General features: G+C 39.2%; 2 protein-coding genes and 2 long non-coding RNA genes across 5 annotated transcripts; 3 read left to right on the top strand and 1 right to left on the bottom strand.

Annotated features, from left to right (window-relative positions):
• The first annotated feature begins 8,600 nt into the window (after positions 1-8,600).
• On the top strand, positions 8,601-16,830 carry LOC128788542 (uncharacterized). Its single transcript, XR_008431116.1, has 3 exons — positions 8,601-8,679; positions 9,746-9,842; positions 16,551-16,830. It is a non-coding gene; the product is annotated as an uncharacterized LOC128788542 (long non-coding RNA).
• Positions 16,831-23,609: 6,779 nt separating this feature from the next.
• Positions 23,610-24,773, top strand: LOC128788540 (uncharacterized). The gene is made up of 3 exons (XR_008431115.1): positions 23,610-23,712; positions 23,969-24,027; positions 24,673-24,773. It is a non-coding gene; the product is annotated as an uncharacterized LOC128788540 (long non-coding RNA).
• A 13,852-nt stretch (positions 24,774-38,625) lies between these two features.
• On the top strand, positions 38,626-103,376 carry EEA1 (early endosome antigen 1). Of its 2 annotated transcripts, XM_053943695.1 has the most exons (30): positions 38,626-38,752; positions 46,636-46,728; positions 49,281-49,403; positions 57,678-57,805; positions 61,655-61,709; positions 61,848-61,913; positions 62,757-62,796; positions 63,616-63,723; positions 63,810-63,931; positions 65,345-65,500; positions 67,928-68,044; positions 70,024-70,362; positions 73,773-73,922; positions 74,926-75,045; positions 75,275-75,478; positions 76,150-76,350; positions 76,555-76,668; positions 77,889-78,044; positions 79,786-79,925; positions 80,466-80,796; positions 82,258-82,359; positions 83,397-83,591; positions 84,817-84,999; positions 90,189-90,374; positions 90,820-90,951; positions 92,749-92,934; positions 93,237-93,475; positions 94,926-95,046; positions 95,391-95,489; positions 96,547-103,376. In XM_053943695.1, exons 1-30 carry the CDS (start codon positions 38,729-38,731, stop codon positions 96,667-96,669), a joined length of 4,353 nt encoding a protein of 1,450 aa, XP_053799670.1. In that variant the 5' UTR covers positions 38,626-38,728; the 3' UTR covers positions 96,670-103,376. The 2 variants fall into 2 exon arrangements, with proteins under 2 accessions (XP_053799670.1, XP_053799671.1); XM_053943696.1 differs by lacking the exon at positions 49,281-49,403.
• Positions 103,377-105,033: 1,657 nt separating this feature from the next.
• Positions 105,034-134,809, bottom strand: PLEKHG7 (pleckstrin homology and RhoGEF domain containing G7). The gene is made up of 16 exons (XM_053942471.1): positions 134,105-134,809; positions 132,903-132,925; positions 127,523-127,650; positions 125,757-125,797; positions 123,814-123,909; positions 122,633-122,782; positions 120,573-120,668; positions 118,231-118,326; positions 116,839-116,952; positions 114,993-115,167; positions 113,476-113,591; positions 112,614-112,707; positions 112,078-112,157; positions 110,632-110,791; positions 106,652-106,749; positions 105,034-105,141 (listed from the first exon to the last, which is right to left on the bottom strand). The coding sequence occupies exons 1-16, from the start codon at positions 134,807-134,809 to the stop codon at positions 105,034-105,036; spliced, it is 2,280 nt and encodes a 759-aa protein (XP_053798446.1).
• Between the last annotated feature and the right edge of the window lie 9,370 nt (positions 134,810-144,179).

Here is a 144,179-nt window from a genome sequence, read left to right as displayed (position 1 = left end):
CAAATGGAGATATTTTTAAAATGGTTTCAATAACTTTCTGTAAGGTAACAGTTGGCTTTCAACTGATATAGCTGGGTAATTAGTCAGTCATGACTGAAATCAGAATTATAGAGCTGAAAATTGTTGTTTAATTAACATTCTTCCACATCTGGAACTTTCATAAGACAGTAAATAGTTCCAATTCTTCCTGAAAAAAATAATGGCTGAATACCTGTAAAATCCATTATGTAATAATAGAAGTGCTGCTAGCATTACATTAGCAATTTTGAGAAGCTGGCTTTGCCAGCCCTTTTTGGACTTTCCTGGGAACTTTTAATCTCAGGCATCTCAGTCATCTCCAACTGTAAATGTTTTGTATGCTTTTCCTCCCACAGTACGTTGTAGTGGCTTCACTGAAATAAATTAAGTGCCATTTTGAAGTGAAGGGCCTTCTATTCCTAAAATATTTGACTTTTGCAGAGCTTTGGACAGATTGTCTAGTATGTTTAGGGAGTTCTGATATTTTTTTCCTACTTCAGACATATATAAGGAACTTCACATTTTTTCCTTTACAGCTTAAGATGTATCAAGACATTTCTTGGTAAGTGAAGCACACACAGTCCTTTTCTGTGGATTGTGCTCCTGATTTGACAAAGAACAAAGATGCTTGGTGGCACACTTACCACTTCATCTTTCATGTCTTGAAATAAGGAAAGTATCTTTGGATCTAACCAATTTTAAAAATCAGCTAGAATATAATTTTCTAAATGCTTATGAAAACTTCATTTATAATCATGCAGTTCTGAATAATATTTTGCCGTGATAAGTCTCAGTAATTTCCATAATCAATGTCTGTGTTCCTCATGATTCCTCCTGGTGCAGTCTTGTTGCTACTCTGGACACTAAAGCTGTTTTCTCAAAGCCACCATCATGCCATTGTTTCCTATAGTTGCTCAGCTTGATGTTGCAAGTGTAGAAGTTGTGATTTCTGTTATCTTATTTCAGGTAACTGGATTTGTGAGTCTCTTTGGATTTCTATTTTTTTTTTAAAGTAAATTTGCAAGTTAGGAATAATTAAATTGCTTGTAAAGATGTCATAATCATAGAGTACTTTGTGTTGGAAGGGACAGATCATCTAGTTCCAACCCCACTACTGTAGGCAGGGATACCTTCTGTTAGACTGGGGTTCTCAGACCCCCATCCAACCTGGCCTTGAACCCTTCCAGGGATGAGCATCCACAGCTTCCTGTTCCACTGCCTCACCACCCTCACAGTAATTTCTTCTTACTATGCAGTCTAAACATACCCTCTTTCAGTTTAAAGCTATTCCCCCTTGTCCTATCACTATGTGCCCTCATGAAAAGATTGTGTGGACAGAAATTTAGTTATGTTTTTGCCTGTAACTTTGTAGGGTGATTAGAGCTTTAGCGATGTGCAAAATCATGGATAAGCACCACTATTAAGGATTAATTTTATTGTTTATTTCCTTGTACGGTTTCTTACAAGGTCTAAAAGGGAGCATCTACTGGCCCACATTGTGATGCCCTCCCACTGTGCCTGCCTACATTCTCTTATTGCAGGATGAAAAATGAAGAGAAAGCAATTTGTACACCTTTCCTTCCTTCCTTGTAAGCTGGATGCCAACAAGTGGCTCAGGCTCTTGATACACCCTAGGTCAAGATAAGACATGCCAGATATACCTACACCTGAGATTTACAAAACACTGCTGGTTCCCACAGTATAGACACAGCTTCAGAGAATTCTTTGAGCAGATTGCTGTGGTAGCAAAAGGGCCAGAAGAAGCATAAGTATCTGGATTGAATAGGAGCAATCAAAGGCTAGGGAAATAAAATTTATTTTACATTGAGTCTATTGTAATATCAGGCACTCCTTCAGTTCCTTCCTTTTATCTGTTTGGATCAAGGTTTCTGGAATAATTTCATGTCTTTTGTTTCACCACATGAGGAAAAATCCGTAAAGAAGAGAAGAATGCTCAACTCTTTATCAAGGGTTTTTATTGAAGTCATTAAGATCTGATTCAGAAGCCTTTTTAAAAAGTATACAGACCCTGAAATATAATGGAAGCAGTGCTTCTAAATTCTCACCAAAGGCAGGGTTTATTTGTGTCTTTTTTCAAGGTGTTGTGCAACTACACAAGTTTGCTGACACATCTCATGGCAAGGTTTTGCTTAGTTCTTAATTATCAAGAACAAAAATACTTACACATCCTTACAGATGAGGATGCTGGTGAGCCTCACTTTCTATTTTGTAATGTTCAACATGCAGTTTGAATGTTTTGAATTTTTGCTTAGCAGGATAAGAGCTGCACCATAACTCTTTTAAAAATAGTCTTCATAGCTGAGATGTTAATTAAAGTTTCTATTTCGGATGTTGAGATTTAAATGCTTCCGAAAGAGCTTTACATGGAGCAAAGTAAGGATTAGGACAACGTGAAATATGTCCTGGTGTTGCATCAAAATGAAAATATGGAGTGCTACCAAGCCTAGAATTTTGAGGGGTGTGTTGTGTAGTATCCATGGGATAAAATTGTTTCCTTGCAAGGCAGGAGACAATTGAGTAAAACTCGCTTTCTCCCATATTAGCTATTTCCTATTAGGAAGCACTGGATATTGTTTTTCATAGCTACACTTTATGAAGTGCATGTTATGATAATTGCCAAGTGCTGTGATACTTCTTCTTATTTGGTAAATCTTGTACATGTGGATGAGATATTATTTTTCCATGGATATGTTTATATGAATTCCAGCCAGTGCCTCTACCTAGAAAACGATGTCAATGTAATGCAATGTTATGTAAGTTTTGTTTTGGTTCTTATATGCTGCACATCACAGGGTTGAGTGTCTTCCAGAAGTGCATTAACTGGTGGAATTGTCATCTGCTAGATATGGTTTTCTCTCTCCCATTCATTCTAAAGAGCACTTTTGTGCTTTCTTTATTTTTTGACCTCTTTTAAAATAGTTATATTATCTGTATGTGGTGTGACTCACATTCAGGGTAGAAGATAGTGCTCTTTGTGCTGGAGATAATTCCAGTGGAAACTCATCCAGAAATCCGAAACTGGTCTGAGAAAGCCCTGTTTTCTGCAGAGCTTTTCTTTGAAGATGGATAATCATGCTGCACCTGCACAATGAAGCTACTGTCTGTTTTTCTTCATCCTGTCTCTCTGCGCAGGCAGCCTTTCAAATGAATGTCTGGGGTCCCAAACATCTGAATCCCTTAGGAACAAGAATACACTGAAAGCAACGCTGCAGATTGAAAACAGGTCTTAGACCTCTACCGATCCAGGAGTGGTTCTCACAGCAGCTGAATCTTGCCTTTGCACATTGCATTGCTGTCTCTCTGCAACATACAATGGTGAGAGGGGTGGCAGGACCCAGGTTAGAGTGCTCCCAGGAGGAGCCCACACTGGAAGCAGTATTTCCATGGGATATTCCTCATTTCCTTTGTTTCATTCTTTTTCAGGCTGAAGTATAACACTGAGTCTTCAGATGCTAAAGGTGAAGCAGTGGTTGATATGTATCACACAAATATTAGAGTAGCTCAAGCCCTTGTGACCAAGCATTACTGCTGTGTAGTTTTTTATCTCTGGGATTTTTCCCTGGTTGGAAAAAAATGCTTTTGAACTGAAATAATCTGTGTTTCTCTTAGGAGCTGAGCTGCCTGGAAAACATGTTGATCAAATTCCAACACAGTTTTTCCAAGAGTGTTTCTTTTGTCTTTTGCTAGCTGCTTCCTGATGCTGTTTATCCAAAACCCCACCTGCTGTCAAGGGCGGTGCTGGCCATGTGAAACATCTTCACAGCCATGAAGCAGCTGTACCTATTAGGCTTAATTTCTGCAATGAATTGCCAAGTGTAATTAAAAATTTAAAACCCCCTCTTCTTCTCAGCCTTCCTGACCACCACCAGTCATCTCATTCTATCTGCAAGCAGTGATGGATCTAGGTTGCCAAGAACTTGTGAGGTTTGCTTTCTCTACACCAAGTTTAGCATAATGTATGTATGGCTTTCACAAGAAGGATAGGTTTTCTGTTTACCTGCCATATCACATAACCCTGGAATTCATCCTCTTCATGAATAGCAACAATAACTATTAATTTTTTGTTTATTTGGGGAAAAAGGGGGGGGGGGGAAGGGAAATGAAGACTAATCTTGAGAGGGATGCAATAGGATGATACAATTCTCTGATAAATATTTCAAAATTCCAAGACAGTCTGAACTTGGAACTGACTAGCAAGAAAACTCACATGATTTACATATGCTGTGGATATCCAGAAAGCTGTAGCAAAGGGAAACTGAGAATATAGTTTTGCATTACTGTACTCAGTGCTATATTTGCATCAAGCAATGACAAAAGAAAAGAGAAACTGAATTATTTGAAACTACAAGTGGAGATCATAACCATTACAGAAGTAATTTTTTTTGTTGTTTTTTCAGGTCTTTTTTGTTCAGGAGATCCTCAAGTACTGTACTATGGAAAAATAGAAGAGTGTCAATAATGGATTTGAACATAAGCTGCCAGCAAGCTGGATGAATGGTTTGCCTGTCATATTCTCTGAATGTCCTTAAGTAGCTCTGACAAGGTTTTAATTTTCTGCTAGTGCAGACTAATTTTATTTTGAATTTTTTTAGACATTAGAAAAATTTTAGCCTCTAAACTGTATCCACAACTGAAAGGATCTGTGAGGACCAATGTAACAATTTGTTCCAAACAGCCTACATAGCTCTTTGTTTCTCTTGTCCAGTATCCATGAACACATTTAAGCTTTAGAAAGCCTTGAGGCAGTCATTACAGTTGTATTTGACCAATGGATTGCATGGACTGCTCACCATCTGTGATATGTGACTAGTCTCTGTAAGGTTAACAGTTTGGCCCTTCAAAGGATCCTGATTCTGGCTTAAAAATCATGATACTGTGGAATTTAGGGGACAGATTTTTTAAGTTGCATTTTTAAAGTCACATTGTCACTGTTTTCTGATCAAGTGCACTCATCTTTATCAACACATTTTTCTCCTTCCATCCATGTGTCCACATTCCTTTATCTCCTGTCAGTCAAGTTCTTGAAACTGCTTTTTGCAGTATTCTGTTAGAATAGGGTGTTGGGACTTGTGACATTTCTGAACAACTCGTAACTGCGAACTGTATTGAATTCAGTGAGTCTGTTTCAAGAAGGTTTTCATGTTATTTCAACAGCTCTAACACTTGTTTACCTGGCTTTCCTGCAAAAAACACTTTTTTTCTTTTTTTCTGGGGTTACTGCTAGATATCACATCTGGTGTCAAAGTCTGTGAGACTTGCGTAGGTCTGTGAAAATTTCTCAACCTCACTTAAATAACATTTAACAAAAATATACATTGCATACTTGGCACTGGAGAGATGCCACAGTTAGATGACAGAGCCAACCTATGAAAAGGACTCATGATGCATTCCCAAAGGACACATCTTGTTAAAATAAAATACAATGAAAACAAGAACATATCAAGAATAGTCTCAGTATTTCAAAGGGAACATGGTATGCCAAGAAAAACATTGTAATCTTGCTTCTGTCTAGAAAGAAAATTTAGAAGCATTTTAAAAGCTTTTTACTTAAACTTGGTGCCAGTTTGGGTTTTCATGCTCACAGGGCGTGTTTTTTTGGGTTTTTTTTTTTTTTTTTTTTAATCTAGGTACACTATATAAAATACAGAATTAAGAAAAAGCATTCCTAATTGAGACAATGTGAAAAGACAAAAAACCAGGATGCCTTGGAAGAGAAAGAAGAATGTCCTAGAGAATGGATTAAAACCATGGAACATCTACATTGTGTATATTTATATGCAAAACCAGACCATCATGCTTGAAAAACTAAAAAAGAAATTAGTGTTCCTTGCAATAATGATGATAAGCTGGTGATGAAAACTCCTGTTTAATTACCAGAGTTCAGGAATAATGGTCTGAGCTGCAGTTCTGTCTTTAGCTGCTGTTCTCTCTTTCAGAGAACACTACACAGCAGCTTCTGCTGGATACACACTGTATGTTCTGCTGAATATTTTTTCTTGGAGCAAGTATTAGTGGAATAGAAATGGCACAGAGTTGGAAAAATACCAAATCATCCAGCAGAAGGTGACATCCAGAAAATATAGCTGGTTTGGGCAGGATTGAACTACGAATGAGCCAAACTGAGTAGTGCTCAGAAGGGCTTGTATTTCTGGTCAGCCTTGTGTTGCCATTTGTCCTTGCTCTAAAGAGCATAGAAACCCTTAACCTTCATGTGTATCTGCTTAGGCCATTACCTAAGCATCTGTTTTATTTTGCTGTATTTTGGTATTCCCACCAATGAGCAGGAGTACAGAACTCTAGAAAGTGAGTCTGTATAAGTAAAAGTAACCTAACCCAGCTGTAAAGCAGGAGGGGAAGGAAGGACATTGTATTTTTACTGCTTCTGTGCAATATGCTGTCCACTCTGGTCCTCTTGACCTCTCCAGTTTCCTTCTCTTTCCTCTTTGGCTGCATTTAATTGGTGGCAGCGTATTTTGTTTCTCTAACTGTGTGTATAGTTTAAGCTACAAACCTGAACATTATTCTATGCATTTATTTCCATATATTTCCAAAGATTAGAGGAATGAGCGTTTGGGTTTTAGGTAGTGACGTTTGTGATGGTCTAGGAGACATGGGTTAGAGGTGTATGCTTAGCCCCAGTGGATCAGGCAGCCTAGGACACTTCAGAGCAGCCAGCTTCAACACTGTGAGACTACCTTGTTCTACCTCCATCAGGGTTTTTCAATGTGCCAGTAAAACAACCAAACCTTTGGAAGAAGGCAGGAAATTGGAATTTCAGTAAGAAGAGCTATAACCAAATGAAAAGTTTCTGAAAAACAATGAGTTAAACATATGTCTGGAAATTATTTAGCTATTAAAAATAAAAAAATAGATCTCAGATTTTGACTTTTTTGTAGAAAGTGTCTGAAGTTTCTTAAGCTGCCTGATGGAAAGCAGTGACCACCTAGGATCCCATAGGCTACTGTCAGGGGAAAATGTAACTACCTTTTATGGATTTATTTCATTCTGCTTTTTGTATTACTAGACTGTTTTTTGCACTGGGTATGTTTAAATTACATTGATGTTCAGAAAACACACCAAAAAAAACCCCAAATGAAACCAGCTAAATTAATTTCAAAACCTTTTGTTTAAGAAATAATGTATGAATAAAGACTGTCAGATTAATGCAGTATTAGATAAGGAAGAAAAGAATTTTCTTTTGCCTGCATTAGATGCTTAGGGCAAGCATTCATGGTGTCTGAGGCAGCCCAGCTGATGAGTCCTGTGGCCTCAGCCACAACATCAGCCAACCAGGCTGCCTAAACTTTTTCTGTAGGTAGCAGAGAGTGAGATCATGGGCAAGGCAACCAAAACCACCTCAGTTAAGAGAATCCTGATCAGCCAGGAACTTCTCCCTCTCTGCTGGATATGGTGAGAATTACTTGCTTATGAAGTGCCTAAAACTGGGTGATGCCAGTTATCCTTTCTATATAATTTTTAAACAGGTAATAGATTACCTTGAGTCTTCTATGAACTGTCATGAGGACACTTACTTTGTGTTGTTTTAATTTCCCAGGAATATATTTTTATTTGTTTCAGTTTCCTAAATTCTCCTTACATAAGTTTTTATGTGCCATTCCTTGCACCATGATGTTAAGATCATCAGAATAACACTTCATGATTTGGTCTTATCATAGATGCATCAAAACTCATGTACAGTGGGAAATATTGCTTGCTAAATTTAAACATCAAGGTGAATTGTTATTTATGTGCAAGACAGCTTTATTGTTATGATCATTTATTTATTGCACTTCTAGTATACTGGGAGCTTTGCAGCATATATTGCTAGGTGTGTTCTCTGCCCTTTGAATACTGCTATTTTGAAATTCTCCTGAGGCTGGCTGATCTACTCTTGAAGCTTGACAGATGATATTCTTTATCTTTTGAAAGTGAGAAAAAATGTAACCACCTTTCTTATTGAGCATCTGGAAAAATGCATATAGCAGCTGTGAGCAATAGCAATTTCCTTTCTCTGTTAATCACACTGTGTAGGAATATATACAGGTTTTATGATCTGATTGCCTTCTTCATGCAGTGTAATTCACCACTACAGGGATAAATATTGCAGGGAAAGTACTGTGAAAGGTAAAATATGCATTCTTCTTCAAGGTGGTGCATTTATCTGCCTAATAAACCTGGTTCACAGCTTCCAACAGCTACAGCCAGGCATTAATGATGTAATTTGTGTCAGTCCATAGGGAGCTGGCAGCAGAGGAATTAGGACACTTGGGCACAGAGCCAGAGTTTTGGGTACAGGCTGTGCTCCAAATGTGTGCTGACAGTGGTTCCCAAGGGATCCTGCATTAAATGAAGGCTTAGTCATGCAGGCTAGCAAGTGGAAGGTGGGCAGGGGTGGTGCCAACAGCCTCATGATGGTCCTTGCTGCTTCTACGTGTTTCTGGGCATGCTTTTAACTGTATTCACCCAGGTCTCATCTAGGACTCAGGAGAATGATGGATGCATTTATATCACTGCCCTCTTACAGATGGACTCAGTGGTAATCAGGAAAATATTCCTGAGTCCCCCAGCAAGGTACATGGTGTGCTTCAGATTGAGAAAGTCTCTGTGCATCAAAGGGAGACAGCCTTATCTTTCCCAGGGGTAAGATGTAAGAGCAGTATGTGCTGTTACTCTGTAACACAGTGGTTATAATTTTCTGGAACATTATTCCAAAACTAACAACAATTCTTAATGTAGCACTGGATGTTCTCTTGGGCCCCACTGGATGCAAAGGCATCTAGTCAACCAATAATGTCTTTACTAAGTTCTACTGCACAAATCCAAAGCTTTCTCTTGCTGAAAATGGCCACTTGGTATACTCTTATTTAAATGCACAGGCTGTGCTTGAAGCATGTAATGAAAGCAAAATAGATTAGGAAGATGATATTATTTGCAAACAAACTGAATAACAATATCAAATCTGGGGGTGTAGCACTGTGCAGTCAATTGAAACCAAGACTTAACAACTTCTCTGGTTACGGAAAGAATGTATTCTTCTTAGCTGGCAGTAAACTTCCCTGCCTATATTTTTGGTCTGCTACTGCTTCAGTCTTCTTTTAAAAAGAATTATATCAAGCTCCAGCTCTCTTATGTGTTTGTGAGCTCCTTGTCAATCTCTTGGTGTCTCTTGGAGCTCTGTGGCCTATGCTGGATGCGGCTTTGATCTCCACTCCTAGCAAAGAACAGCTGCTCCTTTTTTCTGTCTCTGTGCACCTGAGGTGTCCATCAGTCAGGGGCAGTTGCATGCTATAGATCCCTGTCTAGTTAATTATTGAAGAGGGAAGATGCTGCTGCCCTCCCATGCTCTGTTCCTCCCTCTTCAGGCTGCATAGTTCCAGCTGTCCTCTTCACTGTCTCTAGATCTAACCTGATTCAACTTGGCAGCACTAAATAATAAAATAATTCCAAAACAAATCAAAGTATAGGGTTTTTACTGCTTAGTAAGTTCAATTGGCTTTATTGTACAGATAGAGCATCATAAGTTACACAAGAGAGGAGCTGAAACTGTGTGTGTGTGGGAAAGAGGAAACGGACAAGGAGGGGGGAGAAAGTGGTGGAGCCAGGACCATTGCATCTTCAAGCAACCCGCCATTGCTTTAAGCAAACAAATCCTCTCTGTTACACCTCTGGCTGTACTCATATCATCTCAACACCTCTCTGTCTCCAGGCTTCCTTCTGCCCTGCCCGCAATGTCCTGCTATTGCCATTTTACAGGAGAAGGCACAATCAGTGGGTCTCTTGACCTGGCAAGAAATTGAAGTCAGGTGAGTGACTAGAGGTGAGTGTCTGAACCACTGGCCATTCCCCCTTATCAGAAGGGGGAACTAATCTTTCACCCTCCCTCCTTAATTCCTGCTCTTATATGGTAACTGTAGTTCTGCTTATGAGCACACAAGAGTATTTTAATACTGCACTGCAAAGGCAGAGTTTTGGTATCTTTCTCCTATCTTTTCATCCATGAACTATTACAAATAATCTGCTAGCCGGGGGGCAGAATGAAGATTACCTTCATGTGTCGCTGCCCTGCTGTAACCTCACTAGCTAGCTGCCAGAATTTTCTAATTTCTAAGATAAATATGCTAGCTCTTGGATATCAAATTGCAAAACCCTGCTGAGCATATTCATATCCAGGAGTGCTTCCTAATTGGAGTTTTTATTAAATTTTTCTTTGTATTCAGGACTAGTAACATGAAAAGATATTATGCTGTTTGAAAGCTTCAAGCTAATATACACCAAAGATTAGCTTGCCTCTACATAATAATCATGTGGCACTTAAAAGTCACTGTGCAGGCTGTACATGACTCTCAGGGACATTTTTAAAAACAGTTTAATCAGCTTTCAGTCTGGTCTTCCCCTTTGCATGCATTTAGAGTAGTCAGAAATATTCCACTCACTGGTCTTGCAGAACTCACTTTAACTACCCACTTGTAAAATCTTGTAGTAGCATGGTACAAAGGCAAAAACCAGCCCATATAACATCTTTAAAATGAATTAACACACTGGAGTAGAATGCTTCTGAATGATGATATATTAACTGCACTTCAGATTAGTCCCAAATAATTTTTAATTATCTACATTTTGCTCAGTAGCCTCTTCCACTTGCGGAGTTCATGCAGACAGACTGCACTTTCCTTGTTCATATTCTGGGAGTATTTCTGTGGTATGGAATACTTGGTATCCATAATACAAGCTGTGCTATTTAGCTGTGATGAGTTACTTAAGACATTTGTTATTATTTCCATTACCTAATTGGAGGAGAATAATTTATAATTAGCAGGGTGAGTTTGGCTTTCTGAATAAGGCAGTAATTTGTGGGATGGGATTTAGCAGGAACTGGAATTAGGACATTTTCCCTTTCCTTGATTATACAGGTCTTGTCCTTAGAATCGATCCTGGAAAGTTAAGTTATTCTTAACACTTTAGGAAGGGAATATCTTGATTTTGAATAGTGTATTCTATTTTAAAAGGAATGTAGCTCTGCAGTTGATATTAATTGTGAGAGGTATTGTCAGTACAGTTTGGTTTATGTCAGGGTGTATACAACATGTGCATTGCGTCTGTTGCGAACTTGGATATCTTTGATCTGTGGGCTGTGGCTCTTCAAGAGACCCATCAGTTTGAACCTGTAATCAGTGATAGAACTGTAGACAGAGGCTAAAGGTTTGGCACAGGGTTCTAGTTAAAGCCACTTCTTGCTCTTAAGGTGGCATTTTGGTACCTTCTGTTCTGTGTACATGTGGGGAAATGAGTTAGGATTTTTGACAGTTAGGAGCCAGGAGCTTATTGCTACTTCCACTTTTGGTTGGACTGGAAGTGTTTATAAGGATACATTTAATGATGTAATGATGAAAGTCAGGAGTAGTTGGAGACTTCAACTTCTGCTGAATCTATATAGGAATATTGTACTCTGAGTAGGAGTATTGTCTTTTATTCTGGACAAATCAATGTCATTATGTTGTTTAAAATATTATTTCAAGCTTCAGTTTTGGATTGATTTTAGTAAGTTATTTTTTGGTGTCTGAAGTTTTAGTTCAGTCTGTATTTGGCTTTCAAATTGCATTTTGAACTCTGACCAGTAGAAATGAGAGACTGAGGATGAAATAAAAAGTGACAGGAGAATGCATCAAGCCTCTCACTGGTTGATGATGAGCATGAGTGTTTGAGTATTGCTTGGAGGGCAGTTTTGACTTCCAATGACCTTATACAGAAATGGTAAGTTAGATGTTGCAGTGAATGATCTTCAGGAGGTGCTTGCTACTCTTCATGGATTACGCAGAGAGACTAGTGTGATCTGGTTTCTGACTCAGGTGTCTGCATTAAATACCTGTTGCTAGATGGAATTAATCAGATCTTTTAATTTTTTTTATGTTGTCAGTAGCACTAATGAGGATCAATTGCCTTAATTTTCAGCAATCTAGTCCTTGTCTGGAATTTGCTCAGATTGTTTTGGACAGTGATTGATGTTCTTGTCAATTATTTTAAATAATGTTTTGAGTCCTTTTGGCAAATATGGAAATACTGTGAAGATGGGAAAGCTGGAGTGAAGGTAGGTTAGTTCATTCCAGCTTTGTTCGGGCTTGATCTAATTCTGAAGCAAATGCCTTTCCACAAAATGTTGGGTGGAGACATCCCAGATTCTATAGCTCAGCGAGTCTGGCTATTCCTGTTGGAAAATTTTATTTCTTTCATTCTTCTGTTCAGGTCAACTTTCTGCTCGTTTCTTCTTTCTGACACATGTACAGACACACCTGGTTCCTATACATTTGATAGAGTTTTCCCAACAAGTTCAGGTGTGTGAAAATATTCAATAAGCAATACTTAATCACCCTGCCCCACCCCTGAAAAGGAAATTGTAGTGGTGAAGGGACTTGAACAGGAATTGTATCTTGCTTATCTGAGGGTTGGTATTAACACAGAATTCATTAATCTGCAGCTCTGGCTCAGGCAGGCATTTTCATTGCTCTTTCCTCCTCCTTTCCCTTCATCCTCTTGGCTGCTTGTCCTTGTCTGGCTCTTCCTCCACCATGGTTGTGAGTATGACTACAGAATATGCTGGACTGGGGAACTGTTCTGGATAGAAAAAATTATTATGATTTTGTCAGTAGAGATTATATTTCAGCTGATTCACTTCCTTAGGGGACTACACAAATGTTTGTGCTGGGAGGACACTGTGAGAACCAGGATTGGAGATGGAGTAGGAATGGCTTCAGCTGGCAAAAGCATCATTGCTGCCAAAGCCTCAGTCCTAGGAATGTGCTGTGAAAGCAAAGGCAAAGTTGATCAAGTGACCAGATATGGTGTTGGCAGTGGATCTACTTGAAACAGGGTGTTGGACTAGGTGAGCTCCAGAAGTCCTTTCCAACCTTAAGTATTTTGTGGTTCTATGATTCAAACATAAATCCTGTTTTAGGCATCCTTTGACTCTGTCAGGCATTTGCACGCATTTCATTCAGCACAAATACAAAGCCAAGATCAGAACTGTTCAACAGAGATAGAGGCCCTCTGAATGTTTGGTATGCTTAACATAGCAAAAAACAGATCACATCCACACAATTTTTATTTATTAAGAAGAACACTATTGGAACTTTTCTTTATTCTTTTCTGCCTTATAATAAGTAAGAATTGTAAACACAGCACTATGTAGGCTGTTGTATTTTGATTTGTCACAATTTGTTAGTTGCAAATGTTGTGGAAGCTGAAAGGGTGATGACTAGGTACAAACAGCAGGTAACCCTGTACCTGCACCACTGTCAAATTTTCTGTGATACTCATGCCTGTTCTTACCATAGCCAGTGACAAAGCAGGCAGTGCCTTCTGTGGTGTGGGACTACCCTTGAAAGCTCCGGTATCATCTCTCAGGATCAGGGCCACAGTGTAGTGGTAGTGGGCTGTCTAGAGATGTTGAACATATACCTGGTTCCTTCTTCCTTGCCATGAAGCTATTGCTGAGAGCCCTTTTCCTTTCCAGGTGTGTGGCCTCATGTGCAAAATGCAGAGGGAGCAAAAGAGAAGGCAGCCCCACTCTGCAGTAATGCAGATATCAAAGAAAGTGCTGAAGTCCATGGTTCCCATCCATCTGGTGTGTCCCCCTGGTATTCCAACTCTGTCAGCCCCTACTATTTTCCAATGAGATGATATCCAAAAAGACCACAACATACTGCACAAATTGATCCAAGGCCAAAAAAGGAGCACTGTGTCCAGGGCTCAAAGTGAGGTACTGTGCTTTTTCAGCAGCCTGCACAACATCAATTAAAAGAACCACATAAAATCCTTTTTAGTATGCATGAAAGTAAAAACAGGACACCTGATGCTAAAGTGTAAATATAATGTGTTCTGTATTATTTTGCTGTGTGGTGTGCTGCCTCATGTGGCTCTGCTTCTAGATGTCCATGGTGGGAGAAGATCATATGTACTGACCAGCCCCTTTCTCCTCTGAGTAGGGTGAGCCAGGCTGTAGTCACAGCGCCTCCACTTCTCAGTGATGTCACTGGTGAGACAAAGCAATCCTGGAGGAGAACTTGCTCTTTTAAAGGAAGGCAGGGAGCCATTGCACATTACATGTTGGCATGATATATACTGGTTATTTGAACTAGATATTACTAAAAATACTAGTTATTTGAACTATAGATATATAACTGGTTATTTGAACTGGTTATTTGAACAGGCTTTATGAGTTTATTTGGGTATTGCTGATAGCTTGCTGTCCCCAGCTCTGTGCCTCACCCAGGATGTGCAAGGTGCCTCTGAGTCAGCTGCTCCATCACCTCAATTTACATAATGGTTTTGTGGTCTGGATTATAACAGGGCTGATTCATGTTGATTCATCAGCAGCTCAAATGTCTATACAATCCATGCTAGACAGAAACCTGGACATTATTTTTATTCTTTCATCCTATCTGAGGTATTCCTACTCTTCACCACTCTTTTCCCTTAGCCAAGCTTGACTATGGGGAGATGCAGTGCTCTGCAGTGAATTGCTAGAAGTTCTTCCTTCTCCTGCCCCCACCCTTACCTCCCCCTAATTTCAAGAGACTTTCTTCAGTCTTCAGTTGCAGAAGCACAGTATCAGATGGGTCCTCGCTGTGCTGCCAACCTGTGCATGTCTGCAGGGGGCTGCCCCTTCAGTTCTTGATGGCCCATTGAGGAAAGTATTTGGCAATTTTCTTTCCTTTGCTTTTTTCCCCCCTCACTCAACTGGGTCCTAATCTGTTCTTGTGCCTTTTAACTTCATGCAGAACTGAAGAACATTATGACACAACAACATTCAAAGTATTGCAAAATGCTCCTGTATTTTCTGCACAGCAGCTGTGGACAAAGCTCACAAAATACTGTGTTAATATGAGCTGCAGGAAAAAATAGTGCCTGTTGTACACAGGCTGCTTCCTTGCTACTGTGAATCCTCCTTTCTGACCTCCTGGTGTTCTCTACAAGGCAGAGGCACCCCAAGCATTTCTCTACCTCACCTCACCACTTTCCTCCTTCACCTTATACTCAGTCTTTCATTCCCATCCCTGCTTCATCCTACTGGCTTTGTCCCTGCAACTGTGTGTCAGGAAGTAGATTGAACCCTACTGCTGAAATGATCAAAGCTGAAGGGAACTCCATTTCTGAGGGTTATTTATACTCCTGATGGCTGCAGCAGTGCAGTCAGCAGTACAGCACCATCATCCAATTATCAAGCAGAGCCTAGCAGAGAAAGTGGCTCTGGCTGGATATGAACCTCTCTGGTGGCTTTGCCTTGCAGAAGACTAAGTTTTGTGGAACTGCTCCTGCCTGACAGGGGCCTGTCAAAGGAGCTTCAGTGCAATAAGAGTAGGGAATCCAGAGGATTGGCTCAATGAGGCCTTGAAGAGGTGGTGAGGCAGGGTGAGAAGAATGGGAAGATAGGTGGAAATGAGGGTATGAAAACTCAGTGCATCCAGACAAGGCTGGGAGTGCTGTCAGAATAGAGATAGGATCAGAGGAGGCTTTACTGGGGAGGGAGAAAGCTGAGCATCAGATCAAGTAGAGGGGTGTTGAAGGGGAATGTCATAGTTTCCTAGACAGGTATAGCTAGAAAAAGCTCTGATACACTTCCAAGCACACTGACTTTCAGTGACATGGAGATGAGTTTATGTGCCTGAAAATCTGTCTGGTTCCTGTCCCTTTAATTTAATAAAAATAAGACCTGCCCTTACAAATATTGCCTTGGTCACATTCTCAGGCCATCACAGCTCCAAAAGCTACATGAATAGAACCAAAATTAGAGACAGAATGATGTGTAGAGAACTGACAGTTAGTGGAAAAATTCAAAGACAGTTATTCTTGCCAGCTTTCCTAAGGATGTGTTAAAAACAGGCCTCTAAATTCCTTAAGCAGTCTCTGCCCCATAGTAGATTTTATATTCTCTGGGCTCCCTAGAGTCCCTAGACTTTTAATGTCGAAAAATGCTCACCTCGCAGTTCTATAGTTGAGTCCTTCTTAGCTTTCATCAAAATTAGCAGAGCTACCCAAATAGTAGATATGATGAGGATCAGTCCTGTTCTGTTACCTTTCTGCACATTTTCCCCTGATCTTTACTGCCTCATGCTAAATATGCCCAGAGTTTGTGTCAGAGCTCTGTCCCTAGGCTTGTTGTGGCACAGACACTGTGTGGAGGAAGTCCCCTAGCCTATGGTAACACACAGCCCTCGTGTTTTGGGTTGGTGAAGGGTAAGCAATGGTATACAATTTCAGGGAGGATTACTGGTTTGCAGTCTCTCCAGGAAATTGTAATGGTAACTTAGACACTATCCTTAGTATGTATATGTTAAGCCCCTGGTGAAAAGATAGCCACAATTTAAGTTAATTGTACAGTTACTGGAAACAATAAGAGTTCTCTTTGTAGTCAGTCCTCCCACTCATGGCATCAGCTGGTTTTATATCCCCGCTATCTCATACCACAAACTAGTGGGGAGAAAACAGTAATTCTTGACTCTTTTTTTTTTTTTTAGGTCGAGGAAGCAACTTTTCTCCTTCTGTGCAGCTTTATTCACCAGCAAGCTTGCATCTAACTGCAATTTTCAAGTGTCTCACAAAAGATTATCACACAGGTCCTGAGAAATATCAGCAGTGGAACTGCCACTTTATTGTGAAGAAAGAAAACAAGGCAAAAGAGAAGTGAATCTGAGGGAATTGCTGTCAGGACTTTCTGTCTCTAGTTTTAGGCTTAGTTTGTTAAAAATTAAATTAAATGGGGAGGTGAGCTGTTTTCCAAAGGCTATTTGATAAAATGCAATCCAATGGTAATGCTTCCATATTTTTCTCTCCCATTTACACCACAGGGCTGTGGAATAGGTAACAAGGCAGCATTCTGTCTCACCAGTACTTAAATACTGAGTAAGCAAGAGAAATAGTCTGTTTGCCTCTGAAGTGCTAACAGTTGACTCCAAAGGATTCTTGAGCTTGTCATTGATGGGAGAATGCTCTTCTTCAAATGGAAGAACACTTTTGGACTTTATGGACTTGGGCACCAAGGCTGGCAAGAGTTAGATACTCCTGTGCAAAGAACTTTTCCCTGGGCATTCAGAAGGAATTTTCAATAGCTCTGCATGTTTACTCCCCAAAGCAGGAATTTCTATGTGCTTTCTGTGGACAAATGCTGGTGAAAACAAATGCCAAACCATGGCACCACATTAAGGCCAGAAAAACTGCTTAAAAAACCAGATTGTTCCTCTTCCCTTTTCTCGGGCAGTCATCCCTATTCTTATGGAAACCTTCTTACAGCTGCAGCATAAGCATTTGTATGACTTTGTGGGGAACTATATTGCAAAAATTGCACATTTTTTCCCAGGGGCCATTTTTCATCTGGATAAGTTCCTTGATCTGGTTAACCATGCAGCCACACAAATATTTATGATGGCACAGTACAACAGATGATCTGGGAGAAATTGTGGGAGTGGGAGAAAGTGGGGAATGCTTTATTGGTAATCATGTTCACTTAAAAGAATACCAAACTGTAGCTTAAAGAAGAAAGGAATAGCAGTGGGATGACACATCTGAGAAGGGAGTTGAGGCATGTGCATTATTCTTCAGAAATGAAAACACAGCTTCAAATATCAAATGGTGTCATTACAGGGGGTGAATATCAGCTGACACAGCCATTTCCAAAAGTTGCAGTCTGCAGGCAGGGAGACTTTTCAGTATGAAAAGTTTTTGTCTGAAACTTCATGTTGAGGGAGCTGGGAAGCAGAAGATGCAAATGGTGGATCCAGAGGGCTGCAAAAGCAGTGATCTGCATGTAGATGACCCTGTGCCTCCGTGTGATCCACAAGATCTGAAGTGAGATGCTATGTGAGATTATTTTGGATAAATATGCTGGTGTCTCTGTGTGTTTGTGAGTGTGCACAGATGGGTTCTTGCATGGTGTTCTTCTCCTGAAGGTGCTTATTGTGGGTTTCTTTTGAACTGGTTTGTCACCAGGAGAGCATTCCACACAGATTTATTTACTATTTTCTTAAGAAGCTGTGCTACTTGCAGCACTTTTCTGAGCCCTGCACTCTGCAGTGGCACAATAGCTTGTCCAAGTCCTCACAGAAAGATGATGTTCCATGTTGCTGGTGTTCATCCTGACTTCTGTCACTTGGGCTTGTGAGGCTTTGGGAAAGGACCCTCTCTGTACATGCCCATACCCACCAAAACTGACTTTGCTGAGCCTTTGATGGCCTCTGACATTTGCTTAAATATGTCTGAGTTTTATGCCAAAATAGCCTAGTTCCAGTGCATTCAGGTTGAGAGGAGAGAAATTGAATAAATGTTGTTTCCTGCTTCCTGAGGCTCTACTGCATTTTATAAAACCCTTCAGAGACAATTTCCAATCCAGAAGGGAGCTCACAACATGCTTCACCATTATTAAGCTAAAGCAGTTGCCAGGTCTATTCAGAGCCTTACAGCTCCATGTGTGTTGAAATGCCTTTCTGGACAGAGGTTCAAAATGCTATGCCAATGCTGCAGCTTCAACTCCCACTTTGTATCTGTTCTTTGTCTACAAGACCCAATGTATAATTTAGACACATCCAAGCTAATTTTGAACATGTTAACTCAGGTACCAACAGCAGTCTAGTTAAGGGAGCAAGGAGTTTATAAAGAATGTCCTGTGAAAAAATTGAAGTAGATTAAGCAGCAATGTGCTCCATGGTGCTGCAGGTTTATGACTGTCCCTTGTCCAAAAGACAAAAATTTGGTTCTTTTCACATGGTACAGTATTTTGGGGGCTGTCATACCTTTACATTGTGAGGAACTATGCTTCTTGAATACCACTGAGATAAATATTCCCTGTTTACACCTGCCTCTTAAGAGATTCTCTAGCCCACTACTGCATAGTCTCATAGTTGTACATAAGGTAAGAAAGGGGTTTGTGCTCTGTAGTCAGTGTTGTGGGAGGATGGACTATGCTCAAGTACTTTGATTCCAGACTAAATGCCAAGTCTGATTTAGCCTGGCACATCTTGTGTTAGTGTTTCCAGGGACACATGAACCAGTTCCTTTCAGAAATGTTTTTTAATGAATGAAGTTCTGAATATCCAAGTGACACTTCATTATTCACAGCTACTTTATTTCAGTAGATGTTGTTTCAGTCAGTATCTCCTTAGCTTTTAAGTGAATAACATCATTATACCTTCACTTCTTCAGAGGCTCTCAGGATCAAAGATGTCAACTACACTGTGATCTTCATTAAAAGGGAAAGACAACAGGGAGAGGGCTGGCTCACAAAGTGAAAAGATATTTTAAAACTCTTTGTCTCTTCAGACCATAATAATGGAACAATGGTTCTCACTGGGTAATAGATGCAGGGTAAGAAGTAGAACAGGGCTGAAATCAAACAATTTCGTGGTTTTCTTCTTTTATGCACAGGGAAGGTGCTTTCCAGATCATTAAAAATGCTTTGTTGCCCCTGCATTTAACTACCTTGTAGGAAAGCTGATGGGAAGAATGACCTTGGAATAGGTTTACAGTTCCAGCTGCTGCAAATTTAAGGGCAGGATTGTTGGCTTATAAAGCTATGAGTGAAAAAGAAGCAAAAGTTAATCAACTGCAGGACCAGAAATATGAACAACTTTTTAGTACTAATGTTGCATCTCTGCATAACTATGTCAGGGCCCTGAGGGCACCCCCATTTCTGACTACCCTTGCCCAGCCCTTTGGGGCTTCCCCCACACTGCCTACAGCCCAGGATCCCATGTCAGCCCCCAGGGGCTGTTGGTCTCTGCCCCAGTGATGCTTCAGCAGAGGCATTCTCCAGCTGCCCGCAGCCCTGCTCAGCTGTGAGTGCCCCAGGTTAGGACCACCATAGGCCTATGTCCCCAAGCCCACAGAGTCACCCAGTGCCTGAGGCTGGGACTCTCTTGGCTTTCCTGGAGCCTCCCCAGCTGCTCTGTTTTGTCATCTCTCATGGGAAGACCCCAGCCTTTGCAGGGCCCTGACAGTCAGGTTGCTTTTGCTGGAATTCAGCCAGCACCTTTCTGAGGTCTTTTTTCCTGGTGCTTTGTCAGATACATGAATACACCTGAGCTGACTAAAAATATTCTTATCTATTATTCAATAATCTCTTCATCTTTCACCTTGCTGCTGGGTTGCTTTGTAAAACTTTAACAATAAGCTCATTTGATTGAAGTGGAGATAAGGAGTCAGCTCATAAGTGCAGATTTTTGCTGGAGAATGATCTGTGAAACCGATATGTATTTGGCCTGTCTGCTTGTTTCAAGACCTACCTATTCTACCATAGGTAGTGCCCTAAGAAGCAGGTGCTTGCTTATTTCCACAGACATTTCAAGTATGTAACATAGGACAAACATGTTCTTTAACCTTTATTTAAAAATATCTACTACAGAAGCATTGAGCTCAACTCTAATACCCAGGAATAGCAAATGAGCTATTCACCAATATTAAGCAATGCTCTAAACAGAGTATTTTCATCACCATATTTTTTTTTTATTTGAATGATTCTTTTTCATCAGAATATTTGGTGAATGTATTTGACAATGTTGCCTTAAAGAGTTTATGACAGCCACATATTTGGGGCTGGAAGAGGGGGAGGAAGGAAGGGTTACTAGTGTAAGCAGATATTGCAGACCACAACAACTCCCTTTCCCTCTTGTCCTGTGTTGGCTATTATGACACAGTTCTGGTTTTGGAAATATGTGGTTTCTATTTTTGCTCCTGAAAAAAAAAGAAAGGGAATACATTTTTCAACAACATTGTGATAAGGAACTGTCATTGCCCAGCCGGCACATGTTCATGAACTATGCACCGGTGATGTGAGAATGTCTGTTTCATGAAGACTTGTTCAGGAGTGATAAGGGAAGCCTGACTCTAACCCAGGCCATGGTAGTATGTGTGCTCTGAAACACTTGTCCTACCAGCCTCAGAAAACTACAGGTACTACAAAGTATCTGAGGGGTTGCCCCAGTACAGATTGGTGGATATCTGTCACCTCCTGCTGCTTTTGCCACCGATGTGATAGCAGTGGCTTTTCCATACTTAATGAAGAATCTCTTTCACTTGAGATATCCCTCCAGGTTTCCTGTGTAAGCAGTACTGAAAAATAAACTATTTTCTCAGGACTTCCTGTAATCATGGTCCCAAAGGAAGGGAGGGTTGAAAGCATTTTTTTAAAAGACTTCTTAATTATAAATGAATTTAAAATATCTTATTAAACCTCTTTGGCCTTAAGTATACTGAGAAAATATGCTGATCTAGCACATAACATGCATAAACCACAGTCATGTTTAATACTGTCAGAGTATGTCACAAATTTCTGCCCTTGTTCATTCCAAGGACAAAATGATGTTTAACACTGGGATAGTTAGAAAACAATTTTACCCCATATATTTTAACACTGCATTTTCCCTGTATATTGTTGAGCTTAGTTATTCTAATTTTGTCTTCAGTAATGTGTTTCTAATTTTGTTATTGTGGCTGTTGTTCCCTAAGGGTATTTGGAAATGAGATTCAGCATTTAAAAAAATGCTTAGATATAACAGACTTCTAATAATGAAAAGAGTATTTCTAACTATAAATCCTGAATACTTTATCATTAATACATGAAAAATTACTACTGTTTGTTGGGTACTGAATTTTCCATTCCTGGTGCATGTAACCACTTATTTCTCCTGGGCATATTCTGTGCACATCTGGAAATCTCCATTCAGAAGAGCCATTTGACATGTTTTCCACCAAAGTGTATGTCAGATGTGCGAGAATTCACAGGAAACCTTTTAAAACAAGAGGATTGTGTGGCCAGTGCAGTGTTATGGCTTTATGACCAAGAGGCTGGCTTAATTTGGTAGCAATAGCAGAAATTTCCTTTGAGATAGAAATAAGTGCAATTTTTCTTTCACTTATCTGGAAAAGTTGGCTTACACCAGATCTGGAAGGAGACATGTATGGCTAGGCAGGATTCAGGAACTTTCCAACAGTGGCTGTTCTTCACCTGTGTGCAAAGGTGATCCATATCCTGCTGTATGTGTCTTCTCAGGAGATGGATTTTTCTCCTGGGTGAGCTCTTCTCCATGCTTCCTTGTTGACAGCAGCTTGTCTGCTCTACCTTATGTCTCCACAGCATTTTTATCTGAACCATCAAGGGCATCTGGAGGTAAAAGGAAAGTCCCAGACCAAGAACTTTGGAATGGCCACTGATGGCCATAGCATCAGCAAAGGTGTCAGTGTGGCCTACACTTGCAGATTTCTTGATTTACAAACTCAAATAGGCTAATGTGTTTAAAAAAGGATTATCTTGCTAGGTCTTGTTTTCCAAATATCATCCCAGAGCAAGTTTTTACAGCTGATATACAATAGCCTGATAGAAATATTTATGGTAGAAATTCTGCCAGCTGTTTAATGCCAGCAACACCCTGGCCACTTAGTCACTGGAGGACTTTGTTTTCAAAATTACTCTTTCTTTTGCAAATGACAATATGTTTGGGGAATATTGCTTGGTGCTTCTAAGAGTAGAGGCTCTGTGTTGGTTGGTGGTTAGCCAAGCCCACAGGTCCTGGGTGCCAATGTCCCCATGCAGCTCTACCAAGAACAATAGGGGTAGGCACTCATGCAGCACTTTTCATCTTCAGGTGGGTTCACTGAGGGTGTGGGACCTGCTCCTCACCAGCTGCACTCACTGTGGGCTGCAGAGCTCCAGTGGCAGCTCTTCTGTGGCTCGAGGCAGGAATGATCCTGGTGGTACTTGGGACACATGCTGCCTGTCACTCCACATGTTGCTTGGAGAAAAAGCAGCATGTGCCCTAAGGCAGGACATGCAGCACACCCCAGCTCAGCACTCACTGCTTGCCATGGCTGGCTACCACATCATGCCTGCCTGAAGACAGGACTTCTCTATCAGACTAGATAGGCAATGATATCTTTATTAAGATATTTTTAATGGAAACACACCCATGAAGCATGAGGCTTCCTAAATTCTATTGACTACTCTGTGTGTGACTGTGGGGGATTTTCTACCTCCTTTTGATCTTGATTTATTTTCCCAGACTTGGAGCACTACTGGTAAAGAATACCAATATTGTATGTCTGAGTAGCATTTAGTGTCCTCATGAAAAAACTGTTGACATGGCAAGCTTGTGACAGGGCACTCTGCCTTTGTGGAACCGCTGGACAGCCTTTCTGTGGACATGCCCTTAGGAGATGTTCAGAAACAATGGTCTCACATGTTGGTATGGACAGAAGCTATCTAGAATTTGGATAAAAAGGCAAATGTATTTGCTGAGCAATTCTTGGTAACACAACAGCTTGCACAGTAATATATTTGTTATCATTGGCCTGATTTAACAGCAGGTTATGTTCAGCACATAATGAGTAAAAACCCATGAAAAATAATATTATGATCTAAGACCACTGAGCTTTAGCTAACATGGTACATTGCCTGCTTTCAGTTAGGCTCAATTCAATGAAAATTAGTGCCAGTTGTGTTTCATTAGTACACCAAAAGAAAGCTGTGTTTTTGTTTTCCAGAAAGTTGCTGAATCACACCACTGTGCAGAGTATATTCCTCAAATGGCCCTTCTCTAATGATGAGGGAAAAAAAAGGCAAAAAAGAAAGCAGCAGCGAGCAGCAAACCTGTATTAAAAGTCAAACGATGAACCATATTACGAGGAAAAGTAATGGTATCCTTTTATTTTATTTCTCATGCTGCATTGTCTTGGAATTGAAGGGCATAGTGTGTTCCTTTTCTCTCGTACTGCTGCAGGCTTGTGCTTAACTATTTATGTTGCAGTGCTAAGACCTGCTCTTGTTCCCCAGGAGAAACACACTAAAGTGTTATTAGACCTAAGTGCATGGGAGGGGAAGCTCTTAGTACAATTTTTTATGTATAAATATTGCATACTTTATACCCATCCTTAGCTTTTACCAAAATATAAGTTATCTGATACACTCTGGTGGCCAGTCTTTCTAGAAGAAGAACTCACAGGTGCATCATGGTAAATAATGCATGTGTGTTTGCCATGTATTGTGGTCTGTTTTTTATTTCTGATTGTTATTTTAAATTTAAGAATGCTCGGTCAAGCCGTGAACAGGTGTTTATAGCTGCTAGTCCTTTGGTCTCTAAGTCTGAAACTGGGTTGGTTTAATAACATCCAGTTTCTGTTAAACTTTCTTTTTCGTCACAGCTCCCTATCTAAAAGATCTTATCCTCTGTTTCTTTTTGGACTATAATAAACACAGTAAGGTAGAGGCTTTTGGTACAGATTTGTGTCATGCTCAGCAAACACAAACCTGTCTAGGATGGGCCTTCTGGGCTTTACTGCCATACAAATAACTACCAGCTTTCTGGGCCTTCAGTACAGGTGTACATGGCTTAAAGACTTAAATGGTTTTGTGGGTGTACATGTGAATTCAAACACATGTAATGTTCAGTTGAGTCACATAGCTTCTACTGACAATAACTATGACATTTCTGTATATTCTGTCTTCTGAATTGGCTCTGCTTAATACTGCTTCTCTTATGTTGTCCTTGACATGGTTAGCCTTTTTTCAGTTTTTCTTTTTGTTCAATAGGAAATGCCAGGCTTTTCTAATTGCATCTTTCCTTTTCTTCTATTACTGCTCTATTATTTTGGCTCTAGGTATTGGAAGATGCTCAACTTCCAGGCAAGCAAATCTCCATCCTGCAATGTGCAGAGAAGCTGCTGAAATGCTGGGTCAGAGAGACCGGGGAACCACTAAGAAATTCCTGACTCCCTGTAGGGCACAAAGAGTGACCACAAAGAAGAGGGATGAGGAAGACAGTAGGTGTGAACCTGCAGCTCTCTTGCCCATGCCCTGAGAGGCAGCTCTGGTGCTGCTCCCCCTGTTTGCAGGGCAACTTCTCTGGCCCTTGCGTAGGGCTCTGCTTCTTAAGACATTTTCCTCCTCTCTCTTTCCTTTCTCTCAGTGTCATCACTTAAAGTTGTAAACTCTGCTTGCTGAGGAAAAGAAGGCGGCCTGCTCCCTCTATAGGCTTCCCTGGTTGTTGCTTTCACGAACCAGCCATCCAGGGGATCGGAGCTTTATGCTTTTGAAGACTGTCAAAAAACGCTGAAGTGAGATGTATTTTGCATTTCTTTTAAATTTAGAGATTTTTTTGTGTGTGTACATGTGTGTGAATATGCATCTGCGTGTGTATACACGTGCATGTGTGTGTACATATGCTCACACACATTCTCTAACACCTATGTATATAGCTACTTTTCCTGCAAAAGTCACATATGGAGTTGTTTTACTGTTTAATTTTAGTCTTTTTTTTTAGAACAAGTGCATGATCCTTTCGTATGAACTTGCTGTTCGTTAATGGTTTATGACAACAACCTCCTGACTGCATCTTACCCTTATTAATGGAAGAGACGCCATCTGAGCCAGCAGTTCCTTGAACTCAAGCATGCTTCCTCCCCAGTGTCTTCTATCCCAACTGCTTTTCTCTCCTCTCTGTCCCAGGACTTTGCCTCCTCAGTTGCACCAGCACTGCAATCGTATATTTCTGGAATCAAATTTCTGGAATCATTCTGGTAAGAAAAGCAACCTGTATTAAGAACAACTCTGTAAACAAAAAGCCTATTTGTAATTTGGATCAGCTCAGTGACCTGATTTACAGCACAAACCCAAAAACAGTTGCCGAGAAGCATGAGTGTGAAGAAGCAGCGGGAGGCAAGGCGAGGGATGGGAGACAGACGTTCCCAAGCTAGCTGCAAGCTGTCCTTGCAGCTGAAGTCCCCCTTTTGTATAACTACAGCTGCCAGTGTACCTTTGGTCTGGCACAGATATCAAAGAGAATTCCCCTGCACTGCCTGAAGTAACACTTTAGGGAAAAACTGACACATTGGTGAGTTATATATTAACCATTATAGAGAGTGGCAGTGTGACAAGGCAGTGAGTTACTGATAAAAAAAAACAGCAACATTTCCATTATGCAGACCATGGGTAATAGCTCCTAGGAAAAAATGACCCAGCTCTTTCCACTAAATTATACTGTTTTCAATTCTTCCATGCTTTCTGAAATGTGAATATGTTGTTCAGATGCTTTCAATGCTAAATAAATGCCTCTGGCTGTTTTTTGTTGGGTTGCTGAGGGGAGAAGGCAAGAAATGTTTTAGCTAAAATGATGCAGCTACTTCCAAGGAAGTGTCAGATGAGCAGCGTACAAGATTTCAGGAATTACAGAAAAAAAAAATCGTAGCAGTCATTCAACACTGTGCTCAGTTTTCCTTCCCAAGGTCTGACCTTGCTCTATGTTCAGCATTATCAGAGATCTGCTGCAATGAAGTTTAGGTTCTTATGTCTCCTAGGACACAAATTAATTGCTTTAACTTGATTTTAAAAGCAGAACCTTGCCAGAGATGACAAATGGGAGTATTATATATCACCAGTTAAATGACTAATGTTTTATTTGTCTTTGAAGTTTCTGGTGAAAGCTGAAGTGTAATGGTGAAATAAAAAGTAATTTAAGTTACATAACACCTCACATATGGAATTGATAATGCTCTGTTTTTATATGGAATACATTGCTCTTCAGTGGTTATATACATACATATATATATATATATATATATATATATATATATAATGAAGATTATTCCATTTGGTGTCCAATATGTGCAGTGCATTGATTCAAGAGGTTTAAACTTTTTGACTGAAGATGAGATTTTTTTTTTAATAGAAGATCCTTCTTTTGGTCAATGTATTCCACTACTTAATGAAAAGAACTCTGTCCATGTTTCAAGTCAATTATTTGGTTTTCAAGAGACAGTTTTTGGCCTTCAAAACCACGAAAATGATCCTTGTTTTAGATCAAAAATACCATCTTTTTGAATTGAAAAAACAATCCCAACCAACCCTTTTTTTTTTTTTTCCCAAAGCACTTATTTCAGGAGTAAAATATTTCTTTAAAGTTGTGTGTTTGGAATTGAATTGCATGGAATTTATGTAGCCAAGGCTTTAAGCACTCTTACATAATGAATAATATAACCACAATCCCTGAGGTCTTTTTATCAGGAACTCAGCTAGAGTTAGCTAGCTTAGGGAGACCCTTTTTCTATTCCCAGTACTATGGGAAGTATACTCTGCACTTGACAAGGTGAAATAAAAAGGGATTCAGATAACAAAAGGATGGTAATAAATACTAATGCATACAGGAGAGTTGAGGGTAGGCCATGTTCAGGGCAAGATATTGCTCAAGTGTGTTTGGGAAGGGAAGTACTGACGGGGATTTCCTCTCCACCCCTTAGATCTGCTAACCTCTTCATGTGAGTCAGGGTTGCCCTGGCATGTGGAGGCTGCATCTCCTTTCATCCCACCCTGACCTCTTGAAGAAAACAGAGGCACGAGCAAGGGAGATGAATGATTTTGCTTAAATAGCTGGTGCTGGCTGCCAAGGAGGCAACCTGTGACAGAGGAGAAGAGCAATGAAAGGCAAAAAAGGGTAGTCAGGATTAGGTCGAAAGAAAGGCTAAGTAAAACCAGAGAGAGAAACATTTAGGCAAAGACTTAGCCCAGGGATGAGTGAAGCAGAGTTTCAATGTGATTGATAAAATCCAGGATACAAGTGTACTTAGGAATAGTGTGATTGTTGTTTGGATGCAAGGGCACTGTATGTATACTAGCATTGCAGATACTGATCATCTCTAAGCTGGTGCAAGAGGTCTGTCACATACACCAATTTGGAATCGCTGCCAGTTTTCTGAGTACAGTGTGTCCAGGTGATTATTACAAGTCTGCAGTGAGAAGCACACAAGTTATGCTTGTATCTGATATTCAGACCCCAAGAAAAAGACAAAGAAATTTAGGTCTTTTATGTGAGAATTTTGATCAGTCTTATCAGGAGAAGGAAAAAAAAAAAAGCTTTGTACTTGCCCATAAATTAAACACTTGTTGTGATTAAAATACAACAGTGTCAATTTCTGCTTGTTGGAAATGTTTTGCATAAAGTCTTTGGCAACATCATTTCTCCTCACAGGAAGAAGACCGTAAGACAACCCAGCATTACCTTTCAGATGCCATCACACTACTGTGTTGCACCACCAGGGTGTTGCAAAGAATGCCTTACAATGTGGAGCTACCCAAATCTAACAAGGCTTGGGAGCAATGTATTTGTTACTGTATGCATGACCTTATCTTCAAAGGAAGATTAGCAAACTTAAGATGATGGAAAGGGAGGAGTTGGTTTAAAATTCATTTCAGCAACAATAGGGTTGAATTAAAAAAAACCCAAACATTATTTTCATTGTCCTCTTTGCCAGTTCTGCATGTAAGTGTTCATTTTATTTCAGCAGAGGCAATCGCCACAAAAATCAGGATGAACTAATTTCTCATGTATGTGCCAAAGCAACATCAGAAAGTGGTGTTCAGAGTAGTTGGTATGTCTGTTTGGGCTGCTCAGTGGGGCCATGAAGATCATGCTTTGTGCTGGGGGCAGGCACCTGTGACTGCAGGGCAGAGGAGGGAGCTGCCAGCAGCTCTGGTGTCAGACTCACGCAAAGCATGACTAAAACAATGCCACTTGTGAATACAAAATTCCCCAATTTCTTTCTTGCTCTAGTGAGAAGAGCTCTGCAGATGTGGAGACAGGGACAAAAGCAGCCAGTATTTCCTCTCTTTCTACATGCTAGTCAGCCCTGTTCATGGGACATTGGCTCATCTCTCTGGCTTCTGAACTGAGAAAAGAAGATGCTCCTCTTCCAAGTAACTAATGAATCATCCCTTTTAGTACATAGCATGCATGACTGCATTGTTAAAAGCAGTCTTAATCACTCACTGAGAAAAATGTTATTGATCATTTCTCCCTTTTAGTTGTTAAGTGGAAGCCTTGGGAGTTGTGACTCATGGCCTGTGTGCTGTGGCAAGCCCAGAAAGACTTTAGTAGATTTTTAGATAATTGTAGGAGCCCTCTGCATCTTATTCCTCACATCTTCCTAGTATACCTATAATTTGGAAAAATGGTAGATTTCTTAGTTTTATATTATTTTAGAGATCACTGTTTTTCAGATGGATTTGGCCTGAACTTTACACCAAAATTCGGTGAAGAGAAGGATTTGTGGTAGGCAATTGACTTGTAGCAGGAGATAGGGTAAAACAGCTTCTGGGCTGGAGGAAGCCCACCCCCCCATTTTGTCTTTAGCTCTGTAGTGGTGTTGGACATGCTGTGCATACAGCACTTCACCCTGGTTTATAAGCATAGGACTATGTCAATAGAACAGTGAAATAAGGAAAAAAAAAAGTAGTAAGAGTAAATTGGAAGGTTCTTGACAGCTTCCTGGAAAAAAAATGAATGGGTCTGAGGTAAGAAATAAATTGTCTTGTTTACTTGGAATTGCCAAAGGCAGAGAAAAGTGAATAGGTAAAATGTTTTCAATGTGATGTGGGAAAAAATGTATCTGTAGCTACTTTAAATGTAGACAGATATACTGATTCACCTACTTGTGTATGAACTGCATAAAAAATACTAGGGTGAAAGATTATTATTAATGCCAAATGATAAAGTTTTCAACTGGTGCAGGATGCCATAGTTAAGACAGTCTATACCCTCTTAAATCAGTCTTTCTGTGCTTGTGTGTCTATTATATGAGTATAATATGGCTGTAATCTATTATTACATCCAACTTAATTGAATCAGTCACTTGTTCATTCCTCCACAAAAGCAAAAGAAGCTACAGGGCCTCCACGGAGGATGAGGAGGAATAAGACATGTAGGGACAGTTCTAGTGGTGAGTGATTGAAGCATGTTTGTTGTTATCAATTTTTTTCCTGTTATTTCCCCTAAATAACTTTTCTCATTCATTCTGAACAGAGTGCTTTCCCACATGCCCCTCCATGACATTATGTGACATATTGCTGGTCAGCAGGTCCTCTGCTCTCCCACGACAGCCTTCCTCAGCTTCTGGAAAATGGAGCCAACCTCCGCTGGGAGCAGACACTTAGGAGGCAGGGGTAAGAGGGGTAAAAAGGCACCCAATTGGTCATTAATTGTGTAATGATACTAAAACCCATGCATTACAAGACTTCATCATGTTTAACTGTAGCTGGGAACAAAGGTGATGTAACATAATATATGATAATAGTTTTCTTTCAGCATCTTCTCCTAGCACTGGATAAGTAGCTTTTTGTTTCTTGGGCTTTCATTGTTAGGAAAAGTATTGCCATCGGCTGTAGGTCTTAAAAATATCCTTTGATATATGGAAAGGAAATGGGATTTATTTTGAGAAAGACTCTTGCCCCCCTGGTGCATTGCTTGATGAATGTGGTCACTTGATGGAAGCATGCTGCCATGGGGGAACAGCCCTTGGGATCTGTCCCTGTGTCAGCTCAGCTCTCAGAGAACGACAGAAATTGTTGTGGAGGAAGCAGATGTTCCCAGTGGTATGAGAAAGAAAGAACAGACAAGAAAACAGTTGAGAAGAAGGGCATGCTAAAGACCATAGCAAAACTGCATTTGGAATCTCCAAGGGAGGATTCAGTGAGAGCAGAGATTTAGAGTGAGCCTTGCTGGGGGGATAGCCCTGGAGAAAAGCCGAGAAGCTCCAGAAGCCTCCCCAGCCATCACAGGCTGTTGGGGGTTCACATTTTATGTTATGACCCTACAGATGCAGAGGATTGTAACTTGTAGAGGTCAAATCCTAAGCCATCCTCTGAATGGGATTAAAGGATCCTAAAAATTCAGGGAGAAGCAAAGAATAACTGTACAAAATTCTAGATTTGCATAGTTTTGTCTTGGGAGGAAATAGGCTGGGCCTTGACAGCTGAAAGTGAACAGACCTGCTATAATCATCTATAACAGTTTTTGCAATGCAAAGATAGTTATAGTAGCCAGCACTTGTTCTTTGTGAGTAGCAGACATCAGGAAACTAATATCTTTAATAAGAAACTGCAATTTGAACTTCTGACTGCGACTTCAGTTTGAAGTCTCTTTAATACTCTTAAAATATATTTCAGTTTAATAACCTCATTCAGCATCAATTTTTGCTTGGATTTGAGGGCACCTTTTATTATCTGCTACTTCTTACCTTTATAAGGATAGTACTTAAACATCAAAAGAACCTTTAAAAAAATAGGCTGTTTGGATCACTTCAGTAAATTGCTTATTGCTACTAATTTCCCACCACTTCATAAAATCCCTGTCTGTTTTATGGCTCTTTCTTGTGAAGCTCCATATCTGGTATCCCAATATTTAAAGACTGTGACCCTCAAATATTTTTTTTTCCTTCATTTTCCCATGTATTTGTAAGTCTCAGGTCTCCTTGTGAAACATCAGAGCCAGGCCATTGCATTGTGCATCTGGAGGATTCCCACTGGTTCCCACACTCTACCATGTCTATGGTTATGGTCTCATACACCTCTCTGACAGGAACATCCACATGCTATCCACCTTTCCATGTCAACAGAGCCTCAAGCTGTGTTTCTCCCTAACAGGAACACCAGTCCTTAATGGGAATTAAATGTCAGGATGACCAAAAAAGCCTGCTCAGTCATGAACCATGTGTAATGGGTTTCCTCTTCCCTTAGTGTAAACTGGAATATTGATTTCAAAACCATACTGGGGTCAGGTCCCACTGTGTGCAAGAGAGCCAAGACTCCAACGTTCAATATTGGGAGATTTCTTTGAATGTCTTGAAACACTGAATGCCTCCTCATTTCTTTTTCTGCCTTGGGCCATGCAGCAAAATGGATGTCCTGTACAAATTATTGTGACTATAATATTGCTGGGCAACTGAGAAATGATGCAGAAGTAGATGCTCCTCACCTCCTTCCTAAGACACATGACATTTTTACCCTTATATTTTTGCAACTGTACTGCCAGAATCTGGGAATTACATTACACAAGCTTAAAAATTTAAGATTTTCATACAAATCAGCATTTTCCAATTGCCTACCAAAAAAGACCTTTATTATTCCCTATGGAAAGTTTCTGTATTTGATCAGAAATGTCTAATATGAGTTAAATGCCCTAACTTCAAAGAGTACACTTGATTTTCCATTTCTTGATCATTCAAATCACCTGGCACACTCATCAAGAGATTTTAATGCACTAAACACATATTCTAGCCAGGTAGTTAAACCACCACTGAGACATTTTTTAGGTTGGATGATTTAATTTGGTTTTGTAATCTTAAATCTTAAAAAATCTAAAACGCTCTACAATATATATTCAGTTTTGGGCAAGCCATTTCAGTGCCAAGCTGGAAGTTAGGAGTGAATATTTATTTTTGGAGCAGATACATCACTGGCATTGCTCTTACCATTACAGCTAACACTCATCTAAGAAAAGAGAGGTGTAGAGACCAGGCTGGGGTTGCATGGCTTGGCAAACAGGGCTTCAGAGTACTTAACTGTAGATCAGAAAAGCTACCAGCACAAGCAGCACAATTCTAAGTGTTTTGCAAATTTATTATACGTAACAAAATGTATTAACATTGTTTTAAAGCAGTTAATGTCTTCTGGCCAGCTTTATAATGAATTTGATGTGGAAGATTTTTTGCCTGCAAACAACTTGCAGTCAACAGAAAGTATAAAACTGCTTTAACATTATAACCCACAGTCTTCTTAGCTTAGATGATACAGAAATTCAGTGGTGCATGTGTATTTGTTCCAGATTAAATCTATATTGTTAGTTGACCCAGTAATGCATCTAACTGGCATTAATGGAAAGGAGCCTCAGCTGTTGAAGATTTGATCCTTGATAACTGTGTAACCACGTGGCATTTCATCATGCCACAGGAAATGCATTTGTTACTTTTTCCTTCACTGATACCCAGTGCCTGTTTGCCCTAGGCTTTGGTACATGCATTTTATTTTCGATTAATATTAGGTGGTTTGGGGTTTTTTTTTTTTGCTTCAGTATTTTATGAAATTGCAAATTGTACCTGCTCTATACCAGAAGAAGATGAGTGAAAGTTCCTTCTCTTTATTTTTTTAGTGTGAACATTTTAGCTCAAAAAAAAAAAAAAGAAAAAAAAAAAAAAGAAAAAAGAGCTTAGGTGAGAAAGATTTTTCATCCTCCTTTGTTTATAACCAAGATCTTTCCTCGTGTCTAAGTCATTACTACAATTGCTACATGGACAGGTTTGGCTAGTACTGCAAGAAAATCAAGGGCTGGCCAGTCAGCATTTTGCAGTGTGCATTTAGTTCTACACCTCTACACAAAAATTTCATTTTGGTTCCTAGATGCAGTAGACATTAAAATACAAATCTGGATGGCTTTGAGAGGTTAACTTTATAATAATAGATACCATTAAGCATCATGTGATTAGTGTAATGCTATGGGTCTATTTGTTTACTGTTTTAAGAAAGCCTCTTAACATCCTTGTATAGTTAAAATTCAGCCTCTTTATTTAGCAGCCTGTATTTTGACAATTTAAAAATGTTTAACTGAATTGCTGATGCAACACATGTACACAGTGACTCAATAAAGCCAACATTTATTGTATCTACTTACATACAAGGCCATGAACAAATAATGCATTAATGTTCCGAAAGAGAGGACAGTGTTTGAAGCAGTGCTGTATGGACCTTCCTATTTTTTAAAAAAACAACCAACCAAACAAAATGGCCCAAGCAAAAGCTTGTTGTTGCACTTGGTTAGATTTGTGTTTGAAAAAAAACCAACCCATGTCAGACCTTCAGCATTTTTTGCAGTTATGCAGAAGGGTGACCAAAATTATGCCCTTAACTATTAAATCTTCATACACTGAAATCTAATGTTTCTGCTGTAACTAGAGCAATTCTAAAGTTAATTTTAATAACCATTAATACTGACATGCAAATGATCACTATTTCCCCAACTTCTTTCATTTGGCATTTAAACCATTTCACTTAAAAATCTTTGAAATAGTCTCAAATATGCCTAGACTGATGGAGATGAGTAAGTTTGTTTCTAAGAGGAGGGAAGGAGAAGCTACATATGCATATTAGCACATGCCAAGGTGAACAGATAACCCCAAAAATCTGTTATTCAAAATATTTCAATTTTAATCCAGTGAAATTCCACAAAGGCCCTTTCTTGTTCCTTTTGACCCATTTTCTGTGCCATTTACTGGAAAGTACCCAGGCAAATTGCCAACAATTCCTCATGTCTCTGGAGTAATGGGATCAGAATGGCCATGGTATCACCACAGCTTTTTATGGTGGAATTTGAAAATGTTTCTTTTGTGGCAGGCTTTCAACTTTATGCAGAATATTTCTTAGCGGAGGCATTTGGCAAAGAGTGCTCTGCATGACTCAGCAGCAGATCTTCTCCATCTCAGATTTTGGTTATATTAATATGTGGTTTATTTTTTACATGAACTTATACATATTTATGACTTAAGTTCTCTTGCATGCTGCTGGGCTTTCTCTAGTTCCAGTGCCTGCCTCTCCAGCTACTCCAGCAAAGCTACATGGCATATGCTACACAGGGATTCAGTATTGAGCTGGATGAAAAAGGAATCAGTGACTGGAGCAATTTTTTCATTGATAAAAGAGATAATTCTGTTATTCTGTTAGGGTTTCTTAGGGAGAGCTGTGCAAATTTTACAACGTTTAGATTCTGTAATACTAGAATGAAGTAATGACTTGGAGCTCTTGGATTCGTTATTAATGCTAGCCATGCAACCTTTATTAGTACACACACTCATTACTCATGCAAGCAATTGCAGTGACTTGAAAGAGGCTCTCTGTAGCACAGGAACCAGCCTTGAGTCACCAGCTCTTTGTTAGAGACATCACCACAGAGTCAGCCAGGTTCTAAAGCAGCTGAGCAAACATACTCTCTAATACATGCAGAGGGAAGTACTGGTGCTCTGGCAAACGTCTTCAGTACTATGAATGAAGAATTGGAGAGCTGTTATTTTTCCCTGTAGTAACAAGGGAATGGGTCAGGAACCATTGGTGATTAGTTCAAGAATAGACTAAAAATACCCTATGTGCTGCTAAATGGCCCTACCTTCAGCTGAAAATACATTTTTGCCCAAATCTGCTCTCCATAAATCTTCCAAATTTTGTCATACACCTTTCATAGAGTCATTGAGGTTTGTAAAGACCTGCAAGTTCATTAAGTCCAACCTTTGACCAAATATCACCATGTAAACTAAACCATATCCTTTAAACAGTGTTCAACTGAGTTTCACAGAGCTCAACTTGAGAGAGCTCCAGAAAAAGGTGTGGGTAAATTTGAAAGCTACTTACTGAAAGTATATGGAACAGCACACAGTGACAGTTGAAAGTGTACAGTTGAAGAGCTAGGAAAAAGAAAACAAACCAGAGACTGATATCTTTTATAAATAGGATTCTTAGAAACAACATCTTGAAAAAAATGGGATACTTTTCCAGTGCAGCACATCATGAACAAAAGAAGCTTGTGACCATGCGATTTTGAGGTCAGGAATTTACATGACTGAAAATAGTCATCTGTATGAACACTGAAAACATGTAGGACAATAAATAGCCCAGAAACTTGTAGGCTGTATCTGCTATGTAAGTATGTACTATGCATATACCACATGTGTTACTTGCCATTTTCTACAAAATGAAAGTGGTTCCTTGTAGCCCTCAGTTTAGGTAGAAGATTGTGTGAGCACCAGTTCTTGTGATCCATGGTCCAGACATTATTGCTTTTTATTTGACTATATACATAGCCATTAAAAACAAAGAACAACTCCCCCAAGTCCCAACAAAACCCTGCAGTTATCTATTGGAAGATCTGAGAAGTGCTGGTGCACACTGGGCCATCCTGAAAACTGCTTGTACAGTCAAAAGACTGATTTCAGTTCTGTACTGAAATAAAAAAAAATGCTGGCTTTGACAGATATGCAAGAGTTTGTTGTAGTTCAGACTCTCAGCCTTCTGCTTGTGTTTAAAGCATAAGGTACCTGTTCCCAGCTGGTTTTGGAAAAATCTTTACTGTGATTCTGTTCTGAGACTTTCTACCAACAACTGACTCTTTAGAAAGGCAACTTCTAACTCTCTTGTTACCAAACCCTTAACAGAGTTTATGAGCTTGGATGAAATGAAAGTTTACAACTCCCATGCCTGAGGACACAGCCTGTTTACCAACAGCCAAAAATTCAGTTGAATTTTAGGAGAGCATATGATATGAATTCATAGATATTACCATACACACAATAATTAAAACCAAGGACTTCCACTAGAAGTGGGGCAGATTTAATTTTTTTCCTCTAGATCTCTGCCCCAAGGGTGAGTTTTTATATGCATTCTCTGGTACATAAAAGCAGCCACACTGAAGTCTTTCCTTATGGCCAGGATTCCATAGGGTCTCTCTTCTCCCTGGCTACCTATTTACATTTGTAGGACATTAGTATCTTTGAGCCTTATCTGACTCTGTTGTATTTGAAACTGGCCCACAGATTAACAAGTTACTGAGGGGAATCATGCTTGAACAGGGAGACATGCATGTGTTCTAGCATCCACACAAGGAAAGGATCATGTATTTCCTTTCAAGTCTTGCTAAGAAAAGCCTCCTCCGATATAAGACTGTTAACTAGTGTCCTCAAATCATCTTCCTCTGAGCACTCAGGAATTGCTAACCTAGGAGAGTAAAAAACATTCTACAAAGATGGGTTGGTCAAGTTACTTGGGTCTGGCAAATTAAGCAGTCCGGCACTTTGTTGTGTAGGCTGTCACTCTTCTTGAAATATCTATAAAACTTGCAGTTATTTCTGTTTAGATTCAGAGTAAATATCTGTGGTCTGCCTAAATCTTTAAAGCTCTGTACACCTGTACAAAACCAATCTTATTCCCATTATTAATCCCAAGTACAAAATTCTGAAAGACCCTACCTGCCAAATTTCAAAGCCATTTTTTACTATGGACACATGAAAATGATGTCATGGGTATGACCAAAGTTCTCACTTATCAGCTGAAGCCATTACCAAGTGTGTGTGTGCTCTTAATGTGCCTCAGTTGTGGATCCAATGGCATTGCCATGAAACACACTGGAACCTGTAGCTGGAGCCAACTGCATCCAGTCACATAATGCTGCCATGCTTGAAGCCTCCAGCTGTGGCAGCCAAATTCTTCTGGTCACGTGCTCTCAACTCACACAATGTGTGAGGATTTTACGAGTATTTAGAAATGTCAGCTTCTGGGTGGAAAAATGTTTTTGATCTTTACACTACAACTGGTGCTCTGCTGTGTTGTTTGTTCTAGTCGGCACAATTAGTCATTGACCAAGTTTATTATTTACTCATGACCCTTTGTCTGGTATCCAGCATGTGAAAATTGCAGCTTTTGGACAGAATGGGGAACTGTAACTTATTGAATTACATTCATTCTAGAGGGTACAGGTATTCCAGTAACTCTCCCGCCACGTCTGAGGTGGGGTTTTGCCTCAGCAGCTATGGATACTGATTCTTTCTCAGTTAAACTTGACAGGATAATTAATCCACAAACACCAGAGGTTTATGTCCAAAAAGGAGACAGAGGAGTCCTGTAACTGTGTTTGAATAAAGGGAGAGGTCATGAGAGACCCATGGGGTCTCTCAAAAATTTTAGGAGACACAGCTCCATTTTATCCTAATTTCCTGTCTGCATTTTCCCTCTCTCTTTTCCCATTGCCTGAGGTATTTTAGAGGTACAGGCTCCCTAGGACGCCAAATACGTAAGTTCTAATGTATACCCCCCCCCCCATTTTTCCTTTTCCTTGTGTCTCTGTTCTTTTTCTCTAAATCCAGAGATTTAGCACAGTCTTGAGTAACAGTCCATGTCAATTAGTGCAATTCCTACGGAATTTATGGTTCCCCCATTGCTTCTTTCATGTCTATACCTGGCCTTATCTACCATTAGGCCCACAGTTTGTTTGTAAAGATACTTCCTTCTCACTCCTTTCAAACTGATGCTTTTTGGGTTGTACTTTTTTTTTTTTTAAGGTAGGTGTGTGTTTGTGTGAGTAAAATGTTCTTTTCTAATATTTAAAAAACATCTAATGGGTCATACCACAAGGTCGTCTTTTCAGCTGGGGGCTTGAAGCAAGGAGCTGCTTCATCATAATTAAATTTGAGGTTAATAATCCTAACAAGTTTGCTTCAACAATCCTCCCTGAACGCACATTTCTTTCCGTGCCGCACGAGTAAGAAAGTAACACGGCGCTGCATTTGCGCTTTGTCTCCTTCCGTGAGCCCTCAGCTGCAAGCTCAAACCGCAGTCCTTTTCCTTCTTTCGGCCGATGCCACATTGATGCCGCAGCTGTCGGGAACCTGGGGCAGCCCCCGAGGGGAGAACGACCAAGGGCAGAGACACCGCCGCCCTCCGTTCTGCCCCGCCCTGCCCTCAGCAGCCAGGACGCCTCTCGGGCGGCGGAGACCCCGGGCACAGCGCAGGGACAGACCGAGAGCTGCGGCGCTGGGCCCGGTACGGCGAGAAGAAGCCGGGCCCGGGCCCCCGCGGAGCGATCAGGGCGCAGAGCCCATCCCGTCCCGGGCCCGGCGCGCTCCGCGCCTCTGCCTCCTTGCGCCTCCCCCGCTCCTCGCGGCCGGGCGGTGGCGGTGGCCGCAGCCCCTTCCCCGCGGGACCCGCCCCTCCCCGGGGCGGAGCGCGGCGGCTGCCCTGCCTCCCCGGCCGCGGCGGCTGTCACGGGGCGAGCGGGCCGCACCGGGCTCCTGCGGGGCCCCGCAGCTTCCCTTCGGCCTGGCCGCGGCCGCCCGACGGCATCCGCGCTCTACCACCATGCTCAGGCGGATTCTGCAGCGGGTAAGGCAGCGAGGCCCGCCCCAGGGGCGAGGGCGGTGTGCCGTGCCGGTGCCGTGCCCGGCGTCGCTTCCTGGTGCCGGCCGGGCTCGGAGCTGCGCTCCCCGCGGCAGAGCCGGAGCCACCGGCCCTGTCCGGCCCGTCCTGCGGCGCAGGGTACGGGTTAGGGCCGTCGCGGCCCCGGAGACCGTGAGTTTGTCCGCCCCCGCCCTCTCGCTGGGAGACGGCCCGAGCCCCGACGGGACGGGCCCGCCGTCCCGGCTGGGGGCGGTGTCGTCCCCCGGGCTGGGCGGAGGTGCTGGCGGCGGGCGGTTCCCGCCGCCGGGCCTGTCGGAGGGGCGAGGGGCGGCCCTGGCCGGCGTGGCTCCTTTCCGGAGCGTGGTGGCGTCTCCGCCCGCCGCCTGCTCCTGTCGCCTCCGCTGCGGCCGCCCGCGCATAGGGCAGGATAAAGGGAAGCCTGGCCTGGGGAGAGCCGCCGCCGGGACCTGCGGTGATTTCCTCAGGGGCTGGCAGGCAGCAGGCTCTTACCGCCGAGAGCCAGCCCGGCAGCCGCCGTCCGGCCACCTCCCGCGTTTTAGGAACCGGCTTTTCCCGCAGCTCTGCCGGGCTTGGGAAGCCAAGTTGTGACACTGGTTAATGAGACCCTTCTCGTTTGCCCGGATCCCCGCGCCGGTGCTGGTCGCCGTGCAGTTGGCCCGCGGCTCGGCTGGGAGCTGCCAGGAGGCGCAGGGCAGGTGCCGGCGTGGTCCCGGCTCCGTGCGGCGGGGCTCGGCAGGGCGATGCACCCGAAAGGGTTGAGTCACGCCGGCGGTGGGCAGGCAGCGCTCCAGATCCCGTACCGCAAGAGAGCGGTGTCGGTGTCACGCAGGAGGCGCTCACGGATAGAGGGAAAACCAGCTGCTCTCCCCGTTTGATCCGCTGTTGCTTCCAAAGCGTGCTGTCTGTGTAACACCTCTGCGAGAGTGTTTTATTGGAAACGCTGGCTTGCTCTCCTTATCTGCCATGCAAAGAAGCGTTGCTACAAGAATGAGAGTTAGGGGAAATAAAGTAAGCATACCACCAACTTTTTCAGCGTAAAACATACCTCAGATTATTTTTCGGTCATAGACCCTGAGCAGGTGAAGATCTTGGTCTATTTGGAGCTTTGTGTTTGCAAGGAAGAACTTCCTTCTTGAAGCTTAATGGGAAGCCCTGCTAACAAGCAGGGAAACTTAGTACGGACCTAATTAAATATTGGCAGCAGTTAACTGGGTGTTTATTGATTCTGAGAAACACCAGGCCATGAAGGAAGGCTTCTGTGAGAGAGGAAAAAGCTTCATACAGTGCCAAAGGATATTTGCCCCTAAGTATGAATTCAGCTAAACACATCTTATAGATATCTAAAGTCAGTGCAGAAGTTTCTGTGTGAAAAACAGACATCTTTTCCTAAAAGACTGAACAAATAGTTGTTCTCCAGTTGCTCCTGAAAATTACGAGATTACAGGAGAATTTATTGTCAAGAAAGGTGAAACAGACTTACTTCTGCCTAAAAATGAAATAGAGAAATGTCAAAATGTTTGAAGGTGTAAACTTTTTAATTGCCAAAAATAACTAGACTTTTAAAAATTCACCTCATACTAAAAGGGGTTTTAGGCATTTTGTAAAAATAGTGATAGCGTGCACAACCTCGTACACATGGACCATTTTGACTTGCACTCTGGTTGGCAAACTGCAAAAAATACTTCTGCTGTACTTTGGTATTAAAAATGAACCTTAGGTTTGTGTCAGATATTTTAATAAAGAACATAGTTATTAATATCTTCCATGTTTCTCGTACAGTATTTGAAGGATAAGGAACCTCCTCTTGACCTTTTTATTGTCCATCATTCGTATAGCTGGCAAAAAACCACTGCCTTTCTGTCACTGAAGCATAGCTTCTTGCATATCTCTTTGGTTTGTTACATAATTATAGGTGATGCCACCCTTTATAGCCAGAGAGCTGGTCATTAATAGTGATATAACTTGAATTATAAAAGCATGTTTTTTGAAAAAGGAATTCTTTATTACATTATTTACATTCTTTATTACATTTTTATTACTTTATTAGGCTGGCTGACAAGCTGCAAAGGAGGAAGACAATAGCTAAAGATATTGTTCATAGTTTCTGATTCCTGAAGTTTCAAAACATCAAATGTTTCTTTTTCATACTACTTCTCTACCTTGATCACCTTTCTGTTTTGTCCACAGTTGTAATTTCTGTTTTTAAAAGCATCTTCACTGTGACTTTGAAGGACATATTTTCAAAGTAGAAGTATTATATACTAAACATTACTTAGTTTTTGAGGTTAGTATCTCCATGCTATCTTCAACTAACTTCTCATTTTACGTCCTTTCCCTACAAGCTCCTAAAGTTTTTTACAAGTTTCTAAATTTTATGTGTGTTTTCAACATGACATCTCAGGGATCCACCTGTTTTGTGTGTTTGCACCATAAAACTCCCTTTTGTACGTTGTTGCCACGTCCTGGTTTCATGCATTGTTCATTATGCTGATCTAGAAAAGGTAGTTTTTCCCAAAAGGCATCTGCATGGAATGTCTGAGACGCACCTTTCCTGCTCAAAGAGTTTGATTTTTGTCAGTGGATTCCTTGGAGAGCAGTCTTTTCTTTATTGTGTTCAACTTTGATGCTCTCTGTGGGCATTGTGTCATCTCTCCTTTGTTAATCTGCTGTGGGACAGTGGCAGTTGCCTCTGGCCTGTTAAAGCAGAGCTCATTTCTTGTATTTGCAAGGAGGAGGCATTTATTTTCAGCTGGTAGAAAACTGATTACTTTGACCTCCTGAGCCTTCTTCCCATTGCTCATGATTTTTTAGTGGGCGACTCATCTATTGGACCAGTGTGACTACTTTTACATCAGTTTTTGTCTCCATTATTTGTCTTTAACAGTCTACAACTGTTGGCTACTGTGCTGTGTTTGGGTGCTCTCTGTGCTCTTCTATTGCTTTCTGTTTCTAACTAATGCTTGATTTTTTGGTCTTGAGGGTCATGGTGTGTGGGGGAGAGAGGGCTTTGCAGGCATTTCTGTAGCTCAGGTAGTACAGTCACCTTTTCTCTTACTCCAGGCTCAGGCACAGAGGTATTTACTTGTCTTGTCTGAAATCACTGCATCTCATACCTGACTTACAATTTTCTTTTCACATTTATAAGTGCAGGGCTTGCTAGATAGCATATTTACTTGGATAGATGCTGAACTGCAGCTGTGTCTCTGCCCTCTCCTCAGAGTCAAATGTGTGCCTCTTACTGGGCACGAAGTGTGCATGTGTGAAACTGATGGTATGATGAGAAAGAAAAGTTTTATGCCCTCTGAAGTCAGGAATAATTTCATTTTACAGAGTCACAAAGTAGCGTCACACTGCTTTAGAAGTAAATGGTGTTCCTGTTCTGTATGGCAAAATACCCTGTTCCTAGCACTGAGAGTTCTTTGGCAACAAGGGCTTTGGCCCTCTTACCTTCTCATTTTTGTCTCTTGTTTGTTGCTTCAGGACCTTTTTATGGTTGTAGTAGTACCCTTAGTAGTCGCATTTAAATCTGTGCTGGAAAAACTGTTAAATCTGTATTTTTTCACATTTCAAGGCTTTACATATTTTGTCAGAGGTTTTAATTTATTCTGAATTTAAAATTGCTGAAAAGAGTATTCTGGCTGAAAGGAATGTAGCTATAGACAGATAAAAGACTGAAAATGACACAGTAGTGGTCCATATTTATACTCCCTCATCTTAAAGCATGAACTAAACTCATTCATTATATAATTTTGTATTCCTTTTCAGAAAACAAGCTGCAATCATTTTCATAATTTTTGTTGTTAATGATGTTTCTTTATATTAGGTTGCAGTTTTGAGAAAATATAGAGAACAGCATTATGAAGTTTAGCATATTACTTCTTCAGCTGTAGGGCTAGCAGTAGAAACAGGCTTCTCGGCAAAATAAACAAATGTAATTGACAACTAGGAGAGAAGTATGCTGGATCAAAGACTTAACTTCCCATTAGTCTTTCAACTCTGGGTATGCCTTCAGATGTCAAATGTTAATTTTGTAATTGTACATACACAGAAGCCTGTGTGGAAATTTTCTTTTTCTCTGGGGTTAGTAAGTAATTTATTTGCTCCCCTGTGTAGGCCATCTGAAAACAAAGAACATCATTTTGAGTCCTTTTGTAGATCACAAAGTCCAAATTGTTCAATGTGTTGTGATTCTTTTTTGTTTAATGGAATGTGATACCACAATGGTACATGAGCATAGCATGACTATGTGTGTGAACCAATTTGATGATGCAATGATCAATTAAGAAAAGACATTTGCAATGTCCCATTCTTTATTTGGTAGGTGAAGGATATTTAAATTACATTACAATCTTGAAAGATATATTCATTTCATTTTTGATCTTGGCTTCCTTAACATTCTTCCAATTTTTTATTTAATTTTTCTTACCCATTTTGCCAATGGATACTATGAACTATAACTTGAAAGTTACTTAATGACCTCTTTCCTTCCTACTCTTCTTTCCGGCACATGGCACTCACCAGTAAATGTCACCATTTGTACTAAGCTTTCTAAATCTAACTTGGAATTATACTTTCTCTTTTCAAGAGCACACATTGATTTTTGAAAGATTAAAAGGATTTTACCAGGTACTGTGTAATAATTTCTGTCATACAGTGCATGCAATAAGACATGCCATCTAGTGCTTATTAGTGTGATTATAGCATGTTTGAAGTGTTTCATAAAGCAAGTACTTTAAGCAACCATGGAGTAATAACATTGTACAGTGGAGTAATAACAGAAGAGCTTGCATCCTGGAGGTTGTAATAATCTCAAATTTGTAGTGCTAGAACTAGCAGAACTAAATATGCAAATCTCATTGCAAAATGGAGTCAACTCTGGGGTGAAATGGGATGGGCAATTAAAAATGTACAGAAGTGTTGTATAAGGAGTTATGATATGAGGTGAAGAAAACGTTATATTAATTGTTGCAGGAGATTCTTGTTTTTGGGACAAAATGATTCATTAGGTATGCTGAAAGGGTATGTTCAGATACTGCAAAAGTGGAGGTAGATGCTGCCTGTCTAAAGACACAGTTGGACCATCTCTTAGTGCCACTGAAACATTAGATGCAGTATTCTAACTTACCTGTCTTCCTGAGAGACCTGGCTTCAACTTACCATTTGTTTTAGATATTATTTTTCTGACTGTCAATGGAACACAATCCACATATTCATTAATGGTGTTACTTAACATGTATTTCAAAGCTTTCCTGTGGGATGTGTGTTTCTGTGGGCAGCACTTCTTAATGCTGCAGCACAATTGGAACAGGAAGGGAGCTCAGGAGCTCCCTAGTCTGAGCAGTGGGCAGGATCAGCTTGGAGGTCAAGAGCAAGTTGCTCAGGCCTATCTCATACTGGAAAAGCTGTTCTTTACAATCAGTAGGAATCTCTAATTGCAGTTTTTTGTTTCTGGTCTTCCCACTGTGTGCTGTTTAGACCAGCTTGGCTTCCTCTGTTTGATGGCCTCTTCATGAGTGGTGATGTGGCTGCTGTTTGGTGCTCCCAAAGCTGTCTGCTTCCAGGCTGAGCCAGCCCTCTTCCCTCAGCTTCTCACATGGGTCAAATGCTTCATCCCCAGATGTGTTGGTGGCCTTTTGCTAAACTTGTGCTGGTATATCAGTTTATCTCCTGGACTGGGAGAGCAGTATTCTAATGTGGTCCACAAGCTGTTGGCCAGTGGGGAATGATCACTTCCCTCGATCAGTTGGCTGGGCTCCTTGTTTACACAATCCAGGCTTCTGGCAGCCACCTCTGCAGACAGAGCACACTGCAGGCTCCTGTTCAGCTGGCTGGCTGACACAAGGCCTCGGTCCTTTTCAGCAGAGAGACCTCTGTTACTGCCAGGCGTTTTCCTTCCCTGGTACAGGACTCTGAATTTGTCCCTGTTGAATTGCATAGGGTTCCCCTTGGCCTGTTTCTTCTGGCATTTCTAGGTCCCTCTGAGTGGCAGCCCTGCCCTTGAGTGTATCAGCTGGTCCTCACAGTTTGATGTCATGTGGAAACATGAGGAGTGTGCACCTGTGGTCCATGCTGGGATGTACCTTGTTTAGTGTCTGTATCAGTAACCTTGGGAAGAAGTACCAATGCCTTCACTTTGACATATTTTGCATGTGTATAGTATCTCTGCTTACCCCCTTTTTTGCCTCTCCTGTTATTAACTTGCAGAGCTTGCATTGCCTTGCCTATTCCTATATGCTGTGCTATCAGGAAATGGTGTTCATATTTTCTTTAGAAATACAATACAGCTAGAGTGAAAAAGGCATGGAGTAGGAAAACCAGAGTATGTTGGTCACTTAACTGATGAGTTCAGAGAAGGCTGGAATAAGGACAGATGGTTGTCTTCCCTTACTGTCACCAGTCCCCATAGCTTAGTGCTTCTCTCCTCACTTCCCTTTGGCCAGTCTTCAGAGCCTTTCCAAAAGTGAAATGTATTTCACTGGGAATTAAGTCATTAATCAGTAAACTTGACCTATTAATGACATAGTTTTTAGATTTGATAAATAGCAAAAGGCTGTTATTTTTGTTATCAATGAAAGTTGAAAATAGAACATTTTTTAAAACAAAGCAGGAAAATATACTTAATATTCAAAGAATGGGAATCATGTGCGCTGCAGATATCTTATAAGAGGTTATATAACTGATTTGTCTTCAAAAAAAGGGTCTATTTGAGCAAGGAAATTCTTTTCCAGATAAGATTTTGGAGGTACCAAGATCAAGAAACTAAAATTCTATCCCTCTCTCTGTAGATTTCAATCTATATATTTAAATTCTTTATCCTCTTATATTAGAATATAAAACCCTTTAGAGCATTGCAAGTATTTCCAGATGGGCCAAAATACAGCAATAGCATTACTTTATCCCATTTGAGATTGTCATACTGGAGCTAGATAATGAACTTTTTGTTCTTTGTTGAAACTAGGATTGCATATACATATTGAGATAATTTTTAAATGATGTTTCCTTTGAGAATGCTTACTCTTCTGCCATCAGTTAAGCAGTGACATTCTGGAGATGAGTAAGAGAAGTTAAATCAAATTTAAATCAAAGTTATAGTCAGATAAGGATTATAAGATACAATCCATCTACCCAGATTTTGAATCATACAGTATTTAAAGTTTATTTGCTTATTTTATCTAAGTCTGTAGTTTCAAATCAGTACTGTTGTTTTGATTTTCAGCATATTCATAAGAGTACATCTTTATAGGTTGTCTTACTGATTAGCATGTTTTAACTTTACCACTGGCTTGATTATTATTTTTATTTTTTTCCAATCAAGACAGTGTACCTGCTTGTGTGCTTGTTGAATCAGCAGGGTTCTCAAATTTTAGTTTTCAGTCTTTCATATATTTAAGGGCTTATCCAGAATGTAGAAAAGTTATCAAGAAAGTAGGATGATAGTAGTTTATTACTAATGAAACTTTTTAGATTGTAATTTCTACTGTTTTCCTATAGGATACAGCAACCTAATTTAACATCACCAAGAGTAATAAAAGGGCAGAGTTTAGCCAAAGTTTTTGTTTTGTGGTGAGCATTCATGAGAGGAAGTGGTTTAAAATGCTGGCCTTTGTTTCTGGTATGTGCTTGTTTTTTTATGGATGAAGAGTGTTGGATAGAAGCTTTTGTTGAAGTGTTGTGCTGAAAATTATATAATTGCTTGTCAACCTGTTCACTTCTTGTGGAGGGAACACACCTCTGTATTCCAGCAAGTAGAAGAGAGGCCTTTACATAGGATATGTACTGTGCTTTATTAAATATATATTGAGTATTAAAATATAGATTCTCATTTTTGTCTTCCCCATCTATTTCAGACTCCAGGTAGAGGTGGGTCTCAGAGTTCGGATTCAGATTCATCTGCCACACCTGGAAATGCCGTGGATGTGAACAACGAAGGCTCCTCAGAGGTACTGTGCACCATACATAGGACTGGTGTCTTAAATCTTGGATGCTGTTTCTCTGATCTGTGGAGCTGTTGGAGTAACTTTTGATGCCCTTCCTAAATATTAGCTGTACTAAACAAATACTTGCACATGTCATATTCTAAAAATTGTTTGTTATTTAAATAAAAAAAAAGGAAGACTAGGCCAGGTTTATATATAACTTTTAATTAGGCTTATCTATCTAAGTAGTCACAAGCAATTCTTCCTGTAGTTCTAGAGATGAATTATTAAAATTAAAAGCAATGAGATGTAAGCTTAAGACTCCTTGTTAATAAATCTTTCATGAGAGCTGCAAAAAACAAGGATTGACATATTATCATGCTTGTACTTCGGTTTCACCTTGCTTTTGCTAAGCTATAATGTATACTGGAAACCTCTTCCTCCATGTGAAGTATCAAATATATTGGGTTTTATTTGGTAGATAAATATATTTGGAGTATAAATCCTATCAGTGTTTCATGTGCTGTATGCCATACTTAATCAGCAGAATAAGTTGTTCTTGCTGCAATCCCATATTTTAATGTCTTTGTATTTACACTGTTGTGTGACATTAACTCTGAAAAACACAAACTGACTTCACTGGCTGTTGAAGCTCATTTGTGCTAATGTAGCCGGATTACCTATCTTGAGAATGTTTTAAGCTTAACATACACATACAGTGCAGGGCTAATTGCCCCTATTACAGTATTAAATGGAGGAAAGTACCCTTTCTTACACTGAATGAAGTGTGTGATGATTCAGATACTCACTCCTGTGTATGATACAAGATAAGAGAAACTTTCACTGTGCTGTTTAAAATCCTGTCTGTGCATCTGCTTATTTCTTCTTTAAAGCCTTATTACAGTCAATGTAATCACACATTCCTTAGTATTTTGCTGCATGTTCTATGTTTTTGAGACCTAATCTGTTTTGTGTGCATATTTAACAATCTCTGAAGCAAATAAATATTCCTAAATTGCAGACTAAAATCTTATTATTATTGTAGTTGATTACGGCATAAAAACATGCAATGAGATGTTTTTTTCCTTCTAAAGTTTGGTTAAAATTATACAGTTCTGTTAACATGAGTGCAACATTGCTGACTGTAGGGCTTGTGGGTGCCATAAGGTCCCTTAGTACTAATGGAGCGGTATTTTCTTGACGTGGGATGAGCTTTCAGTGTGGTGGTGGTGCCTGCACTATTGCCCCATTGGCTGTTCTTTCTACTGAGTTGAAACTGGATCAGACCAAAGGCTGCCTTCTCTCTCTTAATATGCACGTGTTACATAAAAAAAGTATCTTTTAGTTGTCCATAATGCCATCATTTCTTGCATTGAGTATTATCCTTAGCATTGAATTTCAAAGTCTGTTTGAAACTGAGCTCTGAACCTGGTGATGGGTTTTTAGATTCACATGTAATGCTACTTGAATCTGTTAGCCTTCCTTTTCCCTCACAGCTTCCATTAGGTCTTGTCTCTCCTGGAGCTTCTTTTCAGGATCACCACAGTTGGTCTCTGCAGAATGTTTGCTGTTTGTTTTATCATGATAGTCCTATCTGGTTCTCCATTATTATGCAGTCAGAAGTCCATTAACTTGTTCTCACTGCAGTTTCTTAGCTAGATTTTCTAATTTCTATTGTTGCAAGATTGAAGTGGAGAATAATTATGAAATCTGTGCAGATTTGTATGTTTGCTTTCTCCTCAAGCCTAGTTGAAATAAATCCTGATTTTTGAGACTTGTAGTATGAAATAGAAGGAGTGGGAAAGTCTGAATTCAGACTGCTCTAACTGCTCAAGAAGAAGTAAAAATTTGCTCATATCCCATCTTGTGACTATATCGGCACTTCAGGTCACAGGTAGACCTATAGTGAAGTCTTTTATTCGCAGTGCAGTCTGCCCAAGGAGGAAACATTTGAGTCTCTTACCTTTGCAACTTAGGTCCCAGTGCAACTGTCAACAGTATAGGGTTGCTAAACACCCCATGCTTGCAGTGAGTCTACCAGTGAGATGGTGATTTCCTTAGTATAATGTAACTGTGTTAACTAGACAGGTTTGCCTCAGCCTCCCCTGCTGCTGTTGCAAACTTGCTTATTAATTTATAGAAGCATTTCTGCAGTCTCACTGCACCACTTCTTCATCTTTGTCTGAAACATCTGAGCACCCTTGTGGGAAAGAAACCTTGTGATGGATGTGACGTAATGCCTTGTAATGCTCCATTCACGATTTTTTTATGCAGTTTGTTCCTCTGTCACATGAAGGGGGCACCAAGAGTGTAAGGAAAATACATAGTAGTATGCAGCATGGTCCTAGTTTTTAAGGCATGTTTAAGATTTATTTATTTTCATGTCCTTAATAATTCTTCCTTCTTGTTTTCTCTATGGTATTGCTGTGGTTTGTAAAAGTTCTCTCTCCAAAAGGAAAACAGACTTTGCTTTTGGTGATTGTAGAGAGCTTTCAGCATAAGAATTCAAACTTTGATTCCAGATCTGCATTTTTTTGTCTTTATTAGTTTCTTAAAAACAAATATACATTTCACAGGGCTTCATCTGTCCGTTGTGTATGAAAGTGTGTGTAACTCCTACTGCTCTGTCTGAACATTACCAGAGTGAGCACACTGGGACAGAAGGAAGACAGGAGCTTCGTGACCTCCCAGCCATTACTGTGGGTCTTGTTTATTTTGTTTAAATAGCTTTGGTGATGGGCTGCTTTAAATGAACTACATATTTTCGTGGTGTCAGCCTTTTAAATTGTTTCTTTTGATTCCTTGCTTAAACACAATGTGATCTCATATGCATGATTCCAAGGTATACGTTCAGCAGAAGTATTAATTCATGTCTAGTCTTCTGGTTTGCAGCTGTCTGTGACATGAAACATTTGCAGTATTGGAAGACTTGCAGTCACTGATATATATACTTTACTTTTACAACAGCTTTTGCTTGATTTTCTTATAAAAAAGACTGTTTCCTTGTTTGATTGTCTTCACATCAGACTCAGCATCGTGATAAACATAGTGTTGGATCAGCACATCCTTTCTGAAAAGAAATGTTTTGAGGTCTTATTAGATAACTTTTTAAAAAGCAACTTCTAGTGCAAGATAGATACATGGGGTAAAAGAGAACAGAGGGTGGTAATATAAAAAAAACTCAGAAACGTCTCTTTTTGAACATGTTTAAGAGCTTATGTATTGCAGCAACATTATGAAAATAATTAGAAAAACAAATTTTTAATAGATAATCTTGCTGGATTTTTTTATGCCCCCAATAAAATGCAAAGGGTGTTTCAGTTAGGAGATATAAATTGTAGTGCATTTCTAAATTCTTCCAGCTGTGCAGTGTAAAACTACACACTTAAAACAAAATGCATGGTTTTTGCTCCACAACTAGAAGAATTTAGATTCTGGAAGTTAGCAGCCTCCAGCTGATTCTTTTTGCTGCAAACCTTGGGAGAGAAGGTTGGACTTCTGGGGGTAGCCAGTTTGCTGTGCACTAAATGGGTTTGTGTAGAGGTGAAGTTCTACATTGTTTCTGCTAACCTTACTTTTGATGAGTTTTGAAATCTAAGTGTTATTCTAGGATGTGTGTGTGATGTGATTTTATTTGGTTGGTTGTTATATTTGCTGGGTTTTTCCTTCCTTATACTTGATGTGTATTTACAGTGTATTTTTGAAGGGAAAACTTCAAATTGTTGGATGTTATTCCCAAAAATGATGGAAAGAACCAATACATTGATTCTAGAGATAATTTGAGATGTCATTTTGAGTGTGAAATGTCACCTGATAAAGTGAGGAAGATCTGTGTCAAGACTGACCTGTGCTGCTCTGTTGGAGTGGTGTGGAACCTCCTCAGAGCCAGGGCAACTTGGGTATGGCTTTTGATGGACTCCTCACTGCCTCTTGTTGAAGCAGAGGCTGTCAGTAGTGCTCTGTTGTGGTCAACTTCTTATTTTCTTTATTATCTGGCCACGATGCAAGGGCTGTACTTGAATAAGCTGTGGCATTCCTGATGTGATGGTGTCAGTAGGTTGTGGCATGTGAGCCATCAGAGGTTGTTTGATTACCTGAAGAAGTTACTGTTTTATTTAAGCTGGTTTTGCTTAGGATATTTTATGGAGTTGGCTGCACGGTTTTTGCCCACTTTGACTTTTTGTTTTTCCACTGACTTTTTGTCATTTCCTTGGTTAGTACTTTTCACTTGTTAAGAGCTGACTACAGCTTTTAACTTGATAAACCTATGTATTGAGTGTAGCACTTGAAATACAAATTCACTTGTTTCTAGCTGTTGCTGTTTCCTGTTGCTAAAGCTGTGTTTCTTTTACTGTGGTTCAGTAAATATCTGTAAGAGGTGAGAAACAAAGAAAGCAAATACATGTGTGTGGTTTTTTCAGTTTGATCTTTTATTATACGAAAAAGCCTAGAAGCACTGAAAAAGTGGGGAGTTCTGTTAATAACTACAGTCAATACTAGTATTAAAAGTTTAATGTGTTTGACTACTGAGAAGTCACCATGCAAGCTGATTGTTTGCTGATGGAAAAGAATTGAAATGGACTGCAGGACTTAATTATACTCAACGTGACCTTTTTACCTACTTTTCTAATGATTAAATAAAGATGTTATCTGAGAAAGCCACTGTCATCTTACTGTTTACATAAACACAAAGGAAAGCATTTTATCTGGTGAAAGACATGAAAAATGTCAACTTTATTTTCTTTTTAGCAATATAGAAAAGGAGTGACCTAATTTATTTATTCTTTAACTTAAAATATGTCATGATTTTTTAAATCAATATGTAAGCCTTCTGAAATAAATTATGAAATGTAGTCTTGCCCTTGCTGTCTAGGCAGACTGTTTAATCTGCTTCTGAGAACTTCCTGAGGATTCAGTTAATTGCTTTGATATATATTTGGAAAATACAATTTAGAAATTGCTTGATACATCTTTCAGCTCTGAAATATCACTTACGTTTCTCTCCGCTGGCCCTAAATATATAGGTTCTGATCTTCCATCATGTAAAATGTTTCAGACTTTAAATCGCTGTGTAACTGGAGAATATCTGGGTTTTAGCTTGGACTTACTGTTTGAGTGCTGGTGAAGATGTGTATCTTGTCTTGAGGAAAATTGTGGAGGTTCACTTGCAGTGGAAGAAACATGAATGGTGAGCTTACTTTCAGTTTTCTAAACATGCTGGACTCTAGTCACAGCATACAGCTTATTGTACCAGTACAGCTGCATGAGAATTGCTAATGTAAGTCTGGGTTCTGAGAGATGGGCAAACATAGGTCATGGCCAGAAGGTGTTACAGCCCTGGGCTTCAATCACTGCTATTGGCTTTTTGTTCATGCAGCTCACTGGAAACAGGCTATAGCTGGGAGTGCTGGCCTGGTATTTCTGGAAGGTCAATGGTAAAACTTAGATACTCCAATCTATTCAAACTTAAAGCCTAGCCATTTGGATGCCAAGCATGTTAAAGTGCATCCTGGTTTTTGGTTTGGGTTAAGCTGTCCTATAGCATAGCATTCTATAGCATGTATATAGTAGAATAATCATGAAATAGTTCAGAAATAGTCAGAAATGGTTCTTTGGGGTTGTGGGGTTGAGGGTGGTGGTTTTCTTTTTTTTTTTTTTTTTTTTTTTTTTTTGTTTTTTTTTTTTTTTTTTTTTGTTTTTTTTTTTTTTTTTTTTTTTTTTGTTTTGTTTTGTTGTCTACCACAATTTTAAATAAATTAAATTTTGTTTACCACGGTTCTTAAATAATTTCCAAGAATGGAAAACGGTGAAGCAGTAAAGTTACATGGTTCTCTAAGCTTGACTCATGATGGAAGTGCTAGAATAAAAATACAGGATGTTGCAGAAGCTTTGTTTGTATCAGTAAGTGCAGTTCTGTGCTATATGAAGCTATTTGTGCTATATGAAGCTATTTGTGCTATATGGCTCTCTACCACACACAGCTGTAGATCATCAGCAATCATAGCATCCTAAATGGGACCACTTACTTGATTCTATGTATTATTCAAATGGATTGACTACAGTATAATCAGATACTGCTAGAAGGTGCTAAGGAAGCTGAGTTGCTATGGTGGTGACTTTAAAACTTAAAAACTTTCCAACTTTCTTGGATTCTAAGGACCTGAGCACATCTGAATTCCATCCTGTAAAAACTGTTTTGCCCATGGGACTGTCCTTCAACTGTCCTCCAGCTTTAATTTGTGAAAAAGGAACTTTGAGTAAAGTAAGCTGTGCTCTCACTCATTAACTAATTAAGGCAAGATTTCATATTAGCTCTAAAAGACCATCTCATTAAAGCTCAGGGCAAAAGGAGAGCAGTTGGCAGAAGAAAAGTGGTTGAATGCATCTATATGTAGGTGTCTGAGGTTCCAGTTACTGATGATGGAGCCCTGGGAGTTGTTATGCTGACCCTGCTTAAGGTATACACATTTGTTTAGTCAGGTGACTAGTGTCTTGCTCTTTTAACTGTGTTGAATAGCTCTGCATTGGTAGTGACTAGGGAGTAGACATTTACATGTAAATGTTGGGTTTTTTTAAACCTCAGTTGGGAGCCTTCAGCTGATGAAAAAAAAATCATTAAAAGTAAGGCAATATTCTGAAAAGGCTGAAATTTTCAAAATACTTCTTTACACAGCCAACCCCATCACCTCTAGTCCTACAGAGTAATATAAGGAGAAGACAGAAACCCAGAAGCCCTTCAGTTGTACACATTCATTTTCCTGTTACATGGTTTTAAACTGGAAATGGTTTATGTGAGGATTAGGAGGACTCTGTGGTAACCTGCAGTTGATCAGGTTGTGCACTTGTCTGCCTGTGGGTCTGTGCCCTGCTTTTGCTAGGCACTGTGTTTCAATGTTGTTGACCAAAGTTCTTCCAATAGTTAATAGCTCTGTAAAATATTTTAGTACAAAAAACTCCCAAACCCCACGCTAGTTTTTGTAGTGAGATTTTCCTTCTAGTGTTCCTTTTAGTATCCTGGCATACTTCCCAAAGAATGCTGTCTTAATGATTCATACAAATATTAATATTACCAGAAAGAAATAATTTACCTTGAATGGCTTTAAGGAGATAGAGCACTGAGAAGCTTAACTTTATCAAGCCAGAAAATAAACCTCAACTATTAGAGGAGATAAGTAGTTTTTTGTTCTTTGGGCTTATTTGTAAGTCTATCTTGAGAAAGGTAAGTAAAAAAATCTTCTAGTGCTTTCTAGAAGTCTGAGATCTTCAGTGAAATTTGGCGTTACAACTCAAGCTGAGGCAAGATGCATTCCTAAAAAAACTTCTCTGTAGCAGTTTCTGCTCTGTTGTGAGTGAAACCCATGTGTTTTGGAATCTTTGCACTGAGGAAGGCCTGTCCTACTGCAAACAGCATGGTACTCTGGTGGTGCTTGATGCTTGGCATGGCTCATGGGCCTCCAGAAAGAAGAATGTTTCCCTTGGGATCAGAAAAATTGGGATTTGAAGTTTAGTGTCTCACTCATTCTCGTTGGAATGCCTGGACTATTGGGTCAGGGACTGTTTTGAGCTGTAAATTGTGTGCTGTCTCCTAGTTGGTTGTTTGTGCATCTATATTGGGGTTTGGTTTGAATGCCTTTTTAAAAAAAATTGTTCTTTCTGTGCATGGATTCAGAAATTCTGTGGTGATCTCAAGAACTTTTTCCTGATAAAAACTAGTGCATGCAGTTGTTGTGGTTTATTTTTTGTTTTCTGTGAAACTGGCAGGCATCTGCAAAAAAAAGTGTGTTTTACTATTCTAAAGTAAAATACACTTTGTAAATATGTTCAAAAGTATATTTTACTATTCTAAAGACAAAGTTCATCTCAATATGATACTGAGACATCATTTTTATTTGGCTGTATTTAATTTTAATTTTTTTAAGAGATAAACTTAGTGATCCACCAACTCAGTTTCTCAAACAAGATTGTCACCGGGGCTGATAGTTACAGATCCAGGAAACTTACACACTTCTACCTGTTACTGCCTGCTTCCAGAAGGATCCTGATGATTCTGATTTTCCTACTGTAAAGACAACTGAATTAATGCTGCTGACATCAGAGTTGACATTGGATATTATCAGTCTGTGAGGTGCAGCTGGTTCCTGGGTTCATGCAGTTTGAGGCTCTGATGTATGAGTGGTGGTTGCTTGTATCTGTAGGAGCTGGTGTTCCTGCCCACCTCTGTACAAGATAAGATGATGTTTCCCATGGCAAGGGCACCTTGTTGCCAGAGGGTGACGGCTCACTCTGTTATAGCCTGTATGTCAGACCTCCAGCAAAAGCTGCCTTAGAGTAAGGGTGCATGTGAGAGCTGACTCCAGCAGTTCCAGGTTCCCCAAAACTGAGGCCAGCCACGATCATGAAAGTGCTGGTGGAGAGCCTGGGACTGGTGGGTGATGCTCACTTTATCCCTGCTTGTGTGAGGGGAAGGCAGTTTCTAAAAAGAAGAGGAGGAGGTTTTGTCCATGTTTCCTCCCTCTGCCAATGACACTATGCCTGCCTCCCCAGAGCTCCCATCCACCCTGGAGGCTCACAACTGCAGCACATTCCCTTTGCTCAGCAGCTCTGCTCTTCCTCTGGCCCCTTGTCCTTGTGGACCCTGCCTTCAAATTCCTCCCTGCTTACCTGGGAAATGTTGGCTGGCTTTGCCCAGTAATTGAGATGAATGATTGCTGTCCCCCTGGACTAATTGCACATGTAGTCTATTCTTTCCTCTTCTCTAGGGCTCCTATTTGCACAGATTAAACCCCAAGCACAGTAAAACCTCAAAAAAAAAAAAAAAAAAAAACCAAGCAAAAACCCAGATTTTGCTGTTTAAATGAAAAGAGATAAAGGGCAAGAGGAAGGAGAGGCCAGAGCAATTTTCTGCACTCATTCTTTCTAGATGCTCTTACTGGAACTATGAGGAACACATGCTTTTTTTCTATGAACAGCTTTTCTCTGTGAACAGCAGACCTTCCCATCACTGGGAAACTAAACACAACACTGAGAACTGCTTAGTAGTGTTTCATCCCAAAAGGATGCTGTTACACTGTCATTGTATGAAATTGACTTCTTTCTGTATGAAGCTTACTAGGACAAAACCCACTCCTATATTTTGTGACCCCCTATAGTTCATTGCCATTTGCTGTGTGCCAGGCAACTGCCTCTGGTTCTTGCACTCAGAGTGACTCTCACTGGCATCCTATGCTAATTGTATCAGATAAACATTACTGGGAACCTAGTAGCTCAACAAATTTTCTGTACGTATACTTATATATTAGTTAACTTGGTTTAATCTGGAGTAAAACTGTGCTGATCAACTCTGCAAATAAATAAATGGTTGTTAAGGTTGGATGCCTGTTTCCTGCTTAGGAAAGAGTACTCTGTTTTGTTTGGTGTAGTTGTGACAAAATTAGTTTTCCATGTGATACGTGGTGGACTTGACAAGCAAGTGTATTTAGTAAGTAATTTGTGAAACACTAAATAAATAATAGAAGTTATGAAGGCTCTGTTTAGAGCTTTGGCTACATTTGAGTAGCTGAACATGGTAATTTTCCTGGGTTAAAACCATGTAAATGTTGTTGAATTCTTAGTGAATTTTGTGAAACAAAATACTGTGAATGCCAAATTAATAAATGAGTGCTATTTGTGGTTATCAACATACACATTCATTATGTTCACTTTGTCCTAATATTTAAATCTGTTAGCATCCAGATGCAAAGTTAAGAGCAGAAAAGTGCCAAAAGTCTTCATGTGTCCTTCATAACTGGTATGTGAGCCTGTGCTAGATGAAGTGTGATAATCCCATTTAGAGGAATGCTCTCCTCTTGGATACTGGAGAGCCTTGGTTTAATGTTGGAGTACACTACAGTTTGTAGTGGCATAAGAAACCTAAGGATAACCTATAAATGTAAAAATGCATATTTGAAATGAATTAAAGGGACAGGGGGCCTTAAAAAAAGTTAAAGACAGGCACCCCACTTACATGGTGTCCCTTTTGCACTGCTTGAATTACAGGGATTACAGGGAGTCTTTAATGTGAGACAAGTTTTTAGCTCTTACTCTGGGAATGTCTCAGTGTAGCTACTGTTATGGGCTGAAGTGTGGACTGGAGTTGGGCTCAGAGTTGGCATGATAACCACATGAGTGAGGAGCCAGTGTGTAGTCCAGCAGTCAACACCAGATGTAATAAACTGTGCAAAATTAGGTGGATGGTACTTCTGGTAAGTGGCAGCTTGAACACTCCACAGATGTTTAGAGGTACATAAGGAGGAACATAACACTGTTTTCATTTGTGGGCTAATGGGTAGAATGAGGGCATTGATCTGCTAAATTTCCACTCTGGTAAGCTTGTAGTATATATGCTGGAAAGAAAATGGATGATTTCTGATTCTTAAGGCTGTAGAGATCTGATTTTCTTGATGTGGTATTTATCTGAATTTACCAATTAATTATATGAAAGGTAAAAAGTGATTCTTAGTTGTCTGGCCCATATTAAAATCAGTAGTTTCAATATGGAGATAATCAGTTTATGAATAACTGTGCTTTAGAGTGGACCTTTATATCTCCTTTTTAAAGACCAAACTCCAGATGCTACCTTCTATTTGGAATACGAATGGGATTTTATGAAAAGTTGTATGGAAAATTGTTTTGTTGCAGGGGGAAGGAATTGCAGAACAGTCCTTTTTATTTTGCTAAATAAAATTTTGTTGCTAGTATGTTATACTGTTGGGGAAAAAAACTCACTGAATAATGGAATGTGCCTTTTGCAGACATTTTCTAACATTTTAATTGCAAAAACTCTTACTAGAGCATGAAAGAATTAGTATGAATCTTCAAAATTGCATTTACTACTTCTTAAATGTGCAAACAAAATTTACCATTCTGTATAAAAATAAGATGGAAAAGAAATGTATTTCATATTTTTATTTGTTTGTTTTTCCTTTTTGTACTAGGGCTTTATTTGTCCTCTCTGTATGAAGTCTCATGGATCAGCGGAGGAGCTGTTCAAGCACTATGAAGCAGTTCATAATTCTGGCATTGATTCAACTCATGGAGGGGAAGGTCATCTGTCACCGGAAAGGTGAAACAGTACTCGTTTGTGCATGTGCTTTTGTGCCAGTGTTGAGCTGCTTCTAGTTACACTGAAGGTTTTATTAATTTGAACTTAGGCAGTCAAGTATTTAAATGTTCAGGTCCCATTTCCAACTAGAATTAAAAGGCAGCTTGTAACTTACGTTGTCTGATACTGATCTGACAGTAAGTGAAAATCAGATACATGTGTTTTATGATATTAAGCCACCTGTTTCTGATTCAGCAGACAATGCAGCATTACAGACCAGAATGATTTTTACAAGTGTGGCTGAAAAAATAAGGGTTTCTAACATAAAGCTGAAATATCATCATTGGAGAGTGGAGAGGACAACCCTAAAGATAGAGAAGAAACCCAATTTGTCCCTAGTTAATTAGGGTACTTACTGGGTAATTACAATATCAGTATTTGCCTAAATAGCTTCCCTTATTACCTAGTTATTTGCAAATCTGAGAAGTTTCTATGTGTGCCAGTAATTCTCCTTCTGTGTTTCAGAAAATCTGTGCTGATCTTCAGAAATCTTAACTAGTTTATTTATTTTTTTTTGTCAAAACTGTATTATTAAGTACATCCCTAGGATGATTATCAGGTTGTTTAATTTTTGCGAGCAGTGATATGTAGCAGGAACTGATAATGTGAAACTTTCTCTAGAAATGTTTAACTGAGTAGTCTGAGTTGCTTTGGGAAGGTTTTTCTTGGGGGTAAAATTTACATAGGTTTCCCCTTCCTGCTAATTCTTTCTCTGTTAAGTGCTTGTTTTGTGCTTCTGTAAATAGCAGTCCATGCTGCTGTTTTGTCACACTCCCCGAGACTCCCTTGGTTTGTACACAGGAGAGTCAGAGTGAGCAGCACAGAGGTGCACAGCATGTGATCCTGTGGCTTCTGCCGATCCTGGGAATTAAACAGTTCAGATGTTTTGTCACAAGCAGAAATATGGTCCCAAGTGACAAAAAATTACATTGAAAGAAATACATATATTTATGTAACTAGCTCAAGAGAGCGTGGCTCTTTGGTGAGGAAAGAGTGTGGAAGATAACATTTCAGTTGTTACCCAAATGCAGATCTCTATCTCCCCAGTAGTGAGCAAAGCTGGCAAGCCAGTAGGAGCCAGCATTAGCAGAGGTCTTGGATGAATCCTTCCTTGTGGATAGCTGCCTTCTCTCTCAGCTGTTGCATCAAAAGAAATCAGAACTGGGGCTTTATACAGGATAAAGTGATAGGGTACTAGTGAAATGATACTGGGCTTCTGATGTGCATATTTATTCAATAATGAAAATTATTTTTATGGCTGATTTAAGTACTTTTGGAGTAGTTCAACTTTGACCTGAAGTGATACTTTCGTAGGATAATAGCATTCACATGGGAAAATTATTGGTCATAACTATATTGTTTATATACTTTATGAAATACTTATTTTTATGACTGCAAATTTCCAAAGCCGGCCAGATGTTGGCTGGTGAAATTTAGTTATTTTTCCCTGGCTCATGACAGTTTAAGGAAAAGTAGTTTTGTTTTCTCTCACATAATTGAAAAAGTGGACGAGGTCAGGGAGTTTAGAATGGAATAAAGGGAGTCTGGTGAGAGCCATTGTGTAACACATGAGCTATATTTTCCTATTAGTGTGGCATTCTTTAATGCTACTCATTTGGGTGCTTGCTTGAGAAAACTCTCATTCAACATAAATATGTTTTTCCAAGCCTTGGAATTCCATATTAAAGAAATATTGCAGCCTGCAGCAGGGAGCCACTCCACTTGCTCTCCATGTGTGAAGCTTATGTGCAATTCTTAGGACCAAGACTGGGAGGTGAAATTCCATATGTAGTAAACAGGACAAGTTAAGTACTGGGAAGTACACAGTTTCCTCTTCCTCCCACTCCCCAGTAAACTATGATGAATGAGTTCCAAGAGTAAATCATGGTAACTCCCCTCAGTGTGATTCAGCAAGGCCATCAGTACTCAGTACTAGGGTGGAGACACTGGCTTTACAAGTGGGAAACAGAGTGGACCATAATAAAAAGGCATTAAGGATTTTCCAGTTGGTAGGCTCAGATGTGTTGAGAGGAGGAAAGGATACTCACAGTGCTAGCAGAAAAGGAGATTTGGTGAGGATTTGGATGATGGGAAGAAAAGCAAAGTTACAATGCCTGTAGTGATCCCTTACACTAATCCCCCCAGACCCCCCCCCCCACCCCCCATGCATTTTCCACTGGTTAAACTAAATTCAGGTTTCATTTTAGAATGGTTGAGTAAAATTTTGTTGGGGATATCAAGGCAACTACTGTAGAAGGCTCCTTACATTACAAACTGATTCCATTCTCCTCCCCTCCACCTTCCCCTCTACTACAAACTTGCTTTATAGAACTCAAATCCTTCAATCTGTTGTGAAGACCAAAGCATATTAAATGCTTTGGTATTGCAGGTCTGGTGTATGTTCAGTTCAACTTCAATATAGCTAACTGTTCCACCTGCTTCTTTATTTATAATCTTAGATCTGAGTCTTAGCTCATTTATTTACTTGTACTGATGAGAAAGTGACTACCTCTTCTCCACCTACAACCAATGTAAAGGTTTTGGAATGCTGCTACACCTGCCTCAGTAAAGTTGTATTTGCAAACCTCCAGGAAATGTATCACACAGGCAGAATAATGTCTATAATAATAGACAATATAATAGACAAAATAACAAAATTTTCCTCTGAAAAAAAGTAAATCTCACAATATCCCATGTTTGTTTTGTCATTATAATAGATGTACCTTGGAGTTCTTGCTCCACTGGTTCAAATGCATGTTTCACATACTACTTGATGACCCTGACCTGATGTTAATATGCTAATGTAGATTGAATTTATTTCTCACCAGTTTAGCTAAGGAATAACTTGCTTTGGTGGTTTCTTTTCTCCTAAGTATGAGATAATTTGAAAGAACATCTGCGGAGGAGGGGATAATGCACACCAGCAGCAATAAAATTGTATGGTATAAAACTGAGAGGATTTGTTGGCACTGGTACCTTACGTATATATTCTGTGTAATCCTTAGTGTTGCCACTGTACAAACAATAAGAAAGAGTATTTTTGCATTATTTTAATGAACCTTGTATTCTTGATTTGGAGTGGCTGTATCTCCGTAGTGCAACATTATCCTTTTGTGTATAGTTGTGCAACTCTGTAAGGAGACCTGTGATTTTAAAGGGTTCTGTGTCAATCAATTACTAACAGTTCTAGCCTTGGATCTTGTGTTCTTGTGTGGCTGGAGGCTTGAGCATGAAATTTGAGAATTTAAAATTCTAAGGCTTTAAATATTCAGACCATTAAGTGAATATGTCTGTGGGGCATACCAAATTGCTGTGTGGATGAAAAATTATGTAACTGCGTATTTCGGGAGTAAGATAGCATGATGTCGCTTAGCAGTGTTCCTTTACGTGATATGGGAAGTGAAGGAGAAGAAACCTGTCCTTTTTGTACAAAGGCATGCAAACCAGTTAAATATCCCAATGCATAGCTTTGTCATTCTGAACTCATGTGGTTGAGCTGATGCACTGATTTAGATTTACATTCTGTTTTCATTAGACTTTTTTTCATATCTATTTCTTTACTTATCCATTTAATATGTTTGGCATTTTTCAGATGTGCAAAATTATATAAATCTTGTTTGTTCCAAGTTAAAAAAACCCCTAAAAATAAATATTTATAATTATGTAAGTTATATTTATATAGTACTATGTATTTATGTAATATTATGACTATCAGTCCAATTACTTAACTCACCTTACAACTTGTATGTAATGGACAAAATATAACCACTGTGTATTCATTTTCTTCACTCTGTGGATATATTTATTCAGAGATGAAGTATCACTGCTCCGACAAGAAGTCCAAGACTTGCAAGCTTCACTGAAGGTTGGAAATGTATTTTACTTGCACTTGGTTCTTTGTTTCAAATTGAAGTGTTCCACTGTATTAAGCAACCAAATTGATAGTGTCTCCCCATCTCCTTTTTTTTTTTTTTTTTTTTTTTTTTATCATTTTCCCCCTCAGGAGGAGAGATGGTATTCAGAAGAGCTGAAGAAAGAACTAGAGAAATTGCAGGGGCAGCGGCAGCAAGTAATTGCTTTAAAATACTTGAAGCAGGTTTATCGTCAACATTGACGTTGAAGATTAAAACCTTTATTGTAAGGCACGTGGCCTGATTTAGTTAGTTCTGTAATTTAAATATTGACGTGTTCTTGCAAACAAAGCTAGTTATCTCTACACAATGTAACTGTATATGTAAATATAAAGAACAAAGTCAAAATAGATACTACTGTCTATTCCATATTACTCACTACAAGTTCAGTTTAGACTTTTCCTTCTGTTGAGCTTATTCAGAACTCAGTTTATTAAAGAAAGTAAGTTGAATGTGGTGTTTCATCTTTTATGAGAAAAGGCTATGGAGTCTTTCTTGTAAGAACTTTTGGAAAACAGCAGTGGTATTTCATAGGTGTCCAGCTGAGCTCAAAATATAATGCAAGGCAAATTGTAGTTTGCTGTGCCCTAAAGGAAGCTCTTGCTTTTTTTCATTACTATGAGCTGCTTAGATGCGGGATAGTTACAAACCTCCAAAATTGCTTTCTGACAAAGCTCCCTCTCAGGATGTACTTCTAGATGTCTGTAACCTCTGTTTTTAGGACAGATTTCTATACTGAGGAAAGGGAGGGGGGGGGCATTCTTACTGGAGCCTTACGAGTGGAAACCTTAATAGTGTCGTGATATATGAAATGAAAAGTCATCTTGGCCTTTTCCAGTCTTCCAAATACAACTGTTTGAATTCAGGTATTTTTATACTGCAGTGCAGTATTTGAGCACAGAAGTCTTTGTTTCCCTGTCTTTTCCAAAAAATGGATGAACTTTGGAAGTAGTAGTATTTATTCCTACTATCTAATGCTGCATTTATTCTGTTTTCTTAAGGAATCTAAATCTGATGGATTGACAACAGCTACGTCTACAGGTGGCTAACATTTTATTATATTAACTTCTGCACAGCTTTGGAATTTATTTTGGTTTAGCTTTTAGGTAAATTAGCACTTCTGGTAAATTAAAGAGCTAGAAAGCTGGAATGTTACAATTGCTGGCAAAAAAAGTTCATTTTAAGATCTATTAAGAACTATTTATGTTAAGCAGTAGTCTGGGGAAATGTTCCAGGGGCTAAGGATTTGAAATTTTTAGAAGCAAAACAGGAGTTCTGAATGTGAAAGCAGTTCTCATGAAGCATTTTGAACACTTCTTTAATCATTTCATATATTCAAGCAGTCAGATATATACTACAGCACTAGCCTATATAAATTATAGCATTTTTCAGTGATGGTTTTATGTAGTGTTTTTCTGTGCTCATCTCTAGCAAAGAAAACAGTGAATTTTTTTTGTGTTTTTTGTTTTGAAGACCCATAATTTTTGCTCTGTTTTTCTCCATGAGGCTCTCATAGAATAAAATTTTCCCTATTTATACATAAACTATCTAACTGATACTGATTAAAGCTTTTAATTACAGTTCAGGGCTTGGAGTTCAACATCATGTTGCAGTGATCTGAAGAGCTATTTGTGACCAATGAAAACCAGTATGTACTTAATCCTGCAGAGCACTCAGCTAGCGACAGTGACATCATGCTTGCAGATATTTAACTTCAGTAAAGTTGTTCACTTTGCTAAGATGATTAGATGTTAAGAGATTTCGGATTACATATTTACCTCTCATGGTTAGTTATGAGCATGAGGAACTGTATTGTCTGAATTTGTCTAGAAAATAATACTGTTCTTTTTATGGAAATAGAATCATTAGAACGGCAACTAGAAGAGATCCAAGTAGAAAATTTTAACATTAAGCAAATGAAAGACTTATTTGAGCAAAAAGCAGCACAACTGGCCACTGAAATTGTGGGTAAGTGTATTAGAATGAGAACTGATTCTCTTCCTTACTTGTGCAATTTGTGAAAGGGATCATTTATTTAAATGCTTTCTTATCAGATCTTAAATCAAAGTATGATGAAGAAATCAGCCTTCGGGAAGGTGCAGAACAGAAAGTGACAAACCTGAGACAAGAACTGCAGAAAGAGAAAAGTACAGTAGAAGACTTAAAGACAGAACTGGTATTCACATCACATTAATGTTTTTGTTGTTTTCAAGTCAAGGGAGGGGTTTATTTAAGTGCTTGCAAACACAGTTTTAAAGCAGTGAAAGTCTATTGAACTTGAAGATACCTGCTTGTGGGCTGAAAAAGTTCAGAGTACCATTGTTTTTGATCTGCATTTTCAGTGATTTTCCAGTGAGAAATTTTATGTTGTTTCTGACATATATTAAAATTCACCCTGCATTATGTTATAGTCTTCTTGTTTGATGCTTTGCCCTTCAGCATTTCTGCAGTGTGTTATACATATAGATATGCTGCACAGACCTGAACTTGGAGCATGCCATTGCTGACTTCCACAGCTATCTTTAGATCACTCTTTTTCCATGAGGTGTTACGCTCTGACTGTCCTTGGGCAGCTGGATTTTTAAGAAATGCTCAGAGAGGTGTTTTGTGACATGGTGGCTGAAAAACTGGCAGCTGTCACCATCATGCCTATGTTAATCTTGTCCCTCTTGTGCTTGGCTGATAATACCAATGTGTGTGTATTCCAGGATTTGGGCTCCTGATGACTTTTATATTCAGCCATGGCTCCAGGGAGCAATCCCAGTGACTCAGCAAGTTCTAAAGCAGTAATGCAAGGAATTTCCTAGTTTCTCACACTCAGCTACTGCTTAGACTCTGGAGGAAAGTAGGACTTGTTTATCCCCCTTCTTCCCTGTAGCTGACTGCCCTTAAGGGCCTATTGGCCTTGCACAAATGCTGGGCCTATCCATTCCTCCCTATTAGTTGCTTTTTGTCTTGCCTTTTCCTTATCATTTATTCTGTTCCTTTTCTCTTCTAAAGATGCCAACACTCCTTTTCTCTGCTTTCTTTAGTGCTCCTAGTTGCCGTCCCTCCCCTTTCCCTCCATGCTGTTTCATGCTGAGGGATGTTATGGTGCTCGAGATGCAATTACCAACAGATTTTACCTGTGGGTTTGGTATGAGCCATATCTGAGTATCTTCAAGACACTGCCTTCAGCTGCCCTTTTCTTTTATCTGTGGTGATTTTTCTGGAATAATTCTTGAAGACAGGGGCAGTATCCTGTATCTAGCCATCTACCTACATAAAAGTTACAGAACTTAAATCTCTGAGACAATTCTCCTTTTGTCAGATTTGGTTGAAATAAATCAGCAAGATCAAAATTTAGCAGACAAAAACTAAAAATTAGCCCTTAAATACAGTTTTCTTTGGGAATTCTAAGCATTTCTCTGTGGTTTTTGGGGTTTTTTTTGGGGAGGTTTTTGTCTTTTTTTTTTTTTTAAAGCCTAGCTGTAACACTGTATATGTCACCTTGTCTATAAATGGATGATTTGGTAGAGTTTTAGAAATTACATTGACACTGGAAGCATGTCTGCAATTGTGATGTTGCTCACTGCTCACAACTTTTCAGCTACAAAGGCCTGGTGTGGAAGATGTGGCTGTCCTGAAAAAGGAGCTGGTCCAAGTTCAAACATTGATGGATAAAATGACCCTGGAACGTGAAAGAGAATCTGAAAAGCTGAAAGATGAGTGCAAGCACTTGCAGGCTGAGCAGGCTAACTCTGAGGTATAATAATCATGCATAATAATAATAATAATCATACATAAAGATGTGATTTCTAGCTTTGCCATGGTTACCGTATGAAAATGGAAAATAATTAATCATAATGAAAAAGCATTTTTCTTAATTAAATCTTCTCACTTCTTCAAAAGTTTTGGTTATTCTGCTCTTCTGTCAGTTATGCCTTCCACTTCAATACAAGCAGAGGAAAAGGGATGCAGCATCTCAGATTTGGCTCTTTAAGAAGACTCTACTCTTCAAATTGTCTCAAACAGCTCCTGGCTAAAATACAATGTTGCTAAGTGTTATGCATAAGAAAATAAGAACCGGAAGTCCTTCATTGGCACATTGGCTGCAGTGCTTGACATAAATGTTTGGCCATGTTTCATCTCAGCCTTGCTCTTCAAGATCACATCAAGGACTGAAAATTTAAAGTGGTTTTTACACCATCCATAGCTGGTTTTACAGGTTGGCTGAGGATACACATATTAATACTGGTTTTCAAAGTAAATATCTTTAAAATAAGGTAAATGCTCAGTATGGGTGAAAATAACAAAAATCGTATTAGCCCTATATGAGCATCTTCAAATACTGCCGGAGAGGGATGTGAAGAATAGTACAGTCTACAATTGTCACCTAAATCTGTTGGGTGTTTATACCTTTTTTCAGAGCTGTACCTGAAAGTGGCATCTACATCTTTCACATGAATATTTATACTGAGCGGTTCCTTTCATCTTTAGTTTTTCACTATAGTGGCTCCTGCATAGTGAATGTGTTATGAAAACAGCTGCACTGCTTTGGAGCTAAGCATTGCTATGAATCTCTGCTTAGTGGGATTTGTTTCAATATATTAGAAATCTTCATTAAATGCAGCACCTGGGCTTGATTGTTAACTTGAGTGCCCAAAGAAGTAAACAAAATTAGTAGCCTAAATTGAGGGTAAATTTAATAAAGCCAGGACTAGTGTTTTTTTGCTTTTTTTTTTTCCCCTCCCACTAAGCAAAGGCATTAGAAACACTGGAATATTTATAAAACAAATTTGAGGAAGTGTGTCTACTACAGCTTTGCAACTGCATCTTTCCATCTTTCCATTTTATCCACTTTATTTTTCTGCTTTCTGATAGAGACACTTAAATTTGAGGTAAATTTTTTGGAAAGCATTTAATTTTTATAGCAAATTTCTTTCATATCAAGACCAATTTAAGATGTTATTAAACAAAAGCATTCCTGGTTTTTTAATGGTTCATTATTCATACAGACACATCAGCAAGAAAATACCAGGACTGAATATTTACCCAGGATGTGTTTCCCTGTTAAGAAAGAAATGCGGGACGGTCTTACTGAATTGTGAACAAGAAATGGATCTTTATGCATTTAAGTTACGATTCTAGCTGGAAAGGCTGCAGTGGTGTCCTTTGTAAGCTTCTGCACATTTTCTTCATTATATTCTCTCAGTATGAAATAACCGTACTGTTTTCTGATAACTTCCTGGAATGTTTAGCCAAAAAAGAGTGATCCTAGGACATGTTTTAGCTAACAGCTCTGTTATGAAACAGTGTTGTAAAGCACAGGGTTACAGAAAGTCAGTTAACTATATGCAGTCATATACTGTGTTCTTACATTCTCTTTGGTGTTCCTTTTTCTGTCGGAAGGTTGTAAATTGGATGCTCATTGTCTATTACTTGTGTTCTGCTTTAGTTCACTTTTGAATTCAGTATTTATGCATTTGTGCTGAAATCTCTGCTTATGAGAACAATAGGAAAGAAAACTTCTTTAAAAAAGGTCACTATTATATAGTGTATTTGAAATGAGTGCATTAACACACAACATGTTTTAGGGCAGCTATGCCCTAAAGTGATTTTCTTGTTTTCTTCCATTACTGTATTCAAATACTGTGCAGTCATTGATATATTCTGTTCTGTACTGATCCTGTTTAATGGGGTAGTATTGTTCCTCTGATTATGCTGACCTGCCAGGTTGATGTGTCCAAAAGTCACACACCAAGTTTGCATCAAATGTCAGACTTGCTTCTAGAGCCTTTTCCTGCACATTTCCCTTCCTAGGGCAGCCAAGATTTTGGCCATGTAACTGCAATGACTTGGGAAGGTTTCACCTTTGGCTAGAACTATGATAATTATTAATGGATAATCTGTTACGATTTTCGTCAGTTTTGGGTTTAACCTGGCATTTGCTATTGGATTGAGTGAGATTTTCATCTTCCAGAATAGAACATAAATGAATCTCAGCTGTGAAATTACACTCAGTGATACTTCTGATGGTGTTCTGAGCTTAGTTTACAGGTGATTTTTTCCCTAGGCTTTTTATTATTTTTTTATAGCGTATTTTTATTTTGCTACCAGACATCTTGCTTTTCTGGGATTTATGCATGGAAAGCTTTGTTTTAAATGTGGATTTTTCTTTTTGTCTTTGCAGGCTACCATTAACCAGTTAAGAGCTGAACTTGCCAAAGGACCTCAGGAGGTAGCTGTGTATGTTCAGGAGCTGCAAAAACTTCAAAGTTCAGTCAAAGAGCTAGAACAGAAGAATCAGGTGAGAATGCTATTATTTCCTATGCTTGTCAGCTGACATTAAAATGGAAACACATCACACAATGCCTTTGGAAGCACTGAAGACTAACTTCTTGCAGGAGTTGAGAATTTGTTTGCCATTTTGTTTAACAATTGGACTACTATAATGCACAAGCAAACACCATATTTTAATGATAATCATATCCTACAACTGAAATTCTTTATGTTTCTATGATTCCAAATTTTTAATTGCTGTAGTTTATGGTTACCTATCGTTAAGCAGAATTGCCATCTCACACATTAAAAGTAGTATCCCTGGAAATAATACATTCTGCCTAAAAATCATAATTTGAAAGATATTCTGAGTTCTCTTTGTTGGTTTTCCAGTTTATTAGCTTTTAGACTGTACTTTTGTCATATTTTTCAGGCCATTTACTGGCATCATGAATGGTAGAAAATGGAAATTAATTCCAGAAACTTCTCAACTTAGATTCTTTGAGAGCTGTTATCAGAGCTCTTTGAGCTTGCTGCATTTTGTATTTGTGTTTAGAAGTCATGTATTGTGGGGGTAAAAATGGAAGTAAAGGGGGAGAGGAAACAAGGACAAAGATGTGTACTGCTTTATGTTGCATGTAATACCAGGTATGAACTGGACATTACATACATGAATTTACTAGGAACCTTGTCAGCCTTGGAAATAGGAAAGGGCAGGGACCAAACAGAGTGTATTTAATGTAATCTAATATTAAAGCATTTGCAAAAAATATAGGAAGGTGCAATTAAAATTTGGTAAATAAAACTACCTTTACCAGGATGACTCTGTTTGGCTCACTAAATCAGGTGTGGAACTGAAAAAGTAAGAGTTGTCATGCTGTAATTTTCCACAGACCAGCAACAATGAATCAAGCTTTTGGCAGAAGTGTTGCTGTAAAATATAGAGCCTTTTCCTGAATCTCTTGGTATTTCATTAACAAATGAGGAGTGAAACAGATTGATGCATAAGATAACCACACATTAAGAGAGAGTCCTGTGCTATGTCAGTTTAATGACAAACACATCTTGAGGAACAGGAAGAGATGAAGTGGCAGTGAACTGCTTTTCCTCTTGCAGTTTTAGTGATTTAAAGCAGTTTACAGCCATCTCTTAACGCAGCTTTTTGTAAGATGGTATCCATAGGAATTATATGCTAGCTAAGGAATTTTGGCCCTGGAGGAGCTGGACCTAGAATTGGAAAAGGTAAGACTAGCTTCCAATAAGAGAACTTGCTTCCAATTTGAACAGTGTGTCATCCTTGAAAAATCTGTCTGGGAGGAGCCATTAATTCATGATAGAACACATTATATGTAGAATATATAGAATATAATACATTTGATATGAGCATTGATTTATAATCCAGTTGCAATGTGGGAAGATATTTCTGTGCATTGATACAAAGATTTTCAAGCTCATGTACAACCTCAAGCAAGAAAGCTGTTTCTTATATTTTCAGGAGCTATACTGAGAAGAACAGAAATATATGTAAGTGTATAGGATCAGTTTTCTGAGATCAGCTGGAACTCTGTCATTTTTAAAGCACAGTAATTATGGGGCTTGGCTTGCCTTGCAGAGGCCAGTAAGGGCCTGTAGCTCAGAAGAGAGCTAGCATGGAAAACTTTTCAACTTTTCCCCCAGTTGTAAATTAAGTTGATTTGAACATTCAGGGAAAACAATTTAGTTTTCAGGATATGGAAATAGAGTTTGTGTCGTGTTCTCAGTAAGAGGAAGTGAATTTATGTGAGAATATGAAAAACAGTATTTCCAGTTGAAACTGTGTGCTGTATGGGCTCCAGAACCAACATGTGTAATACAATATACAGGTTAATATTTTCTTTAATAATGTTTTTGAACATTATTAAACAGAATGTTTTTGAACTGTTCAGCGTCAACACTTAGAAAGAAATTCAAATATGTTGAACAGCTGCAAGCAGAATTGTACTTGAATTGCTATGTAACTCTTCACAGAGTCTGACTGAGAAGCTGCTGAAGAAAGAACAGGACTACACCCAGCTGGAAGAAAAACACAATGAAGTATCTGTGAGTCAGAAGAATGTGCAGGCAAGTTTTCACCAGAAGGACCTGGACTGCCAACAGCTTCAGGCAAAGCTGTCTGCATCTGAGGCCTCAGTACAGAGATTGCAGACAGAGCTAGGTGAGAAGGCAGAAGCAAGCCAGAAACTTAAAGAAGAGCTGTCTGAAGTAGAGACAAAGTACCAGCATCTCAAGGCAGAATGTAAACAGCTCCAGCAGCAGAGGGAGGAAAAAGAGCAGCATGGCCTGCAACTCCAAAGCGAGCTCAGTCAGGTAAGTTTCCTTAAGCCTCTTAGAACATCCTGTTTGAATGGTTCCTTAAAATCATCTCATAAGTTAAGAAAACTGCACATGCATATTTCTTATGGACATGCATTTACATTTCTTTATTTGAAAGAGAGTAATGAGCCAGCATTTGTATTTTACTACTCTATAGGAAATTTGAGAAAAGTGAGTCTTGGTTTTGCATTAGAACTGAACAGTGCTTGATTTGCTTTAACTCTGAGTAGTGAATATAGTAGGGAATATCTAGTGTGAAAAGCCAGGGTCATTTGAAATCTTGATATTGCTTCCTTAGTGTTTCTCCCCAAACATCTTCTCTTTATGTTGCTGATAGCTGGGAGAGCACCCAGAGCATACATCCCCCCATTCAGAACCCGTTATTCTGCTGAGTCAAATGACTTAAGAGAAGTAGGAGTTTCATGTAACATTGAGCATTTTGAAACTTGAGGCTGGTTGAATTCAATTTTTCTTTTTTTTGGAGAGTAATATGTTAGACTGGAGAAATACTTGTATATCAGTAATCATGTCCAGTCTTAAGATGTAAAAGAATATATCTTTATTTGTTAGTATGACATACTTCATTTTAATCTTGTTAAAGCTTATTTGTTTTAAAGTGAATGTTTTTGAGTTTTCAAACTTTGTAAAATCTGAAGCATATCAAGTTGAAAGCTCCCTGTATATAGTTTATCTTTGAAGAACTGTGACTTGGCTGAACCATGTTTATGTGTGTGTTACATCCCCAGAATGTCTTTTCTTCTCCTATCAGTCTTCTGCTAGGGTGAGAAGAGATCATTATGTTAGTTATCTGCATTTGATGAAACTGCCTGGGCAATAGAACCATAGCCAAGAAGTTGAGCTGAAATCTGTCTTCAGCCTCAGAGGGCATTTTCAAAAGGATTTTTGGGGTGGGAAGATTAAGGAGGAGGATGTGAATAAGGCATTGCTGAATGAATTCCTATGAAAGGAAATAGAGGCATGACACATTCTCTGGTGATACTATTGGGAAGGAAGACAACCTGGGCAAGAAATCTTCCACAAACCGCTGGACTTCAGGATGTGTTTTAGAATTGTATAGTAAAAGAATAGTGCAAGAAAAAACCCCTTTGTACCTGGTATAAAAGAAAAGAAAAGCCAAGCATAAACATATTTTCCCTTCTCTTCCTGCAAAGAAGAGTTCATTTACTATTATAATGAGAAGACTAAATTTGTCTTGTTTATTCACTTGGTACTTCACTGAAATTACCTTTTTTATGCATGTAGTCCATTAGCTTACATTTAGAATATGAATTCTGTTTAGGGAAGTATATATATAGTTGTTTAGTCAAATCACATTTTTTAAGATCCTTGTCATCTTCTCAAAATTCATTTGAATGAGTGCGTGTCTGATTAAGTTTGTACATTTTAGAATTTGGGTGATGTGGAAGAGGTGATCTTAATGGAAGAAATTTCAGTTACAGTGTTGGTTCCAGCATGGCAGTAGGAGGAGGGTGTGGACAAGAGAGTCTGGACTCCTTCAGTTTTGAAGAAATGTTAATTGCTAATAAATTCTGTTGAGAAAACTTGAATCTACGTGATTGTCTTTCAAAGACTATATATTTTTTGCTTTTTTTTGTTTTTTGCCTTCTCTAGCATAGGTTAATCCTGGATCTTATGGTCTTGTTTACTTAAGCAGGACATGTCATCTTAAAGTTCTTCAAAAATACTTAACCATACCTGTAATAAAAGTAACTAGTGTAAAATATGGTTTACTGATTTCCCTCTTTCCAAACATTTTCTCTCAGTATTAGCATAGCCATGAATACTTAATAGTTATCTTCTTGCAATCTTTCTTCAATAGATTTTTTCCTACAGTTCTTGTTTGTAATTTTAGGATGAAATATTTATAGTTTGGTGATCCTGCAAGAAAAGACAAATGTTCTTCATTCCTGGAGGAGAGATTAGGGTCTCTCCTCACTCTGTCCTCCCTCTTCTCTTACCTCTTTCTTAACTGTACAGTCACCGTTAGCAGTCAGCATTTTGGCCACATGCCAAGCAGCTTTTCACTCATGATTTTTGTGGTTGTGGGCAGGTAATTTAGCTTGATTTTTTAAGAAGGTAAGTAATGGATACATTTATTTCCCTGTCTCCAAACCCTTTGAACTTTTGCATTTTTTGATATCTTGAGCTAAATTTTGACCCATGGCCCAAAGGACTTCTGTGTTAAGTCCTTCAGTATTAAATTCTTTGGGAAACAGACAGCAAGAGAGAGGCTTCACCCCACCTTAATGCCTGGGTGGAAAGTGTAATGGTATCACAATCACTGTTCCTTTTTCTGCTCTGCTAGGCAGCCAGTTAGTCAAAGAGTGATTGCTTATAGTGAACAGTAAAATTGGGCTGCCTTTTGCATAGATATTAGTAGGGATTTAAGTAAAGCATGAGGAAGGTTTAGGAGTTTGAAGGGAGGACCTTGAGTTAAAAGGTAAATGGACATAAAAGCATAGGGGGGAGCAAGCTTCATTTGTAGCTTTCCCACAACCTATGGGAAGTTCTTGCTGTGCTGCAAGGTCTGATCCTTTCTCTGGTTTTGCACTGAATTAACAGGTCATTGTGTCTTGAACATGTTCATGTAGAAGTAGGCAGGAGGCAACCCAGGACCTAGAGTGGCAGTTTCACATAGAGTAAACTGACTTTATGAAAAGAGTTTTTTAGAACAGTGAATTGTAAAAGGCCATCCGTGCACTTTGAAGATGGTGAAGTACTGTTTTTGATGACTGATATAATCATGAAGCAGGTTTGTGTCCAGCTGGAAGAGCACATCCACCTACTTACGCTTTGCTGCTGGAAGGTACTGGACTATAAGCCACCAAAGTTGCCGTGTACCCTACACTGACTGTTCATGTATCTCTTCTCTGCAGAGAATGAATGCCATTGATGTAGCCAGCTCAAACTAAAAATTACACTCTTAATATTCTAGCAGAACAGTGCATTGTGGGAGGCGGTGGAGCAGGTAAAGGCAGGGTGCTTCAGCCACTGGATTTACAGGAGTCAGCTGGTGAACTGGATAAGCTGAGATGGCTCAAAGCATCATTGTTTTACATGATAGTCCTTATGCTTTTGAAGGACCACCCTCTTTCTGTTAAATCTCTGTAACTTGTTTTGAAGGGCTCCTGTAGATAATTGAGGATGTTTCTAGGTCCTTCCAACCTACTTTTTTGAATATCTCTTCTTGCCTGTGCCATTGATGCTGTTTTTTTAACATGATTTGTGTTTCTTGAGGTGTACGAGGTACATACATGACTTCAAGAGGTCATGGACTTGTTTTGGTCTGGGTTATGAGAACGTTGCATAAACATTGCACAAAATGAGTATATGTCACTGTTGGCTAAGGAATGACTGAAAAAGTGGATGACTCTTTCTTGCAGTTGCACAGTAAACTCCTAGAAACAGAGCGCCAGCTAGGGGAAGCGCATGGGCGGCTCAAGGAACAGAGGCAGCTGTCCAGTGAGAAACTGATGGACAAAGAGCAGCAGGTGGCTGACCTACAGTTAAAACTTTCTCGTGCTGAAGAGCAGGTAGGGGTTTTTATGCCAGTTCTATAATTTGTTCTGGTGATATGTCTGTACCCACACTTGGGATGATATTGCAGTTTATAAAGTTTGTTTTTCATGGGGATTTCTTTTGACTAATACTGTCAAGGACTTAGAGTAAAATCACCAAAATCTGCTTAGATGCTGCTTGTTTTTACAGATGTATGTGTGTTTGTGGTGCTTAACAAATGAACAAAAATTGTGCATTTTGCACTTACGAGCTTTGTCTGAGGGTCTTAGGAAAAAACAACTTAGGTGGACATAGGCCCATAGGGGTAGTTTTGTATGTAGATATTTTCAGATAAAGCCCTATATGAAGAAAAAGTAAACATGGTACAGCAGGTCATTGATAGTTAATAATCAGTGTGGGTTGGATGGGCAGAAAACACTTGTTTTATAAATTTTGATTTGTTTTAATGAATATCTTGTATATGTTGCTGATTTTCTGCTGACTGTAGGGGGATTGGCCAAATATCTGAGTGGTATGTTGTCAAAGCTTTAAACTTTTCTGTAGCTAATTTGCAAAGCCTTGACTAGTATAGAAGTGGAGAGACTGCTAAACTGGAGTTGCTACTAAAATAATGACTGACAGTTGCTACTGAAGTTGCCAAAAAAAGTAATAATAATGTTGTTTTACAGGTATCTTTATTATCAGTCATGTTACATCTTAACAACTATTGCAAAAAACATACTAAAAATTTCTTATGTTTTAGATTATTTGAGAGCTAAATTACATGCATCTGATAATTCTTTTATAGTTCTTGCTTGTGATATAGAATCTCACCAATTAATTGTAATGAATGCTTTGATTAGATTTTGATCTAGTATTACAGATTTTTGTTTTTATGCAAGTTTTAAAATATCCATGTTTACACTAAAATCTTCTATAGTTAGAGTGAACATTGAGTACAATTGGCATACTGAGTGGTGCTTTTTTCCCACTTATTAGTCTGGTTTGTTTCGTATTTGGTTTTGGGGTTTTTTTCAGCTAAAGGAAAAAGCAGCAAATTCCACAGAATTGCAACATCAATTAGAAAAGGCAAAGCAGCAGCACCAGGAGCAGCAGACACTTCAGCAGAATACAACAGCAAAACTACGAGAAGCCCAGGTAATGTAGTTATGTATTCACCCGTGTGAAAATGGGTTCCAGGGTTTCATTATGCTAAATACATCTTCTTTCTAAAAGTGACTTGCAGGAATTATATTGGTTTCAAGAAATTAACTTATAAATCTGGAATAGAATATAAGGAAAGTGTTTGAAAAATTTATTGATATTTTATGCAATAGGCGCAACTTTTAAGGTCCTTGTAATTAAACACTATTATCTTCTTGTCTAGAATGATCTGGAGCAAGTACTACGACAAATTGGAGATAAGGACCAAAAAATACAAAATCTTGAGGCTTTGCTTCAAAAAAGTAAGGACAATATCTCTCTGCTAGAAAAGGAAAGAGAGGACTTATATGCAAAAATTCAAGCTGGTGAAGGAGAAACTGCAGTTCTTAACCAGCTACAAGAGAAAAACCATGCATTACAAATACAGGTAAGAACTTTCAAGATCTGGTCTTTTCGTTCATTCTTATTTTTTAATCTTGTTTCCTTTTTTTTTTCTATCTCATCAGATATGACACTAATCTTTTCTATACTATTCCATTTCTTTAAACTTGCTTTAAAGATCTTACTGTAAATTTCACATAACTTGTGTTTTGGTGACTTCCATGCTATCAGTGTAGGGAAAGGAATTCATAGATACTTCATTTGTACATATGCTAGTAATATGTACTTACAAATAGCTATACACATAACTTCATATATGTATTTGTATATGCGTATGCTTGTAAAAACCTATAAATATAGTTACAACTATATGTCAATAAATATAATATATATATTTGTTTTACTCATTTAAAAAAGAGGTTTGATTCCTGCTTTCAACACCAAAATTCAGTTTAGCCTGCATCTGTTGTCTCCTTAGTATTTTGTTTCTGTTACATTAAGGCCAAATTGACAATTCCCTTTTGCTTCTATTTTCAGCTGGTAACCTATTTAAACTCTGGTGTTGTGTACAATATAGCTTTACTGTAATGGTTCAGGAAAAGAAATGTGATAGCATTGAGTCTCCAGAGCCATAATAAGACACACTAAAATAAAGTTTTTACTTCCTTGGACATGCTGTTCCATCCTTCTCACATTGTTTTTTTTTCCCCACTGCAGGTAACTCAGCTGACAGAAAAGCTGAAAAATCAATCAGAAAGTCATAAACAAGCCCAAGAGAATTTGCATGAACAAGTGCAGGAACAAAAGGCACACCTAAGAGCTGCTCAAGATCGTGTGCTTTCCCTAGAAACAAACATCACTGAACTAACCAGTCAGTTGAATGAAAGTAAAGAGAAAGTGTCACAACTTGATGTGCAGGTAATGGATCTCTGTATTTTATGGTGATGAAAAATTCTGGTTGTGATTTCCCATTTTGGAAAAGATGCATTTTTCTACAAGGAAATACATACACTAACACATGAATACAGCTGTTTTTGCTGTAAAACTTACTGATGGCTATCAAAAAAATAGAATGAGCTATGGTAAAACAGATGTTTTAGTGAAGTACAATTTATCTTTCAGGTAAAAGCAAAGACTGAATTGCTACTTTCGGCAGAAGCATCAAAAGCTGCTCAGAGAGCAGATCTACAGAACCATCTGGACACTGCCCAGAATGCACTGCAAGATAAACAACAGGTATTAAGTGACACATAAATTTTCTATGTTACCTAAAAACTGCTTAAAAGCCCAAGAATATTCTGTTTACAAACTCAATGCACATATGAATAAGGATTGGGAATGATAATTTAGGATATTTTAACCATGTGATACGCATTCAATTCCTTTTGCTGCTCCAGAGCAAATATATTTCGCAGTGCAAGGAATTTGCTTGCGAGTCCACTCCTTGCTATAGGGTTATTCTTCAGAATCTAAGCTTTCCTTAGGTATTCTGGAGGTATTGTTCAATTCCTGTGTGTATGCTATGAAGAAAAGACTGTAGAACGCACACAGTAGAAGCAAAAACTTCTAACTCTTATTGCTGACTCATAAATTTCCTATCAGCTGCCGGTATTCAGAAATAATTCTCTGTGGGCCAGCTGACATCAAAACTCAAAAGGCTGGTGACAAAATTACATGTTTTTTAATGTGTTTTAATCCTAGTGAAGCATTTAACTGTCTGTTGAATCAAATACTTGCACAGTTAAAATCAGTGCTGCTGTGGTCTTCATGGAAACATCCAGCAGATGTTAATATGGCACCATTTTGTAGCATGGGAAGATAATTAGTTGCTGTAAACAGGAGAGAACTTTTTGCAGCCATTAAATAATTAATTAATAACTAAATATATCAGCTTGGTTGAAGAACAGTGAACTTTGATGTAGCTGTCATCATAGTGGTTACTAGGTGAATGTGTTTGTGTCTCTTGCAGAATTTATTTGTTTTGTGTTGAACAAGATGTTTTGAAATCATGTCTGGTCTGTGGGGAACTGAGCATTTTTATATTTTTGGCTTTCCTCTTTGATGGTTGATTTAATGACAAAGAAAGACATCAAAAATTTTATCTTGGTTTTTTAATGTCGTTTCCTAGTTACTGCTGTACTAACTTGAGGATCTAGTGCCTTTATTACCTACAGTTCCTCTTCCATTTACAAATTCAAACACCTTTGTGAACATTTAGCCCAGAGCCTGTAAGGTTTGAGAGAATATTGAGGCTTTAAAATAATTGTTTTTCAGTGAAACAGAGGGAATTTGTACATGTGTTTGTGTTTCTCCTTTCAATATCCTGCCCCTCAGAAAAAATAAACATTATTTTCTTTTTTAATTTGAACACATTAGATCATTTAAAGCATATATGGCATTAGTAATTTTTGAAGTTATTTAAAAAGTAACAACCTTTGTATTTTTGTTTTACCCAGGAGTTAAATAAGGTCAGCGCTCAGTTGGATCAGGTTACAGCTAAGCTGAATGACAAGCAGGAATACTGTACTCAGCTGGAAGCCAATCTTAAAGAGTACAAAGAAAAATGCCTTTCTTTAGAACAGAAAACTGAAGAACTAGAGGCACAGCTTAAGGTTTGTATTGAACACAGTATCCAGACCTATAGAAACTGATCTCTGCTCTTAGGCAGCATGTGGTAAAAGCTGTGCTCAAATTAGGGGGGAAGGATTATATCAATATCACTATTGTGGGTTTTATTTCTCACTAATGTTTCCTGATTCACCATTTAATCCTGTTCTCTTCTCCCATGCTAGTATATCACATTAAAAAGACAGGCTTTTGACACTGCCACTATTGTGTAATTTTCCTGTGTGTGTGCTTCTACCAACCTTTCTGCTACCTGGAAATTGCTATGTAAGGGTCCCAGAATCAGAGTTTTCAAATTGAACTTTGTAATATACATTTTACAAGTAGTAGCAGGGAATATGTGTTACATTGGCTAGCCCTGCTTAACACCTCCTGTCTGGTTTAATTTATTTCTGAAGCCTTTCAGTAGGCTTTTAGCAAGATTTATTTATCACTATTTCATCTCTTAACTTGATCTGGAGTTTTGCATTCCACTTCTGAAATCAGTTTTTATTTTCAAGTCCACATACTTATGGCAGAAGGTTTGCAGAACGTTTTGGTATTTTCAGTTAAGGATATGGATTAGTCCTAAAGCTTGAGAGCTTTAAAATTTGGGCTTTGAACTTTGTTCACTATTTTGAAAAAAATCTTGGTAGTCAAAATTCATAACACACAAAAGCATATGATTCAGGGATCATGGGAGCCATGCAGAACTGGTTTTGCAGTGTTGTCTGTCTGTAAGGGAGGTTAGTGGTCTTTTTGCTCAAGACTGAGTTGGGTGTTTTTCCTAGCTTTTGTGCTGTGTAGAAGAGAACGAAGATTGTTTTCCCTGTATGAAATTTTAAATCCAAAGCTATTAAAAATTAAAGCTGTCATGCATTTCATTATTAGCATAATTATTTTGTTCTTTTGTCTCTTCTTTTGGACACTGGGTTTTTTTTCTTGCCTACTTTGATTTGTGTTTTGAGTTCTCTTTCTTTTTCTGAAGTTTCACAAGCAGCCAATGGACACAAATGCTTGGGAGAAGTACAGAGCTTGCTTGTGTATGATTTTATGAGGTTCCTGGTAGCTGAAGTGTGAAACTGAGCAGGGTTGTTGATGCTGTCAACAGGAATGCAATTCTATGTAAAATCTCATCATCATCACCATTCTTTGAGATTATTCCAGTTGAATGTTTAGCATTAAAAAAAAAATAGAAAAAAAAAAAAGAAAACAAAAGGCCCTTAGGAAATTTTTGGAGAAACTTGGCCACTTCTTTTTTGTGGCGTCTGTGTGAAAACAGAAGTGCCTGTAAAACAGTCAGTATGTTGAAGAGTCTAAACAGTGCCCATTTGCTGAAGGCTCCTGTGTTCTTTATATTCCATGTGAGTGAAAAAGCTTTGGAAAAAAACAGAAGAAAAACCTATTCCAGGCAGGCATAGAATTTCTTCACCACTGTAGTTTGTGTTTTTGCTTCTGCTGTAAAGCTTTTTGTCTATTACTTTGCAGTAAAATGCCTGCTTGGCCTTTTATTTAGAGATGCTTTTAGAATGTTTTACCACAATAGTTCTGTTCTGGAGGAGCAGGTGATTAGAAAGAACTAAATAATGAAAGATAAATTGCAAAGTAATGAAACAGATAATATGTGAGAGTTGTGACTGCTTTCTACAGTTAATGCTACTCACAGACTAGATTACTCTGCTTTTTATTGCTATTTTTATTTTGTTGGTTGTGTTCTGATGGCTCTATCTTTTTATTTTTCTTTCTCAGAAACTTGAAGGTGACATTCTTGATGCCAGAGCAAGTAAAGACCAAGCTCTTCAGGAGTTACAGCAACAGCGAGATCAGAACAAAGAGTTAGACCTCCGCACAGCAGAACTGAGTAAACAACTTGAAGCAGCAAGAGAAGCGTATGCCTTTCCTGTGTTACAGTACTTTTCAAAGTCAGACATAAAACTGCACCAGTTTGGACTAGAGTTGAAATTTTCTGCTTCTCTCTTGTGATTTCACAAAGTCATAAATAAGTGCTGTATCCCTTCTGCTATAAGAACTATGTTTTATCCCACCTGTTGTCTTTCACTCCATCTGCCATGTTGTCTCACAGGAGTCACTGACTGCTGTGATTCACTACACTTCTTCATTTTATTCACTGTGCTTGTTGTCAGCTAAATGTCTGAACAGTTCGATGTAGTGCGGTCCATCTTTAAATATCTATAGCTCTGTAACCTTTTTCAAATACAAATTTGCAATTTATGCATAAGCAGCAAAGGGATAGTTTCATTATAGTTGAGGAAAAAAGAACCATCTCAAAACTAGTTTCTGAAATTGCTGTTTTGTCTTAACTGGAGAGATGTAATGGCCATGGATGAAAGTAGAGACATTTAAGGATACAGAAGAACCTATGAAAAAGAACTTTTAAAAAGTATGTTTTTATTCTTTTGTATTTGCAGGATGTCTAATGCTCAACTGGATTTGCAGAAGAAATCTGAGGCCCTTGACCAAGCAAACCAACAAATTACAAAGCAGGAGGCAGAAAAGGCCAGTCTCAAACAAAACCTTGAGAAATCAAATCAAGATACAAGTAAACAGCTCAAGGAACTTGATTGTAAAATGCAAGCAGCCACATCAGAGCTGCAACAAGTGAAGTTAGAAAAGGACACTCTATTAAAGGACCTTTCAGATACCAAAGATAAGCTCTCAAAAAGCTCTGAATCCTTCAAAAAAAGAAAGGAGGAATTAGAAAATGAAATTAAAAAAGGAAAAGCAGCTATGGCAGAAATGGTTAGTAGATTCTTTAGTTAGGCATTAAGTTTGGTGTATATGCATTCTGATAAAATGATTTTGCTTTCTGTTTGAAAATAGTGTACATATGATGAAAATGCATGAATATTTAGAACTGTAAGGGAAACAGAATTGTGATTTTTAGTACTTAATACATGTTTCCCACCTTAATTTTTTGTCTAGATATTTACAGTAGTAAGCACCAGTCATATGACATAAAAGGATCCTTTCTTCTTGCTGCATGCCTTTAACATAATGAAGAAACTAAATGGACATGACAAGTGGTGAAACAGTTTGATGGCAGATGTCCCCCTTTTAAAAAATACATCAACTGTATTATAACAACAGAAAGTTTTAGAACCTTTGCTAAAATGATGTTGTATTGAAGAAGTTATTTTTCTGAGGCCATTTTAGTTCCCTTTCTGAAGTCTTTGTATATAGGGGTTCCTGTGTGTTTGTCTGGACATGCTGGAGAGCTGCATACTGCAGGCAGAGAGAGTAACATCACCTGTGATTTGGGGAATGCCTAGCTTAAGGTATTATTGGAGTACTAGAACTATTTGAATTTCAGAAAGGTCTTACAAGTGGCAGAGTAAGAAGTACTTGACCACCAGAGCAACCTATTATGGTAAAGAAAGTAAGCTATTACTCGGGTTAAGATACACCTTTTTTATGTCTTCTGCCTTGGTGGTATGAATGGGCACTGTATGAATACGGTTGTTCTGACACCCTTGTCTCAGACGTGGCAAGGAGTGTCTTTCTCATACTCTTCTCATCTTACATGTCTGTTTTCCAGAACCTAGTCAGAGCTGCTTTTATTCTGATATAAAAAAAAAAAAAATCTGCTCCTAGTTTAAAAGAACATTTTTCTCTTACTCATTCACCTATTGAAGAAAAGCTCTTTTGTTTGCTTTTCTTAGTTAATGCTGTTTAAAGATTTGTTTCTCCTGAAAACTTGAAGGATTTTCTCCCCAGTTTAGACTTAAAGGTAGTAGTCCAGATTCTGCTTCTAGTTCTGTAGTCTTTTAGAGGCTCTCCACTGTCTTAAATGCATATTTGGACTTAACATATGGTTGCACATGCATGGAGGTCTGCAAATTTACTTGCTTGTGAGTTTTAGAACATGAAGGAATTTTAGATCCTGAGCAAGACCAATGAGCCTACTACTTCATCAAGGAGGAGAAAGGGTGCCAACCACAGCTTCAAACAGGGACGGTATCCCTAATCAGAAAAACTCTGTCACCTGGCTGAGTTCATTAGTACAGGGCATCTAAGGTTTAGCTTAGATTTGCCCCTTAAAGTTTTGAGAGGTTTTGAGCTGAAAATATCTGCCATTGAGAAGGTAAGATTTTTTTCATTGAAAATGAAAGTGGTATTTTTAAGGATTTGTAACTCCTGCAAAAATACCCCATACATGGTCTTAGAAGCTAACAGGAATATTTCCTTGTCTTATGCTTTTAGGAAAAATCTTGCCAAGAATTAAAACACCAACTTCAGATACAAACAGAGTCTGTAGCTAAAGAGAGGAATGAATTGAAAAACTCACTGGAGAAAAAGGAGGGGGTAAGTTGTCCGCTTAGTTTCAAAAATCTAAAAACCAATAATAATAAATGTTTAAAAGATTGATATTCAGTCTCACCTGCTGGGACTGATGAGAGATAATGATGTTTCAATTCTCAAATTGTAAACTATCTTTGGCACTGAAATAAGGTGATACTAAAACTTTCCTAGAGGGTAATGTGAAGCTTTAAAATATAGTCATAGTTTTCTGTGCTCCACATACTGTAGCGGGGGATTTTAGCCCTTCAGGTTTTTCCATTAGTGAAACAGTTACATGGTATTACTGTGTCCTCATTTTTTTTTTATTTCAATACAATAAAAGTTGTTATTTCATATCCTTAGATCTATTTTATTCAGTATGTTCTCAGTGTAGTTGACAGGACATTTTCAGATATCCTTCAAGGACTGAATTGCTTTTTCAAACTTGTGTGAGTCGCTTGTGACTACATAAGGACCAAATGTACTTCTTTTTCAAAGATGAGCATTCACACCATGCAGTGCAGCTGGCAGCCTGAAGGACACGTCTGCTTTCATGGATTTCTTTACCCAAGGCACCTTCTGTTCCATAAAGGAATCAGAAAAGATTTGATCAGTGCAGATAGTTTGATAGACTGTGATGGATACTTACTGTCTGAAAGAGGTTTGGGTGTGTGCAGGTGTGATGGTAATTGCTCTGTGACTATTGCTGCTACTTCCCTGGCTCCTCACTTGTTCAGCTGAAGTGCTGTGGTGCTCAGTGGAAAATGCAGAAGGATGAGCTTGCAGTTGGCAGCAGGAGAGCCCAAACCACTGCTGGTGTGAGAAAACTTGCCTGATCTAGAATGGATAAAAAAGACTGCTCTTGATCTCCGGGTAGTAAATTTGGAATAACAGATTATTTTAATATGTTATGATAGTTCTTAAAATCTGCTTGCCAGTGTTCAACCACATAGCTATGAAACAGCAGTGGCACTGTGGGATGGTCTGGTTCTGTGAACAGCATGTACAAAAAGTGATTTAAATTTAAATTATATACAGCTACTTAATATTTTTGAATATAGATTTCTAAGCAGTTGTCTATAGACCTTGATTCAGCAAGAGCACAAGTTCTGGAAATCCAGGGTTTTCTGAAGGAAAAAGAAAAAAGTGAGCAACATCTCCAGGGAAAGCTGAGAGAGTTAAAGGAATCTTTTGAGCAGAAGAAAAAACACAGCGAAACACTGCAAGCTGAATTAAAAACTGCCCTTTTAGAAAAGGTAAGACTGTCCTGTCTCACTCTTATAAGAAAATGAATGTAAATTCCTCTGATAAATATTGAAGCTTTTATGTCAATAATATTGTGATAAATTCTGTTTGCTGTAGTCTTGTTGGAAATGATAAGGTCAGGATGTGGAAGTGAGGTCTTCAGATGCTGTTGGAGATAAAAACAACATCAACAGCAATAATGAAAAGAACGAGTGCTGAAATACGAATTCCATAGGAATTGAATTTTAATAAAGGGATAAAATAACCTAGATTGAATGTGGGTTTTTTGCTTCAGGAGCAAAGCAAGAGCTGCCATTTTCTTATAAAGCAGTAGAATTTCGTGAGAGTATTTTTAGACAAACTCTGCAGTGTTTTAAAATGTCCATGGCAGTTTTAAATCGAGTCTTCTCATATTATACCAAAATTATGAGAGTGACAGTATAAAACTCATAAACCATAATGGAAAGAGTTCAAATGTCTTACAACATTAGGGAATGTTGTGCTGTGTGCCATACACTGTTAAATGTGGCTCCAGCTTTGGCTGCCCAATGCTGCATGTTCATATTTGTGCTTTTGACAGTCTGTGGAAACATTAAGTTTTGTATTGTGGTTTAACCCAGTCATCAACTCAGCATCACAGAGCTGCTCGGTGCTTGGGAAGACAAACAGCATCACTCCAAACTCCCTCCCCTTTCTTCTTCTGCCAGCTCCATAAGCTGGGCATGATGTCCTATGGTATGGAATATCCCTTTGGTCAGTGGGATCAGCTGTCCTGGCTGTGCCCTCTCCAAACTCTTGTGCACCTCCAGATTTCTTGCTGGTGGAGTGCTGTGAGAAGCAGGAAAGGCCTTGGCTCTGTGTGAGTGCTGCTAAGCAGTAGCTAAAACATCCCTGTGGCAACAACACTGTTCCCACCACAAATCCAAAACACAGCCCCCATACCAACTACTATGAAGAAAATTCTACCTCAGCCAAAACCACCACACTTGGAAACATTATTCCAATTTTTATTGTTTAGTCTTAATGTGTTTAACTTTGTCTTTTGTAGTGAATTAAATTTTGTTGTTAAATTAGTTATAAAATGTTACTGTAAAATGACAAATACCAAGTTACTGAACTGTTATTCCATAAGAAGAACAAATTCTCTTCTTGCAGTAGAAATACATTTTATTGAAATGCTTAAGCTAACTTTACTGTCTGTAACTTTAACTAAAACTTTCTATGCTTATGTTTCAGGCAGAGCTGGAGAATAAACTACAACAGCAGTCTATTTTGTCAGCACAGGAGCTTAAAGCAGAGAAAGGCAAGCTAGCAGACTTACAGAAAGCCCATGATAAACATAAAGAAAACATGGAGAAGCTGCAGCTGGATCTTTATGGGAAAGAGTCTGAGCTGCTGGCAACCAGGCAAGACCTTAAGGTACTTGCAGTAATTTTAATATCATATGTCACTTAGCAGATGTTAATATCCATTTTGAAGACCAAGAAACAATGCAAGAACTGTGTAAGTGAAAAAAAAAAAGTTCTTCTGCTATATATAGAATTTAGTGCTGTTTAATCCCTTCCCCTGAGACAAAAGATACTCTGAAACTAATTTAAAGGCGAACAGATTTGCCAGTTTACCTGAAATACCCTTGCATTTCTGCAGCAACAAAGTAAATGGTGATTCAGTTTCATATTCATCAGTTATTTTTTTAATGTTGCTTTTTCTTGTTATATACTGTAGCTTTCAACTAATATAAATAGCATAGCTAATTAGGGCAAGGTCTGCTACATGTGAGTAACTGCTGTCTTCCAGATGATTTAACTAGAATATTCCTGGCTGATGGTAGATGTTAGGAGATGTCAAACTTACAGAAACAGTAGGCTTAGGGACCTACCTGGAGCACAAGTGCCAGAATTTAGTCCTTGAAGTTTTTGCTATTCCTAAACTGAAGTTACCTGGTTTTGTCTTAGTGTGCAGTGCCTTCAAAGAGGTATTGCTGAGAGTTGAGCCAGTCAGCAAAGGTATTTTTTGGCCCTTTTTTCTGGCCTTCTGCTTCGTGCCAGTACTAAGCCAATGTTTCAGTTAGTCCCAGGACATCCTGTGCCACAGAACGGCAGGTTCAGGTTATTTTAAGAAACAGAGAAATACCTCCTTTACATATAGGCCACTGCAGTTTTATTAGACTTACTCCTCTGTAGTGATAAATTACCTGCCATGTTTCCCTGCAGGTTGCTGAAGCTTTAAGTTCAGTGCACCATGGTTGAATTGCCACGCTAAATTGTGGAGGATTTCTGCATGATTAACAAGCAGAGGTGGTTTAAGCATATTCTTTCTTTCAGTTTGTTACTATTGCACATAAACATCTGTGAGTTTCTTTCCTGCAATGCATTTAAATCACCTTTTGGTAATGGAGTAGCCTGTAGAAGCATTGGATGTGTTCAGTAACTCAGAGGTTTTTTTTTTGGTATAGTTTTCATTAAGTATCACTTGTTGCAAAATACCTGTGAATAAGTATTGTTATTAAAGCAGTTTGATGACCTCTCGTTCTGGCAAGTATAAAATAGGACAGTAAGTGTCTCACATGTATTTAGACCTGATGGGGATGGTAATAAGAGAGAGCTCTATGCTAAAAGGTAAAATAAGGTGATGGCAATGGGGAAACAAGATTTTTAAGATGAGCAATCGGGTAACTTGATTTATGATGTAAGTTTATGTGGAGCCTAGAGAGCCTGAAGAAGATTTGAGTCCTAAGTGGTGAAGTGGTATACCAATTTGGAGGCTGTTTGCCTGATTTAAAAATTTTGTAAAAAACATTTATTAGGATTAGTGAAGTCTGATTGGAGCCACTTTTTTTTTTTTTTTCCTGGATGAAGGAAAAGGTGGGGAGCTGAACTTTAGTCGTGGCTGTGCTACCTCAGTACAACATTAAACTAAAGAAGCAGTAAGAACTTGTCTTGGAAGACCACAAAAGAGAAAAGCACATTCAGACAGCCTCATAGCAACAGTGTTAGTCTTGAGAGATGAATATCAAAATGCCACTGAAGAACTTTATAGTAGAATTTCACAACTTACTCAAAATCAGTTATCTGCATGATGTTTTTGCCTTGGGCAAATTACTTACTAAAAGTAGCTCATCTCAGCCAGAGCTGTGTGTTTTGGCTGAAGTTTGGAACCAAAGCTGATAGGCAGGGTGAGCTTTAGATTGGCCTTAATCTTCTTAATAGGCAGTGGTAGAAGTTTTTAAAACTTGTCCGTATGTAGAGTCAGGTTGGGTGTCTTTCAGTGCAGGATTTTTAGCAGAGTTACGAGCTCTCTGCAGAGCTGTGTTGAGTCAGCACTGTCAGGAGCCCAGCATTGTCCAGAACAGGCATGGCCAGACCATATCGTGACCGCCTAGCAATGCTAGATTTAAATGGAAAACTGAGCCATGCTCACGTGGTGTGGCACCATGCTGGTGGCGGGGCCGAGGTCCCAGGCGTGGGGATGGATGATGAGAGGCTGGTGGGTGACGTGCGTAGGATGCTCCGCTTCCTGCGAGGGCACGGCGGAGTTGGCTGTGCACAGAGCACCATCTGCCGGCATCGGTCGGGAAAGTCACTGCTGGCACCGACGGCTCGGCTCCGGCTGGGGGCCGGAGTGAGCCGTGGAAAGGGACTGAACGCTGCGGGGCAGTTTTGCAGCGGGAGAGCCAGCGCTGCCTGAGCCGGAGCTGCAGGGCAGGGCGCTGCTCTGCGCCGGCCGTCGGCACCGCGGAGCCCGAGCTCCCGGCTCCTCAGCAGAGCACCGAGCGATGTAGCTGTGGCCACGTGCAAACCGTGAAGCTCTGAGTCCTGCAGAGGAAATTGGAGAAGTGTTGTCATTAAAAAAACCAAACCAAACAAAAAACCAAAAACAAACAAACAAAAAAAACCAAAAAAAAACCCACCAAAACCCAGAAGTGGGAATGTAGTTATAACTTTATGATACTATTTGCTGCAAATTTATTTTGGGTTAAAAATGTCTCTAACAGTAACGTTCACACATGCTTTTGTCTTTGTGTCCGGAAAAAGAAATAGGGTACGATTTGAGTGTTTGTTAAAGCTGTAGTTTTTGATAAAAAAAAGGATATATATAATTAAAAAAGAATACCACTAAATAGTTTTTGTATGTACACACAGATATTTATACAAGTATCTGTGTGTGTATATTCACACTTTTTTTTTGTGTGAAAAAAGCATTTTTTTATATAGAAGAGTTAATAAAAATGTACAAACTGTTATTTTTGCCTTGATTTTGACTTAGTGCGAGAACACTTTCTGTGAATCTGATCTCCTGAGCTCTGCCAAATATTCTTGAGTTTTGGCATTTGTGCTTTTTGTAGTCAGTCCTGGTTTCTTCTGTGTTTTCAAAAGAATGTTTCTTTGTCTCCAATGCTGGCATTGCTGTTAGCATGTATTCAGTGAATGTTCTGGAACAAAATTAATACTTGCCAGACCTCAGTTGTGTAAGTCAGGAGCCTAAGTTGCATACAGTCAGTCTAACTCTTTTTCTTAGGGAGTGAAGAGAGATCAGGTTAGCATCTGTGAATTATTTAATGTTGATCCTTGTGGACTGGGATCAGGAAGCACACAGACTCAAATGCTTGTTTGTGCACTGCATGTAGGTGGAATGAATCTAGATCTTACCACCCTGCACCAGCTGTAGTGCTGGGGCTATGATTTGCACTGGCACAGCCCAAGCTGGAGTGAATCAAACTGTAATTTTAAAATATTTTTATTTGTTTAAACTCTGTACCAGTTATCCTAGCACTTCTCTTTATTTACACAAATAAGTACTGTTTGACCTCTTTTGTTCTGTACCTGTTCCTTGTCTCACCCTTGGTATAGACACAATGAGAGAATCTTTACAGTGCAGACACTTTGAGGTGTGGGTTGAGAGAGAAGTACCCACTGTGTGTGGGTGTCACTGTCCACTTCATCAAATTTCATCATCAGGTGTAGCAATTTTGATATAACCACATTTCTTCTGCTGGAAACAAAATTGAATGAATGTTGTGGCTTTACTATGTTTCTTTCTAAAACTTCAGAGACTGTTGGGTTTTCCTGTGAAGATGTTACATGATGACGCTAGACTTCTATACTTCCTCAATGTTAGGAAAAGATGGTATTCCACTGCACACAGTGGAACAGAGTGAGATAATTTTACCTTCTGAAATACCCACCCTACTGAAACCTTGAAACTGCAAAAGCGTCTCGTATTTTTTTACAAAAGATTCTGAGTCAACACCTTTCAAAGTATTAAGTAGTAAACTCTAACATCTCAGAAAACAAGTAAAGTAATTTGTCTGAAAATTAATTTTAAAGCTGGTGTGAGCTTTTTAAGAGTCATGGGGATTCTTGAAAATGCTGTTGAATCACCAGTGTTGCATCACTGCTGTTTCAAATTAAATCTGACTCTACAGGCAAAATACTTTAGATATTACAAAGGAGGGTCATGAGGCATCCAAAATGAATTAGCTTTTAAATCAACGTGGAAGTGACTAAAGCATATGCATAATTGAATGAAGTGAAAATTCTGCTTATAGTTCCTCTTAAAGCCACTAACCTTCAACAAGAGGTTTGATAATATTTAAGCAAGAACTTCGACAAGAGTTTGTCTTGAAAGAATTTAAATCCTTACTGCTGCACTGAAGGCAATAAACTTATTAGTAATAATAAATCTCAGCTCACCTTCTGTATCGTAGCATCAAGAGTTTACATAAAATACCAGTATTTTGGAGAAGTGGAGGATGAGTTTGTTTAGTTGGTTTTTTTCTTGTTGGTTTCAAGTGGAACTAGTCTTTATATAAGCTAGAAGGTTTAAAAAAACCTTCAGAATATTAACTCAAAAAGATCCCCCAAAGATAGATTTTGTCGTGGGCAAACAGAATGAGCTTGGCTTTGGGTGCAAGTTTTGTATTGTTTCTTGGGATTTTGTGACCTGTTTCAGAGACATAAATCAAAGTTCTTTTTCTAGCTAATGGTGAGAATTAGAAGCAAATAAAGTATCATCTCTGGATTTTGAATGAAAATTTAAAGTTATTGTTTGCAATGCTTATGCAGCAGAAACTGTGAAACATTTTATCCTGATATTAGCATTTTTATCTTATATATTTCACTTCAGAATTTTAAAAAAAATTACAATTTTCCTAGCACTGACTTTATTAAGTCATTGGTGAAAAATAGCATTGAATGATTTTTGAAATCTTCAAAGTATAGCTTCGCTGCTTCTTAAGTAACAGCTGTCAAGTAAAGCAGTTGATTTGCCCAGATAATAAAATTAATTTATGTGAGCAAATTCAAGCGTATTCTCTTTTTGTCAGTTACCTTTTGTTCTTTGCCCTTCTGCATGTTACCACCTTTTGTCTGTGTAAGGATGCAGTCTGGAATATGTACAGTAAGTTTTTGTTCCTGGAAATGTTCCTGGCATAGTTTCTTTTTACTTAGGGTAACTTTGTAAACTGGAAGTCTCTGTAATAATGCTCTGTCAAAATTTGAAGATTGCACACTAGGTAGCAGTTTTTCTACTTGGAAAATGTTTAAGTGGCTGTTTAATATCTGAAACTTCTATACTGACGAATAACTTAGAAATCTCTTTGTAATTAGTCCACAGAAGAAAAACTTGCTCTAGCTCAAGAAGAATTAGTTTCCAGCAGGAATCAAATTGCTAGCAGTAATCAACAGATTCAGGAACTGAAGAAAGCTAAGTCTACACTGGAGCAGGATGCATCAAAGAAAGAGCAGCAGCTGGGTGAGAAGACCAAAATGCTACAAGATCTTCAGAATGACAGGGTAAATACCTCTGCCTTTTGAAATCTCCACAGAGGAGATTTCACATCCACCCCATGCAGGCACCCTTTATTATTTTCTATTACGTCCCTAATTTGAGAGCATAACACTGTTGTAGAGCATAAGAATAACAGTTTTACTGAACATCTGGTGAAAAGACTTCAAAAAGAGACAGTTGTATTGAATTTGGTTCAGAATATGCATTAATTCTTTCTAGACAGCTTTGTGTTTAGACAGGTGGGAAAACATTATTAGTTTTAAATTTAAAAATGCAATCATGCTGCTAATTGCATTACGAACTGTGGATAGATATATGGCAGTTGTTTCCTCATAATTACAAAGTCAACAAGTAGTTTTTGGGCCCTGGATGTTTTTTTGATTGGTTGGGTTTTTTATTTTGTGATTTTAGAAGATGTAACTTTTCTAGCACTTCTATTTCTCTTCCAAGATTTTGAAAGAAAAAGATTTGGCTAACGAAAAATGTAAAACGGCAGAGCTCCAGGAAATAAGGACTAGACTTGAAAAAGAAAGTGCCAAGCTGGGTGAAGAGCTTAGAGCCTGCAAGCAAGAGTTTGAGAAGGTACATTGAGACAAACTAAGTCTTCTTCATGTGTTTGGTTATCTGATGAGAAATATGTGCCTACTCAGTAGATGTTATCTGGAATGGTTTTGCAAAGATGGTTACTGTAAATATTGGTAGTACAGGTAAGGGAACCAAAGCCCAGATTTTATTGAGCTCCCTCAGTAATGATGTCTTGGTTGGTGATGATCGATGAGCACCAGGGCCTAGTGAGCCAGGTGAGTTGCATAACTTGTCTTAGCTTCAGGATGGGTTTTATGTCCTGGCTTTTCTTCAGTTCCACTGTAAATTCACTCTGCATAGCCCTGCTTGACTATTCTGAAATGAAAAGCTGTCCAAAAGAGTCACAATGGTGAAGTTTCCCACATGTTCTAGGCACATCTGGGACTTCTCAAGGATGTATGGTAGAGTTGAAACTCTCTTACTGTTGTTTCTTAAAATGTCTTAAAAAGTCAGAGTTGGGGATGCCTCATAAGAGGCAAATGTCAGGAGCTTCATAAAAGACAAACTCTCTTCCAAAATCAAAACAATCAGTTGAGCTCTCTAAAGGGTAAATGCTGGGAGGCTTTAATGAAATAATTTTTAGTCTTCAGTGAAAATAAGTTTTCTTGCCACACTCTACATATTCTGGTTTTTTTTTAGTCTCTATAAAAACTAATGTTCCTAAAAGGCTGCAGTTTGTGTTTTCCATAATGTATTATTAGCAGATATATTTGCATCTCTTAAGCACACTTAGTTTAAATTGTTGCACAAGTATAAATACAGGTTCAATTCCCTATAAACTAATAAAAAGAAAATAACATGATAACTTAGAACTTTCAGATGTTCTTTTGTTCTCCATTACTTAGAAAATGGTCTGTAATTTTTAGATATAAGTCTGTACTTTGTTTCTCTTGAGCACTCTGTGCTTGGGGAAAGGTATTCTAATTCTTGTTGTTCCTAAAATCTCTATTCTAAAGAATAAAATTTACTAAGATGTAAAAGGTGTGCACACCAATATCAGCCTAATAGTAATGTTTGCATTTTCCTACAAGCAATCAGACTGAAAGTCTCCTGAAGACTTAAATTCTGTTTCCCATTTCCTAGCAAGGAATGGATGTATATGTATCTGTAGGACATCCTCTCATTCTTTTCACTGGATATGTTCTTTTCGCTGTCCTTGGTTTGGTTTTAACTTGTATTGTGAATTTTGATTTATGGAAAATGGTCCACCCCTATTAGTCTATTATATCGTTGGCTGTGTAATTTTAAGATAGATGATTTCTATAAATTAAATGAACTATTCTACTTGAGCTCAGTTACAGAAGGACAAGTAAAGCCATTATTTATATCATCCCACTTGCTTAAAACAGAGTAATTTTTTATAAACTGAAGACTAATAGAAACTTTCTTCCATCAGCATTCAGTTTTACATTGTCATTACAAAGTTTTTAACCTCATTATTGAAAACAGAGAACAATGTGAAGTAAATTTTAGAGCAGTACCTAGAAAATGACACTGGATGCATCTTTTCAAGGAGTAGTAGAAAACAATTCAACAGAGCTTCCTCTCTACTTTAGTAGAAACATACATTAAAATTATTTTTAAAATTGAATGTTGATCATAATATGAGTTTAAAATCTTTGATCATGAAAATCACTGATACTTTGCTGTATAAAATCATTCTTTCTTCTAGTGATAAAACTAAAAATTATTGCTGTCCTCTCCTAAGGAAAGAATTACAGTATTCTTGAATTTGAATATTCTTGAACAACTTCCAGTGTTTCTACTTTAACTTTGAACTCTGTATCCTAACAGGAGGTGGCAAATCTCAAGGATGGAAACCAGCTATTGATTCAACAGAAATTAGAACTGCAGGGCAAAATAGATAATGCAAATTCAACTCTGGAACAGGAGAAACAAAAACATCAAGCTGTCAAAGATCAGCTGAAAAAGAGAGAAGAGGAGCTGAAGAAAGAATGTGCTGAAATTGAAGCCAAACTGGTTAGTATGCTAGAGAGAATGAGACTGCTGTTTTGTGAATATGCCTTTGGATTTTTCCTGGGACAGAAAGGAAGCAATAGGTTGATTTTAGTTTCACTTTACATGAGCTTTTAAATGACAAGATCAAAAATTTTTGAGGCATTTAATGGTATAGGAAAATTCAGTGAGGTGACACCCTTGTCTAGTAGAGTATATTGATTAAAAGTAGTTCTATTACAGTAAGATTCTTTGCCTCAATTAAGTGTAGGAAATAGGGAAAGAATGCTGGAAGCTTGTTTTTCATTTTTCCATTGTTTTTATAGCACACAGAGAAAAAAGACAAAGAAGAAGAAAAACGGAAACATGAGGAAAAAGAGACCAAGCTCACCATGCAAGTCACAGCACTGAATGAAAACCTGGCTACCATGAAGAAAGAGTGGCAAAGCAGTCAAAGACGAGTGAGTGAGCTGGAGAAACAGACAGATGATTTACGTGGGGACAATGCTGTCTTGGAAGCAACAGTCCAGAATAATCAGGATGAGAGAAGAGCATTGCTGGAGAGGTAAGCTGTGGTCATGATGATGAGGAAGTGTAGTTTGAGAAATTAAATGAACTGAGGGTGAAAATTTGTTTGAGTTGATTTGGGAATCTGTATTCATGCTTTATTTAAATCTGTATTTGTTCTTAGTGCCTGGGCTGTGGGTGGTGTTTCCAGAGTGCAACCCTCTGTCATCCCTGCCAAAGCACAGCAAGAGGTTTTGGGAACCAACTGTGCTCTTTGTGATTGTTCTGTAGAAAACAAGGCAGACTTATCAGGATCTTTACTTACCACCAAAGCCACAGCTCTGTGCTTGATCTCAAAGATTTATGTCCATCTGTAAGACCCTTCTAAATCCACTGGGCTTCTCTGAGATTTCAGGTGTATAGGCTGTGGATTCTCATCTGTTGTGTCAACCTTATGAGGCCTGGCAGAGAGAACTTCTCTTACCTGAGCTAACTGTCCTTCTCCATCACTCTGAGGCTCCCATGCCTTGATTCAGTTTGAATACATGCCCTAGTCATCCAGAAGCCTGGAAGAGACCCCTTAAGTAACCTAGAATTTGCATAGGAGCTCCCAGGTGTGCCCACTACTCTGTGTTAGGAGACTGAACGTGTAATTGGATTAGATAGACTAAAGTTCACAAAGGAGGCATTTTCTTCCTCCTGAAAACCTTCAGTCTTATTCTCTCCTGTCCTGCTGTTGTCTCTACAATGTATTTAAGTCTAAAGTAAGCAGAGTGCTTTTCCTTCAGGCAGCAGGAGGCCTTGCAAGGCAGCAGGAGCTACTTGAATGCAGGGATTTCCAGGGTAGAAGAAACACCTCTGAGACAGGAAGCTTTCTTTGTCCTTATTTCCTGACATGTTTAGTGAAGGCAGAGGGGAAAACTTTTGTTGGTGCTGTCAAGCTTGGTGGTTTGACTTTTGAGCAGTAGACCTTGGAAAAGGATGGGATCAATTGAAGTGAGATCCTCTTTCTTTGGCAATCCCTTGCTGTACTGTGTTGAACTCATCCAGTAGCTGTTTACAGCTTGGCAGAAAAATACCCTTTGAAATTTGTCTTTGATCAGCTGAGTTTCATCTGATGGAAGGCAGCCTTGATAGAAGAAGAAGGTTTCTTTTCTGCTCTGTTGCCTGACCTGATCTGCAGCAGCTGGTTTGCAAGTGTGTCCTGTTGCACAGGGATATTTATCAGGGCTTGCTGTTGAGTGACTGCATTCAGCACTGTCCCTGGTTTGGAGTGTAAACCAGGTATTGATAAGCTGCAGATACTTAGGAGCAATGCCAGTATAATCTTTAACTGATTGTTACAACAGAATGTTTTCCTAGTTAAGGCATCCAATAACTTTTCAGAGCAAGGATTTTTTTGGCTGGATTTTATGAGGGTAAGTTTTCAGACTGACAACTGGCCCAAAGGACACACAGTATACATTGTCTTAAATGCTTTGAGCTGACTGTTTATTATTTTGCCTCAGGTGTATAAAAAGTGAGGGAGAAATTGAAAAGCTTCAGGCCAAACTTGTAGAAATGAAGAAAAAGCTGGACAATACAACTGCTGCAATGCAAGAACTTGGCCGAGAAAACCAGTCATTGCAGGTATAATTTGATTTGAAGCTATAAAACCTGTTGATTCTCTGTTTGGGACCTTAGGATAATTTCAAATTTGTGTCAGTTTGGTGGTGGGTTGCCTTTCTAGAATGAATTAAGGTGTAATGTTTGTGGTGTGTGAGGGTCATACTTCTGTCTGTGTGTTATTAAATCTGCTTATAGTTTTGAAGCTTGGAAGGTTTCTTTGAACAGCCATAAGCCCTGAGTATCATGATAGAATTGGTGCTTTTATTTTGCAATAGGTAGTGCATGCTGTGGAAATAGAGGATATTAGAGGGAATAGACATGCATTTTTTAAAAAGCCTGATGCTTTTTTTACATCTTCTGTATAGATCAAACACACACAAGCTCTCAACAGGAAGTGGGCAGAAGACAATGAGGTACAGAATTGTATGGCCTGTGGAAAAGGCTTTTCAGTGACAGTAAGAAGGGTAGGTGTGTTCTACTCTGTGTCTATGGTGATTTTCTATTTTTATTGTTTTCAAACCCTTGGATTGGATACAGACTTCAGAAAATGGCCTGAATAGTACTGTGATTCTCAAGACATCTCAGAATACAGTTATTGTTTAAATGCCTTAACATATAATGGCTGTGGAGCTTGCTTTATTAATGATTCTTTTCCCATTTTAACAGCATCAATTTATAAACAGTGTTAAAATGCTTCAATCCCCAAAGCAAGCAGGCAGAATCACACTGTTGTAAGCATATTTACAGAAAATATATTTATAACTGATCTGAACTAGATTTATGGGTATAGAAGGAGTGTAAATTGGTTGAAATTAGGTATGTGTGAAAATATGAGGCATCACCATGATCTGGTGCTTTGTGACTGTACGTTTGTAAACATGGAACAGAAGAAGCAACTAGACGTGTTTTAGATCTGGAGTCAGACCTTGCTTGAAAAACTGCTGTGGTCAGCTAAGATGTTAGCATCAATTGGCAGGGTCTGCCATTCATCTGGAGATGAGCACCCCTCCAACAAGTGACTTGGCAATGAAATAGCTGAGGGATATTTGTGAGGTTCATTTTTGCAGTACTTCCTGATACAGTCTTAGGTGACTCCCCCTGGCCTGCACTATTTTGGTGATGTTCTTTGAGTAGTCTTTGAGTAGCTGCTGGATCCTTTGATTCAAGGATACTTCTCAATGTGAAAGCAGGTAATTACATATAAGAAGAATGTATTTCATATGACCAGAACAAGCTCAGGAGAAGAAATTCAAGAGAAGGATGAACTTAACCCTCTATTTTCTGGAAGTGGTATATTCTCTTGACTCAGTGAGGCACTTCTCAATGTTTTACTCATTTACCCTTTAGAAAGGATTTACTCGACCTTCTCTATGCTATGTAACTGCCAGTTAAAAATTAAGACTAATTTTTGAAACATGAGTGTTGATTTGGCTGAGAGCTGACTTGACATGATAGCTATCTCTAGTAGTGATCACTGCTCTGCCACTGATATTCAGCATGTATGTTTCTTCTCTTTTGCAGCATCACTGTAGACAGTGTGGCAATATCTTCTGTGCTGAGTGCTCAGCAAAGAATGCCTTAACTCCTTCTTCCAAGAAGCCTGTCCGAGTGTGTGATACTTGCTTTAATGACTTGCAAGGATAACTGGCTATCGTGAGTGATAAAGAAAAGTTACACTAAAATGTACTATTTCTGTTGATGCACTTCATTCAGCACTCAGACTACTATTCAGTTTGGACAATGATTGTAACACTTGGCAAAATCTAGTCTATTTTAAAATGTTTATTGATACCAAGCAAAACTATTGTATTTTTTTGTGAGAAATGGGCTCAGATCATTCATAGCTTACTGACATTAATAATGGAAAGAGCTTTTATGTCTAGATTAGGAATATCCAGTTATTTGTAAATAAAGTTTAAACAGAGGAGTAACAATGTATTTTTTTATCTTTTATTTTTTTGTTCAAGAGAAACAGCATTTATGTGATATTGAAGTTTATTATTGTTTCCTTCAAAGAAAAAGGAAGATGCAAAAATTTGTGAGGATTTTATGTATCAAATGTTGCTGTAAAAACATAACTAATTGTTGCATTTGATTGCGTATCTGATGGTCTTTATAACCCCTGTAATTTTGTTTTTTTTCCTATCTCTCTGGTTCTTGCATTTTTCTGTCTAAAGTTTGAACTGCACAATGAGGGTAACGGCTGGACTCAACTTCAACTCAGTTTTATTTGCCCACTTGTAGTATCAGCACCCAAGTCCTTATCTAATACAGCACTTGGGTGCTGGAACATCTTTACACATGCTATGTTGCATAGTTGGTGTGTGAGTGCATCTGTCTCTGTGAGAGAGTATGTGTGAGCAAATGATGAGACAAAGTTTATCTGGCATTGTAGCAATATTATACATTACAATATTTCATCCCATAGTAATTGATTTCACTTTTACAAATTTGATTGAGACATTTTAATATTCAAGAAACCCTTACATCATGTGGGTTTTAAAAAGCAAACAAACAATGCTGGTACAAGCCTATAGCACATTTCTGCCCCTGCCTGTACCCTGGAAGCACTGAGAGATCACTGCTGTTCTAAGGGACATCCAGACCTTCCATGACAGGTATCCAACTAAGAAAAAGTTATTTTCTGAGACAGCTGTTGTTTTTCTGGCCTTTTCTTCTGTCCCTTCCCTCAGCTTTTGGTGGAAGAAGCTGAACTCCTGTAACACCTAACAAACCTCACTTTTCCATTACTCCATCTGACCCCCATTACCAAGGGATCTGAAGTGTTATGTTAGTTATGTGATTTAGTCTGCTTAGAATGGAAACTGGCTTTGTTATAAGCCAAACAGCTCTAACTAAGAGGCCAATATATATGACTATAAATTTTTATTCATATTTTCTGTACTGGGAACAGAAGTTTCTTGTACAGTTCATGTAGACTCCATACTTTTTTTTTTTGTTGTGATTTTATTTGTACCTCTTCATTTTTGCTTACCTGTCTCTAACTTTACCCATAAGATTATTCCTTCTAAGCAGGGGTTATGCCTTCCAATATTTAGGAATTTTTTGTCTTAAATACCCTAATAAATTTTCCACCCCTCAAATGCTTCAGTATCTTACCAAGTTTTGCCAGCTGTTCAGAGAAAAAGGTTGTGTCCTGCATTCCTCTACTTCTTTTCTGAGGCAAGGAATCAAATTCTGTCACAATGATAGTAGCTTAGTCATCATTAGGAAGATTTGTTAGCTTTTATCTAGTAACAGCTTTAGATGTGAATGAAGAAGTGTCTTCTTTATATGTCTTGATTAACTGTCAAGTGAAGAAACTTCATCCTTCTACTCCAGAAGTAGTGATCTATGTGTTTCATATTCCCTTTTAACTTACCTAGCAAGTTCTACATTTGCACTGTCAAGAAGTTTTCTTAAAATTCAGTTCTTATTTTCCAAAAGCCAGCTGGATGATATAACTTGTCGCTGTAAAAGAGTTTGGGTTACAACTGTGGTTCATACAAAACACTGACCTGCTTTTCTTGAACTTGAACTTGAGAGTTGCTTGCTCAAAAAAAAAAAAAAAACCTGCTGCAGCAATTCCATATGAACAGAGCCTCTGGACTCCCTGTTTCTCCTCATCAGTGTAACTGTTTGGCATAAGAATCTTTTGAATAGAAAATATGAACAGAATCTCTGCCTCTGGAAATTTTTTTTCTAGTTACTTGTTTACTGAGAGAAACACAAAAAATTTCTTTAGAGTCTTTCTTTGTCTGACTTTAGAAATGTGGGAAAAGCAGAGACGTGACAGTTGTGCTCCAGCCTGGATGCATTCTGCCCTTTTGTGTAACTCACAAGAGCCTTGTGCTGTTCTTGGGGTGAAGGACAACCACACAGAACAGGAGGGATTTTGAGCAGGAAGGGAGAACCTTCCCACAGCTGCCTAAGATCAAAACACATGAGGCAGAGGAAGATGGAGATCTTTCAGGGGAACTAGGAAAGTGGTTAGAATATTCAGTTGTGTTTAGGTGTTTTGCTTTTGATCGGGAACATGTAAAAGCTCAAGAGAGACTTCTGCAGTGATAGAAGCTCTGGAAGGAAGCTCTGGAAGCTCTTTTGGGATGCCATTTTGTAAAGACAAGCAGAGTCACCTTTCTCAGCAGGCTGCTGAAACAGTGCAGTTGGTTGACTGAAGATCACACCTTGGTGTGGAGCTCTTCAGCTTCAGGGGCAAAACCAGCTTGATTTTTGAAAGTTGCTTTTTGCTGCCCAGTTTATATAAGCAGCTTTTTGAGGGGATGGAAATGCTTTTTGGATGCACATTTGTAGAAAGAAGGATTGTTAAAATCTGGAGGAACAGTGGGTAGAAACTTTCATGTTTGAGCTTTGATTCTGCAGCATTAGATCATGATTTCTACAGCTTTTCACTGTGAAAAGTGAATTTATGACTCCATTGCTGAGTCTTATGCTCCTTCTTTTGTACTTGTAACTCTTAGTGCTGGTCTGTATTTGTTGACAAATTGATGGTAGACTGACTCTATAATACTTGGCTTCACTACCAGGTTGGAAGCTGTGTTCAAGCTCAAGAAAATATCCCATAATAAGGGAAACTGGAAGGTGAAAAGCTGTGTATTTACAAATATGCTTGCAGAGTCTGACTGTTTTGATGGGCATGTTTCAGTTGAAATGTGGGCTTTTTGTTCCACAACCTTAAAATCTAAGTAACTGGAAAACCAAGTAAAAAGCCTGGTGACTCTTACCACAGTAAAATAAAGGATTCCAGGCAAAACAGTTTAATTCACTGATTTTTCAGACTGCAGACACAGGAACAGAGGGGAAAACTAATAAAATGGCAGAAGAGACTGAGTCTTGGAACTGGAGGATGCATAGTTATGTGTTTTTACAGCTTCTAGCAATAGGCAGTGGAGTGGCCATTGTAGAGGAAGAGGTGAAAATGATGGCAAAACCAGCACTCAAACCAGCAGGTTTGTGGGATCCTCAAGCAGCCTTTGATTACTAGTCATTACTATGGCATCAGGAATGGGACAGTGAAGTGTGGGCTTTGTTCTTGAAACTGTCCCATCTGCTGGATACTCCATTGATATTCAGAATTGCTGCAAGAGCAGATTGTGAGAGACCAGCTGCTTTATGGGCAGAGAAAAGCTACAGAAGCTTTTGTAAATGGGTAAAGGATGGTCTAACTAAGGGTGGGGAGAGGTTCTTTTCTTGTAGACAACACCTCTCTTCCCAGTCAAAGACCCACAGTCCCTTGCATTTTTGCCCCACAAATACCAAATCCTGCTGTTCCACTCTGGCCTCATGTCAGCAGTACATCATACTGGAGACAGGTAGCATTGCAGAGGTCAGTGGCAAGCTTTTGATCTTAGCTGGCTCTGCTTCACTGTTACTTATTTCTTCTCTCCATGTACTCCCTAATGTAATCTTCCCCGTTCTGCAAAGGTTGAATGAAGAGGATAAAAGTAATGAGTCACAGTAGGAAAAGTTGCTGTCTGGAGATGAAGAGACAAAAGGAATTTTCTGCTGCGGCTTCCACCAGAGTCAAGAGGTTTAGAGGGATCTCATTTTTCAGCTGGCTTCACTTTCTGGCGCAAGAGTCCAAGACTGTAGGGTGAAATGTGGGTTTTTGCCTCTGTGTTTGGAAGGTGTCAAGTAAACCAAGTTGCCATGGAGTGTGGAGCACAAGGTACACAGGAACATTGAGAACATTTGTTGTCTTTGGGACCATTAGGGTTGTTTGTGAATCCTCACTGGAAACGCTTTCTTATTGGTGAAGCAAGAAGGGATTTGGGAGCAGAAGCATGAAGTAACCTCTCTGTGTTTGTATTACATGAGCCAGAACAATTGAGCTTCTCATGCTAGATGTAAGAGAAGTGACATTCATAAAGGAGCCTGGAAAACTCAACTGCTTTTCTGGATTGTTAAGTGTCAGTTAACCATGGAGTGGAAACAAATGCTTGTTGCAAAACTTAAAAAAATTTATGGCCAGTACTCAGTGACAGACAGAAGAGTGCTGGAGCTGAAGTGCAAATAGAATCTAAACTATGCCAAGAAGAGTGATATCATGGTTTGAGCATGTAGAAACTGATAAATTACTCTTCCAGGTACCACCTCTCCTGCTCTCATATTCTCAGAGAACTAGGAAACAACAGTCATTTGCACTGTGCACTTTTTGCTAAGAGAATCTATAGTAAGTGGAATGACATCATGTGCATTGCATGTGTTAGCTGTAGTCATTGGACAGCAGGTTTATAATCAGCTGGATTTTTCGCTGTATAAATTTGGCCTGAAGGAGAACTGCACTCACAGTTCCTTTCACCAAAACCACAATCGTCATCTGAGAGCACATATAACAAAAACCTTGTTGGTCACACACGTGTCTTTGTAGAACTTAATTTTAAGATTATAAAGTGAGAAAAAAAAAGAATTTTATGTATTTGCAAGGATCTTGCCAGTTGTCCAATTCTATGGTTTTGAAGTCTTGACCTCAGCATCTATTTTAGAATGAGTTTAAAACTATTGTCCAAATGTAGTCTCTCCAAAAGGACTATTTGATGTACTTTTAAAAACCAGGTAAAATTGAGTGTAAGTCTTGCCATGGAAATTTGGTTTTTATGGTACTTCTTCTGTTTCTTTTGAAATGGACACTGAATAAAAAAGTTTGCATGTTTAGAGAGAGTATTAGATACCACTTAAGTTCCCAATAAATGAAGAGTGTAGGTACTAGGTAATGTAATAAACTCTGCCTATTGTCTGTAGCTCTCCACATACTACGCATTCACTATGCAGTGGATAGAGAAGCGTCTGTGCATTTAAAGACGGATGAAGCCCTGCTACCCCTTTGGATCAATGTTGTATGAAAGCAGGAACCTGGAAGCAGAACCACATTTTTCCAATTTTCCCTCCCCCTGTGACTGAAACGTAACACTAAAACCAAATCCGCCTGTATTTTGTGCTTTTTTTTTTTTTTTTTTGGGTAAGGAGGGCTGGGAAAGGGTGTTCATTGTTATATGTCAACAGGTCAGTGCTGGCAGGTCCAGGCTACTGCTGTTGGCTTTATGGCAAAGTCCTCCATTGTATCATGCTGGAGCTTGATTCCTGACACAACAGGGATGTTTGAAAGAACGTCTCGCTGGGTTAGCAAATACCAGAACTTTTTATAGTAATATGTCCAAAATGCTGCTTGTATAGAAATAGTCACTTTTGTAAGAAAAGAAAAAAAGTCACAAAAAAAGTCACATCCCCCACCCCCCCATTTGATGCCATTACATAAGATTTAATTTAAGCTACCTCTCAATGTGAAATTCAAACATTAGATAAGTTTAATAAGGTTTTTTCACAGTCATGTTAAGTAAAAGTTATAGTGAATGCCAAAATTGCAAAAGTTTATTACCAAAAAAGAAAAGAGTTTTTTTTTTTAATGTGTATTTGAAATAATCCAACAGTTTCAAGTGAATTCTCTTAAATTTTTTTTAACTTCCGTAATTTCAACCTTGCAAACTCTAGCTGCTAGACAGGAAATAAATTATAACCACAAGCTTTCATAATTGAGGTCTGCTGGGTAAAACCAATTTTGTATGGAGCTTTGTTGTTTGGTTACAGATAGCCTCAGTCACCAAATGTACCATTCACTTGGTCGTGTTTTTTTTCCTCAGTACTCGAGATGTGAACTTGATGAATGGTGTTCTGTAATGGATGCGTGCCACAAATTACATGGTCTCATTTGCCTCTTTTCTGACTTTTAATGATCAGTTTATTACTGCAGTTGTGAATATTGTTCATACAGCTTAATTTCTGTATAATTGTATAAAATATAAATGGGAAAAATATAAGTTTTTACTTGGTATTTCGAAGTAATGTATTATAAAATACTTATGTTGCAGTTTTACTTACAGAGTACTGTACTTCTGAACTGGATCGTACCATCTTGGTAGGTGTAGATAGATTTTTTGCATGAGTCTGTTTTGGTTTTATTTCTTTTTAATTGAAGTTTTATTCTCTTAAGTTCTACTTTCAGTGTTTGTGTTGACTACTTGTGATCATGTAGTTGTGCCTTACATTGTGAAAGAATTTAGTCCAGTGTGCACTGTAATTCTTAAACTCTGTGATCTGGAAGGTGGCTGTGGATTTGAATGGGAAGGTGACACCATACATCAACGGGTTCTGTATAAACTATGATGAATTGTTGCTGAAATGTCATTTTTGTTTTCTAATATGTTAAAGGAATGACTATTAATAATAATAAAAAAATTAGACCTTTCTAATAGACAAAGTTATATAATTCAAAACTACCTTGCCCTGTTTCAGACAGAAAAGCTACTTTGAAATGGTGGATATATAGTTTTACAAATGTAGATGAACTGTTCTTACACACATGTAAGAACAAGCTAAATGTTCCAGTTTCTTAGAGTTGTAGGGAGCTGCAACAAAGGCTTTCACATTCCTGAGGACACAGTAATAATGACTGTTTTTCAAATCTGTTTTTTTCACGGGTTAAATTCAGAGTAGTCTTGTCATTCCCAATAGCAGTGCAACGCTGCCAAGTATCCCACATTTGATGAAAGTCCTTCTGTTACTGGCTGTGTTCTGACATCACATTCAATGCAGCTAGACAATTGGCATAACTGGAAGACTCAAAAAGTAGCACTTGTTTTATTTTTTAGACCAATAAAGATCTCACTTGTGAAATGGAAAGCTCTTTCAGGGTGGAACTGTGTTGCAGAGAAGCCAGATGGTTAATGTGGGAGATCAGTCCTGTGACAAAGCCACCATTGAATTATGAAGGCACAACCAAACACCCCATGTTTAGCTATTGAAGCAGGGGCTCTGTGTAGATATGGAGAGAGATGGAGAAGAGAGGTCTCCTCTGAAAGGCAGTTTGAATTGGGAAGTCAGTTTCTGCCTCAACTGCCTCCTGAGGTATCGTTCTCTTGACATCACAGAAGAGCGTACTGAGCTTGCATCTCCATGAAGACAAGCCTGTGTGTAAATACTTCCTTCCCCTGGGCTGTCCTCCTTAGAGATGTGCTGGTCAGAAGTGATTGCTTGTCTGGTTAAGTGAGTAGACCTGGCTAAAGGTTGTTTTGTTAAAAAGTACACAAAGTGAAATACCCTCTCCCTTCTGCCAGCGCACAAAGCACATACCTTAGTCTGTCAGGTGTGACTCCTCTAGGCTTGAAATACCTTTGTCCTGTCAGCACTGGTTTCAGGATGCTGTGAGGTTCTGGTGAGCCCTCGGTGTGATGCAGCATGCAGCTGAACATGGGACTGGGGAGATGGAGCACAGCTGTGCCAGCCAAGTTGTGGCAAGGTGCTGGCAGCTTATGTGATGCCCTGGCGCAGATCTGTCTGTACTCTGTTCTGCCCTCCTGCTTCACACATTCACCACTTGGCATGGAGCTGTTCCTTTCCCAGGAAGGAAAAACCTGGCCATGATAGGCACAGGGAAAGAGCAGGAATTTGTGTATCACAGTGGCCAGGCTGTATCTGGAGAGCACTGGACCAGGTAAGTGCATACATATGTGTGTAATATATATATATACACTCAGTATTAATGCAAAAAACATCTTGGGATATTATAGGTTAGTGGGTAGAGACACGTAAATGTCAGAAGCTATGGCTACACAATTCTGATTTAATGAAATTTATTAATACAGTTTGAATGATGCAGTAACCCTTCTAATCTTTTCTGGTGAATAAGTTGTCCTTACCAACGTAGGGTTTTTTTCCCTGTCATGCTTTCTAGGAAATGACAAGCTCTATTAAAGCTTCCCTGGGTGGCAAGAGCCTTCCCTTGGTGAAGCAAAGGAACATCTCTAGGAATGATACATTTGTTGCATTCCCTCCTCCAGTTTATTCCTACAGGTGTGGTCTATGTGCCATATTTTTGTCAAGTCATAAATCTGTTGGCTTCAGAGACCTAACACATTATATTTATATTATAAAGTAACAGTATTATCACCACAGTAGTCTTACACTGACTCTGTCAGTGCAATGCTGACATTATTAAATTTCAGAGGATTCAACAGGGAAGCAGAAAGCAGTTCTTTTCTTGGTTTCATGTTTTGTGATGTAATTGGAAATTGCTGTTTCTATCTGTGACATCCATGCTTTCTGTAATAAGAAGAAATATTTGTAAACCAAGACAACCTAAAAAATTTCCAGTAAGTTAGATACATAAACATCCAGAGCCTTTAGTTTTATTTAGCCTCTCTTCAGGCTTGTGCTCATAATTGCTGAAGGAAACATGGATTATCCCACAGCTGACACTCTCCCAGTTGTTCAGGCCACTACATGCTGCTGGAATCTGTGTCTGGGGCCAGGTATTTCCAGCAAATGTTTCCATTCTTGGCTGTAAGGTAGGATTTTAATGCTCTGTTTGTAATAGTGAAGTTTGTTGCAGGCTATTTCACCCCTTTCTGTGTGATGTTTATTCCTTAGCTTAATGCTGTCCCTGCAGTTTGGGTTCCTCATTTTTCTGATTAAGACAGCTCCAGTCCTATCAGCATCACAAGTTCTGTCCCCCTCCAAGATCTGCCATGTGCTGCCAACTGAATTTCAGTTTCTGTTATAATGCTGACAGCATTCAGGTTTATGTTTGCTGTCATCCAGGTATGAGGACAGGGAGTGATGGAGAGATAATTTCAAATATATAACTTCCTTCTCTCTACTAGTCCTGATAGTCTGGTCACAGAAGTTGAGTTGTCTCTGAATTACTATGATTAGACATTGGACTAACCCTAAGAGGATTTATCCTTTGGACTAAAACCTTTAAAGGGTCCTTTCAACCCAAACTATTCTATGATTCCATGACATTGAGAAGATGGTAGCCCTGGTATGAAGGCAGTTTTGGGAAAGGAAGGTCATATTTCAGTAACAGGAGAAAGTAATGACTTCTTGAGTGGATAGCTATTCCAAGTATCAGCCAGTGACTTGAAAATGGAAAGAATTCACTCAGTGCTTCTCTTAGAACAAATCTGCCACCATTTACTTGTCAAAATTAGTATTAGGGTTGGTCAAATTTCTGTGCATTAGGTATTGGAGAGGGAAATTCAACTTACATGAGAAATCAAAATACTGTGAAGTACCTGACACACTTTCAGATGTTATACGCAGTGCTGTTACTAGAAATGTGACATGGTAGGAAAATGAGGGGTAAATTTATATAGCAGTGGAATTAATCATGCCATCTGTTCAGTCTGAAATTGCAAAATGCATGTTGTGAATAGACGAGCACAAGACAGTTTTCTGATCTGAGTACTTCTGCATGTGAGTTGGGTGTCGAGGGGTTTGTTTTGTTATTGACTTCTCTGGAGGGGCTGACCATCTTTTGTCACACACGAAATGGATTTTTTTTTTTAGCAATCAGAATTGATAATGTTTTTCAAAAAGAATATGACCTGCTATCAACCCTGATAGAAAACTGGAACATGTTCAGCAGCAAAAATTCTCTAACAAATATGTGAGCCAGACCACGGGGGTGTTATTTTGTTTTGTTTTAGTTTTGGTCAATTGTCACAACTGTAAGAGATTCTTATCACAGCATGACCACTTTTAGGCTGCCACCCTCCTTTAGGGAAAGCATAGTTGTGTAATTAGAGAAGGAAAAATATGTGTTACCTACCTTGGCAGTCTCTGTCTGAGCTTGTAGCAAGAAGACTGCAATGCACTGCCGATACCTGTTCTCATGCTGAATTAGAAAAGCATTTCGCAGGCTGAAGACTGTGGAAAATGTAAAGAAGTGATATAAATGCGCCTCATACAACTGACAGTCCAATTTTATATCACATTGATTATGATCTAAGAAATTATATATGTAAGCATCTTACCAGATTTCTAAAAGGGCAATTGCACCCTCATAGGGTGAGTTAATTTTGTTGTGTAGGAAGCTTTATTATTTCAAAATGTTAGTTCTACTTGCATTTGTTTTATTTTTAATTGCTTCATCATGGTGCAGCTAAGGTGCTTTTGAGTCTACCTGAGGATCATTAAGAAATATTTCCATTCAAAGTGGCCTAAATAATAACTGAAGTTAGAGAAAAATATCAAAAATTAAATAGAGAGGTCCCATTTTATTTAAGTAAGTCTGTATGATGGCTGGCACATGGAGAAGTAGCTGCACTCAGGCTAGTGCTGGCTTTGGGTTCTCCCTGGTCATGTGTCTGAGCTGGTGCTCCTGGGGATGCCCTGGTTGGCTGCCAGCAGCCAGGCATGTTGCCTCTGTTTCCTGCCAGACTTTTGTTCCTGAGGGTGCCTGTGAGCATCATGTAGTGTGTTTCTGTGCAAGGAGACAAAGTGACACCAATGTCACACATCTGGAATAAAGGGGGAGATTAAGTTGGCTAGTGATTTTCTAATCAGAAAGTATGTTGCTGCTTACAACCTTCAGAGCTGGGTTCCTACTATTGTATTTACATGTAAAGTTACATCTCATATTTGCAGATAGTTCGCTTTTAGGGTACCTTCCTGGTGTTATGAACACACCATTTTATCTTCTATCCCTTCTCTAATGCATAGAAGGCTTTGGACAAGAATTATCCTATGTAATTATCAGCCTCCTGCCTGCTGCCAAAAGGATATTTCTAGGATATTGCAACATATATTTTTTTTCTAGTATTTGCATTGAGCTTTGTTTATTTTCAAAGTGATGTCAACTCTCAGCAAACTAATAGAAGCAAAAGTACTTGCTAGATCAAAAGCCAGGATTTAATTTTTGATTACTGTGATAGATCACATGACCTTTCTGAGAACATGCTAACTAATCTTTTAGTGCCACCAGTAATAAAAGTCTCTTTGAGAGCGCAGATATATTGGCAACATTCCCCAAGGTCACACATTCCAGACAATATTAAATATTTTTCTTTCTCCTGCAAAAGGACATTTTCTGTTGACATTGGAATGTTGGCTTGTTGTTCTACTCAGAATGGTGGGGATCTGAACTGCAATCTCCCTGTAGTAATTTTTCTCACTGTTTTTATTGTACTTCACCCCAAGGGGTCCTCTCTTAGGATGGGGCTTCCGAGGTGTTATAAGACTACAAGTGAGTATCAGAGACTGCCATGGCTACAGCTGTAAGAAAGCTGGTAAGAATATGAGGCCGAGGGTGCAAGGAAGGGTCATAACCAGTGGACAGAGCCTAGGCTGGAATGCAGAAGGCAGCTTTCTCTATTCTGATGATTGCAGCTGGATCACAGAGATAGAAAGACTGTGGTTAGGAATCTCTATGTGAAATGCTGATTTGGGAAAAAAAAATCAAAAATATTATTTCCATCTCCATTATGTTTTTTATGGCCAATCTGTTAGGTGCAAACTGGAGGGGTAGCTGCACTGCCTTCTCCAGCACCCAGGAACTGTTGGCCTTGCATTCAGCCTGGGCTTACATGGGATGTGGGGCTGCACTCCCCTCCACCCTGCAGGCAAGAGGTGTCTGATACATTTGCTCCATTTCTGCTGGTTTGGTAGGGGAACTAATTAGGCAGGCAGACAGTGCCTGGAACATGTTTTGAAAAAAAGGTTATTATTCTTTGTGTTCTTCCTCTTATCTGGTCTTTAGTAATTTGCCTTTTATTGCTTACCTTTATATCCTCTCAGCATTGATGCTGAATGCTAAATAGTCTGGGTGAATGTATTTCAAAGTTATCGTAAATTTTACAGACTCTAGATTTATTTTCCTTATCTATTGCTTTCTCACAGAGCTCTCTCCCTAAGCTTTTCCTCTCAGTCTTTAGGATTAGGATTACCCTGGAGCGCAGAGATTTGTATTTCTTTTCATTCTCTTTGACATAGGAGGCTCCTGTGATCTTGGCAGTGTTAGACTGAATCAGTGAATCCTTAAGACTAGAAAAGACCTCCAAAATCATTGAGTCCAACCTTTGATTGAACACCACCATGTCATCTAGACCACAGCACTAAGTGCCACCTCTAGTCATTTCTTGAGCACCTCCTGGGGTGCTGACTCCACCAACTCCCTGGGCAGCCTGTTCCAATCCTTAATCACCCTTTTGGTGAAAATATTCTGGTGTCCAACCTGAACTTCTCCTGGTGCAGCTTAAGGCCATTTCCTTTTGTGCCATCGCTGCTTGCCTGGGAGTAGAGGCCATCTCCCACCTGGCTACAGCCTCTTTTCAGGTAGTTGTAGGGAGTGATGATATCACCCCTTTTCTCCAGGCTAAACATCCCTAGATTTTTCAGCCACTCCTTTTAGGACTTACTCTTGAGACCCTTCCCAAGCTTCACTGCTCCTCTCTGGACACACTCTGGATTTTCAATGTACTTTTTGTAGAGAGTGGCCTGGAACTGGACACAGAATTTGAGGTGTGGTCTCACCAGTGCCAAGTACAGATCTCTTCCCTAGTCAGGCTGGCCACATTATTGCTCCTACAGGCCAGGATACCATTGGGCTGCTTGGCCACCTGGGCACATGCTGGCTCATGTTCAGCTGGCTGTCAACCAGCACCCCCAAGTCCTTCTCTGGGCTGCTTTCCAGCTGCTCTTCCCCAGGCTCATAATGCTGTGTGGTGGTGGTGTGACTGAAGTGCAGCACACGGCACTTCGCCTTATCAAATCTGATGCAGTTGGCCTCAGCCCATCAATGCAGCCTGTCTAGATCCCTCTGCAGAGCTCTCCTACCTCCCAGTGGATCAACACTCCCACCCAAATTAATGCCATCTATAAGGCTTCCCTCACTCCCCTCATCCAGGTCTTTAGTCAAGGTGTTAAACAGGACTAGCACCAATACTGGGCCCTGGGGAACATCACTAGTGACTGGCCACCAACTGGATGTAGCACTGTTCACCACCAAGGTGATGTGTGAGAGCCTGCTGCTCTCAGACCAAGGGGAGGCCTGATGATGCATGCCTGTTTCCCAACCCAAAATCTGATTTTGGTGACTTCAGGAACCTTGTTTTGGGAGGGTAAGGCTGGTCACTCTCTGTGGCAGTCAGCCCTCCTTCACTGCACACCCAGCTGCACAGCAGCAGGGATAGGAGGCGTATTCCCCGGTGAAGCGTTTGGATGTCTGAGAGCGAGGAAGCATTGATGTATGCTGGGTGATTTCCATCCCCTCAAGAGCTGGTGGAGATGTGAGTAGGAGCAGTAGCAGGACTTAAATCTCCTCTCCAGCCTACTTGAGAATGGCTGCTGTGTATGTGGGAAGACACCCAGGAGAACAATGCAGTGGTGTAGCTGAAAAAATGCTTCATAACTAGTATGGAACTGAAAATGTTGTTGGGGTGAACTGAAAGATGCCTGGGGTTTGAGAGAGCATATAAGGACAGGACAAGGGAACACTTGGCTTGTGAGAAAGTCATTGGAGTCTTGATACCTCCTTTGGGGAGAATGGATAGTATGTGACAGTCACTGGTGTGTGTGTGAGTCACTGCTGGCAGCAGGGGGCTGCGGGCTGTGAAGTCTGAGGCAGCAGCTCAGACATGCCTCCCAGCAGGAGCAGAGCTGTGAAGCCAGGCAGTGCTGGGGCACCAGTGTTTGCACTCCAGGCATCTGGGGGTGGTTTGTGGGCAAACAGCAGCTTCTCCTTATGCTACCACACACACAGTTCGTTGACATGGTGTTTATGAAGGTATTGGAGTGCTTGCAGGCACATACCTGTAACTTGGACGGGTTCAACATTTTTCAGTAGGAGTCTGTCTAGTGGGATGGGCTGGTCTAGCACTGTGCAAAATCCCCCCTCTCTTATGAAGGACTGCAGCTCAGGAGTGAGGGAAGGACAGACAGGGATTAAATTGGTGTCCGAGCCTCCATATTTCTGGGAATAGAAAATGAAGCTGGTTAGCAGGTTGTCTGCCATCTGCTCATGAGATATAGGCACTAAACAACTCCAAATTATGTGCTTTCTCTTATCAAAATGCACAGACAGCTTATTTGCCTGAGGAATCTTAGAAAAACTGACTGGTACCTGGAGGTCTCTTGCAATGTCACACTTTGCATTAAAAAGCTACAAAAGAAACACAATACAAGTCCACAAGTAGAAGACAGTCATAAGCATTCCAGAAGTATTTTCCCCCTTTCCCCTCTTTATTTTAATAGCAGTTTTTTTTTTTTTTCCCTTCCTTGGGGGTAAGTTTCCTTATCTCCCCTCCTGCATATGCACAAGACAGAATTCCTGGAGCTCCAGATGAGTAGCAGCCCTTCACAGAAAGTTCACCAACACAGGTCCGTGGGACAACCCTCAAAGAGATTTGCCTAAGGGTACCAGGTCCCTTGAATTTCTGCTTCCTTTACCAGCCCTGTTGCTAAGGGATGGTGCTGTGATTCTAAAGCCTTTCACTATGTGCTTTCTCTATCTCCTTTGTCTCTAAAGCAGAACACCTGCTTCTTAAAAAAATAAGCCCAAAAAACTAGGAGATTATCACAGGTTCATTTAGACTCAGTTTACATCAGTTTCATAAATTTAATTAGCTAAATGCACTCCTACACTGAAGCTTTAGGAATTTCAGGTCATCCAGTTCTTCTGTTGGTGTCTAAATACAGATATTTATCATCTATAGAACTCTACAGAATCATTCCTCAAGAAACATTTTCTTAAAAGGAGTCATTATATCTCATTTTTAAATTTGGGGAAATCAAGGCAAAGAGAGGACAACAAGCAGTATAGCCAACCTTCCATAATTTTAGCCTTTCTCTGTTTCTTTTTTTTCCTTTTAATTTATTTTTTCTTCTTTCCAGCAGTTCTGATATCTCTGGGATAAAAAATTCTCAGGTTGCAGGGACTGTTAAAAAAAGTCTTACATTCCTGAAACTTTTCTGAGCTTTAGGAGTCCAGCACATCAGAACAACATCAGGAAGATATTAAGGTCTTTTAATGTAAATTCTGCCAGTAATAGTGTTCCTGCACCATACTGAGCCTAGAAGCAGGCTTTTGAATCAGTGTTATGGTTTGCTAGTCACATAAGGAAGTATCAGCTTTTCTTCATGCTGATTAGCCATCTTGTATTTTTATCATTAGATCAATCTTTCAAAGTATGCTCAAAAGCCATCTAAAAGTTTAAAAATGTAACAACTGCAACCATGTGTATCTCTTGACAATATTACCTTTTTGTTACGTTTAATTTTGGTAATTAGTAGGAAATCATCAAATAAAAAGAGGTAGACATCAAGGAGTCTTGTGCTTTCTGAGAAGGAAAACAAAAAATCAGTTTTATGGTGTGATTATTTTAAGGAATTGCTACTACTAAGATGAGGCACATCTATGAATCACTGCACCTAACAGAATGCTTTTAACAAAGCAGCCTTGTTTCACAGTTACTCGTCCTCCAGTCTTCATTCTCAAATGCACTAAATAATATGTTTCAGTCATTTTGGCTACTAAATTTGTACCTTGTAGCAGCTACCTCATTCTGACATAACAACTGCTTGCTTGCCAGGAAAAAGGACAATAAACAATAATACAGACTATCATCCTATTGGCAGCTTGGCTGTATCTCAGTCTCTCTCTGATAAACTATGCAGTTGCTTTTTCTTTCCTGCACCTGCCCAAATGCTGTTGCAGAGGTTCATTCTGGACCTACCATAACAATGTATAATTCTGTTAAGCTATGTCTGGACGCCAGGGGATTCAGAGACTTTACCTGCTAGCATCAGCTTCCCTTCATGAATGAGAAGTCTGTTCGCTGAAGACAAAATGTTTTCACTGCTGTTTTCTTTTAAGTTTTGCTTCAAACACTTGACCCAAAAAAAGAGAGAGAGAATGGGGGAATCATGCATAATGGATGATGAACTGGGAAGCATCCAGCAGCTAAACAAGATGAGTATTTGTGTGTTCTTACCTCAGGCTAAGTACATCACACAGCTGATAACTGAGCATGCCTGTGTTTCTTCAGCAGTGCTATTGCTTAAATGTATTTATGCTTTTGCAATGTTAAGCTGGGTTTTACTTTTCCAAATTGAGTTTAATAGTGCTTGCAGCCCTGTTTGTATGTGAACAGACATAATCCTTGAGATGAGACCCACTTGATGATGTTACCATAGTGCTGCTTAAAGTCTGTCTGGCTAACGGGTTAGCTATGGCAAAAATGTGCACACCCAGCTATGCTGTGTAATTTTTTTGTAATTCAATTTAAGTGTAAATGGGAAGTTCTTTGGCTCAGCTTGAGAAGTGAAAGAGGCAAATAATTTCTACTTTATTGAATGCTGGTAATACTTATATCTATCCCATTTCCTTCTGTCCCCTAAAAACAAATATAGTAGATTCCTCCTGGACTGTATCGCTGCGCTCTCTTGGATGCTGAGAGCAGCCCATGCTGCCATCCAAGGCACTGTGTGTGTTCAGCTACAGCACTTGCAGTGCCTGGGCTGCAGCTGCTCCTGTTAGAGCAGAGCCATCCCCACTAACTAGAATACAGACAACCAGCCAACTTTAGACCACACTATGAAGACAGATAGGAAACTAAACTCTCCTCTAAAAAAACAAGTCCTTTAAAATCTGCTTACCTCTGGGACAAAGAACCTTTTGTCACGATCCCAGACCTGAGGCCAAATTATGACCTCTTGCAGCTGCCTGAACTTCTGAAAGTTGTCCAACCACTTGACTTTACCTTCCAGATCCCCTGAAATGTGTGAAACACCAGTTACTGCCAGGGCTGGCAAAAGCAGTCCTGTTTCTAGAAGATGCTGAATACTGATTTTCTCCAGTGAAAGCTGAAGTACCTCACATGTGAGGCCCCAGATGAAATCTTGAGCTCATTGTAAAAAATGTCTAAACTCTACTTAGATCAGCAGGGACAGAATTTCAATTCATGCATTCAGAGATGCTTAAATTCACTGCTAAATGAAAAGGTTGTGTTTACAAATCTGTCTGGGGAAAAGGAAATCGTGTAAAACTCAATTAAGTGTAATCTTCAAAATGTCTTCAAAAAAAGTCCTGCCATTCTAAACTGTCTGGTATGGTGTGAGAAAAATAATTTTCATTATATACAGCCTGATAAAGACATGAATGAGAATGGATGACATGAATAAAGACTGTTGAAATGAATGAGAATTAATTTCTGAGGAAGTGTTGCCAGAAGTGACTGAGGTAGGGGATCACTCAAAATGTGAAAAATGGGGACTGTATCTTTACTGATTCAAGGCCATTATGGGGAAAGCTTTAATGGACCTGCAACTGAAATTTCAAGTCTTTCAATGGAGTGATATTGCAGATAATGGTTTCAGACACATACCTCCCCACCACAAGGGAGTGCTTGGACTAGAACTATTCCTTATGTTACTGGTTCATTGATCAAAACATGAAGGCACATCTTTGTCAATGTCTGTGAGTCAAGAGGGGTCACCCTTCTATCTTTGGTTTGCTTCATCCAGAGGTGTCTAATTTCTGGAAGGACCTATTTATTCTGACAGTAATACTCTCCAAACATCCCATGGTCTTTTGGGGCCACACCTAAAACTGCTGTCATTATATATGTTAAATATATAAATATTATATATTAAAAAAATCAGGGAAAAAAATAATATCTGGACCAGCCAGTTGTTTTCTGCAATAGCCAGAGAAAATCTGTAGCTGAGATAACTTTACATAGTAGGACCCTGGCATTAGTGAAAGGTCACGGACATAATATTCCCCTTGTGAGTGCAAATTTATCCTATTAAGGATCAGCCCTAAAAAAATCCTCCTTAGACATAAATCCAGCTGAAAGACTTCTTTGTTTGAGATCTTTCTTGATATGGTCCAATTTGAGATCTGCTTTTAATTTTTTGCCTGTCACTGCAGATGATTCTAAGAAAATACAAGTGAGTCACTGATTTGGGAGTCCTGTGACCTTGCTCAGAGAGGCTTTGACAGCACAAGGTGGCCCAAATAATTCTTTACAGAATGAAGGTCAGGACTGTAGGAAGGCACACACATCCTTGTTGCTTTTCTGCAGAGACACTTGACCAATTCATACTTCAAAGGACGTACACAAAAAAGCCACATGGCTTTCGAATTTTGACTTTTAACCTTTGTTACTTACTTATAGACTTTTCCACCTTCTCTTTAAGTGACTGGATAAAACTTTTCTCTGTTTCGTCAGTGCTCCTCTTCCAGATGTTGTTGAGGAGGAGGGGATATCGCGTCAGTCGATGCAGAGGAGCAACCAGCAGCTCTGGCAGATGCAACCTTTTGCACTGTTCGTTTTGTTCACACCACTGCTGGAGACAAAGAAAATGTGCCTTAGGCTTCAGCTTCCTCCTGGCTAGGAGGTAGCAAACAGTTTTCTGCATCATTAGCTGCCTGTAACAAGTCAGGGACTAATGAAAGATGAGTGTCTCACTCTGAGAACAAGGGCAGTATAAAGTCTCTTGTCATAGTTTAACCCAGCAAGTATCTAAACCACACAGCCACTCATTCACTCTTCACTCCCTCCTGTGGTATAGGGAAGAGAAATGGGAAATAAAAAATAAAGTTTGTAGTTTGAGATAAAGGCAGTTTAATAGAATAGAAACAGAATGGAAAAAATAACAGAATATATAAAACAGGTGGTGCACAATGCTCACCACCCACTGGTCCATGCCTAGCCAGTCTCAGAGCAGAGGCCCCTCCAGCCAGCTTTCCCTCTAGTTTATATACTGAGCATGACACCATATGGTATGGAATAACCCTTGGGTCAGTTTGGGTCACCTGTTGTGGCTGTGTCCCCTCCCAGCTTCTTGTGCCCACCAGACTCCTTGCTGGTGGTGGTAAGAGACAGAAGAGTCCTTGATTTAATGCAAACCACTTAGCAACAAGTAAGCATCAGTGTGATATCAAGATTACTCTCATCTTAAATGCAAACCACAGCACTATACCAGCTACTAGGAAGAAAATTAACACAATTCCAGCCAAGCCAAGGAGAGCTCTCTACAGAGGGAATTGCATTGCCCCTCCAGATTCAGTTTCTGCATTGCTGCTTATCATTCCAGATGCTGTGGTCATGCTGTCATATCAAGTAGGGCTCTTACTTAGCTGCTGTTTTAGTTTTATCAGGAAGACCAGAGGAAATTAACCTGGGTTAGGTTTGTAAGCCACCTTATATTTTGGGGTCACTGCTACTTGCCACTGGGGAACATTTTTCCTAGGTGTGAATATATGAAATCTTCATCAGTGAGCAAGTAATGTGAAACTCTTAAGACCCAAGCTGCAGAGCTTGCTTGCCACAAAAAGATGTCCTTCCAGTTTTGGGCTAGCTGTGAGAAAAGCCCACTACTTCAGGTTTCTCTTTCTAAACCTGTAATGTTGAAGATTAATCTTAAGTATTTACAGGACACACTGGTCTGCTAGTGATGTCAGAAAGAGCAGAGCCTGAGATCCCCACCACTGCACTGGCTGGTGTCAGCAAAAACAAAACCTGCTGTAGTCCTGCAACTTGATAAAGAGTCCACTGATTGCTCTTTCCAGCCTTAGAGGGAGATAAATTCTCCCTTGTAGTGTTTTGATGCTCAAGTAAAACATTTGAAATTGATTTTTATGGTTTTTTTTTTTCCTGTAACCATTTCACTTTGTTAAGGTGGAGGTCACTGAGTCAAGAGATTATGTGCAAAGCACATGAAAGAGGCTAGTAGTTTGTATTTTCTGCCTGCAAAAAGGCAGCCCAGCTCTTCCCCCCCCTTATCTGTTCTAAATTACAAGTAGGGACTTTCACACATGCAGGTGAAGATACACTCAGAAGGGTGACTTCCCATCGCTGATAGGCTCTCTAGTTCAAAAAATCCGTGTGAGACGCTGTCTACACAGTTTTGTTTCTAATAAACATCCCTAGTTTGCTGTTAAAATCCTGTCATAAGGTAGGAAGGCTGAAGACAACAACAACAACAACAACAGCAATAACAACATCACTTTACCTTCAGGTAGATGCCAAAATCTTCTCTCTGTCTCAGTTTTTCCAAGTAGAAGATGGCAGAGGTATAATTAAGGCAATAAATCTGATGTGTCTGGCAGAGGTCACCCTGGAAAAACTGCATAAAAGGTTTGGAAATTTACCAAGAAAGAAAAATATAATGACAAAGAGAGAAACGGGGGTTTTTGGTTTGTATTGTGCATCTTATATGAGATTTCCTTGTACCTAGGAAAATAAAGAGGGAAAGAGGGAATTAAAAAAGGGCAGTTTAAACAGCAATAGAACTGTAAAGTAGCAAAAATACCACAACAATACTTCAGTAATGCATGGGAGTAGAGTTTTAACAGATCTGCAGAGGTGTGACAGTCTTAGACTTTGTTCTCATTAGAAATAAATGATGTGAAATTCATATGGAAGTTGAAGATGAAACCCACTATTTCTGAAACAGCTTTGATGTCTTCATGTATTAAAGTATCTTATATCTGAGTATGCTCTTAGAAATAACAGGATAGCCTCATTTACATTGGAGATGTTGAATGTCATGCATGATAAAATGCAGCTTTGTCTGCGATTTTGTCTGTCTACACAAACATTATCAATAAGAATGCCTGAAGTCAGAGGTCACAGGGGCAAGAAACCAAGCTCTAGCCTGAATGTCTCTGTTAAAAATCTTAACACTGAGGTAGTCTTCTAGTATTTCCCAGAAGTTTTCTAATGGCCTCTACTGCTAGGGAAGGTTCTGGTCAATCAATTGATTTTCTATCTTCATTAATATTTCCAACTTTACAGGCATTGGGAAGTTGAGCAGGAATTAGAGCTCCTGTAGACTGCTGTTCAGACAACTGCCTTGTTTACCACACAGACTGACCAAAGGGGTTGCAAGGTTGGCAGTGGTAGGACAACTGTGGCTGCATCTCTCTCTTGCTTAACAGACACAGGCCAAAGTGTAATTTCAGTGTCAATGAGCTCTTAATTAAGCAATTACAAACACGTGTGGGGGGTCTGGTCTACGGAGTGAAGGATGATCAGTGTGAAGGAGTGGAAGGAGGCAGTGATGGGGCTGGGGTCTGGTTTCAGGGAAACATCTTTCGTAGAGTGGGAAGCTCGCCTCTGCCAGTGGAAAAGTCTCCTCAGAGTCTGGGCTGCTGTTCCCCAGGAAGGGAAAATCTTTCCACACTTGATTCCACATACAGAGCACCTTTCCACGACTGCTTCAAACATGCCAATGAATAGAAATAAAAACATCATTCTGGATAGGAGCAACCTGAGGCTGAGACCAAACTGCCCATGACAGATGGCATGGACTTGACTAACCTGGTTGCTCTGGAGCACCTGTGTGCCATGATAAATGGTCTGCTGCTTGTATTGAAAGCAAGAATACTTCTAATTGTGTTACCATTCTGAGTACGGAGCTGAAATCCATAGGAGAGTCTGACTTCCTGACGTGCTTCTTCACAGTTTCAAAAAACGTTTTCAGAAAACTGAGACTTATCTAAGTAAGGGGAAAAAAAGAAAGATAAATTAGCATCACTGATCTGAAGTTAAGATTAAAGCAGCTTTTTCTTCCATCCCTGGCCTCTCTAAAGGCTCCAAGTGTAATGGGTGCCTATACCTGTCTCTACCATTGCCAGAATTGTCTTCAGAATTATGCCCAGAATGCTTTCATTAGTCAGAAGCTAAGACAAATCTATACAAATACCCACTTATGTTGTGATAATGCCTGATGAGAAAAGCTTTGAAACAAGATTAGTTAGTCCATTAAACTTTTCTTAGGGTAGCAGCTGTATTTAACATGTATTGACATTAAAAATGACAATGGCTGAATGGTATCTGCTGGAAAACAATGATTGAGTATGACAGAGCTGTGTCATACACAGTTAAGGAAGCCTTCATGGTCTGTGAGGAAGACACCATCTTTCACTCATTTTGAGTTTGTTTCATACAATTGAAGGTGAAGGAAGTATCTATAAAATACTACAAGAACTCACATATTCCACATAAGTTAACTTTACATGTTTTTATATTGGATTCAAAATGCCTATCTTGTCAGTCAGATGGGGCTGCAAGCCTGCTCCTAAGCCCACACTTTCATCCTGAACACACGAATTTCACTATTCAAACTATTTTCACACAAATTCATGACTGGGCTAAGCTGCTGACCAAATGTTAGGCCAGAAGGGCACATCAATCTGCTGTGATACTGCTACAGACTGCTTTGTTTGGTGTATTTATGGGGGCAAGGATGCTTATAGGATGATGCTCATTCTTTAATTTTGACCTTTACAATTTAACAGCATACATTTTTTTTTTCATGGATTCAGCCTGCTGGCAAGAGGATATGCACACTGTAAAATGGGCAATGAAAAAAAGGCACCAAAGGCATTGGGAACAGCTTCTTTCTTCTACATTTAATCAATATTTAAAGTATGCATAACAGATGATCATGTATTATCCTCATCAATAAGGATTAGAAATTAAAGGTAGACATTTTTTAAAGATAATACTCTCGAGACATGACCAAGCTCCAGCCAAGCCCAAAGCTAAGTGAAACATAGCAATATATCCCACTCCCTTATTTGAACAAGAACAAGGCAATCAACAACCACACATCTGCTGAGCTCTAGTAGTTGCCAGCATGTACAGTCTTAGTCCACAATAAGCCAAAGGTGAAACCTGTCAGCTAAAAATCTTTTTCTTTGTATCTCCAAATCTACTGGTTGGTCATTCAGCAGCTCACCGGTTGTGAGATTTGTGACTGAGCAGCAGTGCCTTGCTCATGTGTTTGAGTTCTGGCTAATTGTCCTTACTTTGAAGACCTTTCCCAATTTTCTTGTTTTGGCTAAAAAGGGAGGGATTCAGTACTAGGGCAAGGGAATTACAGTAAGGGAAATAAATGAACCCCAGCAGCTGGTTTAGGGCATACAATATGATTGTGAGTAGTTAATCAATTAAAGCAACTGCAGAGGTCTTTCCAAAATTCACTTTGCAATGAAGAGTGAGGTGTCTTATAAAAGGACCCTCAAGCTAAGAAAAATTGTTTTGTTTCTACAGTAATGTAAAAGCTATTTTTGACTTAGGGGTTTTTAACTTTCAGGAGCTGAAATGGGTCTCCCAGCAACTGGCCAAAAGCAGCAAAGAGCTGGAGCACATCACAGCCAAGCCTTGTGGCCTCCCTCCCCCTGGACAGCACAGAGTAAGTAGTACATGAACACAGAGCATCCAGTCTCTGTGGGAGAGATTCTCACACACATGCCAAGGGAAACCTCAGCTGGAGAGAAGGGGTCAGCATTTTGTTTTAACTTGCTCTTTTGGAGTGGCATAATAGACAGCAAAGTCTTTGTGTCCATCTGCTTGCAAAAGGGGACTTGTTATGTAGTTATTTTGCCATGCTTTCTGTTTTGGTGTAGGGATTGGGTAGTTTCTCTTCATCTCTTTTAAAAGGTCGCTGCTTATGAGAATTAGTCTCAAACTTGTGTTTACTTCAGAAACCACTGCCAAATGAGCTCTCCCCCATGTTGAAAATGACATGTATCTTTGGCTGGAGGTACAAGAGGATTATTTGCACTGGTGGTATTTGACTCTCACTGATATACCACATAGAAAAGAGGAAAAGGTGGGTTATTTGAACAAAGTTCCAAATGTGAGCATTGAAACTAAATAGAAGCTTTTGGTTTGTTGTTTTCTTTTACTGGGCTGATTAATTTATGATCTGAGTAACACTTCACTTTTTATACTCACCTTGTTTAACTCCTCTAAGTTTGCAAAAAGTCTCCACAAATCCACATCCAAGAGAAATTCATTCCTCTGGAGGTATTTTAGAGTGTTCATAAATATCTTTAAAACCAAAACAAAGCCATGTTAATTACTGTTTGTGCCAATTCAATAAAAATTCCACCCCCCCTCCCCAAATTACATTTTTACTGAAATTCATGAAAGGATTGTTTGATTTAGGGAGGGCAGAAGATGGCATTGTGAGAAAAGTTTCCTGATCTGCCTGAAGGTTAAATAGTGGGTTTTGTGCAGAAGAGGGTGTGAGTGATGTCTCTGGGGTTTCTCTGTGGTTACCATGGAGGCAGCTGTGTCCCTGCTGTGCCCTTGGGCAGAAGAGGGGCAAATGAACCCCCTGCAGATCCCTGTGTGAAGGACTCAGCAACATCAGAGTCACAGTTACTGATTTCTATGACCTTTCTAAATGCTTTCCTTCCTACCCCATGCAACTGCTGGTATCTAAATTGTTTAGAATTACTATGAGGAAAAAAGATATTCTTGGATTAAGGTAAGTAGAGGTCCTGTGGAGGATTTTCATCTCTTTGGATTGTTTTATTAGCCTGTATTCAGTGAAAACTGTGTGTGTATTTACTGTCTGTTTAAAATTTTATATTTTTAAATCTGATTGAGCTGTGCTGAATCTGACAAAATCTTAAAATTTATAGGTTACTGAGTAGATTTTTTTTTGTTTATGAGTTAAAAGCATCATGAAAAAACCTGTCACCCAGGTGCCAAGACTGAATAACTAGTGAGAGTATTTGCTTAGTCTTGTGTAATTCTTTAGTTACCATGACCTGGTTGTCCTGAGAGCTCAAAGGGGATTTATGGTGGTCTAAAAGCTCCCTGTGGAGTTTCATTAAAATCAGTGGAATATTTCTATAATTGGAAGTAAGCAGGTATCTTTAAAACTGGTTACCCAAAAGCAATGGGTTCTTTCTTTAGTAGGAGAGTTTGGGAAAGTGGCATGGATTGAATAATTCATCATTCATGGGCCATGCAGGCCTGGCTAAGGCTTGTCTGTGGTCCCTACACGAGACTCACAAGGAGCCTGCATGCCTGCTGTTATCATCATTCTTCCCAGTATTCACCACTTTTTAAACTTTTCTGATTTCTAAACAAAGTGTATAGAAACAAAGATGCTTTTCTCCTGCCTTGAACCAATAGCTGGTCCTGCTATCCTGTTCCCTTCCTGCTCTGCCCCACCAAGGAGGAATTCAGCCCACTCCTCTATTTATTTCCTTTACTTTGCTCTTGTATTGTCCAGGATAACTTTTCAGCAACATGGAAGATGTTTCACAAATCAGAAATAAGAAATAATAATAAGAAATCAGAAATTGTCTGTGCTGACTAAGAGAAAAATGATAAGAAAATGTTTGTGGAAGCTTCCATCCTTTTGAATGCATACATTAATTTTTGATGTGTGGTGAATATAAATAGTGCAGCTATTCTTGTAACAGTCTGTAATATTCCTGTCCATATTTCAAGCTCTTAAAATTCACTGTATTGGAGGTAATACAGAGTTTCTGGGAGAGGAGTTGTTTTCAGTATACTTGTTTTCGTGTAACATTAAAACTACAGGTCAGCTGAATTCTGAGGTTTTCATGCTCCTGTCAGAATAATCTAACCACAGCTCTATATGAAGTTAAATGACAAATATAATGTTGCACACTAGCAATATTAGCAATTGTACAGAAATTGTACAGAAATAACTGGTTGTGGCATGGCTTCAGTACAGTGTTTGTGAGAGAACTAATGGAATATCAGTTGAATATCCTGGAAAGCTCTGCAGACAGATGGTAACTGCAAAGCACTAGATTGCATCACTCAAAAGTGATGTTTAGAAGAGATATCATCATAAAGACAGAAAAGGGAGCTATGGAAACATGATGAGCAGGCAAGGTGGGAGGAAAAGCCAGGTGCTTAAGTCATTCCCCCCCAGACCTCTAATGAGAGGTTTCAGGAGGCTTTGTGTCCATCACAGCAGAACAAATAATGTTTCATTATTTTTGCGAAGTGAAATCTGACGTTACCATCTTGAGAACCAGCAAATGATCCAGAAAGTAAGTGCATTCACTTGTGAAAAGTTCCCACACTGCTGCTTCTTTTTTCATTTCTAACTGGCTGTTGACATCTTTCTGCTCAGTCTGTTGCTCATTTATAAAGTCATACCAAGATTTACTCTATTGATTGAAGAAGAAAGAAAAAATTGTTGCATCAGCTGCTTCAGACCTTATGAAAAGAATCTATGTCTTATTTACTGTGTAAATTTCATCTACCAGTATTAGCTATTTTTCTTCTGAAAGCTTAAAAGTTCCTTTAAAATATTTTAAACCCCACCATTTTCCTCTAAAACACTTACAATATAAACATACTGAATTTGAAAGCAACACAATGTGATAATCTATGTTTAGGTATGTTGTATCAAAAATTAGTGGGTAGCTTGCAAATGCTAAGGAATTTGTTCTGTTGTGCAGCTCTTCGGTGGTTGATATCTTATTTTCTAGATGATGATAAAATCAAGGTACCAAAGGACTAGGTCATAGTCACTTGGAAATTGTTTTGTTTAGTCCTAAGGTGGCCACTATCACATTATGGACCTGCTCCAATGTCAGATGTCCATTTATAAATTGGGCACTGACAGAAGCCCTCAGCACCTGTGTGTGGGGAGCTGCAAATAACAGCCTGCTGTAAGAAGCAAAAGGTTTGCTTCAAAGAGGGGATGGTGTTAGGTGGCTAGGGGCCAGAAGCCTTGTTTGTCTGGCAGACTGGCTTTGGTGGCTTTTCTGGAGCCAAACCTTGGTGTTAGCACTGACCTGCGTGTGGCTGCCTCTGAACACAGCAATGGGGGTGGCTGTGTCCCATTTGACATCTCTCTGATGCTGTAGTTTCTTTCTTCTGCTTTTCTAGTACCTGTAGGTGTTGCTTTGAGACCTTTTCTGAAGGTGATACCTCCCTGATCTAGGGCAGTCTGGAACCCTGGCAAAATCCAGATGATTTTGAGGGTCCTCGCTAATCTACTCTGACCCTCAGTTTCCCACTTGCCCCTCCATTTGTCATTTTGACAAAAATATACCTTATACTTATGCATTAATTTAACAGAAAGGTCTCATATCTAGATTAATGAACTGAAAAATGTTAGCTTATAAAGAACATAGAATTCCTCCTTCCATCCTTAAGTATCCTTGATACAGTGTACTGAGTATTTTGATACCTTAAAGCAGAAAAATTCATCTGTGCAGCAGTCTGTGATCTTAACAGTAGAAAGACAACTTTCCAGATCAGAGGCTTGCTTCTGCTTGTCTTTACCCTGTTGAATGACAAGAAACCACCCCTGATTCATACAGTGTTTTAAAGAAGTTTAACCCTCTTGCCCTAATGCTTAAGGAGTTTGCCCTTAAATGAGTGATTTCTCTGGATTTCCAGGCTCTTCTACACAGAGACAAGGCAGTGATGGCAGGTTTCTTTGTAGCTGTGAGTGGGGTGTGGAAACGCCTCAGGCTTGGATGTGTAAGACTATTATTTATAATACACAAGTCTTTGACAGAACAATCCATTGGTAACAGGCAACAGGCTACCCTTGGAAGACAGAACAAATGAAATGTTTGCTTCCCTTAGTACTGTCAGAGATAGGGGACAACAGATTCATAGTTGCAATCCTGTCATAGGTATACAAATTTATGTATTTATTTATTTGTTTATTTTTAAATTTTTGAGCTACATATGGAAAAAGCTTGCTTGGTCATTTGCAGAGTAGTGTCTAAAATGAACTTTCAGAAAGCTAAAATAACAGCAGGGCATTGTGTGAGGGGCCATGAAATAAAAACAATTGCTTTTGTTTTGGCTTTGTGTATTCAGGCTTGTAAAAAAATTTAAACATACTTTATGAACTCTAATTTAGTACTGTGGGCACAGACTTATAAGGTGTTTGCCTAAGTTTTATCTGTTCTCTGGAACGGTATATTCCCACTTCATGGATTTGTAGTGTCTGAACTTTAGGCACTGAACTCAGGCCAATTTTGAAATATGTGTTTGATTATAATATTTGAAACTTAGTGTTTAAGTTCAGGTCCTAATTTTAAAAGATAGATTGAAATGGGGCAGAAAATACAATGCAGTTAATGTATATCCACACTGAACCAGTATATCAGCAAATGAATCTTCATGAATTAAATTTTATGGCATTTAATAGTCTTAGAAATCACTTTTGTCTAAATATCAAGTGTTTTTTATTGCATATTTAAAATATTTTGCTGAATTTAAAAATCCTCAGGTTTAGGTCATGCTCCTTCAAATGCTATGAAACTGCTATCAAATGAGGAGGGAGTTCTTGTACATATAAACCTGAGTACTTGCATTGGTTCTGTATGCACAAACTATTCTTTGATAAAATGCAAAAAATACTGGGAAGGGACTGTTCTTAATTACATGATTTGTGAGAAAAAGTTATCAAGAAACTTGCAAATAATTTTTTGAATGCTGAACAGTACACAGAAAGGAAATTCAGATACCTTAGAGAGTGAACGTTTTCATAAATGGAAAAGATAACAAATTCTGTTAGACAAGGAAATTCACTGAGTTGTGCTTTCACTGTTGAGTGTGAGGGCACCCATGAGGACAGAAAAGGCCTAAGAAAGTGTCCTGGAGCACTGCTTTTATAGGCAAAGCTTAGATCCCTTCCATGTGAGTGGCAGTTCATCGCATTCTCCAAAGCCCTAAGGCACACAGAAAATACAGGATACGTGGTGGTGAAAGCAGCAATGGGACTGATTTGTCCACCTTGTGCTACCTTATCCCAGGGAGATGCACTGAGCCTGCTGCCACCCCTGAATGAGAGCCCCTGCTCTCATTGCCCATCCCACTCTGCCCTCCTGGTGCCAAGGACACCTCTCCTCCCACCACCCACAGGGATGGGGAGCAGTGGCACCGACTGTTTTCATGTGCATCACATGCAATGGCTGCACTGGAGCCACCCAGTCTTCATTGCAGATTAATGTGCAAGCAGTCCCAGAGAGGGCTGAGCCACCTCTGAGTTCAGCTCACCTGCTGGCTGCCTTTCTCCAAGGGCAAGAAAGTACAGAAGCTACTTTTACTCAGGTTAGAGTTGGGAAAAGGCAAGGTCAGTGCAAGGGAAAATAAAATGGTAAAAATACTCACAATTCCTCTTTTGGCAAATGGCCACCTTGACTTTTTGGACTCTAATGGGCAAAACAAGTGTTATCAGTAAGGAAACAAATAGATAAAAAACTATTATTTATATATGCAGCATGATAGACTATAGTCTGTGGGAGGATGGATTGTGAGAGAATAGAGATAGTGCCGAAGGCAGTCTCACCCCTGAGGGGCTGCAGATGTACTAATTACCAAAGAGTAGGAACAGCCTTGCCTTTAACAGTCACAGGTGTGTCCAGTGTTATAAAAGAGTGGGTCAGCTGGTTGAGAGGAGAGTTGGAGTCAGTTGGCTCTGCTGTGAGGAGTGAGAGTCAGGTGTTTGTGTTAGGGACAGTAAGGGTCAGTATGTGCTGCTGAGGACAGAAAGGGTCAGGTGTTTGTGTTAGGGACAGTAAGACGTTAGCTAGCTGTGCAGAAGAAAAAGAAAAGGAGTCAGAGTTGCAAGGAGCTGCCTGTGAGAACTCAGAGAGAGAAGGTATGAAAGTCTTACAGTCAGATAATAAACTAACAGTGATGGTCAGTTCCCATCCACCGTTGATTGGTGCCAAGCACCGACACCAACAACTGGTGGCCCATATGGGGATGAGTTCTGACAATACTCTACTTGGCTTATATTTAATACTTGAGGTTAGGCAGTTTGTGCACCAGACTTAAAACCCATTAAGCTTGTTGGGTTCCTCCCAACAAGAATTATGACTATCTGTGGTGGGATCTTGGATGATGCTGAGCATTCCTCCGTGTTGCAGGTGATCACTATGTGTGGTTCTTTACCTGGGAAAACCATCATACCTCAAGCCAATTTTTGAAGATGTTGCTTTAATGTTAGAATTAGTCTATGCCTTCTCATTATGATAAGTTTGAGTTATGCAGGTATTTAAATCTTCAGTGAATAAGCAATCCTACAAGTCCTAAGCCTCAGATCTGTCATGGGGCTGGCACAGTGAGGCAGACTGTAGTTTGTGGTCCTTGATGAGGCCCAGGGAAAGCTGGGGATCTAGATTTAGGAGTGCACTGGTGACTTGTGAGGAGTGACTGTGTCCAGCAAGAAATATGAAAAGCTTTTCTTTACATGGCACCCACCTTCAGGTGTGTCAGGGACTCACACAGTGTTTCTGTATTTTGAAGTTCTTAGCCATTCTGGGAATGGCTGGCTTATTTGTTGTCATGAAAATGCTGGTTGTAACCTTGACTGACTTGTTTTTTGAGAAGCTCTTGATCTCTGGCCACCAGGATCTCTGTCAATCACACCATACTATATTCGGCAATTGCTTGCAGGTCTGTATTTCCGTTTTGGAATGTCTTGTGAGAAACCTCTAACCATGGGTTGGGTTTGCTACCCTTGTGATCAGAGCACTACTGCAAAGGGCAGCATGGGCTGCTTTTCTTTCTGCTTGAAGCTGTGGAGGTAGGAAACTGTACCTCAACTGCTTCCAGATGGAGATCCTGGCCTGGGCTCTGGTTGCTTCTAGCCTGTGGAGAAGCAATGTGATCTGTGTCCTACCCTCTCATCTACTTTCATTTTGCATTCAACAGTAAAATGCAGGGAAAAAAAAAAAAAAAAAAAAAAAGAAAACAGAAGTTTTAAGATTGGCAATGAAGTCAGTTTGGTGTGGTGTAAATGGATCCCCCCACAGAGGCTGCACCATCTCATGTTCTCATTGTGTACATCCTCCCTCCCATCCCACACGCACACGTGTTCCAGTCCCGGCTTTTGCTGGGCTCGGAGGAGCAAACCCCACCCTGTGTCTGACCTGGACTGAGCAGGAAGGATGAGTAGGGCAGGTAGTCCATGGCACTGTCTGACACCAGGAGGTCTCCAGGGAACACCTCGAGTCCAGGCAGACTCACTACCAGGGAGCTACGCCTGCGCTCGGCTGATCTGTGAGACCAACAACAACACACGTCATCTCTGTCTGCTTGAGGCTGCAGGGAAACTTCTGAAGGGCTCCTTGCTGACACAGGAGGGACTCAGCTAAAAAACCAAATCACAGGAGCTATGACACAATGTGTTAAAAGAACAACAAGCAGAGAATTTCAGTGATTGACCTAGTTGTCTTTCAAGCTCCACGTTGTTTCTGAGATCAAGGTTGTTATGGTCATGGCTTGCCTCAGATAATAAGTAATTAGAGCATTTAAATATTGAAAATTCCAGGTTTCTTCTGAGGTTAGACAAAAAGTGAGTGGGAATTTTAGAATCTATGTTTTGGCAGTGGAGTTTAATGGCGCAGTTAAATACTGTTTTTAGCTGTCTTGTTATTTTTTTAGCCTTCCTGTAGCTCAGGTGATTTCAAGAAAAGACAACACACTAGTGAAACAGTTAAAATGCTGGGTTTTAAAAACATTATATAAACTTTTTGCTAGTTTGTACTATTTTCTTTCTAAGTATTTTGGCATTTTTTTCTGCTATTTAAAATATTTTGAATGTAATATGACTCAGTGGCCCTACTGCTTGAAAAATGTCTCTTTTCAACTATTGTTGTTCCTAATGGAGAACATGGTCCAGGATTTAGATCCATGAAGAAAAGTGACACTGGCATTCTGTATCCAGCAGCATGTTTGTGCCAGAGGCTGCTTGCACAAGAAACTGTTGGTGCATGTTAAAAACCTTTTTGTATTTTGTCAATAACTCACACTGATACTTAATGAGTTGTGTTAGTATGTGCTGCAGAGGGACTGCTGTCTGCAGCTGCTGTTGTGTTGCCTTCAGTACATGAACACTGCATTAGGGCTCAAAGGGCCAGTAATTCAGTAGCTGAGGGAGGAGGCACAAAGTACATGTACCTTTATAACAATTCCATTTTTCAGTCACCACTTATTGTGCATGATATTTTTGGTCAGTTAAGCATGATTCTTACTGAGATCTTTTTTGTCTAGGCAGTTATCTTACAGTGAATATCTAGCCATTTGCCACACTTGGTGTGAAACCTGGCAGGTGTATTTTTTGCTTTAAGTGCATGAATAGTTACCTGACAGCTTATCAACTGACAGATGAGATCTGAGGTGGAGAACTGGGATTTGATATGTATAGTAAGACAAGGAGATTGTGCCTTTTTTTATGACCTGACAGGTACACTGCTTGCAATTGCCTTAGCTAAATAATTGAATAGTCTAGATGAAAGCTGCTCCTAACAAGAGAGAGATCTGTAGGCTATGAAGAGGGCCAGGCCTGGGACTTTAAGACTTGAGCCATGGACATATCAGGGCTTTAAAACTACATCTTGAGGAGGTTACATTGTGCAATGCAGGCATTCTTTGCAAGTTTTTCTGCTGGTCCTACTGAATGGAGAACATAGGATTTATTTATTTGGCTTTAGGGTTTACAGTGAAACTCTGTGGTTTCTTATGAAATGGAACCCTCAGTGTGTGGTTTGAGAGCTTTAATGGGTGGGGGATCTGTTTCTTGGCTGTCTGCAAGCCCATACCTCTGCAAGGGGGAGGAGTGTTCCTCTCAGGAGTACCTTCCTGAGATGCTCACTGAGTGCAACCCAGTGCAAATTTTCAGTGTTGGTGATGACTGTATTAAGATACCACTGAAACCTCTAGTGATTACATGGTGCAATTTTTGGGCAGCTGGGCTATTATACAAGTCAGGTGCTGCAATACAGTATAAGATAATCCTCAAAGGTGTTTTTACTGTACTAGGAAATTCAGGAGCTTTATTTCAGGTTGGCTTCACTATGATTTTGCCAGTATATTATTGATTTTTAAAGCATCTAGCCTACTACTATTTTCACTATATATTTGAAGCTGCAGGCTAGTGGCTTATGAAGACTAATAATGGAAGCACAGAGTCACTGTAACGGAGTTAAATGACATTACTTACCAGATCAAAAAGGCCTTGAACTTCAGGCACACACATGGCTAAACAAGCTCTTCACATAGGTGCACAAGCCTGTGAAATGTGGGGGCATGGCAAGATCACCTGGGTGCCTGTCTACAATATACCTTTGCAATCTGGTGAGCCTGGGCTGGTTGATGGCTTACATATCTAAATTATATACTCATGCTTCAGAGATGGGAGCACAGGTATCTGTGGTTTCCTGGCCTGATGCCTGTAGGCATATTAGATACATCAGATGCTTCTATTTTTTTTTTTTTTTAGTGGAGAAATTAAATTACTGAAGTTCTATGTAGTAAAATTTACTAGGTTTTAAGTCTGCAATATCTTAGCATCTTCTCATTCCTTCAGACTCTGTAGCTTTGCTTTTTTCTTTATTTTTTGTTTGTTTTACTTACTGGGGGCAGAGGACTGCAGTGATGGAATGAAAGAAATTCTTGTGCTTTAGGGACAAACTCAGGCATCTGAGGAGATATCATCTGTAATAATTGGTTCTTAAAATTATCATGTTTCAAAAAACAAGAGGATGTCATAGATTTACATGGCAAAGTTATGGAAAAAGTATTAAAGACATTGAAGCAGGTCGTGGTCTGGCAAAATAAATATCCTGTGTATGTATTTATTTGTAAGGCATAGAAAGTATCTTCATATGTCCCTAATCTTAGCCTAACTAGCTATCCCAGGGAGCAGACCTCTATATAGATCACCTTACTTAAATAGCAGATATATTATGTAAAGGAATATCCACTAGATGTGAGTAAAAGCAGCAGAGACTGTAACTAAGGTAAATATTACAGGGTGGTCACAGTACTGAGGTAACTGCCAGGCAGTGACACTGTTTCCCAAGCTGCTCAGGGAGGGTGTTTGGATTCCCTGATTCAAAAAGTTAGCATGGAAAATGACCTAGTGTCAAAAGTAAACTATTTCTATGATTACATAAGGAGTTAGGTTTAGTGTAATTGATACTCCTCCTCCTGTGCAATGTGCTCCAGGATGACCCTGCTTGAGCAGAGAGGTTGTAACAGAGAAGCACTGTGGTCCTTCCCAACCTTACCCACTCTGTGATTCTGTGATGCTGTGACACTTCACAGCTGTGTGAATCATTAAAAGAGGAGTGAGAGTACTTCAAGATAATGAGCCCAGCTCCTTCAAGGCATTGAATATGAGCTGTCTTAGCAATTACTGTGAAGGCTCTTCCTACAGCTGATTTGCTGTAGGGAATAGTGCAGTTTTCCACCCAGTCTCTGATAATGCCGAATGGTGCAAGGAGAAAAGGAGATAGAAGTAAACTTGAGGTTTTGTTTTGTCAATGTTTTCTTCCATGGCAGTGTTGGTTTGGCATCTCACCTGCTCTCCACCACATATACCTCTATTTGTGCTGCCCCTCTTGCCCTTTTTGTTTATTTATTTTGGATGTTTCTTTATAAACAGCATCGGTTCAGCAAGTTGCCATGCTGACAGGGATGTGCTGGCATTCTTGACTGAGGACTGTGTGGGAGAAGGCTGTTTAAAATGAGTATGAGTGTGTTAAAGATGTTTTTTTTTGAAAGTACAGCTTGGGAGTGGGGAGAAGAGATTTTCATTAAAACTGAAGGAGAGAAGTATGATTTTACCCAGGACAATATGTAAGTCAGTCTTGGAGAAGAGTTGCCAACTGTCCTAATGTGCTTCTAGATGGAGAGAATAATCTGACATGTGAACAGTTTTTGCTGGCTGTTTTTGCTGATAAGAAGGGATTAGCTGTTAAGGAGTTAGACTAATGATCTTAATAAAGGAGGAGCTGAATACAGGCTTAACCCAGACCTTGGACCAAATTAGATTTGACAAAAAATGTTTAAAGCAGAAACTAGTGCATTTTAAAATATATTTTGCACATTCTAACATTTATCTAGATAGAATTCATAATACATCATCCCAACCACCTTTTGACAATCTTTCCTGCTGGTGCCTATGGAAAAAAATCTTGTATTGTTTCCTTGGGTTGTGGTTTCTTGATTTTAAAAGGTGTCTGGATAGAGGTCCAAAGCCAATACTCTAGCTGGCATATAGTTACTTCCCTCCTGAAGCCACTACAGGCAAGCAGCACCAAGAGAAAGTGTGTACATTAAATGTTCAGTGTTCTCCTGTTAAACCATCTGTGTTCAGTATCTTCAATTTCTCCCCTGAAGTTTGTTACATATCATGCAAATCTTCTGCTGACAGTGAGATATGTTCATGTATTCCTGTTTTGAGTTGGATTAGACCAGGCTTTTCCCACAAAAGGTATAGATCACTTGTTTTCACTTCCAGATGAAAAGATCTTTCCCTCCCCTTTTCTCTCCATCGTAAATTTAAATTGCTAAAGGGTGGGTTGGAAAGTGCAACAGTTTAGAATTCTGGGAAGCCTCTTCTTCAGTGAACATGTAATTTCAGATGCATGCACACATCTTTCAAATCTCCTCTAGGGAGCTGCATTGTGTAAAGACTCCTAGACTATATCAGTCTGCTCCAAACCACCCAGTCCCAAACATCCTTGAGGGGACCATGCAGTAAAGTGAGCACTACTCCATCAATGCGAGGGGGGTCGTTATTAATGGAGGTACTATCTCCTGCTTCCTTGTTGTGTGGGGAGAAAATAAAACTTTCCTTCCCTTCTGTAAACATTTGAATATCTTAAAGAAACATATCTTAATCAAAATAATTTCTAATAGCAATTTTACTTTCTGAGAATTGTTTCAAAGACCTTGACAAAATTCACTGCACTGGTATATGGCATACAACACCATCTTGTCTGCACTAACTTATAAAATCCATGTATTCTATGTACTCTTCTTAGTTTGTAGGATTAATAATCCCCCTCTCCAGCAGCAGTCCTAGATTTTCTTTGCTTATGTATAAGAAGAACATTGAGCTGTTCTGCTAGCTCCTTTGCTCCCTTTTCCCTTCCACAAACTTTTGAAGAATGTCACTCAGGATTATGAGATATTTCACATTCTTCAAGCTGAAGTTTGACACTGCTAAGCCAAACAACCGGACCTTTTGGCAGTTAGTTCCTAGTGCAAAGCTCCCGATGATCCGGATGAAATATTGCGTGAAATGTAGCTAAACGTGCTAGGGAGAGGGCCACCTTTGAAAGAAAATCTCATTAAAAAGTTTAGTGAGCTGGTGACAAGCATTTCACATAGCAAATCTACAAATTAAGGTTGACTTATGTATATATGACTCAATGTTCAGTTTTGTCTTAGAGTGAAGCAAATTCATTAAAAATGTAGGAGAGTCAAGCTTAGAATTAGACAAAATAAATATGTACATACCTTTGCATGGGCAGTCCACTCTCCTGAAAGAAAGTGAATATTCTTAGTTGGTCAGAAAGCAAGCAAGCAGTCTGATTTTTTTGTGAAAAAAGAGCTCATTTGTAAAGGGAAATATCCTAATGATAGTGTAATAGGCTTGGGCATAGGCTAATTAATTTCACTGTTGTGGAGCAAGGAGAACTCATTTGATATCCAGAATGTTTTCTATATTTGCATGTGTTGGGGGGAGGAGGAAAATAGCTTTTGGTTTGTAGTGCAAAGCTAACCAGCTAGAGAAGAACTCTACACCTATTTAACACCATCTATCCTCAGCTAAATGTGTGTGTAGGCTGTTTGCACAAGGACAGAGTCGAGCGTGTGTGTGACTTTAACTGCCTCTGCACACAGTAGAAGGTCTTTGAGAGCAGATCTAGTAGCAACCCTGGCTTGTACAAAAGCTTCTCCTTTTGTCCTTGTGGAGAGCTGAATTGTATTATCCTACCCTTGAAAGATGCAGGGTTGGTTCCTCCCTTGCTTATTTCTCTTTACTGATCCTGCACTCACTGGACCAGGGTTTCTTTTTTTCAGAAGAGATTGCACAATTGCTTCTTTGTTTATAGAGCAAGACTTAAAAAGGGAGGGGTGCCAGTGAGTGGCCAAGTTAGGTAGGTTAAAATAAATAAAGGGAATTGTACCTCTTCCTTTGGTAGTAGCAGACCTTAAATTTGACTCAATCAACTTAATTCTTGGTTTTATTAGGGTTAGTAATGCCATTTAGTAAAACAGAATAGAGAACTTCCCTGTTTTAGGAATAATCCTGCTGAAGGGTTAAAGACAAAATAGGGTTGAAAGAAAATAGTCTTCTAAAACCCAATCCTAAACAGGATCAATTACTTAGTCTTATTCTTCCATATCTCCATCGACACTTGTACTGGCCCACCAGGGTGAATGGACAGAGATGGGAAAGAGTGGCCCTGTACAGGAGTGAACTAAGCTAACCTGGTCACCAAGAGGCAAGGCTGGAACTGCTGTCTCTTCCTGATCTGGAAAGAAAAATCTCCCTTCCTGTTAAGTGTAGAAGCTGGTCTGCTGTATTAAAGGATCACGGCCCAACATGCAGTTCAGGTTAAGAACTGGGGTTTTATTTGTGCACTGGCTCATGATAGACCAACACTGAATATGAAAGACTAAAAAAGAGGTTGCATCCTTCTAATTCCTCTTACCTGGACACCTGCCCAGAATGTATGGCTTGGGCAGGGGAGTCTCGTAGGAAGCATAGCAGAGTTGGCTCTCCAAGAGTTTCTTGGTGGCTCATTGGGACTGTCATTGCTGAGAGGATCCTTTTTGCTTGGAAGCTTTGATCTGGGTATGTCAGACTCTGGAACTGCTATAGTTCTCTCAGACTTGGCTTTGGATGACAATAATTTTGCATGGACACAAGAAGGCAGCGACAATGAAGAAATTGTAATGCACCGAGGTGGACTCTTACAAATGTGGTGAAGAGAGCCAGTGTATTCCTTTTGATTTCCCAGCTGAGCTGTCTCGGAACAGTCCTGAAATGACAGTGCTTGTGAGGCAGAGGCCATCCTTAGGCGCCTTAAAGTTGGAGAAGTGGAAATTCTGGCCCGAGCATGACGGTCGAACTGGAAAGGTGCATGGTGGATCCCAATGCACTCCTCTGTAGGAAGCCTCAGAACTGAAGACTCTGTGTAACCTCGTTTGAGAATGTAGTCCCCACGAAGCAAGGTGGTGTCCATACAAACTGGTACTGTCTGCATTTCAGAGGAACTGAATACACCTTCTGGGCTGCTGCTTTCAGACCCAGCAGCGTTTTCCTTATGGAGATCAGCTTCCCTGTCTAGAGGTTCCATGCTGGTGCAGGTTTCTTTGACTGGGTCTGGAGAATAATCAGAGCTTGGTTGTTGCATTCTTAATTTGCAGCATAAAGATTTATATCCATGTGTACCTAGGAAATGTGATCAGAAACAGTTCTTGCAAACTTTCTATATGAATTTTTAAGTGGGAAAATATGCAAATAGAAAAAATATCCAAACAAAATAAGGTAGATATGTGCGCTAGTACAAAAACAATTACCTTTGCATTGAATCCTGCTTAAATGCAGGTTTCAACAGGTTCAGGACCCAATTTTAGCAAGCTGTTTAAACAGCTGCTAACTTTGAGAGTGTCAGCATCAGTCAATAGAACTAATTAGATGGTAAGGAGGAACTGAGTTTAGAAACTCTGCTCATCTGGCACTGCAGCCCCCTGATTTCCGGTTGCAACTCCCCCATCGATAAATGAGATCGTAGCACTGCTGTAGGTGGGATAAAAATGAAGTCACTTGCTCTCAGGACTTGCTGCAAAATTCTTTGTGTACAAGTACTGATTTCTTGCTGAATTCTTAAGCAAATACAAATTTAACACTTAGGTATGTCTCATCACTCTTGCTTTCTTTTCAGCCTAAAAGTACTTTGTAGTAAATGTTATATATATGTTGTAATCAAATAATGAAGAAAATTATTTATATTAGTAACTTATCTGTTGATTCATCAGAAAATAGCCTTATGTTCTTTGATTAATAAAGCTTTGTTTTAACATATTTTGATGTTTAGTCTCTCTAAAACTGGACTGACATTTCAAGTAACAATGAAAATTATGAATTCAACCTCTTTAATTTAGCTTCTTTGCAAAGTGGAATCTTAAATATGTTTATGATTGCTAGCTTATTTGGGGAACTGTCATTTATTAGAATTAGTTTATTCAAACCTATGTTGACTTCTTTCTTGAATTATTGACTATTACACATTGAATATCTTTTTTAAATCTAATTATATAGTCCCATCAGATTGATTAGAAAGAAGTTAATTTATCACGCTTGCCAGTTCAAAGTGTTGCTTTTTTCCAAAACTTTCAGAAGATGATCATTCAGATTCTTACAGAGAGAAAAAGCATATGTTTTTGATAGAATTAGCTTTTTTTTTTTCACAACAGTAGAGAATAGCCACAAATATATTAGCTTCTATTAATTTCTCTCTAATGGGTAAGAACTAGTTAACACTTATCCTTATTAAAAATCTCATTTAATATATTGCAGAATGATAAAGAGAAATTGCTACTACTTTCCCCTTTTGAATGATGATATTGCATACCATTGCTCTGAGATTTGCTGTTATTGCTTTTTAATATTTCAAGACTTTTATTTTGTGATGTGTAATCACACCTCACTGATTGTTGTTTGGCCAGTCATTCTCATTTATTTTTAAATTATTTTTATTATTTTTTCTTGGTAATCCTCTCTTCTCCAGGCAGAATTTTGCAACTTGGCATGCAGTTTCCAGATATTCATGCGAATAGTGATCTGTTCCACAAGTAGAAAAGTTTAAAGACATCTTTCATGGAAGTCTTATATGAAAAATAGGACCATTTTTTGCTTTTCAGTTTAGCAAGCTTTTTTTAAAGAAGTAAAAATTTACGTATTTCTTTTTGGGTATTTCTATGTTCCTTTTGTGAACAGAATTTCTCAGCAGCAACATGTTTGTAAAGAAAATACACTGTTAAACAAAGTGCAGAAATACACCACACACATGCAGAAAAATTATATGATCAAACTTACCAAGATAGCTATAATGTCACATCCTTTTAAATCAAATTTTCAACAAGTCCTTGATTAATTGATGGCTAGTCTTAACAGTAGTGTTTTCTCTCTTAAAGCCTCCTTACTGAAAGCTGGTGTAGGGAACAAGCTTTTTCTTGTAGATTTGTTTCTAGGGGATTTATTTATCAGGTCAGACGGAAGTGGCTTCAGGATCAATCCCCTAAACAAAGGTAACAATATCCATTGGGTTAAATTGGATTAAATCACATTGAGAAAATTTGGGAAGACAGATCTCATGAAAGCATATAATAATTTGCAAGAGCAGATAAAATGCTTCCACTCCTCCAACAATCTTTTTTTCCCCCCCCTCTTGTCTTGATTCATTCAGCTGCATCTAACTATGCATTGCTCATCTTTCATGGAAGTATAATAGTCGTCTATCCCTTGTTTATATTATTTATGATTAGTTTTTAATTTTAACAAGTGTGCTAACTGGTTAAGCAATTTTGAACACAGTTGTTAGTACCAGAATATTTGAGAATTCATCCAAACATTGATAATACATTGTTCTGTTGTATTGTAGAACCGATTGGAAAATACCAGAATTAAGGCATCTTTTTGGTTATATGAATTGAAAGTGAAACCTGAGAAAAGATGGTTTATTTGATAGATAACTAGTGAGGAAGCACTAATGTCTACAAATGTTCAACTCTCTTGTGTAATTAAAGCACATTTTAAGAAAGCTTAGTGAACTTGAAAATGTTTGGTTGAAAAGGCAGACAACCTTTGCAGTACAATGCTTTCATTTTCTGTAAAGGTTTCTATGTCAAAATTCATCCACAAACTAAATCCAGATATCCCTAAACTGGTGTAAGTGCCTTTGATTTTGCATAGCACTGTGGATTGAGGGAGGATTATTCTGAGAGAAAGAAGTGAGAAAACAAACTCAAAGACTTTATTTACAAAACTGTGGCAGTGTTATGTCATTTTTATTAGTATATATCCAGTTTAGTTTCTAGGAAAAAGAGATGTGCTCACCCTGTCTGATAGTTGATAGTACAAATGTATTTGCTTTAAGAAGCACTTTTAGGAATGTAAGAATTTTTTCTCTTTTTTTTTTTTTTTGGGTGGGGGTGTTGTGTGTTTGTGGTATCTTTTTTGTTATTGTTCTTTGGTTTTTGTTGTCTTTTGGCTCCTTATGCTGCTCTCAAGGTGATATCGGTTTCAGGACCAGATTAAATGGAACAGACTTTGTTGCCTGATGAAATATGCAAATGTCTGCGGATTTTGCAGTGTTCAAAGCTGTCCTTTCCTACCCCTCAGGACAGACCTGGGCACACTGAGGTGGTGATGCTCTCCAAGAAAAGTACACTCTCAGGGGAAAGGGGTCAGACAGTCAGCAAGCAAAGCCATACCCTTCCCCAAAGAGGGGAAAAATCTAGCTCTTGGCTGTGGAGATTAAGCAAATGAAAATATGATCTAGAGAAGAAAAACAAATTGGAACAAAAAATACTCCCTATTAATTGCTATTAATAGAAAATCTTCCTAAAATGCTATGAAGTTTTCCATGGAAAGACATTTGCCTTTGAAAGGATTTAGGAACATTTACTCAGCTAATGATACTGGATGGAGTAAAGCCCACAGATTTACAGTAGAAAAGGTACCTAATTTTCAAGAAAAAGAAAAGCTAAAAATTAAATATTGGGACTGATATAGAAATAGCCCTTCCTGGACTGCAGGGCACTGCAGTTTGCAATTGTTTTGCAAACTGATTTTAGTTGATAAAACTATGAGCGTTTGGAAAGCATGTAATTAAGGGGGGGAAAAAAAGCTTATATTTGGAAAGAAATAGTCTATGCTTGCATAGTATAATCCAAGCTCCCTGAACCCAAAACCAATTACAAACTAGATAGCATATAATTTAAAAAAATATGCTAGTCCAGGGAGTAATGAAAGATACTATTCACAATTCATTGATATATTACTTTAAAGGCAGCTTTGTTACAGGGGAGTAGAATAAAGTGATAGAATTGGCCTAATGTAGAGTCAAACACCAACAACGTTTCATGGTGTCTGTGTAATTATTGTCTAAGCAGCATCGCTTCAAAGCAGAAGGGATTAGTCTTTTGAAAGGTTATCATCAAGAGAAAATCACAAACAAACAATAAATCCAAGGGAAATCAAATACAAAGGCTGACATTAGCTACTAAACACCAGGAAATGGCACAGTTCAGTCTGGCTGTGTCATTGTGCTGCTGCTTTTTCCTGTGTATTATCTCACAGGCTGATTACATGGATGCCTGAAGTCCCTGAAACAGAATCTATCAGATGTAATGACCTCACACAGATATAAACCTATGTATGTGTTCACTATTTCTCACCAATATGTCTGTAGCCAGTGACAAATTTGTGGTTATCAGCTGGATATAAGAATGCATTCAAATGATGACTAAGAGGACTCTAGTAAAATAAAAGCCACATCTCCATCATCTCAAGAGCCATGAAGAACTCTGTAAGGGGATCTCAGATCTGGAATAGAGACTCGATCAGAGGAGTATAAAAAATATGTCTGGACACTGCAATTTAACACATTGCTTTTCCTGAAAATATGAAATCCAAGTTGAATGTGATATGGAACCATGAAGTCCTGCCTCATATGGAGACCAGTAGTTGAGATTTCAGAGCTGGCCTCCAGCTGGGACCACTTGAGATTTACAGGTAATGTTCACCTGTGATGGTCTCTCAAGTCTTGCAGCCATTGCCAACGCCTCCTGCTATCTGTTGCTGTTACGTTCATTTTTGACAGGCTGCACAAGGTCCCCTAAGCTGAATCTCTTATCTTTCTTGGTTCTGTGATAAGCCCTCCCATAACCTGTGCTACAAGACTCGGGTAACTATAGCAGAAACATTTTGAGTGTATATGTGCCTATGTATGGAAGGGAAAAAAGAGAAGAGAAAATTCCAGAAAAGGACAGTTCTCAGGGAGACTAAAGGTTCATCTCAGGGATACGAAAGGGGCAAATGAAAGTTAAGTCAGTTAACTTCAAGAGAGAAGAAGGTATAATTGTTGTGTTCTTATGGATTTACAGGTGAAGGGACAGGTATACCTCATTTCTAAAATGAGTTTTGGATCCAGACACAAAGTTCTGCTTTACTTGCAGCCTTATACTGTTTCCTGACAAAAGAATGAAGCAGAACAGTTGCTATGTTTTAATCAACAGTTGTAGTGTCCCAGTATGTGATGTGATTTCTAGCTCTGCTTTCTATCAATACAATCTAAAACCATCCCAGTTGTGCTGTTTCCCTCTCTTCTCGTTCTAGTCAGATCAGAGTAGATGGGATTTGCATGAGATTCATGGTGTGTTATAAGCCCTGGTATGGGGAAGGGGCTTTCTAAGATATAGTGGTGTCAGTTCACAAGCTTTCTGCTCTCCTTGGCCTTGTTCCTCATAGCTAGGTCTGAAGAAAAGCATCCTTGAGGAGCAGAGAGGACTCGTGTATGCAGCAGCACCTGGGAGGGGGTAGGGGGAGGTAGCTGAGCTGTTTTGTAGGACAGCTGTAGTGAGAAGGCAGGAGGGAGAACACTTACAGATAGACTGGGAACTAAGAAACAGGAACTCATAGTAGCAGTAGCTGTGGTACTCATCCATGTTCTGAAAAAAGTGCCTGCAGGAAAATCCATCCTTCAGCCATCTACTAATTTTCTCGTTTTTTCTGAATTTTCTTATTGTCAGAGTGTCTTTGATGGAGCGAGGGCTGGGTGGACATAGAAGCAGGCTTACAGGGCTGTGTAAAGACACACTCACTTTTCCTCTGATGTGATAGTTCTATGTAAGCTGCACAAAACTGGATAGCTTCATCCAGTACCCTGAGACCAAACACCTTGTCAGACTTAACAGATTGCTTTACCATCAATTTCTGCATGTGGTACCGCAGCCAGATTTTACATTTTTGTAACTGGTTTCAGTGTAAGCTACCAGGAATAAAGAGCTGAATAAAACATTTTGAAGCAGTGTAGAAGCACCTTAATGAAATTTGGATGAAAACTTTAATTGGCACAATTCTTTCTGCCTTCCAGCTGCTGACAGTACAAAGTGCTAGATTAAAGAGTTTGCCTGTCTATGAGATATCCTGTGTGCTCAGAATAAAAAGCTGGATGAGAAAATAATGTTTCATGTGAAGGCAGGTGTTTGGCTCAATGAGGAACTTGTAAAGCATGTTTGGGGCAATTCCAGGAATTTGCAATTGGGTCAGTATACCCTACCTCCCTTCTTGTCACCCTTTCTCACTGCCACATAGGACTCTAAGTTTTCCTAGAAGACTGGTTTTGATCTCAATGACTTGGTTTGCCAGCTGTATTTCCATCTTCCTCCTGCCAGAGAGACCGATTTAGAGGGAGTGGGTTGTAGTTACTTTCACTAGAGAGAATTGTGGAGGTCTGGATGATAAAATATAAAAATATATATATATAAATGTATAAAAATGCAGTCAAGGGCTGGGAGCATTCACAGATGGGATGGTGCAGATGAGAGATTTGCTTTGTTGCGGATGGAGGCAGCATGCAGAGGAGTATCAGAACCAGAAGTAACACCCTTCATTGCTGCAAATCCTCCCCACAGTATTTGGTGGCAAGATGCTCTCCAGCAGCTTTATTCTTGTTCCTGGACAGAACAGGACTGTCCTTCTCAAAAGACAGGACATTTATTTCACCAGATACTTTTGTTCAGCAAATCAGTAGTTAGGGGGTCTGGGGGCAAGTAAGTTGCATAGGACGATAGGGGAATTTGGCACACTACTCAGCAGAGGACGTACCAGGCCCAAGGGGACTGTTTATACCTTGGTTTATATTGGTAAGCCAGAAGGAAATGCTCTTTTAAATGTGTTAAAATTTGCTAAAGCTTTAGAGAGAAAAACAGGGTCTGTATAACCAGATATTTGAACTGGGTAAACTCTGGCAGTCACTAGTTAGCTGTTATAGGACAGGAAAAGAGTCTGATCACAACAGAAATAATAATATGCTGATCTTTTCTGTTTTTTCTGTGTCCCACCCTTCTGTGACTGCCTGCTTGTTCCCCAGAGATATCAAACCTTGGCCACAGCAGTTAGAAATGTGGTGTAAACAGCTGTCATTTTGCATCCTGCTGGCTGTTTAGCTCCCTTTCATCTTCTGTCCCAGATGCAGGACCCTTTTCATGAATGATGTACTTGCATAGAACCTCTGCTTGAAATACTGACTGTCCTTCCTGAACAAGTTCTTTCTCAGTGTTATGTAACACAAGAAACCAACTGCTGTCCCAATAGTAGTTAAATATATTGTCAAACAATTTTGTTTGTTGATGTTTGTTTATTGTTAAATACTGGCAGCTGAGCAGCCATTGTCCACGATGGTGTGGGCGAATCTAAACAGGCACAACGGGCTGCTCTGTGACCATACATTTTCTCTTGTGTTTTCTTTCACTGGCAAGTTCAAACAATATAGAGTGGTATCATTCCCAAACCCTAAATAAAGGATTAAGAATTTAACAAAGAAATACTTCTAACTCTTGTAAGGAAAAGCAGCTGAACATCATTCCTGTAATTAAGTGAATGGCTGGTCATAAAATAATACAATGGTCTGAACTGGCAGAGACCTTAAAGATCATCTAGTTCCAACCCCTTGCTATGGGCATGGACACCTTCCACTAGACCAGGCTGCTCAGGGTCCCATCCAGCCTGACCTTGAACCCTCCCAGGAATGGGGCATTCACAGCTTCTTTGGGCAACGTGTTCCAATACCTCACCACCCTCACACTAAAGAATTTCTTCTTAGTAGCCAATCTAACCCTACTGTCTTTCAGTTTTAAACCATTCCCTCTTGTCCTATAGACTTCTAATCTTCTGGGTTTACAGACTGAAGTAGGATAAAATACTAGTCTACTAGCAGTTTTAGTGATGGCTACCATCAAAATAGTCTGATTGAAAGACCTCCAAAGGCACAGCTTCTATGCTGGACCTTCCAGATAGGCTTTTCCAACTGAACACCCTCCAGGCTGTGATGCAGTCAAGGGTTTGCTGGGATCAGATGACAGCAGTTAGATTTCTCATGGATTTATAGTCCAAATCCATACTGTACCACCTTGATATTGATGGGTATTTCACCTGTGGGTATGAGTTTTCTCCCTGCAGTGTGAAGGGACATCTTCAGTTTTAACAACTGTTTTTAGTAGGTTTTATTGTGCCCATGTCCTGCATGGCATCTGGATGAGCACTGCTAGCTTGATAGTGCTGCCACTGAAGAGACCACCTCAATTACTTCTCCTTTACACTTAAGGATATTTAAATTAATGTGTCTCTAATGTCTTCCTGGTATTTGACCTCATAGTAGTTTTTTCAGGATCTAGAATGAGGCCATTGAGCATTTCTGCCAATATATACATGGAGTGGGTTCTTCAGACTAGGAGAGATTCAAACAAACATGTTACCTTATTACAAATTTAGGAGTCCCAAATTCAACTGCGACTTAAAGAGTGACAGAATGGAAGATGTCCTGGGAAACAAAATCTGATAATCTCTCTATGTCTGTAATCTTTTTTGCTTATATACAAGAGGGGTATCAGACTTAGGTGATCCTAGCACTTTTTGGGCTTAAAAAGGCATATGTCTTGCTTTTTGTTTTTGTAACAAAAGGAGAGGATAAAAAGCAGAGGGGAGCAATAAGGAAAGGAAATTAAACTAAATGAAGGAAGGAAAGGCTAGTAACAAATACAGTAGGAGTAAGAGGACAGCTGCCTTCCAACCTCTTCTTGTCCAGCAGAAATCTTAACATGTTCCCATGACTGCCTAAAGCACAGATTTTCCTTGTTAGATAAAACAGTAGGAGATAAGAGTTTCTTCTAATGAGCAAAGAGTTAATATGTTAGTGGGAAGTTGTTAGAGACCTCAAAACCAAAGTGGTAATTAATAATATACATATTTAATTATTATTGTTTGATTTAACCTTTTTTTTTTTTTTTTTTTTTAGTTGCTGCACCAGCACTTTGACAAACCCTGCACATAATGCCTTGAGGACAAGCTGCAGTGACTGAAGTCAGTGGAGCCTTGAGAGACAGCATCGTGGCTCTGCCAAGTACATTAATCTAGCTCATTTTTATGACTTTGGGTAGCAACCTTCATAAATGTCACAAAAGAGTCTTTATCATGTTCAGGGAGTTAAGTAACTAGTTCATCCATTTATCATACTAGGTGAAACTCTACAGCTTCCATTCTTTCGTGCTGGGAATACAGGGACTGCAGATACTGACTTGCTGGGAGGTGGAACTGGCACACCTTTAGTCCATCACCAATTCATAATGCTCATATGAACTGTTTGATGATGATGGAATTAATGGAACCACTTCTCACCAATCAGTATTACCACCCCAGGATACTTTCTAATTTACTGAAGGCTTGTCTGATGATCATGCTATCTACTATATTAAAGAAATCCAAGGCCATGATAGCATGGCAGCCTTGAAAAGCCTCAAGAAGTTTATAACTTGGCACCAGTTAAGTTGATAGTAATGTTTTACTGATTTCAACAGGTCTGAAGGTAAAATTATGTGGTGTCCTAAAAAAAAAAGTTTTGATTTGAGTGGTGCCCAAAGTCTTGAGATCAAGTCTGAGCCTTAATTCAGTGCTTTCCTACCTCCTTCAGTTTATGGACCTTTAAATTTTGGCCCATGGAG

This window comes from Vidua chalybeata, chromosome 5 (genome assembly GCF_026979565.1).
Source record: "Vidua chalybeata isolate OUT-0048 chromosome 5, bVidCha1 merged haplotype, whole genome shotgun sequence".
NCBI lineage: Eukaryota > Metazoa > Chordata > Aves > Passeriformes > Viduidae > Vidua > Vidua chalybeata.
The sequence above is the reverse complement of the archived record's forward strand: the minus strand, read 5'-3'. Positions and strand labels throughout refer to the sequence as shown.

Coding starts and splice junctions, on each gene's coding strand:
- PLEKHG7 (XM_053942471.1), bottom strand. CDS start 134,809: ATGCAACAACCAAGCTCTGATTATTCTCCAGACCCAGTCAAAGAAACC. Junction 122,783..123,813: donor ATGAATTTTTCTGCTTTAAG/GTATCAAAATAC, acceptor TTCAATCAATAG/AGTAAATCTTGGTATGACTT. Junction 116,953..118,230: donor TCAGCTCCGTACTCAGAATG/GTAACACAATTA, acceptor CCTTTTATGCAG/TTTTTCCAGGGTGACCTCTG.
- EEA1 (XM_053943695.1), top strand. CDS start 38,729: ATGCTCAGGCGGATTCTGCAGCGG. Junction 38,753..46,635: donor TCAGGCGGATTCTGCAGCGG/GTAAGGCAGCGA, acceptor CATCTATTTCAG/ACTCCAGGTAGAGGTGGGTC. Junction 75,046..75,274: donor CAAAACTACGAGAAGCCCAG/GTAATGTAGTTA, acceptor CTTCTTGTCTAG/AATGATCTGGAGCAAGTACT.